Below are 144,179 nucleotides of genomic sequence, written 5' to 3' on the forward strand. Positions count from 1 at the left end.
CTGGGCCGCCGCGGCGGGTAATGTTAGGTGCTGCCCCTTGGCATTTTGATCTGTACTGGCATTCATTTCCCCTCAGTATTGTACCCGGTATTTCACAGCAGGAGTCACACCTACATCCACAGTTTCGCACAAGTTTTCCACATTATCTGCTTGCATACATGCTACCCTGTGATTCTCCACGCTTCAGAACAGTGCTTAAAGCTGCTTAAGTATGCTGCTTAGGCACACGCTAAAGGTACTAGTATTCGAATACTACATAGAAGATTAGACTGTAACTGCCACATTTAGCTACCTTTGCTATGTTTCCTTTTTTTTAAACAGTATGGGGCTGTGTTACATGCTCTTCCCACGACTATTCTTGGCTGAGTGACTATGAAATTTTTTCACTAGAGTAAAAAAGTCTCACAACTTATATTGTCGAGAAACTAGCTACTATGGAGTTCATATTTATCAATAAACCTGTGAGTTGGTTTTATTTATTTGTTTCCCTGATGCTGCGACACTTTTTTTTTTTATTTTTGTGTTCACTTCTGCACAAACTCCATTTATTTTCCTGACTACGCAGCTGCTTTGTTTGGAGTAAAGACGTTGTTTCACCACAGCATGCAGTAACTTTTCTTTTCAACACCCCGAACCCCCATAAAATTTAGTAAATCTGAATACTCACGCTGCTGGTTTTCAATTCTGAAGCACCGGTAGTTGGGGTCATCGCTTGCCACTTTCTTCACATATTTGATGCGCAATAGGGTGCTGCGAACTCTGTTCTTTGCCTTGTCAAGGTTTCTGGAATCATTCTCATTCCACATTTTATTTATGACAGCCCAGTCCTGAAATCAAGCAGCACACACAAAAGAGGTAAACTGCATCGTCTCTGTAATTCACTGTTGGATACACCTGTTAACCTGATTACAAAGTGCAATGCTTGCACAAAAAATAATAAGCAGCCACTAGTTTCAAAACAACAATGATTGGCTCAGTGCATTGAAGATCAACATAAGCGAGAATTATGCCCAATGTTGAAAGGTTAAGAACAAGAAGTACATCCTCAAACTGGGCATACAATACTTGGCAAACTGGCATTTAACAGCATACATAGAAGTGACGCTAAGTTAAGACACCTAAAGATTGATGCTTTATAATTGTGGGCCACCAAAATGCATGGAGTGAGAGAACACATCAGCAGTCTATAAAATATGTTTCTTTGGATGCAAAAAGAAAAATTTTATGGATGCAAGTCGTATTATTGTGCTGGCTTCTACTGCATTTACTCTGACCTGAGCTGCAATACAGAACTTGGAAGGTACCAAAATGAACTTTCTTTGAATGCAAGCTCACCAGAAAATAAAAAAAAGGATTTTTTTGTTTACCATGCTAGCATACCTGCCAAGTCTCCCAAATTTTTCGTGATGTTTACGAATTTGGGCCCGTATTACGATTTTACGAACGTTGCTTCAAGTTCTACGAAAAATTTATTGTGTTTGTGAAAATGCAGAGCATATCGGTCTCCGTACCTTCCGTTACAAGTATACTCAGGTTGTAGTGACGGCGAAGAGCACAATAGCATATTGGGCGAACCTGTGCCCACAAAAACAAGTGACACTCAAAGCACAACGATAGCAGCGAGCGCAGTCAGGCCGAAATCTGATCTGCGGGTCAAGCACATCGGCTTTTATACATGACTCGTCGAAGGTTCCAGCATTAATGGCTGGTGCCCGCATATCTTCCAGAAAGTACTACACAATTGGTGTTGTGCATACTATCTGATTAAACAAGGTGCGGTGAGAACATACAGAACAGATAGAATCAACGATAACATTCGAGTAAGTTCTAAATAATGCTGGCACGTCCTGCCAGCATTATTAATAGTTGTTAGCGGGTGAAATGCAGTCCCTGGAAAAAGGATAAATAATCGCACGTGTCAGTATTGTGCTGGTGAAAGGATGCAAGAGGGATGCTCCTTGCTTCGTGAAGTTTATACAAACAAGTTCATGAAACAGGTGAAATTGCCCACTAAAAAAAAAAAAAAAAAAAAAAAAAAGAAAAAACTATTGACTCCAATTAGTTTTTCCAATAGGAATTAACTGGGACCAATAGGAACCAATTGAAAAACGCTTACTTCCAACCGGTTACGATTGGATCAGAGGAGAAACCTATTGGAGTTGCCAATTGAAATGAACTGGACCCAATTGGAACCGATTGGAAAATCCCTTGTTCCAACTGGTTACGATTGAGTCAAAGTGAAACCAATTAAGTCCGATTGGACTTGCCAATTGGAATCAACTGAGCCCATTGGGAAATCCTTATCTCCAATTGGTTACGATTGAGTCAGGGATGGAACCAATTGAGCCCAATTGAACTTGCCAGTTTGAACCAGCTAGGCCCATCTTACAATCACAACTGAGTCTAATTGGACTACCAATAGGAATAAACTAGCTAGAGAGTAACTAACTGGGAAATCATACTTTATGAACCCATTCAATGAGTTATAGTTATTCATGCAGTACTAAAGCTATAGCAAACCTGTTTCCGACAGCTGGAATCCTATTTAGGTTTGCTTTGTGGGGTATATATGTGTATTGGTATTGCCCACTGGTGGCAATTGGCCATTTCAACCAATTGGTTTCCAACCAATTGGCGCCCATTGGGTACCATTGGTCACTCCAACAAAAACCAATTGGTCATGCACATTCCAATTGGTTCATTTGGGCCAGTTATGTACTAATTTACGACCGGGAAATATCCAATTGGTACCAATTCGAAATTTCCCAGTGAACTGTCTTTTTGACTGGGTGGCAACAGCAAGGTTGCTGAAAAAGTCACTTTGATCTAGGAACAGTTTGTTGCTTGTCATTATTTCCTGTTCCAAGTTTGCTGCTGCTCATGCAGTGTGCTGTGTCTAAAGTTAAATTGTTACTCAAGTGCGTATGCATATATATATCTTGAAACTGCAGCGCGCAAACAAGAAACGAGGACAATAAGGGGAAGGTGACAGACAGGCCCTGAAAATATGTGCATCCAGGGCAACCTTTAAAAAAAAAATGCGTCCCATCTTCCCACTTCCTACACCCCCCCCCCCTCCCCCCCGCGTGTTCCGCGGGATTTTGTGAATTGTAAAGGTCACAGGTTGGCAGGTATGCACGCTAGTCACAGCTGTTTTTGATAATTGCAGATCAACATCATCAGCCTATGTTTACGTCCACTACAGGATGAAGGCCTCTCCCAGCGATCTCCACTTACCCCTGTCTTCGCTAGCTGATTCCAATTTCATCACCCCACCTAATTTCCTGCCGTCCTTGACTGTATTTCCATTCCATTGGCATCCATTCTGTAGCTCTAATGGTCCACCAGTTATCTGCCCTGCGCATTACATGGCCTGCCTATGCTCCATTTTTTTCTGTTAATGTCTACTAGAATATCGGCTATCCCCATTTGCTCTCTGATCCACGCTTCTCTATTCCTGTTTCTTAACTACTATTGCCTAACAAAATGCCTAACATTTTTCGTTCTATCACTCTTTGTGCGGTCCTTAACTTTTTTCGAGCTTCTTTGTTCACCTCCAAGTTTCTGCCCCATTTGTTAGCGCCGGTAGAATGCAATGATTGTACACTTTTCTTTTAAACGACACTGATAACCCAGGTGAAAATTTCCAACTGGGATCCAACTGGGATCAGCTGGGATGAACTGGTTCCAGCTGGAAACCAACTGGTCCCAGTTGGAAAGCAACTGGGTACCAACTGGTTCCAGTTGGGATCCAACTGGAACAATTTCCAGTTATACTGGGAGTGACTGGACCCAGTTGGGATCCAACTGGAACATTCACCAGTTGTACTGGAATCAACTGGTCCCAGTAGAGAGGCAATTGGAACTTTGACCAGTTGTACTGGAATCAAAGTTCCAGTTGGATTCCAACTGGAACTTTGACCAGTAGTATCAGTAGCAACTGGAACCAACTTAAACAATGGCCAGTTGTACTGGTAGCAACTGGTTCCAGTTTGAATCCAAATGAAATGGTGACCAGAAGTTTAAATGAAAGTAAGTAACATGCAGTGCTTGCTAAGACAGCAGCAGCTAGTCCTACTTATACTCAGCAATTAAGTTTGGCAGTTTTAGCAATCCTAGCAAACATTCTAATAGAAGTTTGTAATAATTAGTCTAATACGTTTGTATTAAGTTTTGTATTAGACCAATATAAATTTCTATTCGTCGTACTGATTTACCTATAAGATCAATAGGCCGTGCGTATTAGACTTATTAGTCTTATACAAGCAGTGTTGCGTGTCTACTAGTTTCTCTATTAGACTAATAGGTCCTATTGGCCTTATGCAGATTGTTGCTGGTCTTATACAACATGTACTGCTAGATTCCGCAGCTCTTGTTTGCTGGTGAAAGTTAATCGACAAAAAATTAGACTAGCGGACCGCTTGCTTGCATGGAGAGGTGTTTCTAATTAATCACTGAATAATTAAAAATTCTTCTGTACAATTGTGCAGCAGATTGCATTCGCACGTTTGCATTTGTTTCAGCGCACCATCTCTCAGCGACATACACAAAAGCGACGTGCGCCTACATGGTCTTGCCAATTTTGCTTCACTGAGCCTCGTCGCGATGAGTCGAGGAAACAGCTAGTGTTTACAGCACACGAAAAAAAAAAAATAAAAAAAAAAACGAACAACCAGCCGTCAGATCGCGGTGCCCGGTCAGCTTTCGAACGACGGTCAATAGCAGCAACCATATTTGTTTGCCGCTTAAGTTTCGTCAGTGTCGTATTTTCTGTTGAAATGCGCATAAAGTAGATGTTGAACTTTTAATCTAAATTACTAAGTTGATATCGCATATAAAAGGCCAGTAATATTTATTGACATCAAAGAGAAGTATCGCAGAGAAGGGAACACGGCGGGCGGGAAGAATATAAAACTGCGACCGTAGTCAGCCGTAGTTGCACACAGCACGTGTGCCATGGCGGCTGCTATGTCAAGGCGAGGCGTCACGCGAGCCATGCGTGCATGTTAGTGAATGAACGATGTGTTTTTAAGGAACCCGTGGTGTTAGCGCCTGCGCATCTCATTCGTGCAGTAGTATATTTGAATAGTGTTATCTATGGCTGCTGTTGTGACTTCAAAACAACGCAAGGCAACTGTTTTATCCCTGCCCTTCGCGGCTTTGTGGATTTATCAGCGTGCATTGATGTGCAGTCTTCTCCCCGGCGCCGATTCACCATTTAGAGGTAATTATACTTCTTATTCTTCTTAGTATGAAGTGTTTTCTTTTTTTTTGTTTTATCCTGACGGTGGACGTAAGTACTTCTGTACAGTGCCGTCGGGCCGATTGCTGTGTGCGTTGCAGCAATGACATGTCTGTTTCCGACAACGCTGTGCAAGATTTCTGTCTAGAGTTCTTTATATCTGCCTTCTGTTTCGATGGAACACATACCTTATGTTGATTTTGTGTGCTTTATAATTGTCCTATCGTGTCACGTGGCGTCATTTTTTATTATGATAAACATTTTGAGCTAGCATATATCACTGTCCTAAAATTTGTTTGGTAATTCTGTATTCTAATTCTTCTAAATGTGTGTATTTTTGTGCCCAGGTTTTTGTAGCGTTAGCTACACTGGCCTAGCCAAGCCCGTTTCGTGTGGCACATCAAGAGCCGTGCTGCGCATGCGCAAGAATCAGTGATGTCACACGGCTTGCGCACCGGAGCCACCGGAGCGGGCACCTCTCGCGCACTCCGCCGCCGCCGCGCGCGACTCACCGCCGCCGGTCTGCGCATTCCAGAGGAGTGACGTCGTAGCCGTGGTAGACGCACTGGCGCCGGCGCGCGCTCGCTGTGCAGTCGCCGTCTGACACTGCGCTGGAGCCACTGCGCTTCTGACTGGCGTTTGCCAGTGTGGTATATAGCCATGGAGAAGGAGAGCGCAAATGCTGCTCAACAGCGCAGAAGAACGGAGAAGCTTGACTCATCGGATCCCGAAGTAGTTGCCTGGCAATTAGCGGTTGAGCGTAGGAGACAACCAGGAAAGCTAAGAATAATCAGCTGAACCTTTGCTAACGCTACGTATATCCTGGCATAGCCGAGCTAAGCCACTGCAACTTTTTTAATCACTTCCTCAAAAGGACGTCCTTTGGTAGAAGTCAACGAAAAGCTCGCAATCAAGATTGCTGACCTGATGAAGATCTCGAAAGATGAATCTGTAAAAATACATGCTGTGCTAATAAATGCTTTTAGCAATTTTACCTGTTTTTCGTTATGTATTGGTACATTGCAACATTTTCTTTCACTAACAGACTGTAGTAGTGTCAATAACCTAATAGGCTATTAGTGTTTGTATTAGAATTTTTGCTAGGGAATTAAGCAATAATAGCTGAACTGCCTTAGTTGTATGAAATCCATCAGCAGAATACACTTTTGATAGGCTTCTGCATGGGCCAGTTGCAATGGGGACCAACTGGGATCAGTTGCAATGGGGACCAACTGGGATCAGTTGCAATGGGGACCAACTGGGATCAGTTGCAATGGGGACCAACTGGGATCAGTTGCAATGGGGACCAACTGGGACCAGTTGCAATGGGGACCAACTGGGATCAGTTGCAATGGGGACCAACTGGGATCAGTTGCAATGGGGACCAACTGGGACCAGTTGCAATGGGGTCCAACTGGGATCAGTTGCAATGGGGACCAACTGGGATCAGTTGCAATGGGGACCAACTGGGATCAGTTGCAATGGGGTCCAACTGGGACCAGTTGCAATGGGGTCCAACTGGGACCAGTTGCAATGGGGTCCAACTGGGACCAGTTGCAATGGGGTCCAACTGGGACCAGTTGCAATGGGGACCAACTGGGATCAGTTGCAATGGGGACCAACTGGGATCAGTTGCAATGGGATGATGATGATGATATGTGGTTTTTTGTGGCGCAAGGGCCAGGTATGGCCAAAGAGCGCCATGACTGATAATGTTGTGTTAAGCGCAATGGGGACCAACTGGGATCAGTTGCAATGGGGACCAACTGGGATCAGTTGCAATGGGGACCAACTGGGATCAGTTGCAATGGGGACCAACTGGGACCAGTTGCAATGGGGACCAACTGGGATCAGTTGCAATGGGGACCAACTGGGACCAGTTGCAATGGGGTCCAACTGGGACCAGTTGCAATGGGGTCCAACTGGGATCAGTTGCAATGGGGACCAACTGGGACCAGTTGCAATGGGGTCCAACTGGGACCAGTTGCAACGGGGTCCAACTGGGACCAGTTGCAATGGGGTCCAACTGGGACCAGTTGCAATGGGGTCCAACTGGGACCAGTTGCAATGGGGTCCAACTGGGACCAGTTGCAATGGGGTCCAACTGGGACCAGTTGCAATGGGGTCCAACTGGGACCAGTTGCAACGGGGTCCAACTGGGACCAGTTGCAATGGGGTCCAACTGGGACCAGTTGCAATGGGGTCCAACTGGGATCAGTTGCAATGGGGACCAACTGGGATCAGTTGCAATGGGGACCAACTGGGATCAGTTGCAATGGGGACCAACTGGGACCAGTTGCAATGGGGTCCAACTGGGACCAGTTGCAATGGGGACCAACTGGGACCAGTTGCAATGGGGTCCAACTGGGACCAGTTGCAATGGGGACCAACTGGGATCAGTTGCAATGGGGTCCAACTGGGACCAGTTGCAATGGGATCCAACTGGGACCAGTTGCAATGGGATCCAACTGGGACCAGTTGCAATGGGGTCCAACTGGGACCAGTTGCAATGGGGTCCAACTGGGACCAGTTGCAATGGGGTCCAACTGGGACCAGTTGCAACGGGGTCCAACTGGGACCAGTTGCAACGGGGTCCAACTGGGACCAGTTGCAATGGGGTCCAACTGGGACCAGTTGCAATGGGGTCCAACTGGGACCAGTTGCAATGGGGTCCAACTGGGACCAGTTGCAATGGGGTCCAACTGGGACCAGTTGCAATGGGGTCCAACTGGGATCAGTTGCAATGGGGTCCAACTGGGACCAGTTGCAATGGGGTCCAACTGGGACCAGTTGCAATGGGGTCCAACTGGGACCAGTTGCAATGGGGTCCAACTGGGACCAGTTGCAATGGGGTCCAACTGGGACCAGTTGCAACGGGGTCCAACTGGGACCAGTTGCAATGGGGACCAACTGGGAATTGTTCCATAAACCAGTTTAACTGGAACCAGTTGCATTCCCAGTTGGAAATTTTCACCTGGGAAGCTCCCAGTTATAGTGGTTTGGGGCTTTTAAGCAAATTTGGGAATGGTCACTCCCATAAATTTTTTTCGATATGCCACGCCAAATTTGGCAATTAGATGAGCCTATAGCTAGATCAATCGCATACACTCATGCATTAGTATTCATATTTTATTTTTATTTATTTGTCCAATACTGCTAATCCCATCAGGGATTGTAGAAGGAAGAGCAGCTTCGTGAGATAAGCATTTGCATACAGGCAATATACTAATTCTCAAAAATATATATAATAGATATACACAATATTTAAAACTAGAGTTAAGCCATAATTAAGTACAGTCAACATTTTGTGTTGTGAGCGAAATTGTGGGTTGTATGCAACAAAGTCTCCCAGCACTACATATGATTCAGGCCAATCAAATGCTCAAGCCCTAGCCTTGTTAAGTGTGCAACATGGAGGAGCAGATATCAAACACACAGTAACTAACTTATTACATATTATATGACACAAATGGCTACAGCTTCTAACAATCCAAGGAGCTTTACATGCTGATATATATGCAACAGATTTTTTGGTAATGATGGCTGCCCCAAGAAATGTTCAACATCTTAATCTTTAAAAAAACTAAACTAAACCGTGGGTTTAACGTTTTGTAGCTACACAGTTGGTTATGAGGGATACTTTAGTGGAGGGCTCCGAATCAGTTTTGACCTCTTGGGTTTCTTCAAAATTCAACCAAAGCATGGTTCACGAGCACTTTTACACTCTACCCCCATTGAAATATGACAGCTTTGGCTGGGAATCGAACTCGTGTCCTTGTGCTCAGCACAATATCCTATAGCCACTTAGCCATCGTGGCAACTATCTTGGTCTTTCCTAAAAACAACGAATTCCTGAAGAAAACTTGTGTTTGATGAATTGAGATGCATCTCTCGAACACAGAGTATTTCTGGCTTAAATTAAGAAGAAGCTCCTTGCATAATAACCCACTTGTATTCCACAATATTAACCCCTTAAGTGTTTTATCTTTTTGAAGATTTCCTAACTAAAAGTGCCTATTTTTTTTATTGCTGATTTCGAATCATATTGTACTAAAAAACAACTACTCAATGTTGAAAAAAATATTTGCACCACATACTAATTCAAATCAACACAATACAGTTTATACAGTATACAGCTTTTCAGCCGCGTTGCAATTGGTTTCATCGACCACTAGTGTAATCAGTTCATCGTCGAGAAACTGCTGTATGTACTCCAGACGATCATCTGGGGATATCAAATTGAAAGTCTTGCCTGGAATGGCAAAAAATGGAAACTGAGGAGGCTTTGCGCCTGCACTGTCGACATCAAGTTGCACTCACTGAAGAGCGCTCGCAATGTTTGCTTCAGAGATGTTCTAATCATCACCGGAAGGACTGCTCAATTCAGCGTCATCGCTGTCATCTTCGCTTCCGGACACAAGATAAACATCAGTATCCGAATCATCTTCATTGGAAGAAGATGACGAAGACTGAAAAGCTTGTTTTTTGGATTGGCGGGCCAGCTACGCATGTGTTGCCGCCACCAGATGCCATGTTTAAAAAAAACACAGCGCTCCTGCTGCAGGAGAAACTGAAACCGAGTTTCCGTCTGGTAGGTGGCACGCGATAAAATTGTAGACGAGCGCTTTTAGTCCTGAACACTCAAAAGGAGAACCTTTCTGGTAGGAGGAGCTCTGCTCGTCCAAAACAGTTTGGGGACGCTTTGGCTAGGATGAACTCTGCTCGTCTGGAACACTTAAGGGGTTATTGGCATGTCTATTAAAAAAAAAAACTTAATGCAAGTGAAAAGACTGTTTAATAGTGATAGAATTGAGCATGCTGACAGCGATCCAGGTAGAAAGTCTAATTTTAAATTGGCACAGAAAGTCACAAAAAACGGTACGTGGCATGAACTGGTGGTGAAACTTGGTTCTTGAGATGTATGCAATCAGATTATTGCACAGAAGTCGGCTGTTATTAAGTGCACCATACTTTTTGTTTAATTACTATCACAGTCTTTAAATTACATAGACGTTCTCACTTTATTCTATGCGTATTATGAACTAAAAGAAGTTCACACTAATGAGCGGTACTGCATGCCTTCGCGGCACAGAGTGGAACGACAGAGCTGTGGCGTCTCTCACTGCATGGCAGCGCACATGAGTGCTTTTGTATGTGTTCGAGTATACGAGTGCGTACCACGAGTTCTGTGGTCTGCCTGTGAGATGCAAAATGCCACAGACTAATTGTGCTGTAAATGGGTCCCAGCACTACATCAATAGCACTGCAATTGAGTGCCTCTACAACTATTCTATTTTCTATTTCTATTGTTGATTCTATTGGGAGTTGTACGGGGTGCAACCTTTATAATGAAGTGACCTGTATAACGAATGATTTCAGAAGCCCCGAGCACTTTTTTATATAGGTGTTCGACTGTGCTGGCACATCCTACCACTTCCCACCAATGCCAGCGTGCATTTGCTATCGTGCTCACCTATCACTGTTTCCAGCACGTTTCCGGCGTGTAACTTCATCCTCATTACACATAAAAAATTCTGATAAAAAATGTTCCCCAGTGTTTTTTGCGTTACCAATGTATGATTGGCCACTCTGACTGGTAAGCTTTTCATTGCACTAAAAAATTCACTGATGATTATGATACTCAATCCTGAAAAATTTGAGCGCAGCTCTAAAAGCGTTTTCATTTTGCAATATATTGGCTGGCGCAGACAATCTGTCTCGTGTGGCACGTTGCAAACGGAGCGAAGTGTCGTGCGACTGCCTCACTAATCTGGAGATAGCGAGAGCCAGCGCGTGGGTGACGCATGGGTGTGATTTAAAGCAGCAGCAGCCGTCGCCAGACCTCCCTGATGATGCGTGCTACTCTGCGCCATCTCATAGCCATCGTTGTCGCACCACTGTTTTCTTCTCATGCTTTCACCATACCATCCTTCACTTTCCACCTCATGGTTCCACTTTCCCCTCGCGTCTTTCATCCCCCGCTGCTGTCCGCATTCGCTTTCATGTTTCACTGTGCTCGTTCACTCAGTTAGGCCGCCGCTGGGTGGCGAGGGCTGCGCTCTAAAAAATGCGTACCACAAAAATTGATCGTGAGTCTCTTTAAGGAACGCCCTTTTGCAAGCCCTGTTATATGAGATTTGTCTTTTCTGGCATGGTCCCGGGAATTGTACTATTCCTTCAGCACGGGTGGCACCATGTCACTTTGCCACTTCCGAAGTGTTGGCGGTTCACTCCCGCGAGCAGTGTGTTCACGACAAAGGCCTCGGATCATGGGATGGCGATCTTTCTAAAGCCCACTGAGGCAGATGTCAGTTGATTCTTCATTTGGGATAGCATAGCAGCAGTCTCCTTCCTACAGTGTGTCATGTGCCATCTTGTGCAACTTAATTGCTGTGCCAAATTTAAATATAATTTATAGCTTAAAGGATAACATACTGCCTGTTTTCATAAATGGTTTGACTTTACGTATACATCTGATAACTTTCAAAACATGGCTAGAATACTCAGGCTGATTACATATTAACTCCTTCTGTGCCATGAATCTCTGAGTCAGTTCGTCAACGCATTTTTGATTAAAACGGCCAAGGACGAGCTGGTTTTGTCTCAGTGGTTTGTCGAGGTTCTGGCAGATAGCAGCACACAATCTGTGGAACAGCGCCAGCAAGAGAGAGCTTATTCTGCTGGAGGAAGTAAAAGACATTGCCAACCAGGGTTTTTAAAAATAATGTGGCCATTTTTGGTCAGAACTCGAGATCATATATAGCGTGGCATGAAAGGGGCTAATCGATTTTACTGAGGCATATTTGGCAGTGTTGCTCACTGCCACCTAATAGCTACGTTTTCATGCCTACACCTTGATTCAATAACCATAGGTCAGCGCACTCACTCATGAGTGCACTCACTCACACTCATTTCAAAGGCGTGAGTGCGAGTGCCAGTGAGTGTGAGTGCAGGTGAGTGCGAGTGCGAGTGAGTGCCAGTGAGTGTGAGTGCAGGTGAGTGCGAGTGAGTGCCACTGAGTGTGAGTGCAGGTGAGTGTGAGTGCGAGTGAGTGCCTGTGAGTGTGAGTGGAGGTGAGTGCGAGTGAGTGCCATTGAGTGTGAGTGCAGGTGAGTGCGAGTGCGTGCCAGTGAGTGAGTGCAGGTGAGTGCGAGTGCGTGTCAGTGAGTGTGAGCGGAGGTGAGTGCGAGTGAGTGCAACTGGAAGTGAGTGCGAGTGCGAGTGAGTGCCAGTGACTGTGAGTGGAAGTGAGTGCGAGTGCGCGTGAGTGCCAGTGAGTGAGTGTGAGTGAGAGTGAGTGCCAGTGAGTGTGAGTGCCAGTGAGTGCGAGTGAGAGTGAGTGCCAGTTAGTGTGAGTGCGAGTGAGTGCCGGTGAGTGTGAGTGGAGGTGAGTGTGAGTGAGTGGAGGTGAGTGCCAGTGAGTGTGAGTGGAGGTGAGAGCCAATGAGTGTGAGTGGGAGTGTGAACGTGGTGAGTGCTTGTGAGTGTGAGTGGAGATGAGTGTGAACGTGACTGAGTGCTGTGAGTGTGAACGGGGCGAGTGCTTCTGGGTGTGCAGAGGTCAGTGTGAACGTGAGTGTGAGTGCAGGTGAGCGTGAACATGAATGAGTGGTTGTGAGTGGAAGTGAGTGGGAACGTGGTGAGTGCTTGAACGATAAGCAGAGGTGATATCGGTTCACCTTGCTTGCGAAAAAATGGAGGCACGTTGTGTGTGCTCACTAGCGGTGATGACTTATCGCACTAGCAGATTGTGCACGACAAGATAGAAACCACTCACTAGGGTTGTAATAATCCAAGGATCAGGCATGAGTGAGACAATGTATAATGAGACGAGCGGATATATTGCGATAGCAATTATATGGACACTCCAAGAGAACTTCTGCCGTGGTCGTGGACGTCGTTGTGAGGTTCCGTATAAAGTCCAAACACGATAAAATCGTCGCAGCGTGGGCTGCGTGTGCGAGAGCAAGCTTGCGAGGGTCAGCCGACACTTGCTGCTCAATCTCGCGCGCGCGAGGGAAAAGGCGGGGCGGTCTGTCGCATCAGGCATTTGGGGGGGGGGTCGTCTTGCTCCGGCGGCGGCCGCGTGGGTGTCATATCTCGAAAGCGATCTGCGACGTGGAAAAAGGGCGCGCGTGCGCGCCTCCTAGCTCTTCACAGCGATTTGCGACGTGAACAATGTTCAACTAGAGCCGGTTACTTCATATGCGCCGTGTTTTTGACGTTTAGTTCGCTTTGAAGCGAGAGGCGGCACGAAGGTAAATTCGCTCGTGGCTACAGCTGCGCCTGCTTACTCCAGCGTTCTGACAGCGAGTTTCCGCGGTCATCGAGCGAGATGCGTTCATGTTTACCTGTTCGCGCGTGACACCGTGCTTGTCTATTTAGTTAGTAGGCGAACGTGTACAAGTTTATACGGCCCATTAAACTACTATCCTTGCTTCGTATAGCTCTCTACTAATTTGCTATCGCAATCAAAGCTTCGCCTTTCGGGCGAAACTGCGACATTTTCTTTAATACACCAGAAAATATGTATGGGCTGGAGAGCTGATGGCAGACATATCCAAATCATGACCAGGCAAATTTTGCCATGACTTCCACTGAGTGAAGATGTTTATTACCGTGTGATTTGCTACAGCTTCGCTGGTCATCCACCTTCAGAGGGTGGAATGACTCCTCATTTTCTTCCTGCTTCCCTCTTAAACGTACACATACAGGCTCCTTATATAAACAGACAGAGCGGAAGAGGGACTAGCCAAGTTAGCGCAGAGTAACAGACACGCACGCTCGCATACATGGAGAAAAAGCGAAGATGCAATGATAGATACCGCTTTGTTCTTCCTTTTGTGTTTGTTTCGGCATTAAGTGGTTGACTAAGTATACGGACCCCCCCCCCCCCCCCCCCCGTCAATCTCTCCCTCTATTTCCCGCTCTCTTGGCTCAATCCGACCGAAGGGGAGCTTAGCAAGCATGGGTGGCAAGCATGCACACGTCTAATGTCAATGACAGAGAGATGGACAGAGAGAGTTTGGGGCTGACGTCAAGGTTTATGTCACCATGAATAAATTGAAATGAAAACTTTAGTCGTGCTAGTTTTGCTCTACTTTGCAGTGTTAATAAACCAGGTCTCTTTAATAATTTAGTCAATGAATCCATTAATTTGTATTTATTAAAACATTATATTATTGCCTTCCTCTGCAGCCCTTCCATTCTTGCAATGAGTTATATTGTGTACGGAAACCAAACAATATTGGCGTGCTCCAGCACTGTTCGAACAAGCATTTTGTAGGCCAGCAAATTTTATCTGGGGCCGCAAGACGAAGGTGTCTTCTCAGAAAGAAGAGTCGGTTTAGTGCTCAGCATGTACATTGATTTCCACTTGAGGTTATTTTGTTAACATGGCTTTCCCATCGGAGAGCGTATGTTAAAGTGACACTTAAATATTTACGCTGAAATGCACAAGTGAGAGGTGTGTCATTAATAATGTAAGTAAACTCAGATATCTGTTTCTTTCTTACTGTTAGCATTATAGATTTTTCGGCATTTAGAGTCATCTGCCACTCCTGACACCAAGAAAAGGCAGAATTTTGTATATGGTGATTATCACTGTGATTAATTTCGCGATACGAAATACAATAGTCAGCGAATAGATGGGTGTTACCATGTCATCTGGAAGGCAAATCTTTTATGTATATAAAAAATAAAGCTGGGTCCAAAACACTGCCTTGGCGCACTCCCGATGCAACAGGTGCTAAATTGGAAGCTTCGTTATTAATATACACGAATTGTGAGCGGTATAGATTGGCACAGTGACTCATGAGTGCACTCACTCACACTCGCACTCATTTCAAAGGGGTGAGTGCGAGTGAGTGCCAGTGAGTGTGAGTGGAGGTGAGTGCGAGTGAGTGCCAATGAATGTGAGTGTAAGTGAGTGTGAGTGCAGGCGAGTGCGAGTGAGTGTGAGTGCAGGTGAGTCCAAGTGAGTGCCAGTGAGTGTGAGTGCAGGTGAGTGCGAGTGAGTGCTAGTGATTGTGAGTGCAGGTGAGTGCAAGTGCGAGTGAGTGCCAGTGAGTGTGAGTGCAGGTGAGTGCGAGTGCGAGTGAGTGCCAGTGAGTGTGAGTGCAGGTGAGTGCGAGTGAGTGCCAGTGAGCGTGAGTGCAGGTGAGTGCGAGTGCGAGTGAGTGCCAGTGAATGTGAGTACCAGTGAGTGCGAGTGCAGGTGAGTGCGAGTGAGTGCCTGTGAGTGTGAGTGGAGATGAGTGCAAGTGAGTGTGAGTGGAGGTGAGTGCGAGTGAGCGCCAGTGAGTGTGAGTGGAAGTGAGTGCGAGTGGGAGTGAGTGCTGTGAGTGTGAGTGGAGGTGAGTGTGAACGTGAGTGAGTGCGGGGCCTGGAAAAAATTATGGTGAGCGAGTGTGAGTGAGTGTTCTCCCACACTGCCGACCTATGTCAATAACACACTATCAATGGCCTAGTTAAGAAATGTTTAATGCGTTAACATTCTTTGGGTACTTCATGTACTTCCCGGGGGCTTATCTATCTATAATTGTACGTTTTTATCTAACCATTTTCAGCCTACCTGGGCCACGTCTCGGAAACTCCGCTGGTTTTCTGTCCGCGTGAATTGCAGTGCCATCCATGAAATGGATGAGAAACAAAAATCGCTTTCCCTCTTTTTCTTGTCAACCCTCTCTCAACTTTGTCGTTTCTCTCTCGCCTTCAACTATCGGCGGCACGGCTGGCGCAGCCTGCGCTTGCCGTCGGCCGTGCTGAGAACGGCCAAAACGGCAATTTTTTTTTCTGGCATTATCCGGTCAGTTTTGCGGTTTTCGCCTTCCTTGCTAGCAGTGTGGTCTATGTGGTACCCTACCGTTGCACATTTGTTGGCTTTTTTCCGCAATGTCTCGCAGCTGTCGCTGTTCGTGTGTGGTTCGATGGTGTACGAACACATCAAGACGAATTGAGTCATGCGAAGTGAAATTCTACTGCATCCTTAAAGACAACAGGTGAGCAATTTGCAATTTACTTCGCAGTTTTTATTTGTGATAGCAATTGTGCACAGTCGTACGTGGCTGTCCGGCGGTGAGGCAGGAGCTAGCTGATTTGAAAACACCACAACGATGCAGTAAATCATTATGCCACAAGCAGCGAACATAAAGCTCCTGAAATGTAGTACCACCTGTGCGTATCGCAAGGAACACGTGTGTAGGTGTGCGCTTTCTACTTATCTCTAGCTGATTGGTCGCCATCAGTTAAAAATGCATTTATGAGAATTCAGGTTGATATATCACAACTAGTACTCTATCACGACGCGAAATGAGCTCAGTTTTGTATGTTCCAACTGTGATGTTATAATTTATGATCTTCACTGTTCTTCAGGATGAAAGCATTTTTAAACTACGCTGGAAGGACGGGCCTAATGGGTTTGGCCCGAGATAAGGTCAACAACCGCAGGATATGCTCGGCACACTTCACAGATGTGGATTTCATAAACGGAGCGCCAAGCAGGCCGGGAGAAGCTATTCTGCGCATTGGCCAATTACAATAAATGTTTTTTGCATGTGTGTGCATGAAACACCATCCGCGTTTTGTTTCATTCTATGTATAGTGTGTTGCAGTGTGTTGCACTGTCTGCTCCAATTATGGTTTTCGCAATTAAGCGAACACAATAAAGTGAGTCCAAAGAACTATTGTGTTGTAAGTGGAATTATATTTTTTAATATAATTTGGGCACATGCTTGCTTGATCGTAATAATGACCGGGATTACGTGCATGAAAATGCAAAAAAAACCTGACTGCGCACAAGCACAAATGCACGGTGTAAGGCCTGGCACGGCCGGACAGGAGAGGAGTGCACGCTTCGGTCCGGCGGTGCGTTTGATAACGTCCACGACAAAGAAAAAAAAGAAAAAAAAAAAAAACAGAAGAAGAAGAAGCACTGCGCAAAGCATGAGGGGAGGGGAGACATGCGAGGAGGGATAAGAAAGTCATGAGGGAAAGGAGAAGCGAGCGGAGCAATGTTATCATAAAAAAAGTAAGAAAAGCTGCTATAGCGAAAGAAGGAGAGTAAAAAAAATCGCGGTGCTTTTCTTTTTAGCCACCGTAGTACTGACATCCGTCTGCTAAGGCCTAACTGAAGTGCGCCTCGGCGCTAGCATCGACTGAGCGTTTGCTATACGAGAACCAATGGGAGGTATAGGAAGACTCACCCCCCTGTCTGGGTCACTGCCATGGGAAGTCCGTGGTTCAATGGGTAGCGCATTGGGCTGCTGTATGTGCTGAGGGAGCAGGGTTTGAAACTAACCATTGGACAAACTTGTGTCACTGAGTATGTGGCATACATGTGTGCTGCTCTTCAACAAACCTCTTTCACAACAATATTATTCAATGTAGATGCGAGACTGGGCAGCACCACTGTTCGAAGAAACTCTCTGATGCTGAATTAGAGCCCTAGGTATATGCCCCTCGATCTGTGCTGGTCTTCAATGAACCTCATTGATGCCAACTTGGGTCATTGGGCAGGTGCCAGTAAGTGCCTGCCACACTTCAATGAACGTCTTTGACGCCAACTTGTGCAACTAGGTTTGTGCAAATGGGAATGTGCCGCCTCTATTTCTCTGATGCTGAGTGGAATTGAACCCATTACAAGGGCTCCTCAAGGACAGCAACCTGACGCATTAGCAGGCTGCGCCATGAATGCACTGCATATGTGCTGCTCTTCAATGACCCTCTGGCCAACTTGGGTTACTGTATATGCCACTGAGTGTGTGGAAAGCAAGGAAACAATTCTAAGCGTTCGAAGGCACGGTGCACCACGCTTCTCAGCAATGGCACTAGGATTGCGCGGCGTATCCAGTAGGAGGTATGAGAGAGGAGCCCAGTAGCCACATGAAGGGTACCTCAGCGTTCTAGTTTAGCAGGGCTATTTGAAGAATTATAAGGTATTGCCTGGGATATTACTGGCCTTATAGTGAGGTTAGAACTGGTGAGGCTTACACAGTACTGACTAATGACCACGTCCTCTGCGACAGAGTTCTTCCAGATAAGAGAGAATTGGGGGTAGGATTTCTAGTCCATAAGGACATAGCGGACAACATTGATGAATTCTACAGCATTAATGAGAGGGTAGCAGTCGTCGTAATAAGGCTTAATAGGAGGTATAGAATGAAGGTAGTACAAGCCTACGCCCCAAACTCCAGTCACAATGATGAAGAAATAGAACAGTTTTATGAAGATGTTGAATTACCAATGAGGAAGGTGCAAAATCAGTATACTGTAGTAATGGGTGACTTCAATGCAAAAGTGGGGAAAAAGAAGGCTGGTGAGCAAGCAGTTGGCAACTATGGCATTGATTCTAGGAACACTAGAAGAGAGGTGTTGGTAGAATTCGCATAAAGAAATAGGCTCCGAATAATGAATACCTTCTTCAGGAAGCGCAGCAACAGGAAGTAGACCTGGAAAAGCCCTAATGGAGAGACAAGGAATGACGCAGATTTCATACTCTCTGCCGATCCCAGCATAGTGCAGGATGTAGAAGTGTTATGTAGGATAAAGTGCAGTGACCATAGGTTAGTGAGGTCTAGGATTTCTCTCAATTTGAAGAGATAAAGAATAAAATTAGTCAAGAAGAAACAGGCCAACCTAGACGCAGTAAGGGTAAAAGCAGACCAATTCAGGCTGGTGCTCGCAAACAAATATGCAGCTTTAGAACAGGAAGATGAAGACAACATAGAGGTAATGAATAAAACCGTAACTAGGCTGATCTCAGAAGCAGCAATTGAAGTGGGAGGTAAGGTACCAAGGCAACCAGTAGGTAAGCTCTCCCAAGTAACAAAGAACCTAATAAAGAAACGAGAAAGCATGAAAGTGTCAAACTCAAGAGATCAGATAGAATTCGCTGAACTGTCAGAACTGATCAACAAGAAGAAAGTAAGGGATATTCGAAATTATAACGCGGGAAAGATTGAGGAAGCCGTAAAATATGAACGCAGCATGAAATCAGTAAGAAGAAAACTTGGCATAGGACAAGGCAAGATGTATGCACTGAAAGATAAGCAGGGTAATATCATCAGCAATTTCAATGACATAGTAAAAGCAGCGGAAGAATTCTATACTGACCTGTACAGTTCCCAGAGCATCCAAGCTACTTTCATTCGAAGTAGTCATGAACAGAATACAGAAGCTCCTTCTATAACTAGCGAAGAAGTGAGAAGGGCCTTGCAAGACATGACCAGGGGCAAAAGTGCTGGAGAAGATGGAATAATATTTGATTTAATCAAATATGAAGGAGATATCATGCTTGAAAGACTTGCGGCCCTTTATACGCAATGACTCATGACTTCAAGTGTACCACAAAGCTGGAAGAACGCCAACATTATACTCATCCATAAGAAGGGAGACTTTAAAGAATTGAAGAATTATAGACCCATTAGCTTGCTTTCAGTATTGTATAAAATATTCACTAAGATAATTTCGAATAGAATCAGGGCAACACTTCAGCCAACCAAGAGAACAGGCTGGTTTCAGGAAGGGATATTCTACGATGGATCATAACCATGTCATCAATCAGGTAATAGAGAAATCTGCAGAGAACATTCAGCCTCTCTATATGGCTTTCATAGATTATAAAAAAGCATTTGATTCAGTAGAGATACCAGTAGTCATAGAGGCACTGCGAAATCAAGGAGTACTGGAGGCATACATGAATATCTTGGCAAATATCTACAAGGATTGCACAGCAACCTTGGTTCTCCACAAGAAAAGTAGAAAGATACCTATCAAGAAAGGGGTCAGGCAAGGAGACACAATCTCTCCAATGCTATTATCTGCATGCTTAGAAGAAGTATTCAAGCTCTTAGACTGGGAAGGCTTAGGAGTGAGGATCAACGGCGAATATCACAACAACCTTCGGTTTGCAGATGACATTGTCCTATTCAGCAACAATGGGGATGAATTACAGCAAATGATTGAGGACATTAACCAAGAAAGTGTGAGAGTGGGCTTGAAGATTAACATGCAGAAGATAAAGATAACGTTAAATAGCCTGGCAAGAGAACAAGAATTCAGGATTCTTGTTCTGCAAGAACAAGAATCCTGAGCAGGAGCAGGAGTTCTGCAAAATGCAGGAGTTCTGCAAAATATACATTCGAAATGCGAAGATAGAATGAAATATACAAATGCGAAGATACAACTTGATAAAGGGCAAAAAGGTGTCGCTGGAAGCAAAGTTCACTGCTTGTATAAACAAAACCTCGCAACAAGATATTTAAATATACCTGTAAGTCTCGAATAAATCTACGTATTTAAGCAAACGTCACTGTATATAATGCATCAAACAAGACAAATAAACATGTTGCGCCGTCACAGATAGTAAACTTAACGCATAGAAAGAGAGACCATTCAGGCAAGAACATAACTATAATCGCAGAAATTGTGATATGTACTTGGGCCATGTGGCAGTCGGGTAATTTAACTGCCTGCAGAGCGGCAACAAATATTCTGCACCTAATATTAAAGAAGGGTATTGCTTCGGTTCAAAAACAAAGTAAAAGCAGGTAGCTAAAAAGGAAAGAAAAGGCCAAATGACAGCCACAGATGATGCGGCAAGTTTAACTACCCAATATCCGATTGTGTTTGTTGGGAAGGTCGGTCAAAATTGGTTGTTGATGTCCTCGTAATTTTTGTATTTGCATGATAATTTTGATCATGATGTTAACTGTTAGAATAAACGGCAAAAATTTCTGCGGTTTTAAAAGCTAATGAACAGTCATGCATTTTCATAATTACGAGTTTTATGGACCGAGACAGAACAGAGCTTTTTACATACATTGATTTTTGCTGCTTCGCTATCTAAAGGACAAACTTCACTTGGCGGGGAAGTTGCCGACGTCTCTGTGGGCGTATAAAGCGCCAGCCTATCCATGTGTTTCTCAGACAGTGTAGAGCGCAAGTAGTTTTTTAGTAATCTCATTATAAAAAAATTCTCTCTGCACTGACAGTGGTCACTGGAAGGGTGACTAGAACGTGCAGCAGTTTGTACACATTTACATAGAACGTGCAGTCATAATGAGAGAGGGCATCTATTACGGTGCTAAAACCTAAAAACACTCCTTTGATGTCGTTAGCATCCTTGTTTAGGTACCTTGCACAAACAGTAAGCTGTTCGATTCCAGCAATATTCAAACAGTAAGCTGTTCGATTCCAGCAATATTCGTCGTTTCGTCAGCAAGTATGAAGAAGCAGCCTGCAGCATTTACTTTTGCATCTAGGTTTTCTTTGATAATACGTATCACCGGAAATTTCTATCATTTGGTTTTGTACATCTGGGCTTAAATACGAGGCATTACTGAGGCAACTTTCCAAATGGTTCTTCAGATATGAATCTCCACAATCAGCTCGCATACGAAGAAGCGCTTTGAAAATACCAGTATTTTCAGCGGAGGCTGTGTTTTCAGCAGAGGCATGATCACCGTCCCTATGGCCACGGAGAGCCAGACCTTGTCGGTCACAAAAAAGGAACTGCCTCAATAATAGGCCGTTAACATTATTCTGTTTTCTCTTATTTTACTTTGTCTGCCCTGGTCCAGCTAATCGATCACATTGGGCGCGCTTCCTGAATATGTTTGGAAAAAATTATTAGCTGCCAGCTGACAGTCACGGTTATATTTAGTATTTTCGTGTGTGGTGGAAGATTGGGAGTGTGCGCTTCCATTTCTGGAACGGCTTGGACCCGAGGGCTCCAGTGCGCACATGTTGGCCCCAAGTTTATAAGAACACTAAACCCAAAAAGTTCGAGAATTGAAAATCTAAAGCACGCCTTTGGAAATGTCAGTGCACCTTTCAAGTCAAAAGTTTTATGAGAACTTTATACACATAAAGTTTCGAATTGAAATCCATGCGCTCCGTAGATTCCGCGGCCGCTGCGAGATGCCGCAACGCGCCCGCTCGCTATCGAGAAGCCCTTGAAAGTTTGTGCTCGGATGGGGCTCCTTACGTTATGTGACTCCAGGTGCAGGTGCATTGCCACAAAATCCAGCCAGAGTTGGCTATGTTCGTGCTGGAATGTCTTTTCGAGCATGAAAAAGACATTGTAGACAAAATACAGAATGATTCCCGGCGTCGGTGGTTGTTTTGGTCGGCGGTGCATGCCAGTACGAAAAAAATTTCAGGGGGGGGGGGGCTGAACGCCCCCCCCCCCCCCCCTGGCTACGCCCCTGAGTCGCCTGGTGTATTTCATTTAACACACAGTGGTGCCCGACCGATCGTGCGCTCACCTTAAACAATGTTACAGGAGGGTCCCGGGAAATCCATGGGTGCCGACTCCAGCGGATGCGGAAAGTGCCCTCCTCCTCATCAATCCACTCGAGGTCCTGGCCGTAACGGCGGTCGTAGAGGCAGGGCAGCAAGAATGCAATCAACTTTCTCCCTCGCCGGTGGGGAGGCGGTGGGGCTGGCTTTCTCTCGACAATATTCCTGCAAAGCAAGCCGCCGTGCCGACAAATTAAAATCAAGGGCTGCGCGCAACCATCGGCACCAGCGACTGGAGCGGCGCACGCTCGCCACAACTCGTCGAGACCACTAGCTTAATTTTATTGCGATAGCAACTATATGGACACCCCAGGCGCATTTAGTCCAACGGCGACACAATCGTCTCTGCGCGCCGTACGTCATGTGTGCGAGTGAAAGCGTACGAGCGTGAGCCGGCAATCGCGGCTCAGCTGAAGGCAGGCCGGAAGCGCGCGTTCTTCTTTCGCGCAGCACCGAGACACGGGGGCGAGGCGTCGCAGAGGGTGGGTGGGGAGAGGGGGTGGGGGGGGGGGGGGCGTTCTGCTCCGTCGGCTGCTGCTGCTTACAGAACGGCCGCGCGGCCGCCGTATCTTGAAAGCGATCTGCGATGGGGACAAAGTGCATGGGCCAAGTGCCGGTAGCTTCGTATGCGCTGTGCTTTCGACGTTTAGTTCGCGTTGAAGCGAGACGAGAGATAACGCGAAGGTCAATTTGCCCGCGGCTGCTGGCGCGCATTCCCACTCCAGCGTTTTCAAGAGTTTCCGGGTCATCGCGCGAAATGTGTTCATGTTTACCTGTGCGCGCGTGACACCGTGCTTGTCTATTTAGTTAATAAGCGAATGTTTACAACTTTGAACTGCCCATTTAACTACTATCCGTGCTTCGTATAGCTCTCTACTAATTTGCTATCGCAATCGATGCTTCGCCTTTGGGGCGAAACTGCGACTTTTTTTAAATTCTTGGCGGTTGACCACAGAAAAATTATGCGGATCCCACGCACTGTGTGAATCGATGTAAGCGAAGCTTTCTGTGCTGTTTGCGTTGAATGACGATAATTGGTGAGGCTTATGGCGAATGTTCATCAGCATTTAGCGCAATACTAGAGTGATGAGCTGATGTTAAACGTTATTGCGTGCACCATTTGCGTTTGTCTACGTAGTACACAGAACACACAGTGAGAGGTGGTTGCTTGAGGTGTTGTGTGCCATTGTTCATAGCCTGCGAGGTTAGTGCTTCACACGACGCAACGCATCGTGGCACAGGTGTTACAAATTAATTTATGGGGCTTAACATGCCAAGCCCACAATCTGATTATGAGGCACGTGGCAGTGGGGGACTCCATTTTATTTTTCATCACCTAGGATATTCGTTAACGTGCACCTAAATATGAGTATTTGATGCTCTTTTTTGCATTTCGCCCCCGTCGCATGCGGCTGCCGCGGTCGGGATCGAGCCCGCGACCTCGAGCAACGCGATTGCAACTACCCCGGCGGGTACACAAGTGTTGATTGTTTATTGCGATAGCAATTATATGGACACTTCAAGCGGATTTCTGCCGTCGGCGTCACCGTCTACGTGAGGTTCCGTATAAAGTCCAAGGGCGATCGCCGCGCGCCGTATGTGCGAGTGAAAGCGCGCCTGCACGGAGAGCGAAGCGCGGGATGGAGGGGGGGGGGGGGCGGGTTCTATTCTGCCAACAAATGTGTTCTTGTACTTTGCGCCGGTGCGGGCTGTCGGTGTTGTCGCGCGCACCGTGTCTTGAAAGCGATCTCCACACGGCTCTGACCTTTGTATGCGCTGTGCTTTCGCCGCTGAGTTTCCGTTGAAGCGATAGACCGCACGAACCTTCGCTCGATGCAGCGGCCGCGCTTCCCCACGCCCGCGTTTTGACAGTGGTTGTCTGCGGTCATCGAGTGTGACATATCCATGTTTGCTTGTGCGCGCTGACACCACGCTTGTTAATTAAGTTAGTCAGCGAATGTGTCAAGTTTATGCATCCGATAAAACTACTATCCCTACTCCTTATAGCTCTACTAATTTGCTATCGCAATTGATGCTTCGCCTTTCAGGCGAAACTGCGACATTTTTTTTATGGGAGGCCGCTTCCGTAGTGCCATCCAGACACTGCGGCACTTTAATGCGGCTTTGCGTCCGCACGCCCTACGTCAGTTGCCAGCTTACCAATTTAGCACAGAGATTATTTTTCAGAAATAGGAACGCACCGTAGCGTACGTTGAATTTAAATTTATCGAGTTTGTCCGCAACTGCTGCCGTGTCTAGTAGTAGTGTTTCCTTACCTTCTTCGTCGCCTTTTCCCTCTACCGCCCTCCCCCCATGTATGCGAGCGAAGAGTGACACGGCTGTTCACTCGTTTCGTGACGGCGTCTCAGTTCTACCCATTCTCTGCCCCTCTCTCTACCTCCTCTCTACCATTCCATCTGCCTTCAAACATTCCCACCTTCCCTCAGGACTGTTGCACATTAGTCGAAAGGTAAGCGCGGCAGTTTCTGCGATGCTTTGGCAGGAGGTCACGGATCATTACAGCGTACCAGATGGTATTGTGGCGACTCCCAGGAAGCTCCAGAGGGCATTGTCGCGACGCGATTGAAAAGTCAAAACGAGTTTCCCTATCTGCAAGACAGCGACAGCAGCAGCAGAGGAAAACCGAAGGAAGAGAAAAAGAAAGCTTCGCTTTAAAAGGCATCACAGCACGGGTGCCATATCGCCTCGGAGCATCACAGCGCCTGGTCGACGGAAGACCTAACGGCGACCGGGCGTGATTTTTTGGCCAGGGCACAACCTGCGCCCGCCGTTACAATAATGCTGCAGTGACAATGAAACGCTAGAAAAAGAAAATTCATCACCACTTCACAGCTAAACAAAAAAATGTCACAGTTTCGCCCTAAGGGCGAAGCAATGAATGCGATAGCAACACAGCAATGTCATACGAAGTAAGGTGAGCGGCTTTGGTAGCAATATGAATTGTAGTAAACATGAGCTGATTAAGTAAGCAGGTGTGCTACGACGTAAGTAGACCGACATGAAGAGAGACTCGATGACCACGAGAAGGCGCGTGTGAAACGGTGGTGTTGATGAGAAGCGCTTCCCGTGGGCAGCGCGTGCGAAGGGACACACCTGTAGCGCTGCACTGCCGACCCGGGCAGCATTGCATGCATAGCGTGCGGTGGAAAATGTGGCCCGACTATAGGCTGTTTCACATGGCGCGATTGGGGCGAAAAAAATCGTTCTGCCGCGCACGTCGCAGAGCGATTTTCGCTGAGAGCTTTCACATATGCGTCTGTGACAGCGCGATTTCCGTCGCAGCGACGCCGAAGGTCGCCCCCTGCTCACGAAGCATCCAAGCCTGCATCGCTAAATAAAAACAACGTGGAAACTAGTCACATAATAAAATGCTCTTATAGAATATAGAAAATAGAATGAGTACACTATTTTTTAATGTTTAAATGCGTTGAGCCTTTACGATCGCTTAGTCTGCAACCGCGGCGAGTGAAACGCTGCACAACACAGCAAGTATGAGCGTGCGGCTAGTGCGGCGTCGGTGGGGTGGTTTCGTTTATTACCCGGTTGTTGTGGTAATATATCGAAGCCACAACTCTTCGCCTGGAGGAGTATATGCTTCTGCAGAAGAAGCGACCATTGAGTGTGTAATCACCTGGCACAATTTGTAGCGATAAAGAGGTTCATGACGGTGACGATCAAGTGGGTACTTGCCGTATGTTGAAGGCGGCGTCTGCTCCTGACCTGGATAGCGTGAAGCTTCTCAATTTAAACGAATTGTGTGAGCTAGAGAAAACAAAAATTGTTCATGAAGCTCCTGAGCCACAGGCGCTGGTGGATACGCTCTGTTAAAACATCATTGAAACTGGTGCGCGACATTGCTCCGCTGAGCTTCCAACACGCGGTAAAACAGGAAAGCGCCTATTTCGACGGCGCTTGCTGTTACGTCACGTTGCTCCGCCCACATCGCGCCGATCGCTGCGACTCAGCGACGGAAATTCCAACATGTTGGAATCCCGCCGCGGAGAGCCCGCGACATCGCGGCGGTCGCTGAGCGACGGAATTCGCTGTGTCGCTGTGTGAAAATCGCGCCATGTGAAACGGCCTTATTACTAACTCAATGAACAAGCGTGGTGTGAGCGCGCACAAACAAACATGAATAGATCACACTGAATGACTGCAGACAACGACCGTCAAAATTCTGGCAGCAAGCGGTTACGCCGCCGCGGCGAAGGTACGTGCGGTCTGTCGCTTCAACGGAAACTGAGCGGCGAATGCACGCGGCGCATAAAGGTCAGAGCCGTGTGGAGATAAGAGACGGTGCGAGCGAGCGAGCGACGAGCGCGGTTGTTGGCAGAGTGGAAGTGCGCCCCCCCCCCCCCCCCCCCCCCCGCTCCCTCCGGCGCTGGCTTCCCGCTTCCTTGCTTGCGCGTGGGAGATGAGTGCGTTCGCTTTCCGTGATTGCGCGCGTCCCCGCACGCTTCCGCTCGGGCATACGGCACGCGGCGAAGATTTTATCTATAGGGAACCTCACGGCGACGGCGACGGCAGAAATCCGGTTGAAGTGTCCATATAATTGCTATCGCAATAAAAAAAAAAAAAAAACAGGAGCAAAGGCTCGGTAACAAATTTCTGGCAAGGTATTTTATTTAACGCGTTCGTGTACACATGTTGAAAACAGGAAAAAAATTCTACAGATTTGTAAAAATGGTTCTTGATTAATAAATAGTTCTTGTGTAGCAAAAAAAACCAATTATATTAGGTGAACAGAAAGCAAAAGCAGCTGAAATTCTAGACGCGCATATTCCAACTTGGGCGCCAAAACAATGAGTGAGTGTGGAGAATGTGCTGTCACAACGACGCTGCCGAGCCCACGACGAAGCACGATTTTCATGTATAGACTTAAAGCCCGCGAAGAACATTGTGAATGCGGTTAAGGTGAAAGCCATCGATGTGTACTGCAGGTACAAAATAAAGCAATCGTCAATGTCGTGCAATAAATAAAAAGCGGTAAGATGGCGCAATTAGAATAAAATCATCGTATCGAGAGCAACAACAGACAAATCGTATGAAGAGCAGTTAGTATCTTTTTTTTTTTACTTTTGCAATAACAAAGTTAAGAAATCAGGAGATTTACGTGCCAGAACCACCATTTTGTTTTAACTGTTCTTGATCTTGTTTCCTTAAGTAATTAGGAACCACGTTTTCCAACTAATCACTTAGCTTCGCACAGAATGCCTTGGATCTATTATGCAGAACGCACGCATGCTATCGAAGGCTCAATGTAGAGCCACCAGCTCAGGCTGCCCCCCCCCCCCCCCCCCAAAAAAAAAAAAAAAAAAGCGTTACCTGTGAACTCAACCTATATCATCTAGCAAAAACTGAGTTGCAAGAAATAAACGCAAATTCAAATGATTTTTGCAGGCACCTATAATCCTGTTCCTATAATCCTGTTCCCGTCAGTATGTTTAGTGAAAGAAGAGCGGCTGATAGATACGAAAATGAAAATTAAACGAAGCGCGCCTTTTTCTACCGAGCACAATTATTTTTATTTAGGGGTGTGCGAATAGTGACTTTTGAGTCCGAATCCAAATAACAATCGAATAATGCCAGAAGCGAATCGAATAACGAACAGTTTTCGAATAATGAACAGCCTATATCACAATTATTATAAAACGATGTTCACCTCCTAGTATACTTAAAGTTAGCAAGTTTCTGTCACTAGATATTACATTTTGAAGCGTCGTTTACTAAAAGCAGAAATGAAGCATTAGGAGCAAACGAGCAAAAGTTTCCTCGCATGCCGACGACTCTTCAGAGAATGCGGATGAACGCTGCATAGCCCGTAAAGTGTACGTACCTACTCCACGTAGCCTGCTCCACTACGCAAGTCTTCATGTTTTATGTATGTACATGGCCCGCGGGGGTGAACATTTACCGTACTTCTGCTCCAACTTTATGTTTAATTGGGAGCAGTTGACGTCCTGAAATATTCGAAAAGTATTTGAAAAACATTCGTACTTACGGATAGTGACTATTCGATTCGAAGACCGAATCGAGTAGGACACTATTCGCTATGTTATTCTAAAGTTTCGAATATTCGACCGTACGCCCCTATATTTATTATATGGACACTATACAGGCGAATTTCCGCCGTCGGCGTCACCGTGACTTTCCGTATACAGCCCAAATGCAATAACATCGAGGCCACACGCCGTATGCTGTAGGTGCGAACGAAAGCTTGCGAAGGTGAGCCGAGAAGTACGGTGGCGTGATGCAGCGGTGTTTTCTCGCGCGCGCAAGGGAGGAAGGCGGAGAGATGGGCGCATCTCCTTTTTTCTACTCTAGCTCCGCGCGCCTAGTTCGCGTTGAAGCAATATGCAGCACGAAGGGGAATTCGCTCGCCGCTGCTGCCGCTCTTTATCACGCCAGCGTATAGCGTTGTGACAGCGACTCTCCGCGGTCATTGAGTGAGATGTCCTCGTGCTTGCCTGTACGCGCGTGACAACGTGCTTGTTAATTTAGTGTGTAAGCAAATGTTTAGAGCAGTTTATGCAGCTGATAAAACGATTAAACTTACTTCCTATAGCTATCTAATGATTTGCTATCGCAATGAATGCTTCGCCTGTTGGGCGAAAGTCCGACTTCTTCAGGAGATAATATATATATATATATATATATATATATATATATATATATATATATATATATATATATATATATATATATATATATATATATACATACACACATACACAGTAGTGTAGGAACCACGCTGGCCCCGGAGGTACAATTTTATAGAAAAGGGAACGGCATACGTCGTTTTTCCACAATACATTGCTGACGTTTCCGCTGGTGGACCGCTCGTCCACCAGCCCAAACGTCAGTAATTTACATATAGTGCAAAAAGAACGTATGTCCTACTCTCCTGTTGGCAGATAGCACAATTCTAATCTTCAGCACGATTTACGAGAAAGCGAAATGAGTAGTCGACTGATTAACAAGATTTCACTAATTAAGTTTTGAACAATTATTTTACGGCGCACATTGCAAGTTACGAATTGTAGCCAGTGAGTTCGCAAGGAGTATCCCCTTGGAACGAATTCTGAGGATAACACCACCAGTTTCGAGATATTCATTCCCAAAGTGTCGGACAAAATGCCTTGGCATTCCAGTTATTTTTGTGTTTCAAAGCATGAAACGGCGTTTTGTTGAAAAAAGTGGAACAACGGTGCATTTTTACTAAAATTTGACGGCGTATCTCTTGAACTGCTGTCATGAGATTTCGTTCCAAGCGGATATTCCTTGCAATCACATCGGCTATAATGCGTGAATTGCAATATGCGCCATGAAGTACTTCGTTAAGAACAAATGAGTGATATTTTGTTCATTAATCAATTACGCATTTCATTTCTCGAGCTAATCCTGTCCGTTTCTTCGAGTAATCCAGCTCAAGGACTAAAACTGCGCTAAGAGCCACAAACGACATGTTTTTTTTTGTTTTTTTTGTTTTTTTTTTGGGGGGGGGGGGGGGGGGCAAAGATCACACAGGACCTCACCTCCCACCCCTCTTCTAGGCCTATACCTTCATATCTTCACTTTACGACGAATCAATGTAGAACATGCAACGCTTTGAATAAAAGCACCACACGGGCAAATACGTAACGTAAGAAAATGTAATGATTGCTAAGTGACGCTTGAACCGAAAGAATAAAAGTAGAAGAAAGCTTTTTTTTTTTTCGTGGCCAATCTGACAGTCATCAGAAATTGGGTACAATTATCTAATTAACTAATATTCCTCAATAAACACTTAAAGCGACTACTTTAGGGACCATGCTGCAATTGCTGAATTGCAGCCGGTCAGCGCTCGAGGCCCGGGAGACAGTAAGAGCCGCAGAAGCCTTAAACTGAGGGGATCTCCCGCAAGCAGGAGATCCTCCTCAGTCTAGCCAGATAACCGAGCCCAGCCAATCAGAATTTCAGCAGCAGACGAAATGGACATGTCCACTAGGTGAACACTTACTGCTCGCTAGAGCTGACATCACTGCTAAGTGAGGCAGAACTACGCTCAAGCCTTATTCGCATCCTACCTGAGGGAAACATTGCACTGCTCACCTGCAATACCCCTGCTGTAAATGCAAAGCTTTTGGCAGCGGATCATCTGACCATCCCCAACTTCCAACTAGCTGCTGGCGTCTATCAAGCCACTCCGCCCAACACCTCCCAAATTCGACGCTGGGAAAACTATCGGCGCGTGATACATATGGTGCGCTGTGCCCCATACGAGCCTCGAGCACAATTCTGCTCCGTCTGTTCCAGCCTCGGTTACGGTGCGGATATATGCCCCAATACCGAAGTTATAAAATGCCTTACATGTGGACTTACATTAGACTCGCCGAACCAATCTCACGCCTGCCGCACGGGCTGCCTTCACTGCGGCAGGGACGAACAAGCTGGAGATCCTCGCTGCGAAGTCCAAGCTACTGCAGAATGCGCCCTCCGTCAAGCGGATTACGAATGCCGTCTGCGTATCTATCGCGGTCTGCACGGAGCCGGAGACGCAGACTTCGTCTCCAGTAACAGACGGCGCAGACGGAGACTCAGACGGCGTGCGTAATATACGGAACAGGCAATATACGATACAGCCATTAGCTCGCCAGCAATTCATGTCCTTGGCTACCTCGCCTACACGGGCGGTATACATCGCCAAAACACCGGCTTCGACTGCGACACGCTCGCACCAACCACACCAGGAGCAGCTCCAAGACCCCACACCGCTCACCCAGTGGACCCGCGAGCCAGGCCGCCCCAACCTCACGGGCTGCAGCGGAACTCTTCTCAGGCATGTCAACCAGGCAGCCCATTCTTCAGCCATCTGCCATGGCTCCGGCTATTAATACAGAGATACATTTTTCCAACACATCACCCACCACCGTTACTCAAGAAGTAGCTCCAGTGCTCTTAATCGACAGACCTCCTCTCCGTCTGAGATTAACTCGCTGCACTCCAACCAATTGGGCTACGCCTCTCTGGAGGCAAGTTATTGAGCAACGCCTTGCGGCATGCCCTCTCATCGCCAGTCCTGCTGCTTTCACAGAAGCCTTAGACCTACACAACTCTTTAGAACAGCGCTTTTGACCAAGCGGGATTTGAGCCCGGGTACTCACGGTCCGAAGGCGAGCGTCATACCCACTACGCTACACACCCACGTTTTCTCGTCATTATTTTACGCTATACACCCACGCTTGCAGAGCTCCGCTGTTTCATCAGATTTCACAAGCGTGGAACTGGCTTAACTTTTGGCTCTCACCCTACTCGCACCTCAGCTATGTAGGCAAGGTTCTCATGGCGATAGAGGACATCCCATCCTACCTCACCATTCGCCGGAACCTCTCTTACCCCTTGCGGTTTTCTCACTAACGTCTATTGCCCCCTCGTGCATCCTTAGATGACGCCTTTCGCATACGCTCTGCTCGCCTCTTTTCGCGTCTCATTTAACGCCCCGCACACAGCTTGGGGCTACCGAAGCAACACCCCTAAAGGCACTCACCTTCTAAAAACGTTTAGCGATCATTCCTTTATTTTACTTAACGAACCAGATAATAGCACGCGTTATAAAAAATCGGTTCAACGGGACACAACGCCGGATCTGAACTTTACACGTGATCCCTTGATGGCAACGTGGAACAACACCGACGACAGGCTCACAAGCGACCACACTCTTCTTATCACCACGCTACACACCAAAGCATTCAAGCGCCGCCGAAATCCACACGTATTACGAACTGGTCCCGCGTGAGACGGGTGCGTCGGGCTGCCCCAACTGCCTCCACACTGTAGGAATGGGTTCATGCGCTACACACTTGTGTTGACGCTCACACCACATGGACTCGAGACCAGCGCGTCGGATGCGCCACCCGATCAAACTCTCCTTTATCTTTGGGATGCTCGGCGAGGCCTTCCGAAACGTTGGCGCCGCAACGAAAGCAACCGCCGTTTACGTGCTTTCCGACACACTTACGCGAGAGCGCTGACTTCACACTTGCGATTGTCTACCCATTGTCATGCATCTCGGCTCTGCCATGGCGTCTCCTTCACTCCCTTTTTAATGCTTCTGACACAGTGGAAGCTCTCTATCAAGATCTCCCCGACACCTACATTGCCCCATACAACTAACGTACCCAGATTATACCCAGGAGCCCCCTCAATCAATCCCAATCTTTCGGATCCTTTCACTCTTCATGAACTTCGGCTCTCCAAAGCAATACTTTTACGGGTGAGGACAAAGTCTCCAATCGTCTCCTTCGCAATCTCGCCGACTCCAATTCCCTATTCACTAGGCGCGCGAGAACACAGTGCACACGAAGCCATCAGCTATCAGGTCCGCTAGCCTTCGAACCCACCGCATATTGCCTCCAAAAGAGGAGGCGCGCGGCCGCGCTCAGCCACCACACCACACAGTAGAACATAACAGGGTATGCGCACACCTGCCCCCCCCCCCCCCCCCCTTCCCTTCTTGAGCGCATATGAAGACAGCGGCACCCTACGCGCCTTCCTTCGTCGCGAGCGCGAGAAGACACGGCCGCATCAAGACACCGACCTTCTCGACTCACCCTCGCAAGCTTTCGCTCGCATACAGCATACGGCGCGCGGACGCGATGTTATCGCACTTGGACATTTACGGAACATAGGGCCGACGGCGACGCCGGAAATTCGCCTGGAGTGTCCTTATAATTGCTCACGCAATAATAATAATAATAATAATAATAATAATAATAATAATAATAATAATAATAATAAAAACTCCAATGCCTTTCGTATAGCACATTACGGTAAGAAGTATGTCGAAAGTGTCGCTAGGACCAACTGGCTTTAATTGTGTGGTTTCATTTTGTGCACTGAATTTGTTTCACCTGCAATAGTGAAGCCTGAGAAGTAGTGAAGTCATGTCTGCTCAGCACAAATCTTCAAATTAGCACCGCTTCGAAATATCCACACCTAAAATTTGCTAAAAAAATATGAACTGTAGGTCCGGTTAAGATCGTTCCTAACTGCTAGAGCCTAGAGGGCGGACGCTTTTAGGAAACTGACAACTCGAACGCCATTGCACGTAGTAGCACTCTGATGCCGGATATTTAGAAAGTAACGTGTCGAAAGTAACATCTATTAAAAGATAAGTGGTAATATTAGGTCACAGGAACCTAAATAGACTGAGTGTCGCTCATTCACTTGATGATAACTGTTTTAGAAATCATGTTTAAATTTTACGAACCGTGCGATATAGTTCAGTACAAGGTGTATGCGATGTATACAATTTCCAGCTGCTCACAATCGACGCAGAGAAATAACTACGTAGCCAAAGTATAGTCATCGGTGTTGCGCACCTCTGTCAAGTACTCATCGCATGCATGTACTGAAGAAGAAACTCTTCCTACGACATCCGCAAACTCATGGACAACACATCCTCTCCAGGGTAACTGCACATGTTACAGTTGACGGCAGAGACAGCCGCACCACACGAAGCGGAGTATAACAAGCAGCACACCATGCTTTAGTGGCGACGCTATATTTTAACTAAACTATGGGCTCAGGCCATGGAGGGAGGAAACAAATTCCTTTCTTCATGGTTCAGACCCACGCTTCTTTTTTTTTTTTTTTTCCTTTTTTTTTCTTGCGCGCGCGTCATCGCATCTCCAAACTAATGCTAGCTTCAGACATATTGGCAGGCCGCGAGGGAAAATAGAATTTGCGCAAGTACAAAGTGTAAACAACGTGCCGTTATTTAGTATACTTATGGGGCGCCTAGAACACCAAAGGGACAACGGAGACACCAAAGTTGGAACTTTGTCCGTGGGTTGAGGATTCGCCAGGCCTCCGCGTCGCGTACAAGATCGGCTTTCCGCTATAGCGGACAGCCATCTTGGCTTTCCGTTATCGCGGACAGCCATCTTGTATGCGAAAACATCTCCCCGTACGCTTCGGCCTCCGCGGCCCCCAAACCACGAACCGCCCTGGTTCCAGCTTTGATCCTTCGCTGCCCCTTAAGTGCCTTGGAGATCCTGCACCGCCTGTTTTAATATAATCTCCGGTGCTCCGTTTGCCGGTGTTATAAACCCCGGAGTCTGGCAAAACAATTCTGCAACACCTAGACGATGCCTCCGCGACAGGCAGAAACGACAACAGCGAAGAATGTGATGAGACGACACAACCACCCCAAGATCATCAAGGTACACGCTCATGGTCCACAAGCAGACGCAAATAACAACAGCCGGAGCCACGCGAAACACAGCAGCGCGCGACGAAAGCGTAACTTTGAGCAGCAGCCACACAATGACGGCTACGAAAAAAAAAAAAAAAAAAAAAAACCGATGCTATTAGGAAGAGCACAGATTCAGTAGTCATGTTTTGAGGCAACAACAACAACAACAATTATACTCACACATCGGCTACCTCGGTCTGCATGTTGACAGGGGCGAAAACAGTGGCACAAATTCAAACGCGAGACGCCGTTACCGTGTCTACCGAGAAAACCCACGTGTACGACTCCAACGGCGCTTGCTCCCGCCACCAAGCCAGCCAACCCGATGCAGTGGGATACCGCTTCTTGCGAGGTCAGCCTGCAGCATGGTTAGCGCCGTGCATGGGAGCCCACGGCGCTGATTGGTCGAAGCGCTCGTCGCTACCTCCTCCTCCTTCTTTTCTCCTTGTGCCGACTGCTGCTCTCCTTAACGTCTGCGTTTCGTTTTTGCTTTTCATTTGGAATGAAAGACTTTTTGGCCGCGTAAAAGTATTCACCGACGGCTCGGTTCTCAAGAACGGCTCCGCAGCAGCAGCCTGCACCATCCCAGCGCTGTCAACCCGCGAACAGTGTCGCCTTCGCGGCAGTTGCTCCTCAACTCTGGCTGAACTTGCAGCACTTGACCTGGCTGCCGATCCTTGTTCTCGAACATCTCCCACCTGCTGTCGCCATACTCACCGACTCTCGCGCCGCCCTACAAACCCCTTATTAAAGGGGAAAGAGGCCCGCTCATTGGCCAACGTCTTTCCATGAAGTTCGCATACGCTCAACAAAATGGTTGCGACCTTCTCCTTCAATGGGTCCCATCACACGCCGGCATCGAAGGAAATGAACTGGCGGACGACCTTGCCAAACATGCACACGACCAGGACATACCGTTTACTGACTTCGTTTGCCCGTTCGACTCTGCCCGCCACACAATCTCCAATGCCATCAGAGCCAAACACCCCGACGCGCGAGTCGCCTCCGGTGCTCCGCCTCGTCCCCTTCCGAAGTTGGGGCTCTCTCGAGCCGATAGGACATTTCTTCTCCGACTTCGCGTTGGTTGTGCCAAAACGGCCCAGCGAGTTGCTCAACTATCCGGCACCGGCAGTTCTGTCTGCCTCAGCTGCAACGATGGCTCAGATGAAACCCTGAGCCACATTCTTCTTGAGTGCGCCGGCTATATCCACGCCCGCGACTCATTAACAGCCGCATATCGCCGCCTTGGACTCCCATCTGACAACGCGGACGTTTTCCTTTTCCCCCGTGGTCACCCTTCTATAATCAAGCGAGCTTTCTCAGCTCTGCTTGATTTCTTTGAAACCACGACACTTTACACGCGGCTATAGGCCCCGTTTTCGCTACTTCTTCCCCTCTCCAGGGTCTTACCGCTCCCCTCATTTCACTCCTCACCCTTTAACTCCCATTATCCCTCCCCCGTGCAGTGCTGTCGAGGTGACCTCATATCGAGAGACAGTTACAGTGCTGCACTTTTTTCTTCACCCTCATTTAAAAGCCACTTACTAAGGGTAAACAGAAACAAAATTTTGAGGGGGCCTTGGAGGACGCCGCTGCTATTGTCTCATAAAGAAAACATCAATGCAATCGAAGGAGCATTTTGTAGTATACAGAACGATGAACGTACTCATGATCTCTATGCTCTCCACATAGCACGATTCGGCGCCGAGGATATGTGATAAATTATTGGACAAAAATCGGTACCTTTAGTGAAAGCCATAACGAGTGGACGCGTACGCTTTCTGCTCTTTACGGTGTCGGTGTCTGTTAAGCTGTTTAGTGTCAGTCTAACAACACTACGTCAAGTAAGCTGGGTTTGCCGAGAAACGCGCCAGCGTGTCTCCCCGCCATTGGCGCACCGACGGGGGGGGGGGGGGGGGGGGTCGGGGGTTGTAACCCCCCCCTCCCTGAGGCCGACTTAACCCCCCCCCCCCCCCTTTTTTTTTATTTAACCCCTTTTCTTTCCTTGCGCATTTGAGTACTGCAACTAAGATGTAAGACGCGCAATCGTCTGCACACTTGCAAAAAGCGCATTTTTTTGACAATTTCCCGTGAAGAAATGGAAATTAGTGCTGTTTAGATGGTATTGGCAAACTGCCCCCCCCCCCCCCCCCCCCCCCCCCCTGGCAGAGATCCTGGGTGCGCTACTGCTCCCCGCTGTGTGCATCACGCCAGGGTAGGCCCGCCGCGCGCTAGTGATGAGAAAGAGAGAGAGAGAGAGAGAAAACGTTTATTACTAATGAGGTGGGGTGACTTCCTCGCAGGGTGGAGCCCTTAGTCCAGGGCCACATTGGCTCGCGCCACTCCGCGTGCCCGCTGGATCAGCCGTCGCTGCTCTTGCGGGTTTAAGCTGGTCAGCGCAGCCTCCCAGGAGGAAGGTGACGGTGAATGAATAGGGGAGTAACCCGGAGTGTGTGGGCATTGCCAGGTGCAGGGATATACTGTGGTATAGTGATTTAAATATATATAGACATACTTTGCCCCACACTAGAGACAGCATGAGGGATATTATGTGGGGTGGAAGAGGTGAAGATAAAGGAGACAAGGGATGAATTCGTTTGAAGCTGACGCCATGCGACGGCATCTTCTCGGTTAAGGGAATAATATGTGTGTGTGAGGGGGGGGGGGAGAGAGACGTTACAAATGGCTGTTATGGTGACCATCCACTAGCTCTCGGATGGTGTTGTGCACCACCGAGTCGTAGTAGGAGTTGCGTGGACGCATGTTGGGGGTATGTCCCAGCGCTGCCTTTAGTGCCGTGTCCATCTGGTTCGTCTCGGTATGAGACAGGTTATGATAGGGGAGGTGGTAGGTTAATCTGCTAATTATGAGGGCTTGGCACGATTCGGAGTACATCGTTTTCTTGGAGTCCTTGTCGGCGGTTCGTAATGCGCTTTATCATGTGCGCTACTCGGGTGATTTGTTGGCGGAGTACATGTAGGGTATGTGTCGACTTCCCGTTGTATTGTATGTGAAGGCCTAGTACACGGAGTCTGTCTACCCTTGGAATAAGGTTGCCATTGATATGCAATGTGACGGTTGGTGGTATATCGGCCTTGTTGCGTTTTTATTGCGATAGAAATTGTATGAACACTCTTGGCGAATTTCTGCCGTCGTCATCGCCGTCGCCGTGAGGTTCCGTATAAAGTTCACGGGCAATAAAATTGTCGCCGCGCGCCGTACGCTGTATGTGCGAGTTTTAGTGCGAGTGAAAACATGCGACAGTGAGCCGGCAATCGCGGCTCGCGCACACAAGAGCGGGAAGCGGGAAGGAAGCGCGCATTCTAGTCAAGCACAACACTCGGGAGGGAGGGTAGGGAGGTGGAGGGGCCGCGCGCTCCCGCCGGGCCGGAAGTCCCCGGGGGGGGGGGGGGGGGCAGGTGGAGGGGCCACGCTTTACTGCGGCTGCGCGGTACCGCCGATATGGAAGGTTCGAGGGGGCGTTCTGCGCCGCGAACGCGCGGCTGCATCTTGAAAGCCATCTGCGGCGGGAGCATGGTCCACCCTCCTTGCGTTTTCGCGGCTAAGATCGCGTTGATGAGAGCGTCGGCACGAATCTCTTCGCTCGCTGCAGCTGCTGCTCACTCCAGCGTTTCGACAGCTAGTTTCCGCGGTCATCGAGTGAGATACGTTCAGTTTGCTTGTGCGCGCGTGACACCATGCTTGTTATTTAGTTAGTGTGCCTATGTTTGCAAGCTTATGGGGCTTCTGCTTTGCCCAGTGGGCGCTGCGAAAATGGTGCTAAAAAGCTCCCTCTGTCCTGAACTGGGTAGTACCAAGCTCGGTAGTCTGCTTCGGAAAGTACGTTTACAATATGGACCCGCCAGTTTCGGTTGTGTTGCACCACGGCCTGCAGCGAATATCGGGCACCGAAGATTTTTTCAGCGGTGGCACGCTGCGTAAAGGCAAGAAATTATGGAACGCCGAATACGTGTACTCCGTTCAAGAAATAAGCGGCGAAGTTTTAGCGCGGTGTCAATCGCAAGTGAAGCGTGTCGCGCACGAAGTTCAAATTCTGGTAAGGTTTGCACGCTGCTATATTCAGGCGCACAAACCCGAGGAAATGCTTGCTATAGATGAATTCGCAGCAGCGATAAGCAGACACCATGCGTACGGAACTGCTCGAGCGCACGACGGTCCGCGCCGCGACGGCAGCGGTCTTTCGAAATCAGTGCCGCGAAACGGCGGGCCCCTCCTGCAATGTTTGTTGACTGTATGCCGCTAAACATGTAGTATGCTGTGCTTTAGTAGCGGCCATCTGTCCCTTCAGCAACTGATAAATAACTGATGCAATGCGTATGAGGTCGCAGTAACGTATACGTGCGAATGGCGCACTGCAGCGCGGCGAGCTCGTGCGCTGCTTGCTTGATGTAGCTCTTTATGACAGCGCTCGAACATCGATGAGCTGTAATCAATACTGCCTTGCTGCGCTACGTTAACGTGTTGGCTTGAAGTCAAGGATGAGCACATTTAACTCGAACCTATAGCTGTGCTGCTCGTAGTGGGGTAGTGAAGTTATCCAGCGCGCCCGACGCTCCGCCGCGTGAGGCCTTGAAGGAAAACGGTAGAATCTGATGTTGGGATTCAGGCCTTCTTGCTCGTTGCAGCCCACGACGCAGCAGTAACGACGGTGACTCTTTTTCGAGGCTGGGTCTCTCCGAGCTAGGTATCCGCCTTTTTCGAGCTAGGTCTCTCCGGATCGGCGTCGCCGATTCCTTCTGCTTCCGGCATTACGTCCCACGGCACACGGAGAGTCTGTTTTCGTAAAACTAGGCTGCGGCCAGCACGCAGCGTGGTCCGTGAGAAGTGACGAGCCTTTTCGCACTCGCAACAAGACAGAAAATAAAAGTGCGAATCGACACAAAACTCGGGCTAGAAACGCGCTTCACCACAGCCAGGGCTCAATGCTACCCAAGCTCGTACTACCCAGATAACGTTTCTCGCCGCCACCAGGCGCCGCTACTATACCTCTAACTTCAGCGCAAGACGCCCATACGGACGATAAAACTATATCCTTATTTCACGCTCGGAAGTTTGTCGAGGAGCGGTGGTAGCTTTGCCATCGCTACGTTAAATAGGGTGGGTGAGAGAACCGAACACTGTGGAGTTCCTCTACCGGAAAGTTTTATATCTGACCGAATTTCACCAAGGCCGATAGTGGCCGTGTGGTCAGATAAAGAGGCTCGGGTATAATCATAAATGCGCTTTCCGCATCGGGAGAATGCAAGATTGTTTAGAATAAGGTCATATGAGACGTTGTCGAAGGCCCCCTTGAGGTCCAGCGCAAAAATTGCTCTGGTTTGAGCTGTACTCGGACCATCCACAACATCCTCCTTAAGCTGCAGGAATATGTCCTGCGCCGACAGACCTGGTCGATTGTCAAATAAGGTATTGGGGAAGAATTGGTTCGCCTCCTGGTAAGGCTGGAGGCGCATAACAACTACGTGTTCGAAGAGTTTGCCTATACACGAAGTGAAGGAAATGGGTCTGAGATTTTGGAGGGACAAGGGTTTTCCGGGATTCGGAATTAATGTAATATCGGCGTGTCGCCATTCTTGTGGAAGCGTTCCGTTTTTCCAAATGTGGTTTTAGTATGCAGTGATTTGCGCGATGGCATGATCGTCGAGGTTGCGTAGTAGCACTTGTTCAATGCTGCCAGCTCCGGGTACCGTGTTATGTCTTATGCCGTGCAGGGCTGCCCTCACTTCTGTCTCTGTACTACTGGGGTCCAATTGGGTTTCTTCCTCGTGTGGATAGTCTTTGTACTCCGGTCGGGGACCTGTAGCTATGTATCTCTGTTACAGTGTTTTGAGGAGAGCGTCATCATTCATTTGTTCCTAGTGGATCATAGTGCGGACGGTGTTGATTGTGTGCGTTGAGTTGAGTAGTGCTCTAGTAGTGCACATCCGGTGTCTCCGTTATTGCAATGTGTGTGTGTGTGCGTTTGACTGTATGTACTGCTAAATGTTTCTCACTCTATATATCATAATCAATCAATTAGATTTGATATTAGATTATGAATTTTAATATTCTATTTTAATTCTAATTCTAATTGCCATTAAGAGAAAGAAACGGAGCTGGGCAGACCATGTAATGCGTAGGATGGATAAACGGTGGATCATTAGAGTTACAGAATGGATACCAAGAGAAGGGAAGCGCAGTCGAGGACGGCAGAAAACTAGCTAGGGTGATGAAAGTAGGAAATTTGCAGGCGCAAGTTGGAATGAGCTAGCGCAAGACAGTGGTAATTGGAGATCGCAGGGAGAGGCCTTCGTCCTGCAGTGGACATAAATATAGGCTGATGATGATGATGATTATGATATCATAATCATCACCCAGCACCTGGAGTAGCAAATCAGGCGAATAGCCAGGCTAACATCTGCAGCATCACATTAAAGCATGTTTGTCTCTCTCTCTCTCTTTAAAATCTGCTTGCAGCTGTTGTGTCCACTTGTGTACGGAGGGCGTGTCGTATTGTTGAGACTTTATTATGTTGCGCCGAAAAGCGTCCCAGTTCGTTATTTTGATTGCACGTTCTGGGGTGCGTATGGCCACCAGTTGGACTTCTGGGGCTAGAATGCTGTGGTCACTGCCTAGGTTATCCATTAGGTTGTTCCAGGAGCATTAAGTCAACCCCTTGACCATTGTTAGGTCGCGGCAGGTATCTCTGTTTACGCTTTTACCCGTTCTGGGCCAGTATTTTGTAGCGATGCGTCATGCCTTATTCTATACTAGTCTTATCATCCACCGCTCACGGCCGGCTGATCCCGTTGATAACGTGAGCGGACCGTCGCTCTGACCACTGACCAAGCGCGAATAGCGCGAAAAGACATTGGCATCGAAAAGGCATCGCTACAAAATACTGGCCCTCGTTGGTGTGTCAGGTTCTAACCTATCAGCAGACTGAATCGATGACGGGTTATGGCGTGAGCTAGACGGCGGTCTTGTGGAGTTTCTGTTTGGTACCCCCAGGCTGGGTTGGACGCATTGAACTCTCCCAGAATAATCAATTTTTTGGCTTATTTGATGGCGGCCGAAAAAAGATGTCCGAAGTCGTCCCGTCGTGATTTAGGTGCACTGTAGATGTCAAGTAAAAACAAGCTGGTTTGATATCGATTCCTGGGTACAATTTCTAAGAGTACATGAGGAATATGGGAGCTTTCGAGCGTGTGTTCGATCACTGTGCTTTGTTTGCACACAAGTGTGGCAGCTAGTGGTGGTTTGGAGGTGTCGCGCTTGTCTGTGTACGCATTGTATCCAGTGAGTGTGGAAGTGCTGTGTACTTCTTGAAGTGCTATAATGTCTAATGGGTGAGTCTGTGTGGCTGGGAATTGTGTGAGGGTGCCCCTCTTCCCTTTACAATTCCATTGTCACACTCGGAAGCGTGTAGTAGCGCTTCTCTTATGTTTGCTGGCCATGGTTAATTGATGCCGTCTCGATAGAGAGGGCAGGTGTTGTTGTACGAGCCGGACGGGTATAAGGGTGTGACCTTCGTGGATCTCGAGTGGCGTTAGTGTCATGCGGGAGAGAGTCGTTTTGCTGGCTGAAGGTTGCGCTAATAAATTGCTTCATGTCAGTCTTGCCTTTTTATATGATCTGTTGTAGCATGTGCTTGACATCGGCTATAATCTCTTCCTTCATTTTTTTGCGTCTCCTCTCTCAAAACAGACGCCACTTCCTCATTTCGAACACTTATTGTTTGGTGCAGGAACTGTGAGTGAGTTTCTCGGGTGAGAAACTCATTCCACTTCCTGGGTGAGTAGAATGGTTTGTACAGGAGGTGGTTTGTTATGTCTGTTTGTTTTGCGGACGGGAGTGAAGGAAGGGAGGAGGAAAGAGGGCGAAACTGCGTTAACCAACTCATCGTTGTGGTTTTCTTCGTTCTCACCTTTCTGGAGTGCTGGTCAGGCGTCTTCGTCGATGCGGCCTGAGGTTCTTTCGGGAGCTGTTTCTGCTGCGCGTCTGGCTGCGGCTCCCATATCGGCTTCGACTCCGTGGCTGCTTCTGGTCCATGGACGACCTGTGGCCCCTGGGATCGGTCGGGTACGACTTTGGGACTGGCTGTGGCCCGGGATCGGTTGCGGGGACGACCACGTGTTGCACCAGTCGTCGTAGGAGCCGCAATGTTGAATGTCGTCACCTTGCTGGACTTCCTGTCGTACTGGATTCGTTGATCCGCCATTTTCTGCTGCTCTCGGAACACGTGGCTTTTGTTAAAGGGTTCTCGTTGCCTTGTGGGACATCGGGAGTCAGTAGCGGGGTGCCACAATGGAAACATTTCAGCATGCAATCATGATCTTCGGAGCGGTTGATGGTTTCGCACGCAGTACACCGGGGTTTATCTGGCGATGGGTAAACATCCGCTCGATGACCCGCGGAGGGGCACACGCAGCACAGTTGCTGTCCGGGTTTATGAATGTTGCACCGGTATACTGCTCCGTAATAGTAGATGTACCGAGGAACCCGAATGCCAGAGAACGTGACGATGGCCGTGCTTGAATTTCCCATCATTCTTGCATGCAGGACCTGAGCCATCGGGGATCGGAAGTTCGCCATCAGCGTTGTCGGCGTGGTGTTCTTTTCTATATATGCCGGAGATGACTCATCTGCTGGAGGCATAAGGAGCAGCCACGTAGGCCTGAACCTTGCACTGCCTGTTTGCCAAGCATATATAGCCTTGATCAGCTGCAGTCTGGCGGCTAGTTCTTCGTCCGGTGTGCCGACCACTGCGACGTTCTGCTCTCGGCGTATGCGGATGGTTAGCTGTTGGAGGCTGCTCTCGTTTGTTTCAGCCGCCGTGCCTATGGCTCAGGCCATAGAGTGCTGCGGCCAATCACCCAGATTCAGTCCATCTCTCGGTCGGAAGACCACCTTTAAGTCGTCGAACGATAGCGGGGGCAGCTGCGAGCCCTTATTGCGCAATGTCAGATGTGGGTGGCCTTGCTGTGCAGGTTCACCGTTGGGTGGCAAGCTTGACGTAGCCTGGACCTCTTTCTTGCGCTTTCGGGCCACGAGAAACAAAGTCCCATCTTGGTTTTCTTGACTCGGTTCGTAATACAATGCGGCGGCTGGTGTGGTTTCGTCCACTGCTGCGGCAATTATGGGGTCTCGGGCAGCCATCTTCACGGCAGTAGTGCGGTGGGCATGAGCGGCAAGCGATGCTATCGCGCGGCGCCTAAGTTAGGTCTAGTGCGGCGGCCTGCTTGCCTCGAAATGTCCAAGGGCAATAAAATGTCGACGTCTCACCGGATCTGGGAGATCTTGGTGTCGAAGGATCCTCCCCCCCCTTAATATGCGTCGATAGGGGTAGCGGTTAGCACGTTGCAGAAACAAAAGATCAGCAGTAAGGTGTTCCAAGGGCACCGGAGCCCATTCGGTGATGGTGATGATGACCTTATTGTTGTTGTTGTTGTTGTTGCCTCAAAACATGGCTCGTACCCACGAGGGGGATTGGCCACACTGGATAAAATAAAACACGCACCTAACAACGAACAAAATGGTAAAGGTGAATAATCAAAATTAAGATTTTGGTAACTCCTTAACACAGATTTTAAGATGTCCTATACTTAAATTAACTTAATAAAAATTAAGAGAAAACTAACTACAAAAATAACAAAGTAAAATGTCCCACGGTCGGTGCCCTAGCAGCGTAACCTTCCGGATGCTTCAATAAATTTGTGAACAGCAGTGATCATAGAGCCCTGACTTGTGCCTAATTGACAGGCCCCAAAAGACAAAATGTTTGGCGTTGTAAGTGCCAAACCCAGATTACTGCTTGGAAATAACAGAAACATTCTACGGAGGGAGGAGAAGCAGTGGCAAGAAAGAAAGAAATGGTCAATAGTCTCCGGTTGATTACAAAACGAGCAGAGATCAGTGATTGATAAACCGGATCTATGAAGATAAAAATTTAGGCGGGGAACTCTGCAGCGAAAAGTTGACAGCGTCACCTCACATTGGCGTGAAAGGCACTTGCTCGTGTTCCACCGAAATTTTAAATGTTGAAAATCGTCTGAAGAAAGTATGGACGAGTCATGGCAACTCAGCAATAAAAGGCGTTTAAATCTAGCTCCTGTTATAAAAGCGAAATCAGGAAGAATATTTATGACCGGACCATTTAGTGATGTCGAAGCGAGCGAGTCAGCTGATTCATTTAAAAAGATTCCACTATGTCCGGGGACCCAGACAAAGCGGACTTCGGATAAATTTTCTGGGGCAAGAGTCGAAAATATACTCAGTAGGTGTGACTGATTATTGGAAGTTAAATGTGTACAGACCGAAAGCGCATCTGTAACAACTATTACCTTAGAATTATGTGGACCCAATTTTCGGATGGCAAGAATAACTGCCAGAAATTCTGCAAGAAATATTGGAGTGTAATCAGCGAGACGGAGAGCAAAAGACCAGTTGAGTTGATTCGAAAAGATGCCAACACCAGCCTTCTCTAAATTTTGTGATGCGTCCGTATTGTCTTTGGCGCATGCCCACTCACGGGGATCGGCTAAGAGTCGGGCAGATTTTATATATGTGCTAAGTGAATAAATTTAGCAAACGTATAATTTTGGTGAATATATTAAATTCTGAGACGATTCAGTGAACAATAAATACATAAAAAGTATACATACTAGTAAAAAGAGGCAATAAGGTAAATTTAAATGGAATGATATGCTTAACAATGAAATCGGTTTGAGTCAGCAATGAATTTCTCTATGGCGATGCATACATTCCTGTGCGAGTGTCCAAGCACAGAAGCTCCGAAAGACAGCAGTTCCAGAGTGTTCAATGGCAGGGCGAGCTGTCGCATTGCAATTTGCAATGTCCTTTTTCTTAGGGAGGAGAAACGCCGGCAGTCCAGTAAGTAATGGTCGATCGTTTCTAATCCATTACAGAAATGGCACAAAGAGGAAATCGCCAGACAAGATCGGTGCATGTAGAAATTTAGGCGTGGGACTCGACATCGCAGTCTTGTTAATGCCACTCCTGTCTGTCTGGATTTGCAAAAGTTCCTGCTCCAAGGGAATTGTAAGTGGTGCAGTTCGGTGGATGATGCTAGATTTGATTTTGATGCCATAAGGGTGTAGTTCTAAACCTGACAGGTGTTATGAAACCCGTCGTTGGAAGAAGGGAACACACAGGGCCTGTAATAGAAACCTTATCCAGACTATCTGCCGCTTCATTCATAAATATGCCTTTGTGACCAGGTACCCATACCAATCGAAAACTCCGCACATGAGTTGGAACCAATGAGTGCAATTTTTTTTTTTTTTTTACTATATGCGACTTGCCGGGAGCAGTAAGTGAGGTGCACAAGGATAAAGAGTCTGTTAATATTACCGCGGTTGTTGTGGAAGACTGTAGCTTACCCAAAGCTAGGACAACAGCTAGGAATTCGCTAGGAATATTGGAGTGTAGTCGGGGAGCCGAACAGAAAAATACCAATCTTCTGCCGATGAAAAAATTCCAACCCCGGCCTTTTCCTCACTCTGCGAAACACCTATTGCTATAATTACATTTGTGTGGAGCTGGTCCAAGTGATCCTGGAGTAAGCCGTTAAGATTATTAAGGGAAGGTTGCTTCGCATGGTTGGGGTATATATGTTTTCATAAGTAATAACCAATGAATTTGGGATACTGCTTACCGCGATTATATCATTTAGACGTACATTTAACGGACTTAATAACGATTTTGTTTTATTCACCTGTGGTGTGTGAAACCGAGGCCACGAGACTCCAAAAAATAAAGCTGGTTGACTGATAAAGATCGACTGGGACTTTCTTATTGTAGACTCATAGAACCTTATGAATGTTTGAATGGTGAGTATTTTAAATCTCATTTCTAGGGAAGTATGGGCGTCTTGCGCTGGAGTTTGAGGTATAGTAGCGGCGCCTGGTGGCGGCGAAAAACGTCATCTGGGTAGTACTAGTACCAGCTTGGATAGTATTGAGCCCTGGCTGTGGCGACGCACGTTTCTAGCCCGCGTTTTGCGTCGATTCGCACTTTTTTCTGCCCTGTTTCGAGTGCGAAAAGGCTCGTCACTTCTCACAGACCATGGCGACCAGGCTGCGAGCTGGCCGCAGCCTATAGTTATACGAAAACGGACTCTCCGTGTGCCGTGGGACGTAATGCTGGAAGCAGAAGACATCGGCGACGCCGATCCGGAGAGACCTAGCTCAGCCTCGAAAAAGCGTCACCGTCGTTACTGCTGCGTCGTGGGCTGCCATGAACAAGAAGGCCTGAATCCCAACATCAGATTCTACCGTTTTCCTTCAAGGCCTCACGAAGTGGTGCGTCGGGCGCGCTGAATAACTGCAGTTCGTCGCGCTGGGTAAGCGAAATGGAAGACCGACATAGCAGCAGGCATGGCTGGTGATTCACGATTCGAGACCCGGCCACAGCGACAGTTAACAATTCGACCGGTGCGAAGTGGTGAAGTGACCAGGTGTGTGCAAATGACCACAAATGGTCGCGCTGATTCGGTGACAATTTACTACCCCACTACGAGCAGCACATGTCTAGTTGAATGTGCTCATACTTGACCTCAAGCCAGCACGTTGAGGCAGCACAGCAAGGTAGTATTGATTACAGCACATCGATGTTCGAGAATCGAGCGCTGTCATTAAAAGCTACATCAAGCGACCAGCGCACGAGCTCGCACTGCAGCGTGATTCGCACGTACGTACGTTACTGCGAGCTTATATGCATTGCATCAGTTATTTGTCAATTGCTAAAGGGACAGATGGCCGCTACTACAGCGCAGGCATAATTACTTATCTTAGCGGCATGCAGTCAACAAAGATTGCAGGAGACCCGCCGTTTCGCGGCATGTCGAAAGACCGCTGCCGTCGCGCCGCTTACGATCGTGCGCTCGAGCAGTTCGTACTCCGCGGCATGCTGAAAGACCGCTGCCGTCGCGGCGCGTACCGTCTTGAGCTCGAGCAGTTCCGTACACATGTCTGCTTATCGCTGCTGTGAATTCATTTATAGAAAGCATTTCCTCGCGTTTGTGCGCCTGAATCTAGCAGCGTGCAAACCTTACCTGAAGTTCAACTTCGCACGTGCGTGACTCGCTTCACTTGCGATTGACACCGCGCTAAAACTTCGCCGCTTATTTCTTGAACGGCGTACACGTATTCGGCGTTGCATAATTTCTTGCCTTTACGCAGCATGCCACCCATGAGAAAATCTTCGGCGCCCGATATTCGCTGCAAGCCATGGTACAACACAACCGAAAGTGGCGGGTCCATATTGTAAACGTGCTTCCCGAAGCAGACGACCGAGCTTGGTACTACCCAGTTTCGGATTGAGGGCGCTTTTTAGCACCATTTTTGCAGCGCCGCCTGGGCAACGCAAGAGCCCCATAGCACGGCGTTTGCTACAAACTTTGGCAGCCCCAAACATAAGCGAAGCGCTTCCCTTTCCAGCAAAAGTAGTGGACGTAGTTCATAAGCAGGGTAGCCGGAGAATAACACACAGCCGAACTCTAGTATTGGTACTGTATACATGCGGTAAATCATTATAAGTGTGTGTCTGCGCATGCCCCATCGATTATTGCTTATCCTTTACAGTATCCCCATTGCACGGGAAGCTTTTGAAGTTGTTCAATATGTTGACGCCAGTTAAGATTTCCATTATAAATCATTCCAAGGTACCTGACTTTTTCCACTTGTGGAGTAGTTTGGAGTGCGTCCTTCACGCCCGGTCTTCTTCTTCTTCCACCTAGTGATGAAATATGGCAGCAGATCGACGCCTGTCGCAAGAGCAGGGAACAGGTGCACATCGCTCCCCCGAAACGAGATCTTGAAGTCGACTGCTCAGTCAAAGCCGTTGATACGAAGCTCAACGGGTGGGTTTGCACGTGAGCGTCCAAGAAACGACGATTGTTATCAAGACGTCGACGATGAGGTACGTAGGTCTACCTCAACAAAATACAGATGCGTAAACAAGGGATCTCTTTGATTGTATAGTCCTGGACTGTCCAGAATTAACCGAGACGCTGCGTACGCCAACGCCCTTTGTCTGAAAACAGTACCTCGGGCAGTGCTGAGCAGTCGGGAAAACACGTTAAACCGAAGAGGCTCATGGAAGTTACAGCCGACAAATGCAATTCGCTAGAATGAGTCACCGTAAGCAACGCATGGCGGGGGCCCCTGTCCTTATAAGAACCATCAGACGATCAGCAACTGCGGAAGATAAACCGCATCATACTCTGAGCGACGGGATAATTGAAGCAGCAGGAGCCAGCCCAACGTGCCATCGATTTACAGCACGTGGGGGCTTTGTCGTAGACTTTGCATCGCAAGGCGCAGTGATGACTAAGTGACAAAGTATGACATATGGTGTCACTGTTAAGGCAGTCATCCCGGATGCCTACCAAACGATCACTGACATTACCAGTGCTGTTTCAAAGTGGCAGGCAGATCAAGAGCTCCTGGAATACCTGGCTTCTCAAGGAGCCGTGCACAACTCCATAAGGCATCTCAAGGACAGCAAAGAAGAACTTCAGATAAGAATGACCAGCAAGTTGTTTGGTCAGTGCAGGATTCCAGGGCACAAGGTGCGCGAATTAATTGTCTCCACCGAGGTGCTTCGAATGCCAGATAATGGTACTTCTTTCTCCGGGGTTTTACGTGCCAAAACCAGTTCTGATTATCAGGCCAGATAATGGTAGAGAAAATGTCACGAAGAATTGCCGCGGCGGCAATCGATGTGGGAAATTCGGCGGGTACTTTTAAAGCAGCCCGCCAAAAACGCCCCCGAAATCTCCGAATTGCCGGAGAAGCCCAGACTGCCTCATTCAAAGGTTGCAGGGTCTTTCGAAGCCACCTCTAAGCGCATGAAAACGTTTGTTGAAGACTCGAAGAATCGGCAGGATTTACTGCTGACAGCCACAAAGAAGAACGAAAGGGCCTACATGCATGTGCAAAGCACACTAGCGAGTACTCCCGCATTAAGGATTTGGAGAGTGCTGGACAGTTTCAGGAAGGAAGAAACCTTCCACACATTATTGACTCTTGCAGAGAACGTGAGCGCTGGAATGATTTCTGAGCAATTTACTGTCGTGTATGAGAAAAGAGCTTCAGTTCCCCGATGTCACGTTCCAAACACAGCTGTATAAAAGCTTGACTGCCCTTCCCCGACAAAATCAGTAACCAAATCTTACGAAATTTACCGAGCCACCACTTCGTCAGATTGCTACCAACGGAGTGTGATATGTACTGGAAGAATATATCTGTATCGTGGCTCATCTCTTACACTGTGCATACTTTCTTCTTGCACTATGTACGAAACAGAAACGACGGAAAGACGGGGAGAGAAAATTCGGACAAACGAATAGTGCGCAAACTTACAATTGCGGCGCGTTTGCCCGTATTTTCTGTACCCGTCTTTTTGGTTTCGTACATAGCGCAAGAAGAAAGTATGAACAGCCACACGCTAGCCCCTTTCCTCGCCTTTTTGAACTCTTACATTGTGTCCATTCTAAGATCAGTAAAACCTTAAAAGGTCATATATTCTCGCTGCCCCGTGTCGCTGTCTCCTCCATGATCTATGTAATGGAGCGGATGCTGAATGCGAGGCTATCAAAGGGTTGCCACCAGTGTTGCCAGGTCGGACGAGGCGGTTGCCACAAAAGAGCGCGTAATCCAAGCACGCGCCGAGTGTCGCGCAAGCCAGCGAAAGAACACGCCGGCCCCGCGGCAACTTCAACAGAGGGGGAGAGCGCATACGCCTCAAGCAACAACGCTAACAACGGCGCCGAAACGTCTGGAAGAGGCTCGACGAAGCGACGTTAACCGGAGAGGGAGAGAGAGAGCACACGCGCGCGCCGAGACACCTTCTTACCCGGCGAGTCGAGAGACTACTACAGCGTGAGCGCGCGCGCCAACAACATGAGTCATCACCACCCCCTCGACAACACTCAGACAGCGGCGGTCGAAGGTACGAGAAAAGACTCGAAGCTTCCCCAGGCTTTGGCCATGCTAAGAGATCACGACACCGATAAGAATGTTCGAGAACGCCTGTGGAAGCTATATAACCGCCGTGCGAGAATCAGAGGGTGGGATATCCAGGAATTCAGGAGTTAAGTCCGCACCGGTGAAGTGATGTAACGTGAAGACAGAGCGTCTGCGGAAGAAGGGGATTCCCCGGCAAGCTAGTCGACGGGTTCTTCGAGCGTCTGCATTTCCGGAAGAAGTAAGTTCCTCCTTCGAGATTTGCCCCCAAGTTACGCCGAGATCGTCTGACTCCAAGACCAACCAGCACGGTGAATACGATTGGACACTTAGCGTTCCTATTTATTTTGTACTTTACGTGTTGGACTCTTAGTGCTTGTCGTGAATTATTTTCTTGTGTTTGTTAATACCCATCTGATTTGTATTGTGTTGTGTCTAGCCTAAGTGTGCAAGTGTGTGTGTGTAACTGCCTTGTGTGAAGAATATATTTTGTTGTGTTTTGACAACTCTGGGCTCTGACTCGGTCTTTGGACAGCAACCGGCGTTCGCTGGCGCACCAGAGGGCCCACTCTTAATTGTCCTTGCTTTCGTGGGATTATTTTCGGAAGCTGATAAGTCGGCTTTGGAATTTAGTCCGGCGTCTGCGCCTCGTTCACCGGGGTCTGTGACAGCGGTGTAGCCAAATTCTAGAGAAGTTGTAGCCCAAATGTAGCCAAACAGAAAAAAAGGGCAAAACATTTCGTAGCCAAATGTAGCCATTTTTATTTGCAATTTTATTTGTGTATACATTTTCACATTCGACTACGGCAATCTTTTTTTGCGCAACCCGTCGTAACAAAATGTCCGTGCCGCCGTGACGGTCGGCCCTTTACATCAACAACAGCGACATCAAGCTTGCACAGAACACTTTTTGGTTGGCCCCGGAAGCTCTTAAGTTCCAGTTAATCGCTGCAGAGGGCGAAATCAGTGCTTTTATTTTATGACAGATAGTACTAAGTTATTATTTTTAGTTATTTACAGTAATATTAACTACGAACTGTGCCTTTTAGCTGTCGTGAACAAAAAAGAATGTTTAGCGTCATCGATGTCTCAGGTTATCTCTGCCTACGGCGAAGAAGTTCAGCTGTCCAGCGATCTGCACCGGCGACGTGCTCACGGCTTCTTTTTTGATGAGCTAAAACAAGTCTTTCGCGCTATGATATCTCGCGTTATTTGTCTTATCGTCCTATCTTGTTATCTCGTTTTTTTAATTAGCTTGGCCCGGATTAGCTGGGACACACACTACCTATAGAGTGTAATTTACATCTGCCTGGCCGCCATCTTAGGTCTCTAGCACGCCAAGAACATGCGTTAAGAAAAGGGACAGGCAACAGATACCACTCACTGTCTGAATCGGTGTAAGTGGAGTTTTAAAGGATTACTGCGCAAACCGGCACACTAGTGTAAGAAGCGCGCAGTCGTTTTCGGCGACGAGCACGTCCGGAACTAACGCGCTCGAAATGGTAAAAGCCGCGATGGCGCACAAAGAGCAATGGTAAACAACAAATTGATAACAGTGGCAATGCTGTGAAAAGAGGTTACTGTCAAAAAGCAAACCATGTTGATGGCTAATAAAGTTTTAGAATAGGGGCCCCTAAAGTTTGGGGCTCCAGAGAGCTTTGCGGGTGTTCGCATTGGGGCATGCAGGAATGAAGAGTTTCGGAATAGGCGTTTTGCGTTTGCCGATAGCGTGTTGCGTTTGCAGCGTCACTACGGCGTAAAAGAAAAGCTGTTATAAATATTAAAATAAAATATAGAATTATATGAAAAGAAAGGTAATTTAGACTTTCGTGTTTTCGCCTTTAATTACATTTTAGAACTTATTCTATTAGCAGCATGCAACTTGTTGCCCTTAGTTTTGAGTAACCAACTTGACGCACGTTCACCCAGCCAAGTCAATCCGTGATAGGCCTACGAGTCATGAAATCGACAATTGAATTCGGAATCAGATAATCTTCATTACACATGTTAGTTGAGAGAAAGCGATAATCGCAATCACTTCTTCTAGCGTAGGAACTTCACGCATTACCATGGATCAAGCCCAGTTTTCCGCTAGGTTAGAGCCGTCGCTTTGATGGGCGCCGCCATGTTTGTTGAGGAAAGCTTTTGGGGCAGCTTTTTGGGCTCCCACTAAATCGATGAAATAGCTTGCCCGACGCTAAACCCAAACACAGTTTCCGTCTTGCACATGCGCAGTGGCTTCGACGCTATTTCTTTGGGGCCCCAATACGTTTGAGGCTCCTATTCTAAAACTAATAATTGCTGGAGTTTTACGTGCCAAAACCACGATATGATTGGGAGGCATGACGCAGGGGGGACTCCGGATTAATTTTGGCCACCTCGGTTTCTTTAACGTACACCTAAGGACACGGGTGTTCCTGCATTTCGCCTTGATCGAAATGCGGCCGCCGTGGCCGGGAATCAAACCCGCGTCCTCGAGCCAGCAGCACGACACCTCACAAGCTAAGCTAACACGGTGGGTGAAGTTCATGTGACGTGGTGCGCTGATGTCTTCGCGGCAAACCATCTAGAAGTAAAAGCACCAGAACACACCTTTGGCTCGGGGTCTTGCTTCCATTCTTTTTTTATACGTTCTCGCATACTTGGCCCACTTCCCCATGTTTGGATTCTCCTCTCTGAGAAGGATCCGATCTTACGTCCAACCTATCGAAACGAATCTCGAATCTAAGCACGAAGAAAAATTCATCTAGCAGGAAAAGGAAAATATCAGTAAATCTTCGCGCCAGAAACGTGGAGTAGGTCGAAAGCTGTGCCTGGTGTGATACTTCATCCGGAAGACATGGCCATGAACACACTGGAGCGTGTCGTCCGCCAGTGTAGAACAACCTACCGCCTTCTTTCAAGTCGGCGCCACGATCGCCAGACAGCCCCGACCCTATGTTATTGCTCTCCTTTCCTGAGCATAGCCATGTTAGTACAGTGCACTGTGAAAAACCCACTACTCCCAGGTTCATCCCGATGCCCGGGGATCGGGTCCTGAGCAGTCAAGCGGGGTGTAAGTTTAAGTGCATCAAAGATGAAAGTCACCGGCTGTCACCGACCCCGTGAACGAGGCGCAGACGCCGGACTAAATTCCAAAGCCGACTTATCAGCTTCCGAAAATAATCCCACGAAAGCAAGGACAATTAAGAGTGGGCCCTCTGGTGCGCCAGCGAACGCCGGTTGCTGTCCAAAGACCGAGTCAGAGCCCAGAGTTGTCAAAAACACAACAAAATATATTCTTCACACAAGGCAGTTACACACACACTTGCACACTTAGGCTAGACACAACACAATACAAATCAGATGGGTATTAACAAACACAAGAAAATAATTCACGACAAGCACTAAGAGTCCAACACGTAAAGTACAAAATAAATAGGAACACTAAGTGTCCAATCGTATTCACCGTGCTGGTTGGTCAGACGATCTCGGCGTAACTTGGGGGCAAATCTCGAAGAAGGAACTTCTTCCGGAAATACAGACGCTCGATGAACTCGTCGACCAGCTTGCCGGGGAATCCCCTTCTTCCGCAGACGCTCGGTCTTCACGTTACATCACTTCACCGGTGCGGACTGAACTCCTGAATTCCACTAAACGATTCTCGCACGGCGGTTATATAGCTTCCACAGGCGTTCTCGAACATTCTTATCGGTGTCGTGATCTCGTAGCATGGCCAAAGCTTGGGAAGCTTCTACTCTTTTCTCGTACCTTCGACCGCTGTCTGAGTGTTGTCGAGGGGGGGGGGGGGGGGGGTTGATGATGACTCATGGTGTTGGCGCGCGCGTACACGCTGTAGTTATGTCTGTCGACTCGCCGGGTGAGAAGGTGTCTCGGCGCGCGCGTGTGCTCTCTCTCTCTCTCTCTCCGGTTAACATCGCTCCGTCGAGTCTCTTCCAGGCGTTTCGGCGCCGTTGTTAGCGTTGCTGTTTGACAGTTTGAGGCGTATGCGCTGTCCGCCTCTGTTGAAGTTGTCGCGGGGCCGGCGTGTTCTTTCGCTGGCTTGCGCGACACTCGGCGAGCGCTGGATTACGCGCTCTTTTGTGACACCGGCTCAGACAACGGCGCAGAGAGGGAAGGAAAGGCAGGGAGGGGGGGGGGGGAAGGGGGTCATTTCGCGCACTCACACACGCACAGCCACGTGGCCGGCTCAGCCAGCTAAAACACAGCCTTCGAGATTTGCTTCTACCCGATCAGAGCCGCCTATGGAGCGTGCATTAGGGCGCCACATATAGCCCAAACACAGCCAAGTCGCAGATTTTCAGTAGCCCAAATATAGCCACATAGCCAACTCGTCCAAGTTGACACCAAAAATTTTTTCCCGTAGACCAATTTGGCTATATATAGCCAAACCTGGCAACACTGGTTGCCACCTGACCAGTATTTCCACCGAAACAACCGGTTTCTTTCTCGCGATGCCGGCTTCCGATTCGATCCCCACAACGGCACCTAATTCGCCGATTTTGCGGTTTTACCCAAATTGGCACATTATAAGGCACAACGAAAACGCGCTGTCGGGCGCTGTCGGACAACTGAATTGTCTCCAAGCGCGTTCATTATTAATTCATTTCTTTAACTTTTCACTGTCTCTTACGAGGCCAAACCCACTGAACTATCCGTCATCTTGCTTTTATGCGATAGCAGTTATACGGACACGATAGCAATTATACAGACAGCGTATCCGTAGTAACTGCCGTGCTTTTCCGAATAAAGTCCAAGTGCGAGGAGAATGAGCCGTATGTTGCTGGTGACGTGATATGCTGCGGGTGCGAGTGCAAGCATGTGAGGGCGAGCCGCGACGTATATGGTGGCTTTGCTGTGCGCGTGCGCGTGCGTGAAATGACCCCCCTTCCCTTCCCTGTGTGCGCCGTTGTCTGAGCCGGTGGCTTTGATCTGTGATGCACTTAAACTTACACCCCGCTTGACCGTTATGCACCCGACCACGGGCATCGGTATGAACCTGGGGAGTAGTGGGTTTTTCACAGTACACTGTACTAACATGGCTATACTGAGGAAGGGGGGGCCATATCATAGGGTCGGCGCCATCGGACGATCGTGGCGCCGACATGAAAGAAGCGCAGCACGGGTGGATGACACGCTCCAGTGTGTTCATGGCCATGTCGTCTGGGTGAAGTATCGCGCCGGGCACAGCTTTCGACCTACTCCACGTTTTTCGCGCGAAGCTTTACTGCCGTTTTCCTTCTCCTGCGAGATGAATTTTTGTTCGTGCTTATATTCGAGATTCATTTCGATAGGTTGGACGTAAGATCGGATCCTCCTCAGAGAGGTGAATCCAAACATGGGGAAGTGGGACAAGTATGCGAGAACGTATAAAAAAATAATGGGAGCAAGACACCGGGCCAAAGGTGGGTTCTAGTGCGTTTACTTCTAGATGGTTTGCCCGTAACGTCACGGATGCAGATACTCATTCTGCTAATATCGAAACATGTTTGCCACGATGACATCAGTGTACCAAGTCACATGAACTTCACCTACCGTGTTAGCTTAGCTTGTGAGGTGTCGCGCTGCTGGCTCGAGGACGTGGGTTTGATTCCCGGCCACGGCGGCCGCATTTCGATCAAGGCGAAATGCAGGAACACCCATGTACTTAGATTTAGGTGTACGTTAAACAACCCGAGGTGGCCAAAATTAATCCGGAGTCCTCCACTGCGCCATGCTTCCCAATCATATCGTGGTTTTGGCACGTAAAACCTCAGCAATTATTAGAGAGTTTTAGAATAGGGGCCCCAAATGTTTTGGGGCCGCAAAGAAATAGCGTCGAAGACACTGCGCAGGCGCAAGACTCAAACTGCGTTTGGGTTTTGCGTCGGGCACGCTATTTCATCGATTTAGCGGGAGCCCCAAAAGCTGCCCCAAAACCTTTTGTCAACAAACATGGCGGCGCCCATCGAAGCGACGGCTTTAACCTAGCACCAAACTGAGCTCGATTCGAGGTAACGCGTGAAGTTCGTAAGCTAGGAGAAGTGATTGTGGTAATCGCTTTCTGTCCACTAACATGTGTAATGAATATTGATTCATTAGACGCCGCTGATTCCGAATTCAATTGTCGATTACATGACTCGTAAGCCTAACACGGATTGACTTGGTTGGGTGAAGGTACCTAAAGTTGGTTACTCGAAACTAAGCGCAACAAGTTGCTTGGTGCTAATAGATTAAGTTCTACATTGTAATTAAACGCGAAAATATAAATTACTCTTCTTATCATAAAATGGTATATTTTATTTTAATATTTATAACAGCATTTCAATGACGCCGTAGTGACGCTGCAAGCGCAACACGCTATATCCGCAAACGCAAAACGCCTATTCTAAAACTCTTCACTCCTGCATGCCCCAAAACTAACACTCGCAAAGCTCTTTGGGGCTCGCTATTCTAAAACTTTATTAGCACATCAACATGGTTTGTCTTTTGACAGTAACCGGTTTTCACAGCATAAGCACTATTATCAATTTGTTGTTGACCTTTGCCCTTTGTCCACCGACGTGGCTTTTAGCATTTCGAGCGAATAACGTTCGGGACGCGCTCGTCGCCGAAAACGACTGCGCACTTCTTACACTGGTGTGCCGTTTTGCACAGCAATCTTTTAAAGGCTCGCTTACACCGATTCAGACAGTGAGTGGCATCTGTTGTCTGTCACTTTATTTTAACGCATATGTTCTCGCCGTGCTAGAGACCTAAGAAGGCGGCCAGGTTGACGTAAATGGACAGTATATAGAGCATGTACCAGCTAAGCCTGGTCAAGCTAACTGAAAAAAAAAACCCCGAGAAAACAAGATAAGATGATGAGACAAATAACACGAGATATCATAGCACGGAAGACTTGTTTTAGCGGATAAAAAAAGAAGCCGTGAGCATGCCGCCGTCGCAGTTCGCTGGACAGCTGAACTTTACGCCGTAGGCAGAGATGACGTGAGAGATCGATGATGCTAAACATTATTTTGCGTTCACAACAGCTAAAAAGCAGAGCTCGTAGTTAATATTGCTGTAAATAACTAAAAATAATAACTTAGTACTATCTGTCATCAAATAAAAGCACTGATTTCGCCCTCTGCAGCGATTCGCTAGAAGTTAAGACCTTCCGGGGCCAACCAAAAAGCGTTCTTTGCAAGCATGATGTCGCTGTTGTTGATGTCAAGGGCCGACCGGCCATCACGGCGGCACGGACATTTTGTTACGGTGGGTTGTGCAAAAGAAAGGATTGCCGTAGTCGAATGTGAAAATGTATACACAAATAAAACTGCAAATAAAAATGGCTATATTTGGCTACGAGATTTCTCGCACTTTTTTGTGTTTGGCTACATTTGGGCTACAACTTCTGTAGCTTTTGGTTACGCCGCCTCGTCGGACCTGGCAACACTGGTCCGCGCACAATGTTTCGCATTCGCTACGAGCGCGTTTTCGCACCGTGCCGTGAGCTTTAGGCCGCAGCATATGAACATTTGACAGTACACAAGCAACCATTGTTGCGTGGACGCTATCAGGGGTGTTCAAAAATAATTTCGTTATAGCTAGGAACTTCGACGCTATTCGGCGACTCGTGATGTGCCATCGCGGCGATTCAATCATTTTTTAAATATTTTTTTTTCTAAATTCTTGGCCGTTTCAACATCGGTATTTCTCAAGTTGCGTCGCACTGCATGTTTATCGGTCTTGTCAGCGAGGAATTTCCCGCTGCTTCTTTCTGTTAATACAATACATTCATTGTTTGGTACTAACACAAAAATGGCCATATGCTATGCTTTTTTTGAATGTGCTTCTTACCGTTCCCTTTCCATTGTGGCGAACCTGCCAGTATCTAGCATCAACAAGTTCACAGACCGAATCTTCATGACATTAACCGGGCAACGCACGTGGGCGAGCTTTTCAGTGCGCGCTTTCTGCTACTCACCGAACATCGCAGCCCCAACGCACTAGCAGAAATCTTTCTCGCGGAAGTGCTTGCTGCACACCCGAGTTGTAGCCGATGGCTGATTGCCGATTCTAAGTTTCGCAATCCAAGCTACACGCAGCTTCTTGGACTTCGGGTACGTGTGAAGGCCGACAGCGGGCTCCGTTGCGTGCGCGTCCGGCACTGCGGTACCGAGCAATAGCCTACCATGTCGCACGCCTTCAAAGGCAGCCACTACCTGTTATAGTGTTTTCAAGTGTTGTCATGCAGACACCCGAAGCGGGAAAACATCCCCACTTAATCAAAACCGTAGCGAAGGTGGGACTAAACTTTCGCTTTCAGCTCGCTTCGGCGCTTCCGAAGCAGACCACGCGTCCGCTGTGCCCACGTGATCCTTCATACCACGTCACGCCGACAGTGGCGCCTGCTTTGCCAGCGGTGGAGCTCGCCCCCAATAGTGTGCTATAATTAGGGCTCCGTGTTGTTGGAGCTTACTTTTATTGAAATTCGGAGGGTGTTTTTCGGAGTTTATTTCTCGTAAATCCCCAATTCTCCGAAATTCGGAGATAAATTTTGCATCATTCTCAATACTCCAAAATCTTAGATGCAATGATATCTGAAAACGAAAACATCAGAACACACGAAGCGTATTTTAGTTGTCTGGAAGGTTTGAACGCACAAACACATATACAAAACACCTACGTTTGGACGTATTACAACCTTCAAGCTTGTTGTAATAGACGCAATCATGCTTTACGATGTTGCTGTCACTGGTGGAAGCACGCTCCTTTCGGTGACGATTCTCAGGTTTGAAAATGCCCTTCAACGTTTGCGCTAGAAGATTCAGCGCACAGCGAGAAGCACTGGCCACTGGACAGTGTGAAGTCTCCAAAGCGACAGGGGTTCAACAATGTTACTGATTAATTAGCTCTGATAGTTCGCAACATCACTCATGAGTTGCTCATGCCGTCAGAAACACTATTTTAAAAATCGGCGCATCGGCTTCGAACGCGCGAGACTCATGCTTCACATTTAGATTCACAATTTGAACACTATACCAAAACGATTCACTGGTGCACTGGAGTGCATCGAAAAGGTTCCTCTCAACTGTCTGGCTCCACTTTTCAGCGACAGCAGCGTAGTATCCATGAAGGTCTGCCACAGTCGTTGAGCGGTCATACGTCTTTCGCTGCGTGCGCGACAAGCCCTATGTTAAATGTGCGATGGGTGTGGTCTACGAGATACTGTTGACGTGAGGTAAAATTTATATCGGCCAAACCGGCCGATGTATCAATGACTGCAATGATCAATGATTTCGATATAGAACGGAACAGGGTCATATTGGACGTTAAAATCGGAGTATATCAGATAAATCCGAATTGTCAAAAATTTTACCGGCGAGTGTTTATCGGATTTTTTTCGGATTTATCCGAACACACGGAGCCCTATAGCTATAATATAATCTATGGCGCGCCCAATGTTGGAGGTCACGCGATCGAACCGGCGCGTGAGCTCTCGCGCCACCGAGTTGAGGGAAGGGGCAGGAAAGAAGAGGAGGGGAGGCTGTCGCACGCTCGTTCGTTCGTCGCGGGAAGTCGCCGAGGGAAATGCGCGCGTGTAACCGAGTGGCGGGAATGTGCGGGAAGGACTGTCGCTCGTTACTTCGTCCGTTCGTTCGGGCTATTCGCTTACCTTGAAAATCATCGTCGATGGTTTCTGTATATTTTTTGCCCTCGCATTATCGGTTCAACACGTGACCTCTGAGACACAGCGTACTGGCCGAGAACGCTTGGTTCCCGGTAATTTTTAATCGTTGCGCACTTGTTCGGCTTGATTCGGCTACGCTGCCGTATCTGTGCATGCAAAGCGGCTGCACTAAAACCTGCCGCGCTCTCTGGCGTGACCATCACGTGTTGGGACGATACGTGTTGACTTCAATCGTGTTGGCGGCGATGCTCTCTCCTAACTTTTCCTTACTCCATGGCTCTGTTGATACTTTTCCTTGTGCACCTTACACCATGCTTGTTTAGTTATTTAGGAATCTTTACTGCAATTTATACTGTGTAAAGGCGACTTTTCCATAAGCAATAAACAAACCAATAAAAAAAAAGCATAATGAGACAATAAAGTGGCGATACGCCGATGGCAAACTTAGCATGGTTGAAATTTATCGAAAACTTTATATCAAATTTCGTAAACTCTTTGACCACGTAATCCCGGGCCATGTGGGGGGCAGGAGAGCGAACGGTGTGCGTCCGTTTCGCTTATCTGGTCCATACTCGTAGGAATTTTTTATGTCGATTCTTCTTCTTACTTCGTTCCTCGTTAGAACGTGAAGTAGACCAGATGGACAACGAATAGCTAAATGTTTACATGTAAATACATGACAGGTAATGTAAATGAATTACAACTTGAACTCTAGAGCAACCAGTGTCTCACTCTTCGACTGCCTCAACATTGAGACACTCATTTGAGTCCAGTCGGTGTCCCGCTGATCATTAAGCAGACCTGAGTACAGCCCAGACTCCTTTTAACGTAGATTGTATGGAGCCTCACTGATCTATCAGCAATCCTGATTTCGGCCAAGACTGTGAGACAGGATATGCATTTAATCACACTTTCGCCGCGCCTCGTATGCACGCTGCTCTTCAGGAGTCCTTACTATTCGTGGCCGTCACATAGCACTGTCACAACACAAATTTGTTGCTAGGCGGGTTCTTCTTTTACATACAAAAGTGTAGTTACGTCCCTCCCTGCTTCGTATGCTATAGTTGCTGCTTCTCGACAACTGCAGCTTATGCAACCGTAATCTTTAAGGCTAATTCACACTAGGCCGGCACGACACCGATTTTGGTCTGCCGACTGTTGGCGACAGCGGTTTACCGGACGAAAAACGCTGTGGTCAACGGTTTCAAGGAAGGCAAATGCTGTCGCCAACTGTCGGCAGACCAAAATCGGTGTCGTATCGGCCTAGTGTGAATGAGCCTTTACCGGGAAACACTTGCAGCGAACGCTATGCGCGAAGGTGAGCTTTCTGGTTCTTTTCTTTCTTTCCTCCGCACGACTTGAGCATGGTCGGAATGCTTAGCCGCCGGTCTGTCCACAAACTCAGGAATCGGCCACGCTACTGCGCTGTCTGCGTAGCGCCCAAGGCAAAGGTGGCGCTTTGGCGCACTTGGCGCAAGTTGCACTTCGGTGGGCGCAGCAAGGCGCAGACGAGTAGAATTGTAGCAAAATGGCGCAAATGGCCCAGTTGGACCACCACTGAAATTTACAGAAGAATAAAATTGGGTTGGAGTGCATGCGGCAGGCATTGCCAAATCCACTGTCGTTGAAAAGAAAAGTGTACAACCATTGCATTCTACCGGTGCTAACATATGGGGCAGAAACTTGGAGGTTAACAAAGAAGCTCGAGAACAAGTTAAGGACCGCACAAAGAGCGATGGAACGAAAAATGTTAGGCCTAACGTTAAGAGATATGTGTATCAGAGAGCAAACGGGGATAGCCGATATTCTAGTTGACATTAAGAGGAAAAAATGGAGCTGGGCAAGCCATGTAATGCGTAGGATCGATAACCGGTGGGTCATTAGAGTTGCAGAATGGATACCAAGTGAAGGGAAGCGCAGTCAAGGACGGCAGAAAACTAGCTAGGGTGATGAAGTTAGGAAATTTGCAGGCGCAAGTTGGAATCAGGTAGCGCAAGACAGGGGTAATTGGAGATCTCCTTCGTCCTGCAGTGGACATAAATATAGGCTGCTGATGACGACGATGAAAGAACAAACAGCTAAACGTGTACTTAAGGTAAGAGACCTGCATGTACGCCCACAAACCACATGGCAGATTAGAAAATAAAAAAAGTTAAATATTGAATATTGTGTGAAACAGGAATAGTGTGACTAGATCCGTAGTGTCCTGCCAATCGGGCAACGACCACGCTATACCACCCTGCATATAATATAGCGGCAACTAATGACACAGACAGCTTGCTTATCAAACGCACCACGGTTTGATAAGCATGGTCGCGAGATAAAACCAGGTCGCAGGTTCAACTACCTGTCGCGGCGGCCACATATCGTTGGGGCGGAATGCAAAAAAACGCTCGTGTACCTGTAGGTTTAGGTGCTCGTTAATGAACCCCAGGAGGTTGAAATTGATCTGAAGCAACCTCGCTTCCACTACGGCGTGCCCCTATAGACCGTGTGTTTCTTTGCTACGTTAAACCTCACAATTAGATGAACTTATATGTATACCTACGGAACCGCCATATACAGATGCCGTGAACAGGCGCGGCTTCTTGTCCTATGCGAAAACACCACATTTATTGAGTGATTGATTGGTTCATTGGGACTTAACGTCCCGCAGTAGCACTGGGGATATGAGGGACACCGTAGCGGAGAACTCCGAATTAATTTTGACCACGCGCACCTAAATCTAAGTACATGCGGGAGCGTTTTCGCAGTTCGCCCCCATCGAAACGCGGGCGCCGCGACCGTTGTTCAAACCCACGGGCCACGACATTGTGCTCAGCAGGCGAACGCCATAGCCGCTGGGCTGCCGCAGCGGGATTTTCGCGTAAACTGTTCGATTGTTTTCGCTGCTGATTTCAAGCAACCTACCAACGAAGGAGGAAAGAGTTAATCGTGTTGCCCAGCGTGTTTATGCCTGCACTCAGCGAGTGAGGGCGATTTCGCGGACCTTCCCATTAAGAGCACCTTCTCTTTCTTTTTCACCTTTTCTTTTTTGCAAAGTGGCATAGATAGTGCGATAGCTTGCCTGCTTATAGATTTGACGGTATCACGGCTCCTACGCGTCGCTGTCGCTTTAACCGCCAATGTCGGCATTGTTTTTCTCTTCCTTTAGGCGACACAGCGCGTGCGCGTGCGCCCTGACGAACCGACTCCACGGGGCGATCATGAACGAGCGCGAGAAACCAGTCGCTGCAGGCTTCGAGCACGGTCGACTGTGGAATGAGGTAGGAAACTGCGACGTCTCGGCGCCCACATATTCTTACAATCCTGGTGGCGTGGAACGACGTCCATTTCATTCGACAAAAGGAGTTATCGAATTCGAAGTACACCCCTATGGGGAAAAACGCCAGTGACCTCCAGTACACCCATGGCAGTGGTGTTGGAGGCAGTGCGCATATGGGACTTTGTTGCTGGGTTGTTTGGTACACAGTAATTAAAATGAAAACAGCGCACCACAATGACACGAGAAAGGGAGACACTTACGAGCCAACGCTGTATCAGTCTTCCTTTCTTGTCCTGCATGTTCGCGTGCGCCGTTTTCGTTCAGTTGAGCTGCAGGGTGCTGGCGTCCGCCCTTCTTCCCTTTCGCCTTCGCGGTGATTGTGCGCGACTGCGCGAATGCATTTTGTCCAGACACTGTAATGGCGGGCAGGCGAACATTACTGCCCACCTTCCGCCCACCAACATAGAAACACTTCTGATGCTCCCTTCTTCACCATTTTTCGCATCGCAGACTAGGTTGATGTCCCAATTAGTAGGGCTGTTATTAACTCTTCGGATGTATGTTGGAAACGATACGGCGCAACAGGCAACAGAAATATAAGCTTCAGAAGAGTTTGATGTTAGGGCGCTAGTTAGCGCTGGAGCACGCCCATAAAAACACCGCGTAAAGATGGACCTGTGTTTTTCTGTCCTCGATTCCTGCTGTTTGCGCTGTTTTTCTAAACGTCAGTATTGTATAGATACGTCATGGGGTCGTGCAAACAAAGAAGTGAAATGAGAGGTCGGGGCTTTTCTAGTAGAACTGGATAACATAAATACTTACCTATTAACATGTAGCCTTTGTCAAACGTGCGCGGACCACTGCCACTCGGGATCCTCGCTGTAGCCGGCTCCTTATCCTGGCAACTCTGCAAGAGGTATGGACCGGCGGCAGAGCCGCGGCTGACTCACCATGCAGCCGCTATACGTATACTTCTGGCAAAGAGTTAAACAAAAATCGAGTGTTTACTCAATCAAACTTGTACCGTATTTTTGCGTTTCTCGGGGCTTATCCAACTATCTGCACACAGTAGGCATTCTGTCCACTCTCCGTAGGTTCCTGTTACAGTTGTCAAAATACTCTCAACTCACTACAGCTGAAAATTTGTCGAGAGCACACTGTTGCGTATCAGCGTGGACCACATGCATAGAACGCTGGACACTGTCATGAATTCGCTATGCTTGGAGAAAACAATAAACCTTGGGACATTGTCCATGTTTTCGGCCGCGTTTAAGACGGAAAGAAGAAGTACGGCACTTATAACGGAAGACTTGGCACTAGTTTATTATAATGAAGGGCATATATCTCTAGGCGATCAATACATGATATCACGCTGTTAGAGTATTCAACAGCACTTCGGAACTGCCTACCCAATGCTATCCAGATATACATTCATGCTTATCAGTACGCACATTACGAAAATGTGGGCAAGTTATTGTGTTTTCTTCTCTGCTTTATCTCTCTACCCATGAAGCTTGAACAAAGGACGAACGAAACAATAAACGATATAAAATTTCCGGCTCCGCTCAAGTAGCGCCATTATAGAGGTTCGTATTTTCACAATTTACGACCACATAACCACTATCCCAGAGTGTTTTAATAGTGCGCTAATTCCTGTTTAGAACTTTCTTCAACGTTGAAGTGAGTTGGCTGGATGGCATTACATTTATCGGCTTCGCAGCCATTATCACCATCAGCATCGTTGTCGTTGTTGTTGCTGTTGTTGGTGGTGTTGTGTTGCGACCAAGAAATTGGCGCCTAGCACCGAATAAGACAGAAAATGTCAGAATATAACCGCTGCTACTCAGACAAGGATACGCTATTGTATGATTTAGCATATGCTTGTGCTAGGTCACCTTTTCTGTGTATGCAGACAGACGCTACGTTCTAGCAGTTGAGCTTCTGTAGACAAACTACTGTCGATGACTGTGAAATAAGAACAAGCAAGAACAAAGAACTCATATTACTGTAGTAGCTGCTGCGCACTTTTTGCGCCGTGCATCCCAGCTTCGAAACCACTTTAATCCTAGAGTCCTATAACGGTAAACCACACAACGCAAGCTGAACAGGAAAATTTAGTGTAAACGCAAAGCCGATGGAAGGCAATGGAAGACTGGGCATATATATGATCGCGATACGGCGTTCAGTTTTAAAAAGCGAAGCTTTTCTTTGCAAACCTCGCCGGGTTTCGTGACCGTGGGTGCTTTGGCCCTGGCTGTTCTCTTGCCGATTAGGCCAACCAATCACAGCGGAGTACGCACGCCGCGCACGCCGCTGGGTTCCTTGCACCACCACCACATGACGCTCGCCGCCACGCATCCGCGGCAGCGGCGGTGGCGGCATTGCATTAGCCTCTCTACAATGCCTGAATAAAGCCCACCGTGCCACTTTTTGCGGACGTTCAATAAACCCAAACTCGTGACTCGACTCTTTATGCACTCGCACAAAGCTTCGCTGTATATTGATTCCAACTCGTTGGATCTGCTGCATATTTTTCAACATAATTCTAGTGGCGTCTGCGATCGATATTGAGAAAGACGCGAAAACGATTCAATTACCTTCTAGATGAAAAAAAAAAAGAATGAGTCTTAGCTACTGCGATAGCACAGAGAGACGAAAACAACCCAGGCAGAGCTAGGGTTCCACTTGCTAAAGGTGTCCTCCTTTGAAACAGAATTGTGTATGTTGTCTTTCAAAATTCGCAAATAAAACGGAGTCTTCCGTCAGCACGGTTGCAGTTGCGGGCACCAGTAGTATAATTCGTTTCTTGCGTGCGCCACAGCGGACACAACAAGCAAGAGTGCCGTCACCGGGGGCTGCCAGCTCTTGCATGTCCATCGAGCAAAAACACACTCCATGTGGAATCATCGCGCGCAGTCACTGGATACTTGCAAGCGAGTGCATATAACCTGCCGCGCCAAGCTGTCCGAGAGGCACTGCTCGGGATTGCCGCAGGTTGGCCCACGATGGCGTGCCAATGGTGAAGACAAAAGGGTCTCTATCAAACAATATCGAAGCGGACCGAGGTGTGCTGCGTCGACGCACAGTGTGCGTCGGCGGCGGACCTTATCGAGGCGCCGACGGCCGTCTCCATGACCCGTTGTCTGCTGGGAGGGAGTCCTGCTGCAACCGGGCGCTTATCGAGCGGGCCGTCCAGTTTAGCTTCAGACCTCGACAGTGCCTGTGAGACGGGCAGCCAGCGCCGCGAAGAACCATTACCGGACAGTGTCGGCGCCCGTGGATGCGATGTACCACAGCGCCGAGCACGTGTCCACCATCAGCGGCCGCTACGGAAAGTCCGAGGGCGAGGCAAGCGGAGAGCTTATTACCCCTATACGCCTTTCCTATTCGCTTATTCGTACGATAGAGACGTTTCACGTAGCACGCTTGACAGCAGCGGCACGCCCGTTACCCCTGCTGGCTAGCGGAGCCCCAATTTTGTGTGTGCCTTGGGGTATAACCAGTTTCTGCTACCAGTCATTGTAGTCTGTGAGATCTGATACTTGTTTGGCTAAATATGTTTTTATCCCTGCCCTATAGCGCTATATAATGCAGGCCACCGACACCGTACCTGTGTGACAGCACACTTTGTGAGCGTGATGATTTTTGTGCGGTCAAATGGTCTGTTCTCGTCTTCGTGTTCACTTGGCACGAAAAAAATATTTTACCCTGTTTCCTGCGATACACTGTCATTTGCTCTCAGTTAAACGTCATTCTACCGTTATGACCTATAGGGGCGTTTAAAGAGCGCTCTGTGCAGACTATTTGAGACGCGTATTCGAGACGGACATCTATATGCCACACAGCAAATAGCTACAGAATTATAGCGAATGTCCTTTTCCAGTATCTTGGAAGCTTGCGTAAATCAAGTGAAACATTTAGCGTGTGTGATGCGCGGCGAGTCAATGACCTGATGTTTAGATCTGCTAACTTCCTGCGACCTAGCTTTGATTCTTCTGAAACAATTGCTTCGAGCCTGAACTGGCGCCTCGTAAGTTATTTTAATGGATTCATTGGCGAGTACCCCAGCAAAATCTGTCCGTCCCGTGACGCCTTATATCTGCAAAATGAATGCATAATTGCTCAAGTTAAGATATTTAATCGTCATAATAGTGTAATAGTAGATGATTGTTAGCGTCAGAAAAAAAAGCAAGTACTTGTTACGTCGCCGTGGCCGCGTCAAGGTTGCAAAAAAAAAAAAGGAAAATCAAGAAGTTTACCCATATAATATTTACAATAGTGTAATAGTAGATGATTAGTAGCGTAGGAAAAAAAAATGGTGACGTCGCCATCACCGCATCAAGGTCGTAACAAGAAAGGAACTTAAAAAAAGGAAAAAAAAAAGCTTTGGTGCCGCAAGGGAAAACAAGAACGGTTGTGACGGCGTTTAGGCTCAGTTGATGGGGTATATCTGCAAAATAAATGCATAATTGGTCAAGTTAACACATGTAATCGTTGTAATAGCGCAATAGTATATGACTGGTAGCGATGGTCAGACATGCATAAGCTAGCTAAATAAGTAAGCAAAAACGATGTAGCAGCCGAGCCAAAGAATGCTGACGCATTAAGAGACAATTCTCAGAATTTCTGTAGCATTTTTTAGTGTGAACAGGTGTACGTTTTGGTAATGTAAAACAGTAAAGCAGACTTGGAGTTTTGACAACTAAAGAGCATACCAGCGGCACGGACATCAGAGAGTAAAATTGTGCCATAAGTACGCTTCAAACCAGGGTAGTGTCTATAATTGAAGTCATAGAGCGTGTAACTGCTTCCATTGGTAGCTCGCGCATTCAATGTGGTAATATACGACAATCAGTCCCACGTAATATGAGCCAAAATATAGTATGTCTGGTGGGCTGTACGGCAGACAAATGAACGCTACGTAATTATGGCTAAACCAGATTATTGAAAATATTTTTTTTGAAGCTATGGCTTCTTGGTAAAAGAGTACACCATATTTAAAAAAATAAACCCATTTACACAAAGTCAACTTCTGTATGCTGCATTAATAAGTAAATAACATCAAATTCGATCATTTACGCTATGTCGCTATTCGGATATGTTTTCAATGCTTTCAATTAAAAGAGAGCCCGTTAGCCAGACTTCACTCCAGCTTTCTTTACAACGGCGAAAAACGCGAAATGTACGTACATTACAAACAATCGAGGATGACGCTTTCTAACAAGGAACTGTGTCAAATCTATTTGTCTGTCACTTCTGAGAGGGTCATTACAACCAACCTGAGGCGATTCGGACAAAGAGCTTGAGAAGTTCGCTCTTGCCTCCAAAGTGTGAAGCATGGACAACGACGGCCTCAGCACTTTAGAAGATCGGTTGCTTTAATGCTTCTTTTCGTTAGTAACATTTTATGCCTGAACGACGTTTAGAACAACGTTTTCGTAAAGACTGCGCTGTGTAATACCCGAAGGTTAGAAACATACCATCCGGTGACGCAGGTTGCGCAACGCAGTCTGCTAGTTCGCGCTTCCGGGCTTGCTGTCATGCGTCGACGGTTGGCGCTTTCCATATGCTTCGTAAATCATACGCGTTGACTGGAGGACACGTGTAGCACACAACCCTTAAAGGAACATTAAAGAGAAAAATTATTCGAGTAGCATTTGAGCAGCCTAAACAATGTTCCACATTCGCCGCCATGGCCTTCGGCGGTGCTGGCTAACACTCCCAGGGTTATATCTTGTACACATGAATACCCAAGAATACCTGGGAACAGCCGCTACCGTAGCATAATTGGTAGTGCAACGTACGCGTAATGCGGATGTTGGGGTTCGGCTCCCTCCGATGGCAAGTTTTTTTTTCTTTTTATTTTCGTCCACATTCATTTTCCCTTAGCTTATCATTTCTACACTTCAGTTAAGAACTTCCCCTATGCTTTCCTTGGCTTCATTATCTGTTGGCTTCATGTGGTTGTGGTTAATAATAATCGGGTCCCTCGGTTCCCTTTCTCGTTCAATGCGCAGCATTAGTACATTACCCGTCTACATTATCCCCCCCCCCCCCCCCCAAAAAAAAAAAAAAAAAAGAAAGAAAAGAAAGAAACGTGAGAAAGAGGAATGGTACGTAAGCCAGAAAAGAAGCCAACAGGACAGACGGGTGGTGAGGCCACGTTGACATTTTCTCTGTAAGGTCATCTCGCTGTAAGGTCATGGATTCTGACGGCGTCGGCTCAGAACTAGTTATGTATACATATTTTTTGTCGGTAAAGATTCCAGTAGAGCGAAAGGCTGAACTCAGCAAGTTTGCAAATCTTTTGCACAGCTACAACGACCCAAATACGAGAAACATGCATTGAAATCAGTGACGTCACACTCTCTTACCGACACTGGGGTTCCGGCGCGAAATTAAAAAAAGAAAAGGAAAATGAAACTTTCACTTTCATTTTCGTATAGCGGTGTATGTATGCCCGACTGTATACCCGGCTTTTTCTTAACAAGCATGTCTATTCGTAAGTTGGCCTCCCTGAATGCAGAGTGTCGCCGGAGGGGAACGAAGGCACTTCGAAATATTGTCTGCCTGGAAGCCTGGGGACAAAAGAAGAAGAAGAAGAAAAAAAAAAATCTTCTGGCATACCGTTGCTGTCGGCAGATTCGCCGCTCATGAATTTCGCCCTGGTCCGTTGATCGAGGTCGTGCGGCGCGAACATTACCCCTTAACTACGACTGAAAACGCCTAACACTCTGAAAATTTCGGTGAAAAGCCCTGAAGAAATTTTTGAACGCATTGAGCCCCATTTATGACAAAGGCCTCCTTGGCTTCTCGATCTCCATAAATTTTTAAATGCCTTTACCATTCTTTAACAAATGATGATTTGCTAAATTTGCGAATGTAGCATCAAATATTGCGTTTGATAGATTCGGGTGGATACATTTTAAATATGCGCTGGATTTTCAGAAACTTTACTGCTTATTTGAAATCGATGAGCATGCGGTGGGATGGGCAGCCCTACATTTAAAATGAATTAGTGTGTATAGATTCTTGTATCAGTCCTATTTAGCCTTTGTTTTTAAGCAGAACTTGGCAGCAACCTTTCTGAGCGCATCGGAGACAGTAATGTTGTCAACGTCTTTAGAGATAGATGATGAAGAGAGGAATCAAGGGAAGCCAACCGGACGCTATTCTGGTTGGCTACCCTACACCGAAAAGAGTGGATGAGGGAATAGAAAGATGTGAGAGAAAGAGAAGCTTGTCATATACGAAGCGTTGTCAGCTTGTGCTTTCAAAATGCTCTGAGAAAATGCTGTTGTCACTGTATGACCGAAGATTTCCTTCGTCAACCTGCTCACCTGTCGGTAGCTGGGTACCCTCTCCACGTTCAGATCGCTGTTGCAGAAATGTTGTTAAATAACTTATATTTGCATGATCATGCTAATGATCCAACCTCTCCTGATGACCGGAAAATGAATAATTGGAGCGCTATGTTTTTATGAGATTTCGCACTACTTAAAAAAAAAGTAAAAGAACGCGCTTTTGTTAAGGTGCTGTTTTCCACACCTTTAAAGTTTTCCGAGATGTGTAAAACCAGTAACCCAGCCGATAAAGAAAGGCAAGATGTCCGGAAACGACACAAGGCTTGTGTTGTACACCGCCTAGAAGGTTCGGTCTGTCAGATTCATCTTGCAATATGATAAGCAGGTATAGTGGGTAGGTCGAAACGGCATGTTCAGGAGACAATAAAAAGAAAGACGTAATGGTTGGCTGGCTTTGTATCGTGATCCGCGTGTGTACGAGCCCCTATTTTAGAGATGCTTTGTTGTGTCCCGAAAAAAAAATCACATGATTGATCAGTGAAGCAGCAAAACGAGCAAGCTTTGCTCCGCATTGTGTGACCACCCTGTCCCTATCCTTATCAGAAAAATAATAATTATTCCTAAATATGGTGTAGCCCGCACACGGCATCCTTGCTTTGACGGATGACACATGGCGCTGTTCTTTAGCGTGGACAAGTGGGACAGCCATCTTTTCTCGCACTGCAGTCAAAACTGAACCGATGTAGCTACATGCACAGCAGGGACTGGAGAAACAGGAACCCAGCATAAATCACTGATACGACAGTGTAGCAAAAATAATGTTTTTTTTATTGTGTCCGACCTATATGCCCCTGTGGTTTTGCGCTATAAACTCACGAAAATAACACTCGAGTTCCAGCTGAATCGTTGGTCTGAGAGTACCTATGCAACGCCATTCTAACGACCATCTTACACGCCTATGAGGACGGTGCTTGCTATAGCCTCATTTGCTTCTTTGGTGGCGTTTGTTTTGGTTGCGTAGATTAGAAGATATCAAATACTGAGCCGAAATGCGTGACAATTAAGCTGCTTTAAGGAAGTAGCCCTCATCACCGACTTAACACAACGGCGGCAGCAATTTCAAATAGGGTTGCTGCGCAACCAGCTTTTCGAGAAATACTTGTGTTTAGTTGCAGAGAATAGCTGCTTCTCTGATATTTTCTTAGGGAGACAGCCAGACATCTACTGGGGGGAGAGCAGCATACCTTTCATCGTAAAACATTAAAAACGAGGCCGAGTAGAGGCACTAACGAGAATATAGTGATTCAGCTTTCGTGACATTGTTCATGGGAACCTCATGTGCTGTCGAACTCGAGCGGGTTGTTTCTACGAAAGTAAGCGAAAGTATCGCAATTGAAGCTGCCTTGCGGAAACTTCAAGGCCAACTGCATCGAAATTTTGGACTCCGTAAAAAAGCCTAATTTCAGATAGCGTATACATAGACGAGCTTCGTTACGAGTAGATGCGTCACGAGAAGGTTGAGAAAATGGCTGTATTGGATACCGAAACTGAAAAGGAAAAAAAAAAATAAAAAAAAAGAGAAAAGCAAACGTCATCATTACCACTCGCCGGAAGTGACGCATGATCTACAACGCGCGGCTCATCGGCATGACCTCTAAGGTTATACGGTGCCCGCGGCTGTCCGCGGTGCGCTGAAAAATACCGAAGGCGACGTGCTGGGACTTACACTTACGTCATACGCGCTCACCACCAGGTGAACGCTTCGTCTTCTTAGGTGGTATTTAAACGCTTCTAATACGAAAATTAGACAATTATAAAACACTGCAGCTTCGCCAAGATTGCGTCGATAGCATATATTATTCATTTATAATCAATTTAACCAGAGTGAAATTTTGTTGCAGTTAGCGTTTAAATCTTGCCCAGTATACCGGTAGTAAGATTGTCGAACTCCAAGTCAGCACTCCAGGTACTGCAGCGGGGATTCCCGCAGGACATCTGTCTACAGCGTTCTGTATGCAGCATCAATCAGTTACGCAATTTAGGATTTCGCCTTCAGTGGCTTCGATCGCACATCGGCGTGTCTGGAAATGAAGTTGTTGATGGTCTTGCGCGCCGAAGCACTAACGTATACAGGCTGACGGTGAGAGTATACCTCCAAACCTACAGCGATTATCAAATACGACCATCGTGGACTACTTTCACTCCTTGGGATCTCCACCATACAGGACCTGAGTGACCCAGGGACTCAGCCAATCAGAAGCCTCCTTACTACATGGAATGGCATTTGGAAGCGCAAAAAAACACACGTACACGATAAGAAACGAAGACGAAGACAGGCGCATATCAACAACAAAATTTATTTGCGGGACCGGTCGTACTTATACACAAAAATCACGTGCACAGCGATATCAACACTGAAGATAAGTACAAGACGACATAAAAGCAATCTAAAGCTGTTACATGCAGAAAACACTAAGAACCTGAATCATGAATTGCAAATGCTCCAGGGGAGCGTGATTGGTCCCCTGCTCGTTCTAATATTTATTAATGATTTACCTAACTGTGTATCTTCCCAAATTAGACTGTTCGCTGACGACTGTGTTGTGTACCGAGCCATTCAAAGTGAAACTGACCACCAATATTTACAAACTGATCTCGATTCAATTAACACTTGGTGTTCATCGTGGCTAATGATCCTAAACCACTCTAAGACAAAGCTCGTCTCCTTTAGAAGAAACTCTTGCCGCATCCCAACCACATACACTATTATTGACGTAACAGTTGAGACAGCTTCTACTTACAAATATTTAGGTGTTCACCTACAGTCTGACTTAACCTGGAACTATCACATTGATCTGATTCTAGCAGCTGCTAACCGTTCTCTTGGCTTATTAAAACGTAACCTTCGACATGCTCCTGCGCCTGTGCGTAAACTTGCTTATATCACCTTAATCCGACCTAAAGTCGAATACGCTTCAGCCATATGGGACGCGGATAAAGCATACATCACAGATAACATCGAATCCCTGCAAAACCGTGCTGCTCGTTTCATTTTTTTAGATTACTCGCGTTTCACTAGCGTCACGGCGTTAAAAGCTCAGTGCTGGTCTTGTTAACCTCTCCCATCGTCGCAAACTTGCTCGCTTAACTCTTTTCCCAAAATTTACCATCATCCTTGCTTCATGACGATTTCTTTCCATCACCATCGGCCTTCTTTCCCCGCCGTGACCATCCTTTCAAGATCAAAAGCATCATTTGCCGCACTTCATCTTTTGCGAAATCATTCATACCCAAAACCATTATTGAGTGGAACCAGCTGCCTGCTACAATCGCAACTGAAATGAACACGTTTAAATTTCATGAACTTCTAAAAAAAATGAATGCGATGAGTAGCTTTTATTCTAGTTCTGTTCCGTTTACCGCAATGTGTTCGATTTTTTTTGTGTGTGTTCTGTTTATTATGTTGCGTTTTTTCATTATGGTTCATTGAGTGTTGCTGTGCTGCCACATTTTATTCTTGTTGCCTATTCCTTCTCTAGATTGTCATAGAATTTTTGTCACACCCCTATGTAATACCCTCGTTGTGAGGGCCTTTAGGGGTTCCTTGAAACTAAAATAAAATAAAAAAATGCGGTCAGCTTTCATGGCATATGCAAATAATCTAACTCTCTCGCCGACAATGATACTGACTGTTTGCTAATACATTGTTCAGGGGCCGAGAGGATTTGCTCAGTTTCTATTATCAATCTCGCGTTTATCCCTGTATAATATGGCGGTATCATCTAGAAAAGGGCGACATGGACACGTTTTGCAATGCAAAGCAAGAAAACCGTCACCTGACACACTTTTTACTTTTATTTTTTATACTTTTAGATTATTTGCATATGCCATGAAAGCTGACCGCATTTGTAATTCATGATTCAGGTTCTTAGTGCTTTCTGGATGCAACAGCTTTAGATTGCTTTTATGCCGTCATGTACTTATTTTCAGTGTTGTTATCGCTGTGCACGTCGTTCTTGTGTATAAGTACGACCAGTCCCGCAAATAAATTTCGTTGTTGATAGTTAGCGCTTGTCTTCGTCTTCTCTTCTTCTCGTGTCCGTGTGTTTTTTTTTTGCGCTTCCAAATACCATTCCATGATGACAGACCAACAAGCCCACACCGCCACCCTCGTCGACTCCTTACTACACCGTGTTCGTACGCGGTCAGCGAGAACGCCGGCGCTATGAGACAAGATCGGACTGTCGCCCTCATCAACGGGTTCGTTCTGCCACGCACACGGTGACATGAAGCATCACTTGCTAGGACACCCAAAATTCACGGAAAAGCGCAAGACTCTCCTTGACGGACTGAAGCATAAAGTGGCTCTGAGCGCTACCGTGATGGAATTGGTCTTCCCGCAGGGCCACTATATATTTCCCAAAGAGGTATTTCGCCTCGCCCGGAAGTTTTTTAAAGACACAGACCTATTCAACGAGTGATGTAGTTTATCATGTAATGCTAAACGTCACCAATAATTTAATTCAGTAGATAGTCTCATTGTATACGAGGTGAACATAGTCGAGTGGTAGGATTCTATTTCTGCTGCGATGAACCTGCCATAGGAAACGAGAGACGCTTTGTTTAGAAAGATAAGAAAACTCTATTACTGGGACTGATTACACACTGGGGATACATTTATAGTTCTTTCTTCGGCCTGATCGCTTGAATGTAACCCGCGCCGACAAAGGCGAACTTTGATTCGCAGACCATGCCGCCGACCGAGCGCGCGGAATCCGCGGGTCGTCTTTCGGTGGCGCCTCTTGGAGGCGCGTAACATAACCATAGCGAAGGGTGTGGGCATACAGCTGTCTAGTAATATTTTACAGGGTGCGCCTGTGCTCTATAGAGACAAACCATGTATCCTCATGCATATTTATCCTTGCACGGAGCAATTGTTAGCATGCCTCTGGAAGGCGAGATCCGCCCGTATAGCTAGAAGCATCCTAATCCTGTACAGGTTACTTGGTAAATCCAGCGCGGACCTTCACGGGACACATGAAGAAAGAACACTTGCGCGAGATGGTCTTGGCGCTATTTACGATCAAGACCCGAATGGATTCACATGCCTAAAAAATGTCAACGTTGTGTTCATTCGGGTGATTTGGAGTATATGAATTAATTTATTTATTTCATAATACTGCACGCCATTCTGGCCCAAGAAGGAGTGGGATTACAATGAGGCGGATCAAACTAACAGTAATTTGCGTCGTTTCTGCGCTGATTACCTGCAATAGAGGTTTTTGCCTCACATTTGGCACTTCCATACAGTTCGTATCAGTCATGAGCATCAGAAAAATAAAAACGTAGGTAACCGCTTCAGATTGGCAGCGAGCCCACGCACCTATGGTAACGTGCAGGTAAGACAGACGCGCTAACCACGCACTGACCTATCGTGCACCTTCATCGCTTGATGTGATCGCGTGAAGTGAACGTGTGCATGTTCTCGGTGTTTGTCTGCTTCCTTCCAACCCTTCTACTTTCTCCTCCCCTCTCCCCTAGTGTAGGGTGGAAAACCGGATTCTCCGTTCCGGTTGACCCTTCCTGCCTTTCTTCTTTATTTTATCTCTCTCTCTCTCTATCACTGTTCACCGCTAGACAGTTTGCGCAGGGTATGTAGCGTGCGCGCCGCAGACTACGAGAGTCGTGTGTCTGCTGTGCATGTATTTCGGAGATAGCAGCAGGCAAAACGATCACGGTGCGGGATCCAGCAGTCGTTCGCAGCGTGCACGGCTTTCGGCGCAGTAGTGATTCTCAGCGTTCATCTCGCAAAGCATTTACGCAAGTAAGCAAGTCTTTGCTATCTAGGTGTCAGTTGCTGACACCTAGATGCTGGGTGCTGGGACCTTTTTAAAACTAAAATATTGTCCTTGACACAAACCTATGTCCCTTCACGCGTCATTACTTCCCAGCGCCGAGGCGATAAACCGTGGATTACTAAAGAAATTCGTACGATGATAAACAGAAAAAATAGGATATTTAGTAAATATTGCCAGTCGCCGAATCCTCCATTGTACGCAAAGATGAAGGAAATGAGCAAAAGAATAGCAAAGATGATGCGTAGTTCACATAACACGTTTCTCTGCAATCTTGGACACAAAATGAAAACTAACCCTAAGGAAATGTGGAAATATGTCAAAAGCAAAAAGAAAAATTCCGGTGACGCTTTTCCTGACGTCATGGATGACAAAGCCTATGACACAGATACCTTGGGAAAAGCAGAAGCTTTCAATGCTTATTTTCATTCTGTGTTTTCACGCTCAAATGTCGAGGTTACTCGATTGCATGACGTCAGTGTGTTCACACAGATGAGGGAAATTGAGCTGTCTGAAGCTGGCATCGTATCATTACTACGAAAGATAAACGTTCACTCGGCTCCCGGTCCTGACTATATTTCAAATTTTGTGCTAAAGAACTGTGCATTGTCTGTAGCCCCTTTCTTAACTCTGCTGTTTAAGATATCCCTCCAAGTAGGTGCTTTGCCCTCGGACTGGAAGAAGGCAAATGTTATCCCAATTCATAAAACCGGTACAAAAACGAGAACGTGTAACTATAGGCCAATTTCACTCACAAGCGTTACCTGTAAGACATTGGAACATGTCATTTACACCAACTTAATGGCACACCTTCAAGAAAATAGCTTTATTAGTCCAACACAACATGGCTTCAGGGCTGGATTTTCTTGCGACACTCAGTTGATCGAATTTTGTCATGATATCGCAGCATTTATTAACTCCGGTATGCAGGTTGACTGCATATTTTTAGATTTTCGAAAAGCATTTGATACAGTATCTCATAACCTGTTACTACAAAAGCTGTCTTATCTTAACATACCAAATACCCTCCTGAAGTGGCTGGAAGCTTATCTTTTAGAAAGAAGCCAACGCGTGATTCTTGGTGGTACCAGCTCATCTGACGTTTCTGTATTATCAGGTGTGCCACAGGGGTCCGTCTTGGGGCCCCTACTTTTCATTATATTCATTAATGACCTAACTGAATGTTTGTCTTGCCGTGTTAGGTTATATGCAGATGATTGCTGTATTTACCGTGAAATTTCATCTGAAGCAGACAGCGAACAGCTACAAAGCGACCTAAACAATGTTATGGCTTGGTGTTCCACCTGGAACATGACCCTCAATCTATCCAAATGCAACCTGTTAAGATTCACAAACAAAAAAACAACCCCTGACGGCAAGCTATTTCATGAACGCCACACAGCTGTCCCTTGTGAAGGAATATAAGTACCTAGGAGTTATTTTTTCCAGCACTCTAACATGGAATGCGCACGTTGATTACATTGTATCGAAGGCTAGCAACACATTAAACTTCTTGAGACGCAACTTTAAACAAGCACCGGCCTGTCTGAAGGAAACCCTGTATATGTCGAATGTACGCCCACTTTTGGAATACGCGTGTAGCACTTGGGACCCTTTTACCAAAGTTAACATCGATGCTCTGGAGCGTGTGCAATCGCGAGCAGTCCGTTTCGTCACAGGTGATTATGACTATTCTAAAAGGTCTTTTGAAATCAGAAATACTTTGGGATGGCCTCTTCTTCAAGACAGGCGCAAATATTTACGCTTGTCTTTGTTCTATAAAATATTTCATGGTTTAACGGGCATTGAAAAAGAAAACTATATACTGGAGCCTACATATACATCTGCCCGTACTGATCACACATTAAAAGTGCGCGAGTTTGCTACCAGAATAAATCTTTTCAAGTATTCATTTTTCCCACGCACAATTCAACAATGGAACAAACTCCCGCAAGAAATTGTCTCCGCTCCCCTTTCAACATTTCCACTTGTCCTTCAAAGTTTCATTTCATCTCAGCCTGGACTCACATGAAAGTTATTGTTAACAGTTTCTTCTCCTTCAAGAGATTTGTGCTTATATTTGTGCCTGCTTCTATTTGTGCTTCTATTTGGGCTTGATTTGTGCTTGCAGGTCAATCTGTGCGATTTGTCCTAGCAATTTATTATTTTTTTGCCTTTGTTAATTATAAATGAAATTTCATAGTTGTTCTGTGGATAATTCCGAATGAGATGTCACCAATCTGCATTTTGCTATGTATTTGTATTTGAATGTTAATATTTCCCCCTACACTAATGCCCCACAAGGGCGCTGTAGGTACTGTAAATAAATAAATAAATAAATAAATAAATAAATAAATAAATAAATAAATAAATAAATAAATAAATAAATAAATAAATAAATAAATAAATAATAAATAAATAAATAATAAATAACGAAAAGCGTCATCGTTTCATCGTTGTGGCGTTGCCATTCTCGTCGTGCTGTCATCGTTTCCTACAGTTGGGGCACTTCGCACAGGATAACAGCAGTTTGCAACAAAGTTAGGGGCGTTATGAGGGAGTCTATGGATAAACTACAATGTCATAAGATATAGTTCAGACTCGGAGGAATCGCTAAAGTCTGCCGATTGACTTTGTTTTCTTTTATCTCTCTGTCTCTCTCTTTTTATTAGTTTTACAAAGCTATGTTTACTTCGAGGCTAACACGGCATTTTCTCGGTAACAACGTCTTATTCAAGAAGGCGGCGGGATATGACGACGGACTAGCTGAGAGAGACAGGGCGAAACGACAGCTAATGGGCGGCTCTAAATCTTAGGTGTTTGCGCCGTAAGCTTAAGTTCAAAATTACGTACCAACTAGGCCCAAATGAAGTTTTTCTAAATACCGTATATAGGTCAATAAACCTACAGCGCTTTTGAAAGCGTTTCATAGGCATTGTGTTCGCGCTGCGGTGGGCCGCATATCGCCCACCTGTAAGTATAATAGCGTCCATCATACTGGCTTACGACTGTTTGTACACCTCTTGTTCCCGAGCAATTAACGCCATTTTGTGCGACTGCGAGTACTTCTGTCCTAACGGCTACGAGATCGCCCAGCCCGCCGTAGCTCACAATCAATCCGATCATTCTTCGTATACTCCGCGTGCACATAATGACGGCGCTAGATAACGGAGAGCGGAGATACGGTTTGTGTACTCACATGCGTACGAGTCGAGTGTGCTGCTGGTGCTACCTGTGCGTGCTGATAACTGCCGAATAAAACGAGTATTGCGAGTTCCGAGTACTGATTTCCCAGTCTGACGTTTGGTAAATAGAGTGATATGGAGATCTCTAGGTTAGGCATACAAGTTTGTACCAGCCAGATTGGAACGTGAAACGAACGTTGATTATTTTTCGCTCAGTATAGTCGAGTGGCCTTCACTTTGGAGCCTTGTGGGTGTGTGGAAAAGTAAGCATCAGCAGGTGGGCTTTGCTTACCCGACACTTGTAAGGGCGAACATGTTATCCAGTTTTTGTTCGGTGCGCCTCCGATTGGCGCTTTCGTATCGACTAAAATGTGCAGCGCGTGTACCTGACAGTGTGCGTATCGTCAAAAGCGCGCATTGTGCCGTGGTAGATGCGATGCACACATGGTGCCGAGAGCACATGGTGCGCACTAACGGTGTAAGCAGAAACACAACACCCAGAATGTGTTCACACGATGACGATTGACCAAACAAAACGCAACGTAGTCATCGCAGAATCTCTTCCGAGTCATAAACTCTGCGCTATTTTCAAACAACTTCAATCAGTACACCAATGCATGCTGCCAACAAAGCGTTAAAACTGGCCGTTCTGTGCTGTAACGAAGCGAAGCGATCGATTATCGAAAACAAAACTCAGAGTCTTATCAGAATCTGCGGACAAAGAGTACTAAAGATTGAAATTCCTGCAAACGCCAAATTATATTGCGATTTATGCTGCATCGGGATAAATGAATATGAGGGAAAATAAATGATGTTAATTATGAGATCTTTTCATTGAGTGACACCTTGTAACGTTTTACTAAATGTTCTGCGGAAAGCTCCTTTGTCATCCACGCTGACAATTTTATCAGCCACGTAACTTGCCGCCGAATGTGAGATACTTCATGTTTGTTTATTTTGTGAACAGCAGCTGTTCTGCAAAGAGGACGCGGTGCTCAATTGGGCGGCAAATGTACAGGGCCGTCTACTCTTGGCGGATACGCCTTAGTAGTTTAAATTTGGATTCAACGCCTACAGATTAAACTTTCATCAACCTATATCTGTGTTACGTTACATATAGGCATCTCAATTTCCACAAAGTAGAGGAAATGTCGATGTAACGTCGGATAGGATACTATATGAGCTATTTTTCCAAAGCTTGGAGGACCCTACACCCCCCGGCACGTATTTCACAATATCACGCAAGCACTGACTGGGAAGTAAGTCAAAACGTTATTGTAGTACAATGCGGTGATACCACTAAGAGTTACGCAAGCGCCAGTGCTAGCGCCCTGCTCTTAGCTGCTCCGTGTTATATGGACCCGGCGCCTCCTGGATTTATTCGCTCATCACTTGCCGTTGTCTACTGGAAATTAGATACAGGCAGCGCCTGAACCTTCTTTTTTTCCTGTTTATTGCAAGAAAGAACAAAAGCGACATGTCACTGTCAAATTATGCTGACGAAAGAAAAAGGTTCGTTTATTCCTGTCCGACCTGATGCGATCGAGTCAGTGGTTTGGTTGAGACAACACGACCCGACAGAACGTACATGAGCTCGTTTCTGGCAAACCGGTATCTCAGCGGCAGCCTGCGTCAAGGTGGGGCACGAAGATCTATAGAACATGGCGTCCAATGTTTCGTTGCTGGTTATGAAGTGCCAACTTTACCCACTCGCGTATACCTTTGCCAAACGGGTCCACGTATAGCCGACTCAGACGAGTTGATCGCCCAGTCCGACGCTCACTGATCCCGCGTGTCCAGTGCCCGAAGGGGAAATTTCAGCGTCGTACTTCCTCCTGGTGCCTCCAAAACGGGTAGCTTGGTTCGAGTAAACGCTCCGATTGGTAGATATTCCGTGGTCAAATTACATAACTAATGTAGGAGAGCTTGAATGGTCAAAAAGCGGTCGAGCCTACTGACTTAATTGTTGGTGCTGTTTTAGAAAGGCAGCGAATATGTTTGGGACGCAACCTGTTTCGCGAGTGAGCCACTAGCAGGGCACACACGCTTTGGTCAGCGCTTTGTGTTCACATTCACTATGTCTCTGCTTTTGCGCATCTCTCAGTGGTAAGGCGCTGGAGTGCCTGCAGGTCGACGGTGGCGCGATGCAGTTAATATCGCAAGGGTGCACAATAATATCCAAAGCAACTCACTTAATGCGCTACATACTGCCCACCTACGTATACATGAAACACGCACAGCTCTGTCCCGCTAGGGCAACACGACATTGAAGCCAACAGGACGCCGACGATATATAGTCTGACCCGTCGGCACAATCTGTTGGGAGACAGGCTAGTCACATCGGCGCGCCGACGACGCCAACTACACCGGCAAAGCGCCAGCACGACTTGCTGGTTTGTTGTGAAACTTATTAAGAAAAACCAGGCTTTTCGTGATCGACGGTGACAAGGGAACGGGCCAAATACGCAACTACTGGCACTTTACCGAGGCGTGCATTGATGGATGGGATAGCTGAAGCGGAAACACGATATTTAGTAGGGTCGGCGGCTGGCCTTACTCTAGATCAACGCAGTTCACTGCAGTCGCCAGTTTAATCAATGCCGTGAAACCCTACAAACTGTTGCGAAACTTTCGCCGCGAGTCAGCTGTTGTCTCAGCCTGCCCAGTTCAATTGCACAATGCGTGGCAGCTTTTCAATCAGCGGATAAAGTCAACGTCGTCAGGTTTACCACTGCGATGGTGTGCACAGAGCCAGTCAGAATGGCTTGCATTTGTTATTAAGCTCACATTTTGCTATATTGTTTGCTGGTATGGCTCACACACAGAAAACAAAAAGAAATGACCTGTCCGATGGTGGGATTTAACCTGGATCATGACTGGCGCGGGCGTCACGTCGCGTAGCGTGTGTGCGCGGGCGCCAGTTTTCGTTAGGCCGCAGACGCCCGGGAATGAAACGGGCTAAAAACAGTCAACTTTACCACTGTCTTTCGCGCCGTATGCTTCTCCCACCGTACACCTCTCCTTACGAGTTTTTTGCGCGTTTGTTATATTGCTATTGTTGTCCGTTTGTTGCTTCTACCGGCGGCCCTACACTTGCTTCCGCAGTTCATTCTTTTCTTTCTCTATCTTCCCTCCCCACAGTGGCGCACCGACGGGGGGGGGGGGGGGGGATTCGGGGGTTGTAACCCCCCCTTCTGAGGCCGACTTAACCCCCCCTTTTGTTTACCCCTTTTCTTTCCTTACGTATTTGAGTACTGCAACTAAGATGTAAGACGCGCAATCGTCTGCACACTCGCAAAAAGCGCATTTTTTTTTTACAATTTCCCGTGAATAAATCGAAATTAGTGCTGTTTAGATGGTATTGGAAAACTGTCAACCCCCCCTGGCAGAGATCCTGGGTGCGCTACTGCCTCCCCAACCTTCATTATCTCCTTCGACGTCTCAGTTATGTAGTAGCGTTGTTGTAGTCTTCCGATGTAGCATGATAAAACTCAAGTTTCAACAAGGAGTAGCCGGCATCACATATTCAAAGCAGACAACATACATTTCATGAGGTTACGCGTTGGATAGGATGAAAATGAAGACGTATCGCATTTAGTTGCATAGCATTAAATTAAAAAAACTTCGAGGACGCTTAAACTTCGCCTTTAAGAGTGGAACGCGATAGTCTTGCGCTAGCTGATTCCAACTTGAGCTTCCAAATTACCTCTTGTCATCCCCCCACCAAACTTTCGGCCGTCCTCGACTGTGCTTCCCTTCCCTTGGCATCCATTCTGTAATTCTAATGGTCCACCGGAGTTAGAGCAACCTTCGAAGTTGGACCAGAAATGTACTACTGTGTCGGCGTTTGCACAAACTTCAATCAATCAATCAATCAATCAATCAATCAATCAATCAATCAATCAATCAATCAATCAATCAATCAATCAATGGAAACCAAGGAATTACTTTCCGTACCAAGCTTTGAGCTGTTTCTCTGTACGCCCACCTTCCTCAGAGTACTGCTGTTCTTTTGCGCTTCCTTGGTGACGCTCATTTCTCTCAGTAGTATATTCAAAGCAGACAACATAAGTTGCCAGCAAACGCGCCAACGACATACTAAAAGCGAAGCGCCTGCTGCGCTGGTGGCATTTTGTGTACAGGGCGCGCTTGTCTGTGTGCAAAACGAGAGAAAGTGCGCCCTCTGTTCTCAGCAAGAATGCCTACGGAGGAATTTTTCAGCGTAATCAGCTTCTGTTAAGAGTGGCAGAAGAATCTGGGGCTTTGTTCAAAGCGTGGTTTTTATTATGCAACATCAAGTGACCTCAAAAACGTTACTATATATCTTTTTCCTGGAAATCATTATATTTGCCTGACAGTGCAACTGACTCGTGGCCTTTGCTAGTACAATCTCTGCAGATATTTGTGTATGTGAACACTTGTAAATTCATTTTTTTTTTGTGGAGATACTGCTACAACTGTACGTAGCTCTTTGTCCAAGAAAAAAAAATAACGCTTGCTAACTTATCTGAAGTATTTTTCTCGCTTTTCTTTCGCTAAGTGTGCCAGAATTGCATGATCAGCGGTAAACTGCTTGGAGTTCTGTGCAAGCAATTTCTTCGTTGAAATAATAAACGCGTCAGCTCTAACGGGAGACAAACAAGGCAGCCTTGGCGACAGTTGCATCATGAGTGGTCGCGGTTTCGTCAGGGGCACGGGCGCCACAGGATACGTCGTCCAAAGTGCAGTGGTTACATTGTGGTAACACTCCAACGCAGACAAAGCTGTTATTTTTTCAGTCGCCAGCCAAGCCAACCGCACACAAGCTTTCACCTTATCGTGAACGCTACAGATAGGCTATGCGAGCAATACCCAGCGATTTTCGCCGTCTTCGCTTCAATGTGGAGACACGTATACTTTGCCACGACGACTTTGTTCTTCGAGAGGCCCTGGAACTGTTTCACGCGTTTAAAGCAAAATATTTCACTTCTGTGCAGAGCCCGGACTCTGAGGTCTCGATAAGACAGGCGCCACGGTTTATCGGAGGTGCTTATTATCAGTGCGCGTCACGTCCCTCGTAACCAGTGAACGCCAACTTCTCGCATGAAATTCAAATACTATATATATATATATATATATATATATATATTTAAATACCGGGGTCAAATCACGATATGATTATGAGGCATGCCGTAGTGGTGAACTTCGGAATAATTTTGACCACCTGGGGTTCTTTAGCGTGTATCCAATGCACGGTATACACGGGCGTTCTTATATTTCGCCTCCATCGAAATGAGGCCGCCGTGGCCGGGATTTTATCCCGCGACCTGGGTCATAGCAGCGCAACACCAAACCACTGTGCCACCACTGCGGGTTTCACGAGATGGAATACGTTTAATGTTTTCACGTACTCAAAATGAATCAGTTTTATTTAGTAGGGCACAGCATAGTCTTCCAGTGGATTCCTGCTCACTGTGGCATCATCGGCAACGACATTGCTGACAGGGCTGCCCGATCTGCCCAAGAAGACACCCAGACGCGTACAATACCTTTGGCGAGGACGGACACTGCCAGGGAACTTCGTCTGCTTGCACGCAAAACGTCACAAGCTTTATGGAGTTCAAGTGCCTTCAATTGCCGATTATATAAGTTGGACCCCTTGCTACGGCTACAACTGCCATCTAGCCTTTCCCGCGGCGAAGCAACCTTGCTGTGCCGCTTGTGGCTGGGAGTGGCGTTCACGAATGCTTACTCACATCGTATGGGAATGGCCGAGAGCCCGATGTGCGACTCCTGTATGTGCGAGGAAACCATCGAGCACCTACTGTGTACCTGTCCTCGCTACGACGTACAACGCCTCTCTCTCAGGACAACTTTAAACCGGCTGGACTCGAGACCGTTCTCTGAGTCAATGATACTGGGACCGTGGCTACACCCGTCACTGGCACAAAAAGCGTTGTGTGCATTAGTACAGTATTTGAAGTGCACCGGTTTAAGAGACCGCCTATAGTGTCCCCGTACATCGTGCCACGTGTACTCAGTGCTCATTCTCTCCCTATTTTTCTCGTTCTATTCCCCTTTCCCTTACCCCTAGTGTAGGGTAGCAAACCGGACGCTCTTCTGGTGGACCTCCCCGCCTTTCCTCTCCTTGCTCTCTCTCTCTCTCTCTTTATTTAGTAAAAGCCTGCGCACCGTGCTTGATGCATTTACCGAATACACTGAAGAAACATACAAACATTCCGTGACGAAGTGATTGCCATGTATATACCACCAGCTTCAGCTTGCAGTTTTCATGCATGCATAGCTAGACGTTTCAAGCAACCATAGCAGGGACAGTAATATGCCCCGGCCAACGCAAGCGAAGACAGTTCTTGGCACGATTTCCACTAATTTCGGCCTTCTTCTTTCGTTTAACGCAGCCCCCGTTCCAAGCTGTCCTTCTACACCCTAGAAAGGCGGAAAAGGTACGAGGCGCTTTGCTAACACCGTTACACCTTCGGACAACTTTTATTTTCTCCATTTTACTGTCTGCTCATCAGCTGCCTCTAATGAGACAGGGGTCTACCCGTATTCGCATCAACATTATTATCTGTTGTTGCCATTTCAAGTTCTCTGTGAGCTGCTTGATCTAGACACTTGCCTCTGCCATGTGGCGAACTTTAGGACATTTGTGAGCAATAACTTCTACTTCTGAGATGTGCAACCTTTAAAGCTGTCTTCAATTGCTCCTAGAATGGGCTCAGAAGGATGTCCCATGAGCACGATGTAACTCTACAGAAGCGGTCATGCCAATTTGTTATCACCAGACATGATCGAGTACAAAGGAACCCGCCATTAGTACGTATAATTCATGCAGTGACCGAATGAAACCAATGAATATCATCTGTAATCCACAAAAGAGACATGTATAGATATCCTTGGGATGTGCTAGATATGACTTGCGGACGCCCAACGCAGGATCGCTCATGTGCATTTTCAGATACCACCTCAGGCATGTTCATGAGGGACATACAGCGAACATTATCGGTACATGAGCTATATGAGGAACACAAATGATACACCATGTCTGCAGACCCCACAGAAAATCCTCGGTATGTGCATGAGGGACATACAGGGTACATCAAGCTGACTTCTTTTACGGTTTTTATTGGATGCAAACTGATTGTATAGGGAACTTGCATAAAGCCGACCCCCCAGTGCTGCTGTCAGGCGATGCTGGTTTCCGACCGCCATTTTGAGGGATAGACACGAGCAGGCTCTGATAGCCGGTCACCTGTCCCATCGTGTTCTTGAATGTATTGCGCTGTTTCTCCATCATTGGTTCACTCGAATTCGGCACGCGACATGCAGACATGCTGCATGCCGCTATGCAAGCAGAACGTCTACGTATACAATTCCTGTCTCAAGGTATATGATAAGTACACGACATTCAATATGGAGTTCAATGCACCGACTTAAACTGTGAATTCGGCCGCTGCAAGGCCATGTCGATAGTTTGCCCATATTTCACATTAGCTGTAACAATTAGGTGTAGCAACTTCGATTCACCAATCACTCAGCGCACACATGGCTAGATATATCCTATTTTTGCACTCGCGAAGCCCTAAAGCCTTGTAGGCGACAGCAGACACCTTTAATGAGCCGCAGATGAAACTCCGGGCAACGGTGGCTACTGCAAGCTGACGCCATCGTATGACCGAATGCTCTAGTGTTTGCGAGGTCACACTTCGGCCGCGCCAGATGACCACGCTGGTCGCTATACACCGGTACAATGGATATTGCAACATGCCGCGCTTCTTGGTTTGCTACTCTCTTTTTCGTGTAGCTTGCTCGGATGGAATCCGAAATGAAGTAACACTCGACAAATGGGCTGCAACTCCTGCGGTCAAAGCCTCTCACAATCGATGCTTTCGCTTTGTAAACGCCACACTCGTGTTGCAGGTGCGAGAACATGCCAAGATACGCCACCCGTCCCGTTGGGGGGGGGGGACGTGCGTTTGCAGGGCCATAGTATTCGGCGAACGTGCTATATATGTACGTACGAATGTAAGAACACCACAGCAAACTCGATGAGACTTGTAGCGTAACGCGCGTGGCCCACGATCTGTTTCTACGCGAGTTCTATGCTCGCATGTACGTCTATCCTTAACGATGGAGGTGCGAACCAATGTTGACTATTGCGCACACAGGGTTGTTGGCATTACGCAAAAGTCCATTGAAACATCCGCACTGTATTATTCATTGTCCACCTGGTATGTGCTAAAATTCCAACGACGTCATCGAACAGCGTAACTGTTATATCACAGTCTATCAACGGGACTCATTACGTCTGTGGTACACAGCATGGAATGATGCACTCACTGCAGTGCCAGGCGCGGGGACCCCCGTCTAGGGCAACACGTACAGTGCTCAGCGACTCAAACGCGATACTCGGAGTTCATGGCTGCCAGCGCTTTTTGCGCCACCGCTGAGCGCTGGGCCCGGGACACCAAGCTAATTAATTGTGGTATATACGATGAAGGCAAGATCATTTGTGACGCACTGTGATTGCGTTTGGTCCCCCAGCGATCACACAGCGCTCTCCGGTGGCGCAAAAAGGGCCGGCCATCATGTGGTCCGAGTATCGCGTTTCAATCGCTGAGCACTGTACACCGACATGTTTATGGCACCAGTTAGTTAAATGGGGTTTAGTGGCGCAATAACGACTAAGGCTATGCTGCGCCGAACACATATGGCATCAGTTCATGGCATCAGTTCAGAACAGAGGGAAACTGACCTACTTAAGTACAACGACAACTTTCGTATTGGGTGCCGGCTTGTTTTGGCTGAAGAATCCCTCGTACGTCGGTACGCGCGCTGAACTGGAACATATTACGTGATGACTAGAGAGAGCTGGGGCAGCGACTCGCGTGGTGTTGTTGCCCGGTGGTCATTTATGCCAAAAAAACATGTAGAATTTTTTTAAAAACATTATTTTGAGAGAGTGCACGTTCTTCTAAATGGCCTTGGCTACTTCTTTTACGAAATACGAAATACGCGCCCTCAATATACGAGATAAGCGGACTAAATACGCAAGAATACTGATTACCTATTAGAGTTCAACTAATTATCTCTTATGCGAACTAAGTTCATTACGCGCAGACACAACGCGGCACAAAGAGAGAAAAAAAAAGAAAAAATAAGCTAATAAGAAACGCACCGAGACGCTAGGTCACATGACACGTAAAGCGAAGCTTATCCCTTCCCGTGCACGTGTTTATGGGTGACTCACAGATCAGTGAAGCTTTTTGCAAATTGTCCTTACAAAGAGAGCGAGATGAACATTGGAGATATACATTTCGTCATCCCACGAATTCAGTAGTAAGTGCCATCTGCCAATACCATGCACAAACCTGACAAAATCCTCACGCTTGTTCAGGCTGCGGTGGTGAAGCGTTTTGACCTTCTTGCAAAATGAACAAGAGCGGCTGGCTTAGACGGGGGGATAGGCGAACAGGCATCCTGTTTAAAACGGGCGCTGCGCACTCAAATTTTGCGAAGTGCTGCAGTTGCGACGAGGATCACCCGTGCGTATGCGTAACGGGGGGTCCCCGGAGCATTGTCTGCTCGGAATGAGGTCACTTGATTAAATTATACAGTGATAAAGCATTACATGGCGCGATGGCTGCGGATTGCCTGAAAAAGTGCGTAGGGGTACGCATCCAATGGTTTCTTCTGTCCCTTCCGGTCTTCATTGAGTTGGGTCCCTTGCGTTGTGCAGAACAGCCGGGAGAGAGGCCCATGCCGAATCAGGCGCGCCGTTTACTGTCCCGTGGTGGCTACGGCGACCCCGTCTCAACACTTCTTGCCTACATACGCTGCCGGCCCTATCTGGCTTCACATATGTGAACATGTGCCAAAGCAAACGCTAGTAAACGTTCGTTCATATTATCGCGCAATATTTACGAAATTATTACAGCAAAGGCCGGAAAGTTTAATTATTAACATAAGCTGTGATTGGAGTCCTTTGAACGACGAAAAAAAAAGTTGCATATTTCAGTTCAACTGTTAATGAAGTGAAGGCAGAATAGAGCATTGGATGTCATGGCACACCATAAGTTTTACTCATAACCTGTTCTTAGCATAAAATGAGTTCGCCCAAATACTATTGAAGTGCGTGTTGACTTCCCGGGACTGCCCGGGAAGTCAACACGCACTTCAATTTATACTTACAGCAGTACCAAAAAAGAGCACACACACTAGAGGAATGGGCGGCTGATCCAACACCACCTAATGTTACAACGGCGCTTGGGCTTACCGTACCACCAAGGAGCGGGCCAAGCCCAATCAAGAGTCGACGCCACCGACGTCGCACCTTCACCTCCGTTTCTCACAGCATCTCACAACCATCATAACGCCCAGTAGCCCCGGACGACAAATGAAATAAATGTCTCTCTCTCCTTGCAAGTAACTTAGCGTGCGTAACGGTGTGGCTTTCCTTGCAGAACTCAGTAGCAATGTAAAAAAGCCGAACGCGCAAAAGCATTAGTAATGTGGGAATTATTCGGTGTGAAATAGGCCGCGTGGGCCTGGATAATAATAATAATAAAAGCGGGCGGAGGAGTACAGGCATTAGGAAGGAAAGAAGGCAAGCAAAGGTGATATGTGCAGTATACATGAATCACGCACACGGACTTGTACAGCTTTTATACATAGCTTTTATACAAAGACCTGTAAACATGTACACATCGTTACGGTGTTCCACGAGACGCATTGACAGTAAACAATGTACTTAAAATAAATTACAAATAACACTGAAAACTTTAATCATAAATTCCGAGAGGGCGACCACGCGTAACTGGCTTCACCGTGATTTTTCTGAAATAGTGGTTCACTGATGTGGAAGGATATAGACAGCTATTTACTTTGCGTAAGCTTATGGCAAGTTGTCAACGGACGTTGAGGATGAGAAATTCGAAGTGGGTTGGCCCTGGGAATGTCCGCTTTACCAATCACACCAGCTATGAGTATCGCGAATTTTTTATTTGATATGCCCTGTGAGTGCGTTTAGAAAAAAAAAATTAGTGTTTGCGCTGCAATCGCCGCTTTATTGTTCAGTTCGACAGTATTTTTAACGCAGCAAGAATGACCCAATTAGACAGAAATTTTCGCTGCGAAGGTAATTTAATGTTTCATAGTAGCGCCATGAACATGAAACACAATAAGCACATATCAGAACACTAACAGCGCGTGATTTGTAATTAGTGTGATGTGCAGTCGCTCTGCCGCAGGTTTCTAAGCATAAAGTATAGTACCAAAACCCCATTTCTGACCCTGCATTGCGTCAGTGTCAGACGTTGGCATATACGGAAACTCAAACGAGCGTTCCGGTTGGTTTCGACTTGACATTTCAGTTAAGGCGGGCAGTACACCTCCCTGACAGCTCCATCAGAGGTAGCCCAGCATAACTGTATTTTTTTTTCGTCAACACTATCTCACTTCTGTGCGATGTCGCTGTTTCTGATGAGTTTACTTTCTCTTATCAGTCACTCACCTCTTACTCATGGTCTGGTTGCTGAGATCTGCCTGAATATTCTCCTGCCACCCACGTTTAGGCCGACCTCGGGTCATCTTGCCAAGATAGTTGATTACCGTTAAATTATTGTTGACATAGCTCCCGTCTCTTATTACGTAACCATGCCACATAAGTATTCCGGCCTGATCGTTTGGTGTAATGTCCGCGACTATGGCCATTCCGTCCGAATTCTGTCCTTCCTTGACACACTGCGATTTCCGCATCTTAATTTTCGCCACTTCCATCTTCTGCAGGTAAGACTTCTTCGTTGGAATCGCTTCGGTTCCAAAAAAACATTGCTTGTCGCACCTGTTGTAAAGGCACCCCTTTAACTTTATTCATAGGGTCTTATGGCAGGACATTGCTGAGGCATTCTTCCTTTTCTTCGGTCTCGTCACAATACTGCAAATCACCTGTCTTTGCACGTTGCCTTTTTCAGCTACTGCAGGGCTATAGAACACGGACTGCGTTGTACTCTTGATTGTTGTGTAGCCTAACTTCAAATATTGGCATACGTAATTTCCAGCGCTGTAGGTCATGAACTCTGTTTTGTTTTTGCTGAACTTGAAAACCTTTAGAAAATCATTTCTTCCAGTGCCTCAACTTCTATCTAGCACTTCCTTCCAACGTTGAACCAAGGATAACGCCATTGGCTTAGAAGTGTTTCAATGTTAATCTGCTGTAAAACGATGCGCGATGACACTCTTCAGCCTTTCGAGCATGGAAAAAGGCCAATTCCCAACCTCAATAGTGCCCCACTGTCACATGGATGTTTCACCGAGGCAGCTGCGTACAATCATCCTTAGTTCGCTGTACGTTTTCTTGATCCATAAGCCATATAGCTAGAGACGTTCATTTCTCTAAAACTTGTTTACGTTTGCTCACTTCTCATTGTATCATAAGCGTTCTCCAAGCCGATGAAAACACTTTAAAGATATCGCTGAGTTTTATTGCGATAGCAATTATATGGAAACTTCAAAGCAGATTTCTGCCGTCGGCGTCGCCGTCGCCGTCGCCGTGAGGTTCCGTATGACGTCAATGGAAATGAAATCGTCGCCGATGATAAGTGGTTCTTGAGGGAAAGGGAAAGGTTGGCGCTATCTTCTGCAGCCCTTGAGGGAGCACGGCTCAGCGCCAACGTCGCCGTGCGCCGAACGCTATATGTGCGAGTGAAAGGGCGCGAGGGACGCGCGCTTTCACGGGGAGTGAACGCACGGCGGAGAACAAACGCGCGTTCTGCGCCGTGCTCCCGTAATGGCTGCAGAAGTAGGCGTCTCTTTCCTCCTTTACAATGTAGAGCACACGCGCCTTCTTCCGACGCGTGAAAGGCCGTGGGGGAGGGGGGGAGGGAAGGGAGGCGACGTTTAGCTGCGGCACCAAGTGCCTATATATATCATAGGCTCCGGCAACAGTCACCAACGCCGCACGCATTTTGTGCGAACGCGTGCAAAACGCCGACGGCGTCGACAACAGTTCTGCGTGTTGCCGGTGCTGCTGCATGTCCAAGTTTATACAGCTGATAAAGCTACTATCATTACTCCGTATAGCTCTCTACAAATTTGCTATCGCAATTGATGCTTCGCCTTTCAGGTGAAACTGCGACAACTTTTTCTATGCATCTACGTCTCTTGCCTCAGGCCGAAGATTGCACTTATATTAGCTCTCTATGGCATTATTCCAAGTCATCGGGGTCCGATACTTAAGTCTTACAAGTCTTGTTCCGAACGCATTTGAAGATCTTGGTGATTGACAGGCTCGTTCCCTCTGTAGTTCTTCCCGCGGCAAATGTTGCACATCTCCTTATTGGCGACAGTTGCCCCATTTAGCGTTTTATCTGTCTTTGTCCGTAAATGTTTGCCATGAGGTTGAGTAGAACCCCTTCTTATCTCAACCAATTTCATGCCGCCAATGATATTCCGTCTGCTCTATGTGCTTCGCTGATCTTAATTATGTTTCAGTGCTTCTACGACCCTATATCATCGCTCAGGATTTCCTGTGTACGTTCTACGTAAGGCAATCCATCCTCATGGTTTCTTCATTCATTCACCGCATTTAGCGATTTACAATATATTCCTACTGCTTTTCCCCTCTTTCTCAGAGTTTATCAAATCATTTACACTTCTAGATCTCTTGATATTCATTAGGAGTATGATGGCCATTGTTTCCCTCCCGCGGATTTTAGTGACATTGTATACGTTTTCTTCTTTGCGTATTTTTTTTCTTCAAGTGCCAGTAGATCTCTTCGTACGCCTTTCATTTTGCTTGTGCCTACTTCCTATTTGCGTGGCTCTTATTCATTTAGTGAACACTTATGTTATAATGTGTGCGCTCCACGCGAAACTTTCTTACCTCGTATTTCTCTGGCATCGCTGTTTGGGCATCTTTTGGACATCACGCAGCTTCAAATTTTCTTCGCTTTTCCAAGTCTTGCCAGAGATTTTCTCAAGACTTCCTTACTAGATAGCTTTTATTGTTAGCTGTTACTATTCTAGCACGTTATTAGGGCTCGTACGCATGTTGTTTGCAAAACGGCCTCCTTGAATCCCTGCCTGCCTCATTTCGACACCCTGAAGCCTGAACCGTTTGATACTCTTTATATTGCTCTCTCTTTCTATCCTGTCTCTTCTTTCTTTTCTTAAAACGACTGCTTTCTTCATTTGTTGTTGTTGTTGTTAAAACGTTTATTTGAAGGTGCATAGGGAGTAGGTGTTGTAGGTAACGCCACAAGTTCTCTCGCGACGACCTTGTACTCCTCGACCTTAAGTTCCTTCTTCTCCTACAGAATAGTTAATCTGTGTACTACATCCTCTCGTAAGTGATAACGGTCAGTGAACCGTCAGTGATAAGGTGTTTGTTAGATTCAACCTGCTCGTTCAGGTGCTCTGCGATGACATGTTCTCGGTATCCAGCTCCCTCAGTGCCTTGTCCATATCGATACGGAAGACTCCTTTCTCCTCACAGTTTTTCTTTTTCAACTTGCGGGGCGTACGCGCTGATAAAGTGCACAAATTCGCCCGCATCTAGCGTCCCTGCGATTATTCCGTAGTTCTTGTGATTTGCGCCTGCAAGATAAATCGAATTACATCTAAAAAAAGCAGCACTATTGACCATCAGAAACAGATTGGCAAAGAGCTGGCTATTGTTTAATTAACAGTTTTATAATGCGCCACAAAATATTAGCACTAAGACTTTCTTGTTTCTTGTTTTCGCTACGCATACGGTCGCATCCGTCGTGCGAAGCTCTTCTCTACAACGTCCTGAACGTGGTAAGTGAAATTCACTAACAAATAGTTCTATAAATTTATTCTTCGGTTTGTCGATCACGTAATGAAAGTGAATGTGCGTGCGACAAACTTGTATAAGCAGCGGAGCTAGCATTAATAAAACTTCTCTTTCTTTCTTCACTTTCTATGTTAATGAGCGTTTTCTCATTGGCTGACGGTCGGGCACCCGCCGCTCATGAGATCGCACAGTTGATAACGACATGATTGCTGAGGCGACGGCCAATCTCGGACGTCACTTACGTGGGAAAAGTTTTGTGCATACGGGCTTTGCTTCGTGACATACAAATTTGTAGGGTAAACGCGTAGGAAATAGAACTTAGAGGTATAGGGCATGTGAACGAGTGCGTTAATATACGTTTACTATGGCGCTTCTCGCAGACGCGTAGCGCATTTCTTGAAGCATGGCCCACCATCCTGAGGCTGCATGTACCGAGAATTCCACACATTAGTGATTAGACACCAGCGAAATGGTGGTCAAACCGCACCTGAATTCCTCCACTACGGCGAACCTCAATGTCCATTGCGCAGATTCGGGGAGTTAAACCTCATAGTTTAGTTTCGATCAGCTTCGATAGCGAAAAAAATGCCGACGTCGGATATTTCCAGGCACACGACTGTGACCACATTTCTAAAGAACGGACGTGTCATAGATATCCGCCAACTATCCCCTTCAGTCACTGTGTACCATTTGAGTATACGCGACACTACTTTTGCCATTTCTGTGCAGTTGTGGCAAGCAAGAGACCGCAAAAACTAATACTAGGGTAAATTAAACGTTCTGCTTACCTCAAGTACCTTCATTTTACTTCTGAGGGAAATATATCGCTACCGAATATCGCTTTGGAGAAGGCACTGCAGTGTTTGACGGGAGGTGCGACGCGGGACGTTTCGATAGCAATTGCGAACAATTTTTTTTTTGAGTAATGCTTGCAACCAGTAATTAACTTGTGGAAGTAATTCGTGGTAGTGATTTAATTCCTTTTTATGAAGAAACGTATCACTACTGAGTGGACAATAATTAGATACTTAATCACTCTGTAATTAGGGTGACTCATCATAAAATGTAGAAAGAGTCGTTCTACAACCTTGACTTGCTCTTAATGGAGTCTGTAGCACCTTGGCATAAAATTATGTAAATTTAAAACATTTATCGACCGTCGATAATAATTTGTGACTGAAGGGGCTATGTGATACCAGTATAGATGCTCCATGGTCAACGACTTAGACACAATGTTTATTGTTTAATTTTAGTCAGTTTACGTGTTTGCTGATAGGCAACTCGAGATGCCCACCGTGACAAACAGCGTGGGTGCAATTGTTAAAGTGTCCTAGCGCTCAGTGCTTTTCTCTTTTCCTATCAAAGAAGACAAACGTTTCGTATAACTCGCTAGCAAAAGAAAGACAGAGAGGCACTGAAGTTGAAATATCTATGGTGGATGGAGAGGTTGACCTTACATTGAGCCGACTATTACAAAGCTTCAAGCGTTGCTCGAGCGGGCAGATAGAGAACCACGGGGAGTAACAAGAATGTGCCGGCAAGATGCGGCATGTTAGGTATGGGTATACCGTGCAGTCGCCTATTTCTGCTAACTGTACAGTGCGCTATAGTTTACTGTTTACTGCTGCTACCGCGCATTGTTTGTGGCAGCAGCTCCGTTTTGTTGCAACAACAGCGACGCCTGTCTATGCTGACGCTCGGCAACAGCAGCTGTTAGGTGGTGCAAGAACTCGCCACGTCCTACAGCTATTGGCGGAGCATACAGGGGGGGGGGAGTGCAAGCTAATATTCTCTTTCCAGCGAAAGCTCCAGACAACAATAGCGACCACGCCATACTGCTGCACATACCGAAGTCTGCGCTGAGCAGATGTTTACGGTCCATTCACATGCCGAGATTAAGACGAGGCCTCTATCGTGGGCAGGCGTGTGCGAGCGCACGACGCCAGTGCGGCACTTATCTGCGCGGAAGCAGCTCAGCTTTGAGTATGTGCAGCTGTACAACATGCGCTGCCAGCCAGCGAAATTGCAACGTATTTATTGCATTGTAGTTCATTACGATCCCGAGAAAGTCTTCACGGTGTCGATCGTGTGCACAGGTAGATATAAGGGCATGCTAAAAATAAGCTCCGAACGGGAACTTGCGAATTATGCGAGCGAATATCTGCTCTTTAGGTTTACGAATTGTATAGTCCTAGATTCTGCACATTGCATCCTAGCTTTTTTAAAATGAATCCATCCCCCATGAAGCGCTTAAAAGTTAAATTGTGGGGTTTTAAATGCCAAAACCACAATTGGATTTTGAGACACGCCGTAGTGGAGGACTCCGGAATAGCTTTGACCACCTAGGGTTCTTTAAAAAACGTGCACCTTAATCTAACTAGACGAGCGTTTTTTTTTCAATCCGCCCCCATCGGAACGTGGATGCCGCCGCGGGGATCGAAGCCGTGACCTCGATCGAGCTCAGCAGCGCAACGCCATAGACACTGAGCTGACGTGGCGGGTATACTATGAAGCATTTTTGCGTGAATACTTTATATGCAAGGCATAAAACCATGTCTGTGGCCTTAATTAACCCATTTATATGATAGTCATTAAATAAACCACACATTATCGTGCTTCTCAAGCTACGGGCACGTAAGAGGATGCAACACAAAAATGCACGCCCGTCGTCACTATATATGAGAGTTGTGTGTATCGCTATGACGCCAAGAGGAATTCAGACATCAGAGCGTGAACGCTTGTGAAATCACTTGCACCACAAAAGGCTAGAATTACACCGTCACGGGGAAGGATGATACGGCCCGTGTTGTGTAAAAGCTGCTTCGTTACCCTGGCTCACAAGGGTTTGACTATTTTTTTTTGTTTTTCGCCTAATTACATTATTAGTTATATTAATTGATGAACTTCATTAAATATTCTATTCATAGCAAAAGTGTCAAAAAATTGGAGACCATACTGAAAAATTTCCGATCTGCAGCTTTCTGTGCTCAATACGTGCGACATAAACATTTTTCAAGCATGAAACGAAGCCCCCGAAACGCGGAAAGGTGCCGTGATCAACCTGCTGAAGTACGTGGTTTAACATGAAAAATGACGAGGGAGAGAGTAAAGTTCCACCTAAATAGTCGCATTATCTGTGTAAATTCACCAGCAATGACACTGGTACAATATGAACTGCACAAATGACCCTCATAAGAATATACATTGTGGAGACCTGCAGCTCGGTTGAAACCGGTACGACGCTGCTTGGGCATCTCTGCAGCGCCTGCATGCGGCAACTTCTATTTCATTCTGCATCATTACTTTTATCGACGATTGCTTTATTTTGCTCCCGTGCGTGGCGGATCACTTATGTGCCACGCGCAACGGCGCCGTCCGTGGTGTGGAAATGAACTGAGTGTGCTTGCGGGCATGACCTTAGCACTGCTCAAATCGACACTATTGCCGTGAGCTTACCGTAGCTTCTCGCTCTGCATGTCTTTACATAATATTGTAAGCGATATCCTGTATATCGCTCCATCGCCTCGATGCTGTCGGTTTGGTCGCCCTTGACTGAATGTTGCCAGGGGAAATAAAACGTTGCCGGAACTGTAAGAATATACACAGGAGTCTCGCAGTTTTTAATTCTCCGGGCTAACTTAGAAAATTGACCCGGTGAAATCAACGCCCCATAAAATATGGCTGCAAGATGCCGCCTCCGTGGAAGTTTCTTCACAGAAGACACCAGTAGCTAAGGCAAATGAATGTCGTGAGCAGTTGTCTGATATCATTGCTGGCAGCGCAAAAGTAGCTTTATAACTTCACCGCATAGTGCCTCACGCACCCCTCTCCCTAATTTACCCATGCAAATGCAGCAGGTGTTACGAACCACACGGCTAACGTTTACAGTGAGACCACCGTAAAGTATGACGTGTAGGGAAATGACGGTTCGCGCCATTGCGTATTAAACAGATTGTTTGGATGAAATATCCGCGCTTTTGGGGGCTTTACAAGCCACTCGGCTTATTTGGGCTTGACCTCTATCCACTTGTTCGCTCGACTACGCCTGGTCTTCCCTGTCAGGACTGTGAGCGTGGGGTGATATTGATGGCGAACGGCGTGGGCAACGTGGTCAGAAAATTTAGAGAGTCCAGCTAGCATGAAATGTACAAGAGAGAGAGAAACAGAAAGGCAGGGAGGTTAACCAGACGCACGTCCGAAATCTAAAAGAGTTGCAGCCAAAGCAATGAAAAAGTTAGTGTAACCTTTTTACCAGGCGAAATCACACGTTCTACTAAGTTGCTACAAACATTTACTCTACCATTATATGATTAAGTTATGGAATCATTTCTTACAAACCGCGCGTCGACTGCACTTGAATTATTTGCCCGTTTGCTTCGTTCAGGTTCACTCGTCACGCTCCTTGCCGGGCAGATCTACAGACTTTATTACGAGCCACGGTTTTTCTCCGCAGCGGCAGAGCAGCCACGAGAATGTATCCAGTACCGACAGCTCAAATGTGCACGTTCAGGTGAGCGAGCACAAAGATGTGTTCCTTCTTTCTTTTCCTTTTTCCGTTAGTCAAGGGGTGGAGCTTTCTAGCATTGAATCGTATTTTGCAACAGATCTCCGAAAAAGCGACTGCCTTTCGGACTTACATTCATCTGTCGAAATATAAACTTGCAAGAAAATATATTTTGGCTACAACACCAGCCATTTTTGCTGCCGCCGGCGCCGCTTTCAGGAGCAGATCAACGACGCCTGCACGCGCTCGCGGGATTTTTCCCCATAGGCGTAATGCATCGCAGTCACGCCTCGTTCTGCAGTGATAACCTTTCTTGCCTTCATTTTCCACGTGCAGTGCAATACAAGTGTTCTTTTCGTTTTGTCTTTCAGATATCGGACATTGCTGGCGACGAAGATATTGTAGCAATAACGTACTTTCTGAAGATATGCAAGTCAACTATATTGAAGCCATACTCCGTCATTCTACAGTTGGTAAGGCGCCACCACCATTTCACATAAGTTCGGACTGAACAAAAGAAAATGATTGGCTCAGTGTAAATATTACTGCTTAATTGCTTAATACGCTGGCTCGCTTTGCACGGTGTCTCCTAGCGAAAGGTGCGAGAGTCGCACTTCGTGAAGCTGTTGCAATGATACTTATCTTTATTACTCCTCATATTGTTTCGTTTCCGTATGGTACAAGATCTACTGATCATTACACAACAACGCAATTTTAAAAGCAAATAAAATTATATCAAAATATTAAAATAAAATGTGTTGGCGTGGCAAAAGTATAGCAGCTGTAGTGAGGAAATGAGTGGATAAAATAAGTCTATCCCACATTATGAGGTAATTATATCTTTATTGCTATGAATATTTTATGCATCTTTATATTCTTGTTATTTTATTCTTGTTATTAACTCTATCCCGAAGATGAGTCCGTTCAGAGGAGAACGTAGAACATGTTCTCATGAACTGGCATAAGTATGAGCTACAGAGAGACAGAAAAAAAAAAGAAATGTCTTTATTTAATTCTATGATGTTATAGCTTCGGGTCATCCATGTATGAAAGGGGTGCACCGATCTTGTCTGAAAGCCTCAATAACCTCTCGATTGAAAGTGATATTGTTTCCATGTGGTTCACACTTCGTATGTTTTTTCGTTAGCTTTTATTACTATTATTTTGCTGGTTTCAGTGATTTACAGCTTCAAAGCCGATATTGTACTACATCATGTCAAGCAGATGTTTGTTTGATTTTGCAAGTGGCTTCGCTAGGTATTGTTCTTTATTCGTGTCCAGCTGCACCAATATTGACTGTGTTGAGCTTGTGTTCGCAGTTATCACTGCCTCTGCCCAGTCGCGAAGTCTGCAGGACAGGCTGTTTTATTTCTTTGTTTTTTTTCTCTTTATTTTGTTCAGTTGACTATCCTCGCACGTTTGCAACGACTCCTTTATTGCTGTAATGCGTTCTTCTCATGTGTGCTATTGTTTGTTCATTAAAGAATCCATACTAATTTCTTCAGAAACCGGTGATAAGATATTTGACATTTCTATCTACATTGTATAGATAAATTACTCTATCTACCCTGTTTTCTTCTAATTTTTTCGCAGGTAGCATGGCGTAAGTTTCGCAAGGACAACCCTACGCGTCACCACTTGTCATGGAGGATCATGAATGTCCTGTACCCAGCCATTATCCTGATGCTGCTGCTTTTTTATGCGGCTCTTCAGGGTCTAGCTTGTCCTGGACGTCTAGAATTCAAAACAATGCAAGCGGTAAGTTTTGCCGAAACATTCTTCTTACAGGCCACAAAGACCGCACGGGATCAGGCAGGCACGGATTATCAATACAGGAAATCTCGGTGTTCATGAGTTCAAACTGCCGATATGATTATAGTTGAGGGCTGTTGCTTCACAGAATCTTCAAGAACAAAAAATTGTTTCATAATAGACAAGATGGCTTCAATATACAGAGCCGGTGAGTCTAACATGTCAGTGCCGTCAGAGCAGAACAATCACTTGTGAGCCTAAAAGCAGAGTATTGGAGAAACCAGAGTATAATTATTTACGTAACGTGGACTGCTCGCTACGTATTTATATACGCAGTGAGTAGGGTTCTCGGCCCGTATTTGGAAAACATGTTGGTACGCCAATGTGGTTCGTAAAAACCAGATACCGGTGAATTGCGATGACAAACATATTATTAGCGAATGCGGCCAGCAAATGTCAAACAGCTTTTACGAATACAAAGCTTTCAAAGTTGATCTCCTGCTCCTGCTATCAGTAAGTCTGATAAAATACATACATACACTGCATTTCCCATAATCTCAGAAGGATGGCGAGGATGTCTGGAGTGGAGAGAGAGAGAGAGAGAGAGAGTGAACTTTATTGATAACCAGCAGTTTAGTCGGCTGGGCCTAGGCCTCCCACGATGGGACGTCGAGGTATTGCCTCTTCGCCGCTTCGTAGGCCTGCTGGGTAGCCCAGAGCTGGTCGTCGAGATGGGAGCTGCGCAATGCGGCGTGCCATCTCGACGAGAGGGTCACGGGATTAAGGTCTGGGTATTGATGTTTGCACTCTCATAGCATGTGGGAGAGTGTTACCGGTTGAGTTTTACAGATCTTGCACGTGTGGCTTGTGTAGATGTCGGGGTATATGATGTGATAGCGTGTGAGGGAGGGGTATGTATTGGTCTGCAACAGGCGAAGCGTGATTGACTGTGAGCACAGTTAATAAGAGCACTCTGTTTAACTTGCCGTGATGGGTGGAAAAGATTCTTCCTTGCGAGGTAAAATGACTTCACAAGGTCGTTGTATCTTGTAAGGCGGTCGCGTCCTGCGGGCGCACATGCACCGTCTCCGGCACGGTAGGCTAGTTCTCGTGCTACGGAGTGTGTAACCTCGTTGAGGTTGGTGAGGTGCGGGTGGACATCGCCGGCGTGTGCTGGGATCCAGACGAGGGTGATTTGATTTTCAGATGAATGCGGGGCTTGATGTAAGATACGGAGTGATTGTCGAGAAATGCGACCCTTGATGTAGTTGGTTGATTGCCGTGCGAGAATCGCTCACTATAATGTGACAGGCTGGATGTAGTTTTTTTTTTCCTGCCCCTCTGCAGACGCTCTGCAGAAAGGACAATGCGAAAAAAAAAAAATGAGATGACCGCATGTCTTACACAGAATCGCAAACAATTTGTAACCTTCATTCATAACGTTCTTTATTCCATACCGCTGTGGTGCAAGAGAACGTATATTGGTCAACCTGGCAGATACATCAATCAGAGGCTAAAGGAGCATAACTATATCGTCACTAAAACAATCTCGGGTTATTGGGCATACATTGCCGAGATTGTGGCGGCGTCCCTGTTTTTGAAAACACCTCTATATTATATAAGGCCCAAAGTAAGATGACAAAGGCAATTGCAAAGGCCTATGAAATTGCAAAAAACGAACGCTAAGTGAGTAAGCATGGCATCGATGTCGCTATCATGCAATTTTATCGAATTATCGCCATAGCCGATGCATCGTATGTTTTCATCATGCCGTGGACATGTGTACGGTTCTTTCGATTTGTACCACTGACTGTTAATTTACTTATTTTTGTGTTTCGGTATATATATAGTGAAGAAAAGGGAAATGAAAGTGGACGTCCACTTTCATCTCCTTTCCGAATGAACTATAACACGCCTAAGGAACCGTGAGATAAAAAAAAGTTATACGACTCGACATCACCACGTGTTCTTTAAGTTTTGCAATACTAGTTGGTGCTTTCTACATGGAGTCTGACGGGAGCTAACTGCATCTGAGCCGAGACTCGGGATTTCGACGTCTCTTCAACGCGACCCAAAGTCAGCCGCGCGCCATATATACTGTTCAGCTTCGTCGCATCCTTTTGCCTCCTAGGAACAAGTGGCAGCGTTGCCATTCATAGAGCGTGTCCCAGCTAACGTTAGTCAAGCTGTTCAAGGAAAAAAAAATACGGTGCACGATACTATCTTTAGATCTACGGTGTTCGGTCATCAAACTTCTCACGACCAAACACCGTATAGGTCTTATATTTGTATCTTGCACCGTGTTAAATTTTTTTTTTCATTGAGCAGCAACAAAATTATTTCTTGAGTCATACCAAAACGCGAGAGAATTCCGGATTCGGACAATCTGTTGACGAAATTCGGCTGAATATCCCCAAACAGGCGCTACAGATGATGCCGCTATACCTCCGTGGATGTTATCTCCTCTCCACATTCGGCACTCCGTCCCCAGCATAGGCTCCAAGAAGAACATGCCTCCAGCAGCTATTACAAAGAGGACACTGGCCTACATGAGTACACTACTACGAGGCACATATTTACTGACGGCTCCTCTACACAGCATAGCTCATCCTGTGGTCTTTTCGTTCTTTCCCTAGGACAGACATTTTCATGGCGTTTATATAGAGAATAACGTCAACATCGCCCGAGCTGTATGCGATGAAACAGGTGATTAAATACATATTACGGCAACTACAATATCAAAGAACAATTTTCACAGAATCAAAAACAGCATTGAAAAGCCTTCGCACGAAAAACACTACATCAAGCAATTACATACTGGTCCATGACATAGCATAATCATACACCAGTTCGCATCTATTGCTGGATATATGATAGAATTTTAGTGGCTTCCAGGACATTGCGGTATAATAAGTAATGTAAAGGCGCATGAGGCAGCCAATAAAGGCCATGATCACATGATGCATAATATAAGTTTTCACTAAATGTGAGGCTTCAGCTTTGGCAAAGAGCTTTGCGCTCACGGAACGGAATAGAAGCTGCATGGTCTTCATCTTCAGGCAACTACAATCCATTTTATTACGATAGGAATTATATGGACACTACAAAGCGGATTTCTGCCGTCGGCGTCGCCGTGAGGTTCCGTATGACGTCTACGGCGATGAAATCGTCGCCGCGCTCCGGACGCTGTATGTGTGAGGGAAAGGGTGCGAGGGACGCGCGCTTTCACGGGGAGCGAACGCACTTCGGAGAGCAAACGCGCGTTCTGCGCCGTGCTCCCTGAAGGGCTGCAGAATTAAGCGTCTCTTTCCTCCTTTACAATCACCGTATATAGAGAGCAAACGCGACTTTTTCCGTCGCGTGAAAGGCCGTGGGGGGACGGAAGGGAGGGAGGGATGGGAGGCGACGTTTAGCTGCGGCACCAAATGCGTATTTATATAAAAACGTTGCGAGGCGAGAGGGTGGTAGAGACTTCCGTCGCTGCTCGACGAGTTTCCCATTCTGATCTCGTCGAAAACCTCTGAGCCGCCCCCAGAGGCCCTGGCAACAGTCACCAACGCCGCGCGCGTTCGGTGCGAACGCGGGCAAAACGGCGACGGCGTCGACAACAGTTCTACGCGTTGCTGGTGCTGCTGCATGTCCAAGTTTATACAGCTGATAAAACTTCTATCCTTACTCCGTATAGCTCTCTGCTAAGTTGCTATCGCAATTGATGCTTCGCCTTTCGGGTGAAACTGCGACAATTCTTGTTTTAATTTTTGTTGTGTATAACATCGATCCAGAACTCCAATCAAGGCTGCCAAAATGTCTACTACGTCATCTGACGATACTTAACCGGCTTCGACTAAACGTTGCGTACACGAACAGTCTCCTTTTACAGCGTAAGCTGTTATGGGCTCACTTTAATAGCCGTTTCGGTTGGCGATGGTGTCCGCCACCACCGCCATTGTGCGTAACAGCTATCGTCAAGAATGAGAGACAAATTCCCAATTCCCGCGCGAGTCGGCTATTCTACCACTGAGCAACGCCAGCGCTTGCTAGCTTACAAGGGAAAAATGCCCTACACACGCGTCCTAGCGCGCGAAGAGACACGCGATGTGACATGCGCGCCGCGTAGCGTCGATACGTGCACACTTTGCATTGCAGTTGCATAATATTACACCGGGTGGCACGCCATGGAGCAGTTGCACAGGTAGCGAGCGGTCTTGATGAAGAAAAAGAAGATTAAGAAATGTATTAAAATACTAGAATGAAGACTAAGGAGATGTATACAAACATGCTAGAATGAAAAACATGATGGCATAACGCAATAAATAAAGGTTGCTGGGCGACTATTTGTGTCCCCATTTCGAAGGGGATGTCAATAAATCATCATCATCATTAGCATCGTATCGTGCCACTTCTCACAACTTGACATGCGTGCCGCGTAACGTCGATACGTACAAATTTTGACTTGTACTTGCGTTGTATTCCCCTAAGTGTCCCGACATGTAGCAGTTGCATGCTGCATGTAGCTGCCCCTGCTCGACTCAAGCAGGCTAGGTGACTATTTATCACCGCCTCGTTTCAAAGGGGATACAAATAAATGATCATCATCATCATCATCATCATCACCATCATCAACATCATCTTATCGTGCCATGGGTCAAGGGGTGTGACACGTGCGCCGCGTAGCCGCTATACATGTGCTTGCTCTTCGGTACACCGCCTCCTCGCAAGGTATACGAACCCTGTAGTGCATGCTGCCAAAAATGGAGCTCCTATGGAGGCGCTCCTCAAGCTTATGCTGTGAATTCACAGGCGCATTCTTCTCCGAGTGCAGCCACTTTTTTTTTTCGGAATGGTCAGACTAAAAGTTCATGTGGTGACAAGTGCGGCGCCGTGGAGTCTCTAGAGCACATATTGCTTGAGCGTCCAGCTTACAGAGACGAGCGAGATCGATATTAAAGGAACATGGAAAAGCTCGACCAAGGTCCCATCCCATTCCTTGCAGAGTAGCATGTAGGCGAATATACGCTGGCTAGCCACTCTGCTTTTCAATAAAGAGCATTCTCTCTCTCTGTCTCCACGTGAACCACCCCAGACATGTATCGCCTATGTTGTCACCTTAGACATGTATTTAACCTATTGCTGTAAATTAGACCTTGCTATCGCTGTCACTGCTTCGCTCTTCGGGTAAGAAACTGGCAATTTTTGAAGAATTTCGTTCAATCCCCAGACATCTCAATTCCTTGTTTGACAGCGATACCGACGGGGCGCTTACACGTTCTTCTGTTGCACGTGCCATTTCCGCCGTCTCCACAATCTCTCGACTGCCCTGATCAGAATGTCTTTACAGAACTGCGTAGTTTTGCATTTTTATTGCGATAGCAATTATACGGACACTTCAACCGGATTTCTGCCGTCGCCGTGAGGTTCCCTATAGATAAAATCTTCGCCGCGTGCCGTATGCCCGAGCGGAAGCGTGCGGGGACGCGCGCTATCACGGAGAGCGAACGCACTCAATCTCCCACGCGCATGCAAGGAAGCGGGAAGCCAGCGCCGGAGGAAGCGGGGGGGGGGGGGGGGGTCGCACTTCCACTCTGCCAACAACCGCGCTCGTCGCTCGCTCGCACCGTCTCTTATCTCCACACGGCTCTGACCTTTATGCGCCGTGCATTCGCCGCTCAGTTTCCGTTGAAGCGATAGACCGCCCGTACCTTCGCCGCTGCGGCGTATGTACGCTCGCTGTCAGAGTTTTTACGGTCGTTGTCTGCAGTCATTCAGTGTGATCTATTCATGTTTGTTTGTGCGCGCTCACACCACGCTTGTTCATTCAGTTAGTAATAGTCGGGCCACATTTTCCAACGCACGCTACACATGCAATGCTGCCCGGATCGGCAGTGCAGCGCTACAGGTGTGTCCCTTCGCACGCGCTGCCCACGGGAAGCGCTTCTCATCAACACCACCGTTTCACACGCGCCTTCTCGTGGTCATCGAGTCTCTCTTCATGTCGGTCTACTTACGCCGCAGCACACCTGCTTACTTAATCAGCTCATGTTTACTACAATTCATATTGCTATCAAAGCCGCTCACCTTACTTCGTATGACATTGCTGTGTTGCTATCGCATTCATTGCTTCGCCCTTAGGGCGAAACTGTGACATTTTTCTGGTTCGCAACCACAGTTAACACGGTGATTGCTTGCGGAAAATGGGGTTCCTAGACTCTCTATAGAGCCCCTAGATTTTTATAAACCTAAATACACGGCCTTTAAAGAATGCACAAGTGAAAGGGAGGGGCTTCGCTATGCACGATGAAATTTGCCGTTACGTCGACATCTTTTTTTTTTTTCTTCTGCAGACAGCTCTGCGGAACTCGACAAAAATCGTCCCAAGAAACGTGACTCCTACCCCTGACTACTTCTGGGATGATTATGACGACTACACAACAGTGAGTACACGTAGGTTGCCTACCGCGTTTTTTTTTTTTGTATATAGCTTGTCATTTCGGTGCATGTTGAAGGGTCACTTTTGGTGCTACAGGGTGGTGATTACCAGCAATGCAGAATTAAGCCGAAGTGACGCCAATCGAGAGCAGTTCAAAGCAAATGTAACGTAAATTACTCATGTGGTCATCCTAAACTGCAAGAAATTCATATGCTGAGAAAGCATCACAATGCGCATTATTTTGCACAGACGAACAAAAAGAAAGTCATTATAGAGGAGACGTGTGCAAATTGAACATCGTGAAGAATGCTGTTTTTTATACAAGCTTGGAATCGTGCTTAGGTAAGCGTGCAATACATTCAGCTATCTTTCAGAGTGACTGGAATGGCCATAAAAGTTCTGTAGCATGAAAATAAAAATATCGCATTTTGTTGCCCTAATGAGTTAGTTCATGAAATCTTCGCTTAAAAAACACAAAGTGAGAAGTTGACTTTAAGGCCACAGAAAGGCTAACGTACAATCTGTGCTAAAGAATTCTGAACACACTTTTCATTCCCGAAAAGAGGTCGCTGAGGACATGCACCAACACGCTTTACCAACACGCTTTACGTGGAGATACCAGAGAGCTGATTGGAGGGCGCGATGCAGACGCAGAGTTACGAGGTGCAGTCTCTGGGCGAGCTGCCGCTGTGTCAGCACCGGCTCACCCTGTACATCCTGCCCAGCCTGCTGCAGGTGATCGCCTTCCTCTACGGCTCCTACATGTTCCGAATCATCGGGGTGGACGAGGAACTGTACGCCATCATGGAGAAGGTGCGTCTGCGCCGCTGCTCGCATCGCTTGCACATGGCACTTAGTATGACTCCTGGTCTGGGGCTGCTTCGGCTTTTCGTTGGTACGCAAAGCGCGAAATACCCTAGCCATGCTCTTTCTAAAGGCCGAGATCCGAAACAAGAGAGCGGTTCACAGGAAGATGGAGGCTTGAAGTGATTAACAGTGGTAGAACAATGTATGCCGCTGATGCCAATGCTTCGACAAGGGGACTTGCGCTTGTCGTCCCCTTGCGGAAACGTTGGCTTCAGTTAACGTTTCTTGTTCTACCACCACTGTTAAATCACTAAAAGCCGAACTATTACGCATGCGCGAATTAATGTGAAGACTACGCATAAATGCGCAGAAAACTGACTCAGGACTGAAAAATGTGATCCGTGTTTTTTTTTTTTTCTGGCTTGGTATTGGTTGTTCGTGCTTCCTTAATATTTGAGTACAATGCACAAATGAACCAATTAACACGCCCTCCACCAAAGTCGCCTACCGCACCTCCGTGAGAGACTGGACGCATTGATCGCTGACCATATAGCACGAAGTTCGACAGTTCGCAACTGAGGAGAAATTTTGTGCAATCTTTGCACCCAATGCAGACTCATTACGCCAGCAGTGCGCAAGTTACGTTGGGTGCATCACAAGTACACGATCCTGCCGCACTGTCGCTCACTGAACTATCGTGGGTCTATTCGCGCGTGCAGCGACAGACATTGTGTCTGTGGCCATTCTCTGCCTATCTGAGGCACACGGTGAATCGATATGGCAGAAAAGAAGGCCAGGTTTCCTGGTGATGTAAACGCCGACTTTAGATATTCAATGAAACGTTACACCGTAGAGGGACATCTTTCTATGCACAAGGTGCAGTGACAAACACTGAATCAAGACATGTGAGAGCAATTTTAGATACTGACTCACCTTGTTCCATAACCTGAGAGACAGTAGCAGCCAGGGTGCTGCAGGGAGCGAACGTCCTGGAGCAAGAGGAGCAGACGATGTTAAAAAAGAAAGAAAGAAAAGGGTGTAGGAAGGAAGACAAAGGAACACGAAAATTACACAATATTCGCACACATTATTACGCATTATTCGTGTCAGTTCATCAGTGACGTAGGAGTAATGTTGCAAGAGTAACTGTAAGAGAAACATTTAACAGCAACGTTACAAAGAAACTCATTACGAATCATGTTATACGGTAAGGACCCGTATGATATTTCAGCTGTGTAAACAACGTTGTGAGGGGGATGTGTACTTAGAATCTTGTGTACTCATAGATGTAGGCCCTGTGCTAAACAAACCGTAGTTGTCAGAGTAGTCGGTAACCATTCGGTAAGACGTCTCTAATAGCTGAAGTGTACACGCGGTGGTGGCCTAGTGGCTTTGGCGTTGCGCTGCTAAACCCGAGGTCGCGGGGGCGAATCCCGGCTGCGGCGGCCGCACTTCGATGGGAGCTAAATGTAAAAACGCCCGTGTATCGTGCATTGGGAACCCCAGGTGGTTGAAATTATGCCGGAGTCTCCCAGTACGACATACATGCCTCATAATCACGTGGTGGTGTTGGCACGTAAAATCCCAGAATATAATTTAATAGCTGAAGTGTAGCATTGCCATGATGGCAATGCAATAAATAAATAAAAAAAAACTGCTGAGAAGGGGCACTTGTCAACACCCTTTTATTCCTGCAAGCAGAGAAGTAACCGCGGAATTTTGTCGTTCCGGGACCATAATTAAAGTGTCTTGATTAAAATAACAAAAATGGTACATTCACCGAGAAACGCTTTACAAATTCAGTGAATTTTCTTGCACAGAGGTGAAGGCAACGCCGCGTGCGTCTTTTTTTCTTGTTAAATCGGGCAGTATTCTACACGCAGAGGAACATGATTCTCAGTACGGCAGACTACGCACAGTTCTCAAGAACAATATATATAATTGTACAGAGTGTATGTTCACCTGCAACATGATAATGACCACACACGCAGAAAATCCACAATGAAGGCATGCCTTGCGCACGTTTCGGCATAAATGTGACAGATTACGACGCGAATTAGCTAATCAATCGCTTGTATATTACTGAATGAAGTAAATCGGCAGCCACAAGAGGTAATCAATTATATTTACGTTGCTTTCCTGTTACTGTTTATTATTTATATTTCAAGCAATAACGAGCTTGTCTAGCTTTTTCTAGGCTCTTTTTTTTTCTCGTCGATTCAATTGTAAGGAGTTGTTGGTTGTGGTTGTTTTAATCAGAAAATTTTTTTCGTTTCCTTGCAAGGAGATCGCCGAAGCACTGAGTGCCCAATTAAACTAAGCGCTACAGCGCTGAGGTTCGCATTTCCTCACGACGTCACACCTTTATGGTGTTTATTATTCACTGAGTTTTGACGTTGTTGTCTGCGTTGTCTTCTCAAAATTTTTCTAAGAGTGTCCGCCACCTAGTCTGACATGTCCACACATTCTCAGGCTCGATTACTTCTCCGTAGCTTCATTATTGTTCTCGTGTTCTGAAACCGTTACAAACGCTCATTGGTAGCATTGTTTGCCCCTAGCATTGTTTGCTCAATGCTTGCTACGTACTACTCTCGAAACTGTATCGCTTTACAGAACGGTGTTTGCTGAGCAATATAACCGAGTAGTGTAAGCAGCAATTGACTAGTGAAAGAAAAAAAAAATCAGTCATCCTTAACGTTCCCTTTCGGGAAAAGTAATTAACCAATTACAAAGTTAACAAAAATGCCATTGATGACAAGCGATCAATTTCTCGTAAGGAGTTACGTGCAAGTGTGATGCATAGTAGAACCGAGCTGAGGCAGGTGGATACATGGACTATCGCCACGTAAGGCGTGGCGATGCCAGAAAACAATACTGCGCAAAACACACGCCGCGACTCACTGTGGAATCAGTGCCTGCACCGTACTAAGGTCAAGGAGCGGTATGGATGCTCCTTTTGCTGGCGAGAGACCAAACCTTGACGAAGGACAGTGTTTACGCTTAGTGCGGCTTTTCTATCTGTCGCGCGATAAGTTTTCTCCTGTCTGCAGTGGCTGCAGAGGTCACTGCCAGGGAGTAGTGTCTAGTACGAAACGGGATGCTCGCTTTCCGCATGCTTTCTTTCGCTTATAGTAAATTTGTGTTTCTTTGCTAAACTCCGTATTTGTTTAACGATAACGCAATGTGGGACGCCCGTAATCTGATTTTTTTTTTCTGTAACGCGAACGCGACTCGCGCTCTAGAGTACAGCCTAAGCGCTGCATTTAAAATGTACACTACCTACGGAGACAAGTGAATAGCTTCAATTCAGGTGGCGGTAACTGGATAAAATCGCACGCAGGGTGCAAAACAGTTCCAGATTTCATTAAATAAAGCGTTCGTTACCCCAGAGTGTGGCAAACAAAGCTGCAATTTCTTGCTTGCCTATTGATAAGTGTCCACTGCTTTCGGTAAAATTTTATACAAGACCTTTGTGATGTCTTTGTGATAACTGCGTATGCTGTTCAAAGAAATAATGAGCTTGAGCATGTTCTTTTTGTTTGTAAGTAACTGAAATAGCACCAGTTCAGAAGCTGGTCTCAAAGCACTCCGCCAAATAAGAGAAATGTTAAGCAGGCACTTTTTCGTTCATTAAAACACTGAAGGCACTTGAAAACGCGGCAGATACTCTGAAGTACAGACTTTGGCAAAAGTTCTGAAGCCACTCAGCGTTCCGAGGTTAAGAACAGTGTCCATCTTAATCTCTGCTGTTTTGGAGCGACGAAACTTGCACAGTTATACGCTGCTCGGAGACACGGTCGTTCTTCGAGACTTTTGACAAATTTTGTACATTTTATTGCATTCGAAAGAGTTAAATTACAAGTCTGTATTTTTTCAGGCTGTACTACCTCTCATAATTGTTATTACTTCGTGATTAGAAAGAGCTAAGCTATGAGAGATGCATTTCAGGACGCTTAGCTCGTTTTGTCTGTACGAATACTAGAGGTAATTGTGTGAAAATAGCGCTGTGAAACAAAATAACATAATGCTATGGCGTTTCAGGGATGTACCGGGGATGTAGCTGTGCACACCGAAGTGAATTCACTCGTCACTGTTTTTGTTTTCAGGTCTTTCTGCAGTCGTCAGCGTACTTTACGGAGCGGATTATCATAACAGTTACAAGGTATAATTAACTTCTTATACGTATTACTTTATTCACACTAAGGCCTCAACCACAGAAAGAATTTCTGATTGGGATGTACAATTTCAAAAATCAAAAGAAAGAAATGTGAAATTTGCGAGTTCATTTCTATGCACTGACAGCCGCGTTATGATGAGGAAGACGCGCAAAGACGTCCCACCACAGTGAGAAACCAATATACCGGGTGTTCAAAGCTAAGCTTTGCGGATTTTTTAAAAAATCGCCTGGGGCAGGTAGCATAATTGTTATCATTGAGCTGGGCTATTCGAAGATGCGGACATTAGTAGCACGAGAAATCTAAACACATATTCAACTAATTAACAAAAATTGACTAATGAACTTCTTAGTTAATTACTTTACGACACATATTGTAATTTACGAATTGTAGCCGGTGAGTTTGCAAGACGTATCCACTTGAAATGAATTTCCACGACGACACCAGTTTCGAGATATTTCCCAAAGTGTGGGACGAAATACATGGGAGTTCCAGTTACTTTTGTGCGTCAATGTTAAAACAGCCCATTTTGGTAAAAAAGTAAGTGGAACAACAGTGCATTTTTACGGCGAGTTCGATGGCACAAATCTCCAAACTGGGTAATCCTGGAAATTCATTTTAAGTGGATGCGTCTTGCAAGCTCACCGGCTACAATTCATAAATTGCAATATGTGCCGTAAAATAACTAACAAGTTCTTTACTCACTTTTTGTTAATTAGTTGAAAATGTGTTTACATTTCTCGTGCTACGAATGTCCGCCTCTTCGAATAACCCAGCTCAACGATAAGAATTATGCTAGCTGCCACAGGCGATTTTAAAAAATTCCGTAAAGCTTAATTTTGAACACACTGTATATTCAAACCTCTACGCGGACCTTTTTACTTTCTAACTTCAGTTTGAAGGGCACGTCACGACTAAGTCTTAATTTTGTGGTGTTTGTCTACAGAAAGGGAAAAAAAAAAAGACATTATCGAATGTCTTTCGGTGCTCATTTCATTATAAAAAAAAATGTACTTCGACGTGTCTCCCCTTGAAAATATTAAATGCGTTGATTAATTGGCGAAAAAAGAGTTGCGGCAGTTATTAAAAAAGCCGAGATGTGTTCACCAATCGAAGAAAACTATCTCTCTTGTGAAACGGCGGAAGCGTAACATACACGCATGCAAAGTCGTGCAAAAAGGTCATGCGAGAAGATAACATGTCACTGAGATGTGCTTGCATGCCCTCAGACGAACTTTCAAGCGCCTTCCCAGTTTTCACGTGTGCACATTTCCACAATAGGACAGAAAGCAGAACGAAGTACACTACCCCTGCCGTGCATGCAATATCAGAAGATGGAGGTGATGAAAAAAAAAAAAAAATTGGTTCTTTTGCGATATTCAAATCGTTACACCGCCCACCAATTTCATGTTCGCCACCCGCCGCGGTGGCGTAGTGGCCTTGGCGTTGCGCTGCTAAGCCCGAGGTCGTGGGATCGAATCCCGACCGGGAAGGACGCATTTAGATGGGGGCGAAATGCGAAAACGTTTGCCCATGTGCCGTGCATTGGGTTTAAGTTGAAGAACCACAGGTGGACGAAATTAATCCGGAGTCCCCCACACGGCGTGCCTCATAATCATATCATGGTTTTCTCACGTAAAACCTCAGAGCTAAATTTTTTCATGGCCGTCATTTATATACTGCAGCACGATTCTCCGGATAACTGTATACATAATAAGTCCGTTGATGTCTTTCACATTTGTTTGCGTTGGACTACATCTTTCTGAGGCTGGTTGGTAGCGTGGAAATGTTTGACATGAGCAAAACCGGTGTTCTCGACCCTTAATCGAAGTCGAGACTCTTCAGTCGGGTCGGTGTCTCCGGCTAGCGGCGAAAGGGCAGAGCTGTTTGACAGGTTTGCTCCACTCATTGTCGATGGATAGTTTCCCAATTAAAACTGGAACGCCGGAAGTCTAACCCGTTTATTCCTATATGTAGTAAATGTATTTCTTACTCAGACGACGACGGGTACGCCTAGTAATAACGTGTCGCCGCGAAGTTCCGAGGCTTTAAGTTTCTTTTTCTCCTTAAAAAAAAGCAGTGGCTTTGCTCGGCTATGCCAGGATATACGTAGCGTTAGCAAAGGTTCAGCTGATTATTCTTAGCTTATTCTTAAGCTTATTCTTAAGATAAGATTATTCTTATGAGTCAAGCTTCTCCGTTCTTCTGCGCTGTTGAGCAGCATTTGCGCTCTCCTTCTCCATGGCTATACCACACTGGCAAACGCCAGTCAGAAGCGCAGCGGCTCCAGCGCAGTGTCAGACGGCGACTGCACAGCGAGCGCGCGCCGGCGCCAGTGCGTCTACCACGGCTACGACGTCACTCCTCTGGAATGCGCAGACCGGCGGCGGCGGAGTGCGCGAGAGGTGCCGGTTCCGGTGCGCAAGCCGTGTGACATCACTGATCCTTGCGCATGCGCAGCACGGCTCTTGATGTGCCGCGCGAAACGGGCTTGGCTAGGCCAGTGTAGCTAACGCTACAATAACAAATCCTCATTGCGCCACCACTCATATATCCCTCCATTAACATCACGGCTAACCGTCATCATCACTCGGAATCCTTAACTCCCTATCAGGTAATAACTAACGTTTTCGAATTTTCATTCCCCCCCCCCCCCCGCACTATTGATGAATGGAACACTCTGCCATTGACATTGCTAAGTTGAACTGATTCTTTAGTAAAGTATATACTGATGTCACACTTTTATAGTTTGATTGTGATTTGTTTGTATTCTGAATATGTGTTTATATTCTTTCTTGTTTTGTACTTTTACCCATCCTGCTTGGGCCCAGTGGGCCTGTAGTATCACGTAAATAAATAAATAAATAAATAAATAAATAAATAAATAAAGTGGGAAGATGTGAAGGAAGGTGAGGAGGAGGGACAGGTGCTATGGCATACAGGTGATGAACGGGCGTGCGGAAACATTGTGCGCATGAGAAAAGAATATATATACACACATATACAGAACCTTAAGATGCGACGCTATCTTAATGACAATTACATGTTGCTAACACCTGCGGCGAAATAATAAGCAACTCTTTTCACTTTCCTTTCGACAGGAGGTTCCTACTGGCAGGCGTAGTATGGACGCTTATGCAGATAGCGGTGCAAATACTTTACAACTTGGCCTTGGAAACAGAAGAGCAACTTATGGAGAGAGCTTTTTCAAAGTTACCAGAGTGAGTACCAACGACCAAAGTGCACCGGGATGAAAAAAATAAAAGATATTAAATGCATAATTTTTAAGTGTGTGTAAAACATGAACCGGAAGACTGCTTATCGCGCAATAATCTTGAAACATAGAGAGCAAAGCAGCTGTCTTAAACTTTGGTATGCAAGACTACACTTGTAACGCCCTGCTTAATACGTATTGCGTGCAGGTGGAAGACGATGGTGCTAATCACACTTCGGATCCTGGGCCAGCTGGCGATGATCCTTGTGGAGATGGCTGTGGTGCTCAACTACTGCACCCAGTGCGAGATGATCATCATCTACCTGCGCGGGGTGGCGCTGAGGCTGCGGGAGAAGCGCATCACCATCCGCGAGGGAATGCACGTCAGTCGCCGCTCCCTCGCTCGTACGAGCACCCGCTTAGAAAGGGAGGTTACGCTCACAGAGCAGGCGCGACCGACCAGTGCGTTCTGTGAAAAAACTGTCTGCTACCGTACAGGCGCATATGAAACCAAACTATCAGAGTGCGCACTTAAGGCGGGTCCTTAGTGCATTTTAACGATCTGTAGAAAGGTGACCGCTTGCGTACGGTCTCAGATCTACTGTTAGCACTTATAGGTTTCGTAGCGATGTAGTACAGCTCCCCACTACACTTGTCTATAGACCTTTTCATCGGGCGAGGAGGAAAGGGCGCGCGACGAGCCTTTCCTCCTCTCTGGCTTGGGCGAGCCAGCGCGGCGCGCCTTGAATGTGTTGCCGGTCGCTCGCTGCGGAAAGATTTGGAGGTGTTTTAGCTAGTTCTGAGTGCAATTTACGGGATGTCAGTTCTTGCGAGGTCGTCGAACAACCACTGTGTAGCCTTTAAGGGCAGCAGTTGCTACAGTATCTGGAAATTTCTCTTGGGTGTGCAAAAATGCGACGTGCGTCATCAGCTGCAGGGTGTGTATGTGTTGTGAACTATGTTGGATGTATCGGTTTTCACTCGACGAGGACTTGTTGTAAAACATTTGCATCAGCCACCGGCAATGTTCTCACGCATTTTAAGTCTACTAGACTTCAAATCACTATGTTTACGTTAGCCTCCTGCAAGAGGCCGAAGGTTTTGCTCAACACAGCGAGCACTGCGATTGGCAAACCAACATGATACACACAAGCTTCGTACTTCGATCGGCATTGCCTTTTTTGCCCTCTAAGGCACAATATACAAAGGGGATCGCATAAAGAGAATCAAACAGCTATTTGCAAGGACACAATTTCCGTAAGATCGGTGAATGCGTCGTAGAGTTCATATGTCCTCCTTTTGCGGCAAAATAAAACAGAACATGGGATAACGATGCAATAAGATTTCCCATGGTCGTGCCGCATGCTTGCACCATACGCTATATAGAACCAACAGATCTATAACAGAGCATTTAGTACTGCCTTGGACGCTCGCGCTGTCTGCAGCTGGTCGTTTGACCACTCGAAAAGTGTGATTCACACTGTACGGTAAGCGGTTATTATTAACCAAACTATTTTATTTGTGGGCGGAAACCTTGCCCAACAAACAAGGCAGTCGCCCGATGTATCTACAGATAACAACTTGAACGCTTGTCAAAGTAAACAGCACAACTTATTCGCCAGCAGAACCGTACCCACGTTATTAGGATCGTCAAATGTTTCGTAACTACTCGTTGCAGCTAAACCAGAGCTTAGAATTACAGTGTTGAGAATGCTGCAGTAAGGTAACATTTGTGAATCTAATTTTCAGAAACACTTAACTGATATTCGAGGCTGATTGTAAACTCAAACAAACGCGCACACCTCGCGCTGGGTGTCTCCTTCCGCCCTAACGGCAGCAGAAACTCCAGCCGCCTAATTATTTCAGACTTAAATTCCTTCACTACGCCTTACAGGACCGTTCCCCACATAGAAGACGCCATTGCATGCTAAATAGACCGCGGGAGAGTGAATAAATCCATCAGAAACTGCCGCCGAGCGTATACCACAGCATACAACACGGGCGTTCGCCCAAGCCAGCATGCCAACTGCCCATAGAAGGCGCCACTGCCTAGGCAATGGCGGCGCCCATGAAAAAACGGTCTATACATATAGCGGGAGTATGGTGCTCTCCGGAGTGTGCCAGCGTTTTCTACTAGGTAGCGGTGGTTCGAGACTGTTCTGTTTCTGCGCATGCGCTGCCTAATGAGCCAGCCCTGCAAAGGTGACGGAAAAAGCGGTGAATGTCGCCATAAGAGTTGCGATGACAGGCGAGAAGGCGTTGCCTTCGCATGGCTGCTGAGCCGGTACAAGAGCTCGTTTCTCGTATGTGACACAGATAGCTTTCACGTTTTCACGACGCATCTTCTCACCGGGCTAGTTTCGAAACATGGCTGTCCCAGTCACGTAAGTGCATCAAATTGTCACGCGTACATTGGTTTGCTTTATGGCGGTGACCGTTTTTCACTGGGTGATCACTGTTACAGATTGATCGCACGACGCAAGACACGCCTGTCGTGCTGTTACGCTTCTTGTTTACGCAGCTAGTACTCCAAGATGGCGGCCAAGATGAATTCACTGCAAACCATCTACAGAGCTTGAATTGACATGATCGTGGCCGCCATCTTTGGGTAACGTGACAGCACGTCAGGCGCGTCTCGCGCCGAGCGGCAAATCGATAACAGCGATAATCCTGGGAAAAACAGCCACCGTCAAAAAGCAAGACAATGCACACGTGATATGGTGCACTGATGTCATCGGGGCCGCCACGGCCGCCATGTCCGGGTACTACCACGGCGAGAAGCTGCGTCCGTGACGTCACGGGGAAACTATCACAGGGAAACTAAATAATAAGCTCAAATTATGGAAAATAATAACATGGAAGACACTCGGGTAGCAGGGGTTGGCTACTTGGTAGTGCATGCTCAGGAATAACAGAAGCAGTAGGTGTGGAACCAGCGACTTCTGCGGTAGAAAATACTAATGACGAACACGGGAACGTTCTCACGCTCTAGACAAGTGTGGTGGGCTATCGCTGTACATGAACTGAAACGACAGTGGCTACTGCTTTAGGCTAACCTCGTTGAGCGCCGGTAACAAGCAGATACGTTAAATAACGAAGCCCGTAACAAGCCACTTCTGCTCTGTAGAAACATGTTTCAATAACCTTCCAATGGTGAAGCTTGGTAAAACATTTGCCTACAGATAGCTCTACCGACCACAAAACACAAAAGTTGAAAGAATTCTGCGCGTGTGCCTCTTATGTGTACATTTTTTTTTCGCTGTTCGTCGGCAAGATTTCAATAACGGCCCGCAACATATCTTGCATTTATCAGTTTACAAATTGCACTCCGAAACGAATCAGCCTGTTGTGCGTTATCTGCGGGTATCTGCACATTTGGGAGTCGTGGCTTGTTCTGCACATCTACAGCCATGTCACCCCCTCCCTTTCCCCCTCCTCCCGTCTGTCCCTCGTTTGGATGCCTTGCTCCGCCAAAACTGTGCATTGTTGTGGAAGCCTATCCATAGGTTATCAGGTGCCCGAGCTCGTACTAGTGAAGCAGTTCGAGCAAAATAGTGGTTATTTAGCAAGAAAAATTGCCAGTCAATCGTAATTTGGTGAAGTGTTAGCAAAGGCTGCAAGCCAGAGACGAACTGTTCTTACAAACGAAAAGCCTCTGCGAATTCATACAGCAGTTCTTACGCTAGGCCGATTCCAGAAACAGGCACCGGCCAATCGTGCCAGTAGCCGTAATATTAGCGAAGAAGCTGGCCAATAACAAACTGTAAAAGCATGAAAACTTCGTGAATTTGGTCCCTGTTTTGCAGAGCTAATTGAATTTAACATGTATTTTTCACTGCTCGACTCATGCGTGGCTGAAACCACTTATAGGACAGCCGGAGTGCTATGCTAATTATAGTCATGAGTGGGAGCGTTGGGGATGCTAGCAAATAAAATGTAACGGGGTACCATTGGCTACACCAAAGTGACAGGGCAGTGTCTGCAAATTCACAAGGCTTTTAATAGGTGACCCGTAAAAGAGCGAGGTATTCTGGGATGCGCCGTCTGGTCACTGTTTCCGGTTCGAGGAAGCGCAGCCGCCGCCACCGCTTCGCCGTTGAAACCTATATTGATGCGCTTGCAGTCCGGCTTTGTCACACTCGAAGATTACCCGGTTGCAGGCGCCTAGCAAAGCCATGGTCGGCTGTTCAGCCGTTGGCTGCTCAAAGTCAAGCGTTAAAGGTAAACTCATGGAACTACTGCCTTGCAGCATCCCTTGCTGAGTCAGCTGTGCACAAGCATCAGAGGCATGGCTCCCACTTCCAAAACTGAACCATCAGGGAACAAAAAGAAAATGAACGTACAGTGCCACTTACCAGGCGGCGATGAGCTGTGGAAGTGCCGACACGGAATGATTCCCCAAGTTATTTCTTTTATAACATTGACTCAAGCAACGTGTAACTATTTCAGTACTCGCATGCACATATAGAGGTATTGTGGGCATTTCTTAGTCACTTCTTCGTTGGCTGCGCATGTTCATCATCTCATCGCTTGTGGGGACTCATCTTGAGATTTATCTGTGCCTTGAGTGTGATCGGTCCGCCGCGTCTTCAGGGCTTATTAAAGGTCGTGTTAACGCTGCGTCACAGCCGAGAAGCCAAGAGACTGCAGCTCTTCTCGTATGATTGCGTGGACCATTGCGCGCAACGAGGGATCGGCGGTAGGGTTGTTGTCAGGGGTGTCCGGGCGGCAATCCGACAGATTCGAGTTCGTCGAGGCGCTGGCACGTAGCTACAGTATTATGAAACATGGTTTTACGGCGCAAGTTCAAACGGGACACAGCGACATACATACATAATACTCCTAACCAACTAGGCCACCTTAGTTCCTTGAACACAGATAGAGGTAATGCGCAGCCGTAATATGTCGGCGATACGGCCATTTCCCCATCTTGTTGACAAAAAAGCGAAAACTTCTAACTACGTACCACTTCAAATGAACCTCGAGTTTCGACCAAGAAACGCCGTTGACAGCGCGTAGTTTTCAAACATTTTCAGCAGTTCATTTTCTAATTACGCTAGCTGCGCCGTTACTGACGATATCGGTTGCAGCGACGATCACAGGGCAGTATTTACCAGGGTGCAGGCGCGTAGCCAGGGGGGGGGGGGGGGGGGGGGGCTGATGGGGCTTCAGCCCCCCCCCCGAAATTTTTTCGTGCGGGCATGCACCACCGACAAAAACCACCACCGACGCCGGCAATCATTCTGGATTTTGTCTACAACGTCTTTTTCACGCTCGAAAAGAGATTTCGGCACGAACATTGCGAACTGGGGCTTGATTTCGTGACAACGCCTTTGCACCTGGAGTCACGTAACGCAAGGAGCCCCATTCGAGCACAAATTTTCAACGGCTTTTCGATAGCGAGCGGGCGCGTTGCGGCATCTGGCAGCGGCCGCGGAATGTACGGAGCGCATGGATTTCAATTACGAAACTTCATGGGTATAAAGTTCTCATAAACATTTGACGCGAAAGGTGTGCTGCCATTTCCAAAGCCATGCTTTAAAAGATTTTCAATTATAGAACTTTATGGGGTTAATGTTCTTATAAACTTGGGCCAACATGCGCGCACTGCAACGCTCGTGTCCAAGCCGTTCCATAAATGGAAGCGCGCGCTCGCAATCTCCCACACACACGAAAATACTAAATATCACCGTGACTGTCAGCTAGCAGCTGATAATTGTCTCCAAACATTTTCAGGAAGCGTGCCTAATGTGATTGATCAGCTGGACCAGGGCAGGCAAAGTAAAATATGAGAAAACAAAAGAAAGTAAACAGCCTATTGAGTTTTTTTTTTTGCGGGCGACAAGGTCTGGCTCTCCGTGGAGAGCCACGGAGAGTCTGTGGCTCTTCGTGGCCACAGGGACAGGGGCCCTATGGATTTAAGCAATGGCCCTGCTGAAAACACAGGCATTTTCAGAGTGCTTCTTCGAGTGCGAGCTGATTGTGGAGATACATATCTGAAGAACCATTTGGAAAGTTGCCCCAGTAATGCCTCGTATTTAAGCCCAGACGCACAAAACCAAATTATAGAAATTTGTGGTGACATTATCAAATAAAGCCTAGATTCAAAAGCAGGCTGCTTCTCCATACCTCCTGACGAAACGACGGACATCGCTGGAATCGAACAGCCTACTGTTTGTGCAAGGTACCTAAACAAGGATGCCAACGACATCGAGGAAGTGTTTTAGGTTTTAGAACCGGAATGCTCTTTCTCATTGCGACTGCAGGTTCTATGTAAATGCGTAAATACTGCTGCAGCTTCTAGTCACCCCTCCAGTGACCACTGCTAGCGCAGAGAGAATATTTTTTTAACAAGAGTTTACTAAAAAACTACTTGCACTCTACAATGTCTGTGGAACGCATGGTTAGGCTGGCGCTTCTATACAGCCACAGAAACGTCGGCATCAACGTGTCCGAAGTCATTGACCGCCTCGCTCAACTTTCCCGCCGAGAGAAGTTTGTCCTTTAGATAGCGAAGCAGCAAAAATCAATGCAAGTAAAAAGCACTGTTCCTTCAGGTCCATAAGTTCATAATTATGAAAACGTATGACCGTTCATTAGCTTTTAAAACCACAGAAATTTTCGCCGTTTATTCTATCATGATCACAATTATCACGCGAATACAAAAATTACGAGAATACCAATAACCAATTTTGACCGACCTTGCTCATTGAAAGCCCGGCCCACGCGGCGTTCGCCAAAAACACACTCGGATATTGGCTAGTTCAACTTACCGCATCATCTGTGGCCTTCGTTTGTCCTTTTCTTTCATTTTCAGCTACCTGCTTTTATTTCTTTATTGAAACGAAGGAATACCCTCCTTTAATTTTGGGTGCAGAATAATTGTTGGCGTTGTGCAGGCAGTGAAATTACACATTTTCGTACTGATTTATGCATTATTCCTCTATTATTCTACCCGCATGGCACTGTCGCGACCGCTGCATGGCCCAAGTACATATCACAATTTCTGCGATCATAGTTATGTTCTTGCCTAGATCATCTGTCTTTCTGTGCGCAAAGTTTACTATCTGTGATTGAGCAACATGTTTATTTGTCTTCTTGGACGCATTATATACACTGACGTTTGCTTAAATACGTAGATTTATTGGAGACTCATATGTATTTTTAAATATCTTATTGCGAGGTTTTGTGTATACAAGCAGTGAACTTTGTTTCCTGCGACTCTTTTTTTTTTTTGCCCTCTAGTGAATTGTATCTTCGCTTTGTATATTCCATTCAACCTTCGCAATTTCTAATATATAATTTGCAGAACTCCCACTTTTTATTTGTACTCACTGCTGCGAGTATTATCTCGGTGTAATTACAATACACGACTAGTTACAGCTGCTCCTGCGCAATCGATTGCAACGAGGGATAGCGTCATTGAGGTTTCTTCCTGGGCGTTGCATATGTAGGAAAATCTAAACAAGGTTATTGAATGACAAAGATTCATCAAAATATTTGTCCTCAACTTATTCATTTCATGGCCTTTACGTTTTTCATATAAGCTGCATGTACTGCTTTGCTGGTTTCGAACTGATATTGACCCTTTTCGCGGCGATCCCGTGGGCGCTACCATATTTGATCACGTGGTGACGCGTCCATTGCTTGCCTCAAATGCCTCCGTTGCCTCCTTGTTTACAATGGAAGTGTATGACGCCGGCGCGGCTTAGAAAACCTCTGTTTTCGGAGATATCATAGACGGTGACTAGATGGACGACACGAAGCTTTGATCACAGCTTCAGAGAACATGCAAAAGCGCTTCCGGAGCTGATTAAGCTATGTCCAAATGGCATAAGCAACGTATACGGTGCTTGTTCTAAAAGCGGGGCTAAATATGTATTCCAAGCTGTCCGATTATGAATTCAGTGAAGATTAGCGTGTTTTGCTCTTTGTTCTTTATTCGGCAAATATTTTGAAGCAGTGGCTTGTCAGTTTCTGACTCAGTGAAGTTCCTCGGTGTGGCCACTACAGTGGCGCACCGACGGGGGGGGGGGGGGGGGGGGGATTCGAGGGTTGTAACCCCCCCCCCTGAGGTCGACTTAACCCCCTCTCTTGTTTAACCGCTTTTATTTCCTTACGCATTTGAGTGCTGCAACTAAGATGTAAGACGCGCAATCGTCTGCACACTCGCAAAAAGCGCATTTTTTACAATTTCCCGTGAAGAAATCGAAATTAGTGGGGTTTAGATGGTATTGGCAAACTGTCAACCACCCCCCCCCCCCTGGCAAAGATCCTGGGTGCGCTACTGGGCCACTACCTGATTATTTTCGGCCTAATCACTCGCGGGTGTGCTCAGTTCCGAATCCGATAGATTTGTTCTTGCTGCGCACAAGGCTTCAAACGTAGCTGTTTTGTAGATTGTAATACCTTGTAGCAAATATATATTACAGCTAGTAACTTGCTTACTCTTGCGGACCATCACGAAACATTCAGCTTCGACCATTGGTTCGCCATAGGTGTAGTCCGCCATTTATTGTGTGTATACAGTGCCCATATATTCAAGTGTAAGTCCATTCACTTATTCTTGATACGTCGGCGATAGAGTGGGCGTAAGTTTTCCTGCCATTTGGACAGATGCGTATAGATAACGTGCGCGAAACTTACTATGACAGGAAACGGCGCTACTCTCTTTGTCATTGTTTAACGAGTGGTACTCATTCTTGCCGACGTTCTGGGGATGAAGCCCTTTCTTTGAAGGTTAGCGATACAAGGCTGGCGGATGAGCAAATTTCTGCATGCTCGAGGAAAGCCGTACATCACGAAGTGCCGGTAACACGTTCGGACAGCTGCTGCAGCAGTCCGCGAACTTCGCCACACAGATTCATTCTATTCCTTAACATGCTAGTCACTATTTTTGCAGCCAACTACTGCACACGTCTTCAATCCACATTATTCAATCTAGCATGATTGGAGCACAGTGTTTTAGCGAAAACTCATTTGCATTTTCGACAGCTGATCGCATAGAAGCAAGGTAGAAGCAGTAATGGTTTCGTATTCGTGCGTGGTCGCTGAGGAGAGGTATGGCGCGCCGCCGTGAGCGCCATCTCGTTTCTCTAAAACAAACTGCTCCGCGAAAAGGGTCAATAGTTCTAAAGTTCATGTGATGTTTTCTTTACTTATTAATTCGACAAAAAAAAAAAACCCCGGAAGCATTGATATCAGTTATTCCTGCCACAATTTTTGGGGCATACGAATTTATTCTTTTATGACAACACACATGTTTTAATGGACAGTGCATAGCGTTCAATATTTCGTTTGCACCATCTAATATACAATGGAATTGGCAATGCAGTTATTATTCATACATTTGATCCCTCGACAAATTCTATAAGGAGGAGGCCGCTCTGCAACCTGAGCCCCCCCCCCCCCCCCCCGAACAAAATTTCTGGCTACGCCACTGGAAGACACTATCCACGGTGCTGGTAAAAGCAAAAGACGACGAGAAGCGCGTGGTCTTTCGCGTGAGATGCACGGGGGCGAGGCGACGGAGAGGGAGAGGGAGCGGGGTGCGTTCTAGAGTTCTGCACGGGCCCGGGCTTGCATTGCATGGTTCAATGCACGGCTTGCATTGCACGGTTCAATGTATTCTGTGCCAAGCTGAAGTGATACGTACAAAATTACTGTCATCATCATCATCAGCCTATATTTATGTCCACTGCAGGACGAAGGCCTCTCCCTGCAATCTCCCATTAACCCTGTCTTGCAATAGGTGATTCCAATTTGCGCCTGCGAATTTTCTAACTTCATCACCCCATCTAGTTTTCTGCCATCCTCGACTGCGCTTCCCTTCTCTTCGTATCCATTCTGTAGCTCTAATGGTCCATCGGTTACCCATCCTACGCATTACATAGCCTGCCCAGCTTCATTTTCACCGCTTAATGACCACTAGAATATCGGTTGTCCCCGTTCTCTGATCCACACCGCTCTCTTGACTGTATATCTTATCGAAGAAAATTGTAAAACAGATGATGTTCTCATTTTAACAGTGGAGCTGTTTCAGCCGGGCGTAATGTGTCTGCTGAATCCCAAAAAGTGTGCCGATCCTGGTAGCAGTGTAGAAAAGGTCCAAGCGCAATGGCACATACACCTGTGAACTAGCGAAGCTGAGCCTGGTTAAGTCTAGCTAAGAATGGTGGGGACTACTTAAACTTAGTCAGTCGTCGATAGGCAATTGATAGTCAATGAATAGCCAGTCTATAATCAATCAATAACCAATAAATTCCGGAAAATTCTGTGAATGAATTGGTAGTGCTTAGCCTAGCCCAAAATACGTGGCTAATATCTTGCGATAGACAATCGATATCCAATCAATAGCTAATCGATAATCAATCAATTATAAATAAATTACGGGAAATTACAAGACTTGGTAGTGCTTAGCCTAGCCCAAAAGCCAGGACTAGCTAGGTGCCCATCATCTCGGCTGTCTCTTTAGCATTGCGCCGGCAGTGCAAGCTACGCTATTTTTATTTTCCACAAAAACAAACATTGTTTCCGCGTAAGGAAAAATAAATATACAAAGAACCACTCCTCAAACCATTTCCATGTTACCGTTTTGGTGAATGCACTACTACCAGTGTCGATACAATGGCATTATTTTAGCGATAAGGCCAGTTACTTTTGTGCTTCAATGCATAAAACAGCGTTTTCCTCAAAAAGTTAACTGGAACGCCCATTCATTTCGTCGGACACTTTAAAAATTAATATTTCGAAACTGGTTCAGTCCTGAGAATTCGTTCCAAGTGGATATGCCTTGCGAACTCAGCGGATATAATTCGTAGATTGAAAGATGTGCCGTAAAATAAAATTAAAAAGTTAATTAGCGTAATTATGTTAAATATTCAATTGGGCGTTTTGACCCTTCATTAGGCCATCCATGTCAGAATTAATTAGCTTGGAACTACATAAAACAATTATCCTCCTTAGTGCGTCGTCGCATTAATGCAAACACAAGAAATCGTGAAATGGTCAGTTCCATCCTTCAGAACACTCTACATACATAAACACCATTCACTTTGAATAAATACAAAAATGTAGATAATTTCAGTAAGAAAGCACTCAGCTCATACGTTGATAGCTTGTAATGTATCTGATGTGATTATTATTCTGCCTTTGTGCATGGCTGTGAGTGTATAATGTACAATCTGTTTCGTTTTCTCGGCAAATGTTAATAACGATCAAGTCTTGAATAGCGGAGTTCATGCGGGAGCTACGCGAACAATTAGTTCCCCTTGGCAGGCTGCTTGAAACTGAAACTGGTCGCAAAAAGAGTGTCTGTGTCGTCGACGTCGCCACCCCCCAGCCTTTCGTCACGTCTCCGACGTCACCGCTGGTCCGGCCCAACGAGCAGCTTGCGTTATCTCTTAGCTGTTTGCGGCGTTGGCCTAACGCTTCAATGCCGCCGGGCCACCAAATTTACTTCGTCGTTCCTTCGGGCGCCACGTTGCTCTGTAGCGCGGACCCCGCTCCTTGGGCTTTTAGATACTACAGGCACGGCATGATATCAGTCTGTAGCGTCGACGGCGAACGCCGCAGATAGCAAGGAAATAACGCAAGCTGCTCGCGGGCCCGACCGGCGCCTACCTCGGAGACGTGACGAAAGGCAGGGGGGCGGCGACATCGACGACAACGACGCTCTTTTTGTGGCCAGTTTCGGTTTCAAGGAGCCTGCCCGGGGGAACTAATTGATTGCTTAGCTCTCACATGAACTCCGCTATTGAAAATTTGATCGTTGGGATAGGTAGTGTCGAGGACGGGCCCCAAAGTACTTATTTGCTGTAGTCACCTATTGCTGATAATTAGAAAGTTTATTAGCGTAACTTTGGTAATTACGCACCTAATTGCTGAAATTTCTCTGTATCTCGAGGCCGCTAATCGGTGCACTCAAATGGTAAAGACAACGTGAACAAGATATATATTTTTTTAATTTTAAAAATTTGGTGCAGCTAAAAAAAACACCCTGTATGTAAATTACTGTACTATCGGCCAAGAAAGTATACCACAACGGCCACAACGGAGCGCTGCTGTCTTGCTCCGCGCGCTTGGGTCGAGAGTGCCGTGGGTGACGTTAAGCTTCTACCTCGCTCTAAGCTGTGCACGGCTAAGCCGGGTACAGCTACATGCGGGAGGGTCCAACCCTCATGTGCTCAGGTCCGTGGTGTCGCAACACACCAAACGCCTGCTGGCGCAGACGCCCCTGCGGGGAACATTTGCGTACTAAATGACATCATAAATGCATGCGCACCAGCGGAAAAATAGCAGCACAGGCAATGGGCCGGATTACTGATGTTCTCGTGAGAGAAACAGAGATTTCGGCCTTTTATTACTTATATACTGCTGCTGATTAAACCTCGAGAACGTCAAGCTGAAAGATACGGTACAATCTGTAAGTAAAAAAAGATTTTTTTCTCTTACAGGCCGGGCCTGGTCATGCACACGTGGGCCCTAGGTAAGCTTAGTTATGAAAGCCCGGGCCCGGGCTCAGTAGCACAGACCCGGGTCGGGCCCGGGTTTAGAACCATGGGCCCAGGCTGGGCTCCGGCTTTGTATTACGGGACCAGGCTGGGCTCGGGCCTTGTAAAGCGGGCCCGGGCCGGGCTCGGGCTGAAAAATCCGGCCCGTGCAGTGCTCTAGTGCATTCTGCTTCGCGAGCGCGCGATGCAGAATGCACAATAAACGATGCAGAAAGCGCGACCACGCGGACGCCGTATCTTGAAAGTGATCTGTGATGCGGACAGTGCGCGCCCGCGGGGCCCTCATCTTCAGACATCTGCGATGGGGACAAAGTGCATGCGCCGAGTGCCGGTAGCTTCGTATGCGCGGTGCTTTTGATGTTTAGTTCGCGATGAAGTGATACGAGAGACAGCGCGAAGGTCAATTTGTCCGCTGCTGCTAGCGCGCTTTCTCCCTCCGGCGTTCTCACAGCGAGTTTCCGCGGTAATCGAGCGAGATGTATTGATGTTCACCTGTGCGTGCGTGACACCGTGCTTGTCTATTTAGTAGGTAAGCGAAAGTTTACAACTTTATACGACCCAATAAACTACCATCCTTGCTTCATATAGCCCTATACTAATTTGCTATGGCAATCGATGCTTCGCCTTTCGGGCGAAATTTTTAAATGTTTGAATGGATGGATGCGTATGCCAGACGAGTAGCAGGTAACAAAAAGCACTTTATTCAGAAACGCAGCTGAGTATATAAGGAGCATTGCGATAAGCAGTAGGCGTGTTGCACATGCGCACTGGTTGACTTCCAGGCAGGACATTGCGCTCCAGTACATCTTCCCTTCTTCAGGGAAAAAAGAAAAAAAATATTGATGAACATTTTCATTTGCAAACAAGGATTGCTCTGCTATTTACGTTCTGGTAGTGGATAACGTTGCGGCTCTTGGCGTACCCGTTCACTTTTTCGAAGTGGGGCTTGAACTGCGTCTGCTGAGGTACTTGGCGCTGCCTGTTTTGGTGTTTCTGCTTGTGACTGAGCAGGCTGAGCAGCATCTGTGGCTCTGAGATGCTCTCTCGTACGGCGTAACTGCTGTCCACTGTCTGTAGCCACTACGTAGGATCGCAGTGGCCCCGCAGGACCAACCACCATGGCCGGAGCCCACGTTCTGCTGTGTGTGTCGTATACGGACACCTTGTTTCCGCTATGAAGGTCTGGCAGAGCCCGTGTCGTTCTGTTGTAGTAGGAACGCTGTTTATGTCGTATTTCTTGTAGTCGCTGACGAACTGCTTCCGTGGGTATCGTCTTGGGCTCCAGGTGGCAGTTGAGAACCGGGAGTTGGCTCCTGGTGTGACGTCCCATGAGCCTTTGAGCTGGCGACTGCAACTGTTCGTCCATTGGAGTGTTCCTCCATTCCAACAACGCGCTGTAAAATTCAAGGGTGGAAAACGGGCATTTGTTTAGCAGATGTTTAGCTTCCTGAACGGCACGTTCTGCCAAGCCGTTGGCACGCGGGTAGTACGGGCTAGAAGTGGTGTGGCTGATATTAAATTGACTTGTGAATTCTTGGAAAGTTGCACTGTTGAAAGGAGGGCCGTTGTCACTGCACAGTTTGGCGGGAATGCCATGTGTCGCGAAGATTTCGGCACTTGCGTTGATTACAGCAGTAGCGGTAGTCCGATTAAGCTTGCGAACCTCGAAGAAAAATGAGTAAGAATCTACCACTATGAGGTAATCATTGGCTTCGTGGTGGAAACGATCGACCCCGACAAACTGCCATGGCAAACTCGGTAGTTCGTGACTCAGCATGGGCAGTTTTGCATTTCTTTTTTGTACTTGTCGCAAACAGCGCATGACTTCGCCACATCAGAAATGTTGGCATTCATGTTTGGCCAGTACATTACCTGTCTTGCTCTCGCCTTCATTTTATCTTCGCCACAATGTGCAGCGTGGAGGAGGCCGAGAACTTCCTTGCGTTTTGCTGGCGGAATTATAAGCTTGTTGCTTCTGAGAAGCAGCCCATCCTCGACGTGGAGCACATCACGGTAGCTCCAGTATGGTTTTAAAGCATCCGGCAGCTGCTGCTTGCTTTGGGGCCACTCTGTACTTGCGTAACGGCAGAGTTCGGTCATGAGGGTGTCCTTATCAGTCTCCGCTTTCATGCTGAGCAGCTGTCGATCTGAAACAGGTAACGAAGAAACAACATTGACTTGAAATTGCTCTGTTTCATCCACCAGCTCTGTTTGGCAAGGAAAGCGCGAAAGTGCGTCGGCCAAAGAAAATTCCTTTCCTGGTTTGTATATCACGCTGATAGGGAATCTTTGAAGAGTGAGGCGCATGCGTTGAAGGCGAAGAGGGCAATCGCAAAGCGGTTTCTTGAAAATCGATTCCAGTGGTCGGTGGTCGGATTCTACCGTGACTAGAGGTTGTCCTAGTATGTAGTCCTTGAATTTCATGCAGCCATGAACTATGGCTAGGGTTTCCTTTTCAATTTGCGCATACCGCTGTTGTGTGGCACTTAAGGAGCGGGACGAATAGGCAATGGGGTGGTCATCTTGCAAAATGACTGCTTCGACACCGTACTGGCTCGCGTCCACGGACAGTTTCACTGGCTTGGACTGGTGAAAGTATGCTAGGACTGGTGCTGTAGCAAGACTAGCTCGTAACCTTTGGAAACTGTTTGCCTGCACTTCTGTCCACGTCCAAGCGACGTCCTTCTTAAGCAGCTCCCGAATGGGTGCGGATGAGACCGACAAGTTTGGGATGAACCGAGATACATAGTTTATCATTCCAAGGAACACTTGAAGCTCATTACGGTTCTTCGGCGGGGGCACTTGCATGATGTCTTGAACTCTGTCCGGGTCCAGTGACAGCCCTTCGGCAGTGAGGAGGTGGCCCATGTAACGTACGCTGCCCTGCAAAAATTGGCATTTCTTTTTATTTAGCTTTAGATTGCGTTCCCTACAGCGTTGAAGCAAGGCGGCGAGGTTCGCGTCACTCTTGCCTTGTCTTTCCCCAGACCAATATATCGTCCATCACGACAGCTACGCCAGCCATGCTTCCAACCACCTCGTGCATGGCGCGTTGAAAAACCTCTGGCGCTGATGTGATGCCGAATGGCATGCGCAGAAATCTGTACCTTCCGAACGGCGTGCTCATGGTGCAAACACGCGAACTTTCTTCGTCGAGGGTTATCTGCCAGAACCCTGACGCGGCATCGAGGGTGGAAAAATATTTGGCTCCTTGCAGGCGTGGCAGTACGTCTTCCAATGTAGGCATATGGTAATGCTCCCGCAAAATCGCCTTGTTTAAGTCGGAAGTATCCAAACATTTGCGTACCTTATCCTTTTTGAGTACTACAACCATATAGCTCGACCACGAGCAAGGCTCTGTCATCTTTGCAATGACACCATCGCGTTCCATCTCGTCGAGCTTCGCTTTCACGGGCTCTTGGAGGGCGACGGGAATTCTCCTCGCTGGTTTTACGGTTGGTCGTACATCGGGCTTCAGCTGCAGGCGATAGGTGATGCCCTCAAGTTGTCCTAGACCCTGGAAGATGTCTTCAAAGCCAGATATCAGGATCTCGGACACTTCGTTGACGGCATCTATGCGTTTTATCAGGCTCAGTGTCTCAGCGACGTGTCCGCCTAATGTAACTGGCACATCTTGGCAACAACGAAAAACGTAACCTCGGTGCTCCGATTCTTATTAGAGACAAGCAGGTTTATCTTTCCGATTGCTTTTTCTGTGTGACCGAAAAACGTACGCAAGGCTGCGCAACAGTTCTGCGCTGGTGCCGCTGATAACTTTCGAAAGACCGTTTCTGGCATAACACAACAGTTCGCCCCTGTGTCTATCTTACATTTGGTCATGTTACCAGCCACATTTAACACTGACACCCAGTGCTCGTCGCTCGTGACCGCTTGAACCTCCAACGCTTGAAGGAAGTATGCCTCGTCGCCAGTCATTTCCACCTGTCGTACGTGCCGTCCTTCTGGCCGCGTTTTCGAGCTTGGTGTGCGGCACACACTAGCAAAATGGTTTCGGCCATTACAATTCTTGCAATACCTCCCTATTGCTGGACATCTTGTCGGTTTTTGATGTTGTAAGCCGCATTTCGGGCAGGTGGCAGTTTTTGCTTTTACAGCGTCAATGTTCCTTTCTGATTCAAAAGGAGTGCTGCCGCCCTGGCTGCCTCGGATTTCAGCGACCTGTTCTTTGCTCTGTTCCTTAGCACGGCAAATCTCAACCGTTTTTCCGTATGAGGGATTTTCAGAGATAAGTCTCTGCTGCAGTTCTTTGTCCCGTATTCCAAGGATTATTCTACTGCGTAGAAGTCTATCTTCAATCTCGCCAAATTCACACTGCGCAGCTAGAGTCTTCAGTTCTGTGAGCCATTCGTTAAATGACTCGCCCTCGCGCTGGTTCCTGGAACCAAACCGAAACTCGTTGTAGGTGAGATTTGTAACTGGTCTGTAATACTCTTCGAACTTCTGCATTAAAACTTTCCGATCATTCTTCTGTTCCTCGTTTTCAAACTTGAAGGTGCGGTAAACACGCCTTGCATCTTCACCGATCGTCATTAAAAACGTAGCGGTCTGAACATCCTCGGGCTGTAGATTCAGCCTTGTCGCTGTTGCAAAAAGTTCGAACTCACTTTTCCAGATGTTCCAGCCGTGGAAAATGTCACCAGTAGCGTCGAGCGGCTTGGGCCGTGGTAGCAGTGTCGAAGTCATCGTTGTGGCTCGTGGTTGTCGTTCCCGATGAACTCTTGCCTCCTACATAGGAATTACTACTGCTGTTAAGGCTGTGGTCCCATGGAAAAAAAACTAGCCGCACGGGCAGGAACTGCCGTGACCACTTCTGACACCATGTATGCCAGACGAGTAGCAGGTAACAAAAAGCACTTTATTCAGAAACGCAGCTGAGTGTATAAGGAGCATTGCGATAAGCAGTAGGCGTGTTGCACATGCGCACTGGTTGACTTCCAGGCATGACATTGCGCTCCAGTACAGGATGGATGGGTGGAAAAACTTTATTTTGGTCCATTGGGTCGCGCTAGATTCCTAGCCCGAAGCGGGCCGCTCCCACGTTGGGACCCAAAGGCCTAGCCTATCAGCCGCTTCGCGGGCCGGTTGGGCTGCCCATAGCTGTTCATCTAATGTGAGACTGCGTAGAGCTGCGTCCCATCGCTCTTCAGTGTTGTCCTTGCTGCTTAGTAACGCGGAGCAACGCCAGAGCATATGACTTAGATCAATGGTGTCGTTACATTTATCGCATGTTGTATTAGTAGATATCTCCGGATAGATCTTGTTGATTAATAAAGGGTTCGGATAAATTCTTGTTTGTAAGAGCCTTAGCGTAATGGCTTGGGCTCTATTTAGTTTACTATGAGGAGGGGGGAAGACCCTGCGTTGTATGTAGAAGTGCTTGGTTAGCTCGTTGTACGTGAGGTGGTGGTCCTTGTAATCAGGAACCTCAGCATCTTCTTGCCTTGTGGCTGCACGGTTGGCAAGTCCTCGTGCAGCATTGTGGGCTGATTCGGTGAGGTTCACGGGAGCACCATTGATTTCTCCCATATGAGCAGGAAACCAGATGATCGTTTGGGGTTTGACGACCTTTCCGTCGAGAATTGCCAGGGCCTGTCTGAGATGACTCCTTTGGCAAATGCTCGGACGGCTGCCCTAGAATGGCTGTGGATCCTGGATATATTTTGGTCTAAAAGTGCCAATGCAATGGCTACTTGTTCTGCAATGTCTGGTTGCGTGGTGTACGTGGAAGCCGAGTTGACGACTTCACCTTTGCCGTTCAGAATGACTGCTGTGAAGGCTCGTCTATTGGGCATGAAAGCCGCATCAACGAACGAGCATTCTTCAGCCTGATTTTGAGCTTTCTCTAGCAGGGCTTTGGCTCTGGCTTGCCTTCTGCCCACGTTATGAACCGGGTGAACATTCCTTGGAACAGGCATGACTAATATTCCTCCGCAGATCGTTAGGAATTTCTCTATGATTATTATCTATTGCAGTAATTGGTATACCAATTCGTTTGAGGATCTGTCTTCTTGATCGGGTGGTAGAGAGTCTAAAGAACTGGGCTCTTTCCTGTGCCTCGGCTATTTCCTCCAGTGTATTGTGCATTCCTAGTTGCATGAGTTTTTCGGTTTCCATGTACATAGGTAGCCCAAGAGCTACCTTGATTACCTTCCTTAACAATGCATTGAGTTTGTCTCTTTCGGATCTCTGCCACTCGTGCATGGATGCTACGTAAGCGAAGTGGCATAGCACAAAGGCGTGAAGCAGTCTAACGACGTTTTCTTCTTGAAGCCCATGTCGGCAGTTAGTTATTCTTTTGATAAGCCTAATTGCGTTGTCCACTTTCTTAGCGATATGTAGAATCGTTTGATTATTGGACACGTTTGCTTCTATCACCAAGCCCAGGACCCGGATGGAGTCCACCCTTGGGATGACGCTTCCGCTCCTGGTATAGAGCGTTATATCGTTCTCCCCAGGAGGAATCCATCCTCTGGGTTTGCGGCCTCTTCTCTTAGGTCTGTATAGTAGTAGTTCTGATTTGTTTGGGGAGCATCGGAGTCCCGTTGGGATGAGCTACTCTTCAGTGACGTTTACGGCTTCTTGTAATCTTTGTTCTATTTCTCCGTCGCTGCCTCCAGTACACCATATGGTGACGTCATCCGCGTAAATGGTGTATTCAATGCCTTCGATGCCTTCGAGTCTTCTAGCGAGACATATCATTGATATATTAAAGAGAGTGGACGAGATGACTGCTCCTTGGGGTGTGCCTCGGTTGCCTAGCTTCATTGTATCTGATGTTAGGTCCCCAGCCTTGAGCGTAGCCATCCTTCCACTGAGAAAGGCTTCAACGTATTGATGAAAGTGACTCCAGACCGAGGTTTGAAATGTATGGAGGATATTATCAAAGGCTTTCTCCATGTCTAGTCCCAGTATCGCTCTCGTGTCCCTAGTCTTGTGGATTATTATTTGGTTCTTGAGTAGGAGCATGACATCTTGCGTAGATAAACCAGGTCTCAAGCCGATCATAGTGTGAGGGTAAACCTCGTGCTCTTCCAGGTACCGAGATAATCGATTCAGTATTGCATGTTCAGCAACCTTTCCCACGCACGATGTGAGCGAGATCGGTCGTAGATTCTCGAGGCCAGGAGGCTTGCCCGGCTTTGGGATTAAAATGGTGTTAGCGGTCTTCCATTCGCCAGGAACGTCACCGCTCTTCCACATCTCATTAATCAGTTGTGTCAAATACTCTATGGAGTCATCATCCAAATTGCGGAGCATCTTATTTGTTATCCTATCGGGACCGGGGGCAGATCTCCCATTAAGATCGTGCAAAACCGCCCTGACCTCTCCTACTGTGAACTCAGCATCTAAAGTTGGGTTGTGTGTTCCCGTATATTCCAATCGAGAAGGTAGCTTCTGCGTGTCCTCGACCGATAGGTACCTATTCACTAGCTGTACAATAATTTCCGACTTGGATTAGTCATTCTGCGCCACGTGCAACATTTTGTTTAACGTGTTCCGTTGATTCGATTTCGTGTTAGTTTCGTCTAGTAGGTGCTTCAGTAGATTCCAGGTTCCTTCTTTTCTCATTCGGCCGTCTATAGAGTTGCAAAACTCATCCCACAGTTGCTTAGAGAGGGTTTTGCAGTGCACCTCTATCGCTCGATTGGTTTCGGCAATTTTCTTTCTCAGCCTACAGTTGAGTCTCTGACCCTTCCATCGGTTGAGCAGAGATTGTTTAGCTTCGATGAGGTGCGCCAATCGGCTGTCCATCTTGTCGATCGGGAGATCCGTTAGCACCTCTTTAGTTGCGGCGCCAACGTCCTCCCTTAGTTGTGCGGTCCATTGTTCCAAGCTTAGGTTGACTTCTCCAATCACCCTTTTCTTTCTGATTTTACGGAATTCGTCCCAGTCCACGACCGAAAATTTGCGTAGTCTCTTCTGCGTAATCCGTAAGTTAATCATTAATATATTATGATCACTACCCAAGTCTTGGTTCAAGTTAGCCCAGGTGGGTTCCGTTGTGTTGCGAACAAAAGTGAGGTCAGGAGTCGTGTCTCTACATGTCGATGTGCCGCATCTAGTTGGGAATGCTGGGTCCGTGAAGAGCGTAAATTCTTGGTCCGTCGCCATGCGCCATAGACTTTCCCCTTTGTTCATATTATAGGGGTAACCCCAAGCGTGGTAGGGGGCGTTAAAGTCTCCGGCAACGATTAACGGTGAGTCTCGAGCTAGTTTGACTGATTTGGTAAGTAGGGACTTGAATCTTTGCTTCAGATCTTTAGGGGCTGCTGTAGACATTGAGAATAAAGATGCTGTTCTGATTGCCAAGTGAAGAGTTTGGAATGATTTCCGTCATGATGTATTCAATCTTGTTACCAGTAATCTTTAGATCGTGCCTGATGTGCGTAGCCCTGTTACTAACTAGGGTGGCGAGACCTCTCCCCCCCCCCCTCGTTAATGTTCATCTCCGAGCGATACCCGGGCAAAGTGACGTTGGGGGTGAGCGTTTCCTGGAGTAGGATAACGTGCGGTTTCTCGGGGTGGGATCGAATAAATTGCTGCAGGGGCGCCTTTTTATGATGGTAGCCACTGCAGTTCCATTGCCACATTTTGAACTGACTAGTTTGCGCAGCCATCTTGCTTGGGCTGGGGTGTATTATTTAGTGTAGTGACACTGTTGGACTTCGTGCGTTGTACGGGAGGATTAGGGGCCCTTGGATCCAGAGCTGGGACCACCGTATCATTAAGATATGCTTCGATCTTGAGGAATCTCTGGTTGGTGCGCTCTTCCATAGCTGCAATACCTGACTGGAATTGCGTCAGCCTTTCGTTTATCTGCTTGACGCTCTCGCTGAGCGTTGTGAGCATGTCTCTTATTTCAGATTTTGCCCTGGTAGGCGCTTGTTCACATGTTGTTATGGCCCGTTTCTTGGGCGCGGGTTTCTCATTTTCCCCCTCCTCATTGGTTACGTCCATGGGTCGAGGGATTTCCGATTGCTTGCTCCCGCTGCTAGCAGAGGGTGGCTGATTTCTCGCAGCTATCTGAGAGCTTCTTCTAATTTCGGCCATCTCCGTAATGAGCTTTTCTACCATGGATCTTAGCTTATCATTTTCTCTCTCTAGTTGCGCTATCCTATCACTTTCTGCACTGTTATGCTTATGCTCTGGCGTTCGCTCGGGCGTTACCTGTGGTCCCTGCGCTCCTCCTCGGACTCGATCGGCCCAGGTTGACTGCCTCGGTTTTGACGGTCCTCCAGGCGATTCGAAGCACACCTGCGCCCCGTTGGAGAAGGGGCGCGCCCTAGCTTTGGATCTGCTCGTGGATCTGCTCCTGGATCTCGAGCGGCCTCTGGTTGTGGAACAACTCCTGGAACGGGAGCGTCCTCTGGATCTAGGGCGCCTTTCCGCCGCTGGTTGCGGGTTGGTGGGCGTGCTGCAAATTTGTTGCAGTCTTGCTTCTTCGTTGGCTCGTTCTCTTCTTAGTCTTCTGACCACGTATGGTATCTGAAAACGTTGCTTGCAGGCTTTATCGGCCGTCAGGTGTGGTCCTCCGCATAGGCCACATTTCGGTTAGCATTGGTGCGACTCCTCTGGGTTGGGTGTGCCACATCCTCTGCACTTTGATTCTTCGGGGGTCGGACACACATCCGCTCGATGACCTAGCTTGCCACATGCGTAGCAAACGTCCATTTGCTTGCGGAAGAGAAAACATTTCACCAGGGTCGGGCCGTACCTAACGAAGTTTGGTACTTTAAGGCCGTCGAAAGCGATTTGAATGGATTTCAATTTAATAAAACTGACCGAAGCGGACATTGATTCAATGGAATCAAGATGACCACCGAGTCACAAATAATTTTACAGCGGAGCTGTTATACTGTCATGTTCTGGCGGTTTGTGCGCGTGGGCAAAAAAGATAGTGACCACCCCAGAGCTCACGACCGGCTGAGCCCCGTGACAAAAACGGTCATCAAAGTGTGTCACCGCGTATGCTCGAGCTGCGTTTAATCGCGAGAATGTCAAGACGTACTGTGATGAAAAAAAAGTTGTCATAAAAAATAAAGCCGGAATAAACAGTTTAGTGTGGACTGCGGTTTGACGTCACTGGCTTTAAAGGCAAACCACGGGACCTTATCTGAGTTCCCTTCCCCCCGTGCCATGGGTAGGCCGCGTACGGTGAAAACAGTGGAAGAACAGCGCTCCTACGAAGAACACCGTCGTGGACAGAAGCGGGAATGAGCGCGGCGATGGCTGCCGGTACGTAATGCGGATGAAAATCTTGCCGCAAACGCCAAGCGTGTGAACATTTGGTGGGTCACCCCTACTGACTCCACTCCCATCGTAATTGTGGGGGATTTCAACATAGATGTGTCTAGGCCAGGCGGAATGTGGTTCGTGGCATTCCTCTTGTTACATAGAAACAATGTTACACAAAAATCATTATGCCCACGACGTGTCATCGGTCGTGTATAGACCACACAAACAGCTCCGCTGGTCATCCACCTTCACAGAGCTGAATGGCTCTGAATTTTTGGTTTATTATCAGCGACAACACGGGCATTATATTTAGAACAAACATTGAACTGATGCATTGACACAGTTCCGTGAATCCATTGTCTAGGTTATTTTGTTAGTAAGTCTCGGCAATAACAATTTTACAGCAAGAACTAGGACATCCAGTTTTTCCATTACTAGAGTTAGAGATCGATGTATTTATTGCATATTCGTATAAGCACTGATTAAATTATTATGTAGTGAAGAGAACACAATAAAGAAACTGAAAAAAAAGTTTAAGTCTAGTGACCGACTGTTTTGATGATTATCATTCAATTTCATATTCTTCTATCAGCAGTTCAGAATTTCAATATGTAGAACTCACTTCTTTAGCAATACAACCGAGTATTTCGAATGCCACATGCATAATGATAATGATGTGACCTGATATTACCAAAGAGCGTCATGCCAGTGGTGATTACTTGCAATGAAAGTTTACAAATGGTAAGTGTAACATGATTGTAAAAAGGTCTGAAATAAATAGTTTTAAGCTGCATAAAAATGGCTTGGTGAGAGAGAGAGAAAGATTTATTTTGATGGGCCAAGGAGAGGGGTGGATCCCCGTGGTGGGCGGAACCTTCGGTCCGGGGCCCCAGTGGCGGTGGCAGCATTTTCGGCTCTTGCGATCAGCTTTACCTGATCCTCAAATGCCGAGCTGTTCAGCACCATCTCCCACTGATTATGCGTTGCGTTTTGGTTGGGGCAGATAATAGAGGTTTTTCGGCAGGCCCGTTTGTTAAGGTATAGGGTAGATCGCTCTGTACAGAAAGGACAAAGGGGTTCATAATGTGTGAGGTACATCGCGTGGTGGAGCGTGAGGTGTGAGTTGCCTCCAAGCCGTGGCTTCAGCTCTAGTGAGGGATGGTTGTGGTGGTAGCAGCGTTCTTCTTGAAAAGCGGTAGCGCTTAAGTATTTCATTGTAAGTATGTAGGGCTCGGGTATTCTGGCGTTTCTTGCACTGCCCGGTTGCAGTGACCTCGGGCGTCAAACGAAACCATCGTGTGTGCACGATTGTTTCCGCTGACGACTTGGTACCCTGGTGTCCCAATTGTCGTGGTGCGGGGTATGGCAGTTCGCGTAGGCTCGACATGCTGACTGACGATCTGTAAAAATATATTTTTCCTCATCCTGTCTCGATGCCGAGATGGCGAGGGCAATGTCGGCCTCTTCTGCTGCGGCGGCGTTCAGCATACGTACATGGCCGCATCTGCCCAGCGAGCAGTGGAGAGAGCGCCGTATCCTTTTTCTATTGCTTCGGCTCATGCTTTTCTCCTCTTCAGGTGATATTTCGTGTGCATGTTACAGAGAACAGGAGCCACCGTTATTTGCTTATGTATTGACTTAAGGGGTGCTTGTTGGCTGTTGGTTGTCGTCACGGGGTATTGCAATCTTCGTAGAGTTGTTCTGCCTTTTGTAGTCAGGCTGAGGCATGTGATTTGCGCATGTGGGTGGACTTTAATTAGTTCGTCTAAGATGTCGCGGATGCCCAGCGATAGAAGTTTCGTTGTTCCCGTGCCTGGAGGAAGGCAGAGCGCTTGTTTGTACGCTTTCCTTGGTAATAATTTTATGATGCGCTTTGTGTTAACGTTAGGTAGGTGTCGCGTACGTGACTCCACCGAGGACAAGGACCTGAGTCAGCCGTAGTATGTCTTCTTCCTTCATGCCGTGTCGGTGACTGGCGACTCTATTGATCATGTGAGCTACGCAACAGGTAGTTTGTCTTGTGGCTTTTGCGAACATTAACTTGCTTGTGAACACCTAATACGTGGAGAGTTTGGACTCTCAGGTGGTCAAAATTAATCCGGAGCCTTCCACTACGGGATGCCTCATAATCATAACTGGTTATGGCATGTAAAACCCCAGAAAGAAGAAGAAGACTCTGGGTATAGGTTTTTGTTTGAGGTGTATTTAAATGACCTCTCCACCTGTGATTTTTATTCTGGATTTCTTTTTTTAGACGAGGACCTCGAATTTTTTCTGGGGACCATTCCAAGCTGCACTCTTCGATGTATTCGGTGACCACGTCTGCCGCCGCTTGTAGGCCGTCCTGCTGTTCTCCATCCGAGCATCGAGTAGTCCAAATGATAGTGTCGTCCGCACATATTTCGTGACGAACGTGCGGAATCTTCTGTAGACGTTCTGGGAGGTTTTTCATGGCGACGTTGAAGGAAAAATGTCATCAGGCTAATCCCTGAGGAGGGCCTCCATTTGAGACTTTTTTCACCTTTTTTTCTCACTGTATACGAGACTACCGTTGCCGTCCGCTCCTTTAAGAACGCATGCGTGTAATTGTAGATTCGCCAGCCCGAATCACGAAGCGAGAAGTTTTTTCTTTTCTTTTAGGATGGCCTTATGAGTTACGTAGTCAAGTGATCCTTTAAAGTCCAGTGCGAGCATGTATTTTCCATGTGTGGTACCATGATCCAGTACTTCTTCCTTCAATTGGAGCAGTACCTCTTCAGTCGACAAATGCGACCTGAAGCCGCACATTGTGTCAGATAAGAAACAAGTGTCATCCCCGTGAGGCTTCAGGTGATTGGGCGCAGCGTTTTCGAAAAGTTTCCCCACACACAACGTCAGGGATTGGTATAAGTGCTATGTGGGCGTGCTTCCATTCCTTTGCTAGTGTTCCCGCTTCCCAATGGGTATTAAAGAAAGTCGTTAGGGCTTCTATCGAGTCGTCGTCCACGTGTCTGAAGATTTTATTGGTGAGCCTGCCTTGTCCGCGTGCTGTGTTTCGAGTTAGAGAGTAAAGTACTGTCCAGACATCCGGCGTTCCGAATGTGCGATCTAGGTCTTCATTTTGGTTTCCACTATTGTTTGGTATGGATGTTTGTTTCAGTGTGTGGTCGCAGTTGTATTTTGTCTCTACCTCTCGCAGAATATGTTCGTCCGACGACCCCGGTTGGTTGCGAAGCATGCGTCTGATTGTGTGCGTGGTTTGTTGCTTGCTTTTTGTTGCGTCCAGTAGCTGCTTGAGTATTGCCACCGTTTCGGATGAGCTGAGCTTTCCGCTCAGGCTGGCGCACATTTTCAGCCAATTTTGGCACACCAGGACCGTCGCGTATTCGTCCGCTTGTTGTGTACGGGCCCGTAAGTGCAATTTTGGTTTTTGTTTGCACCATTTTTTCAGACGGCCTCTACGAGCGTCCTTGCACGAGGTCTGGGTCCACCACCGGAATTTGCTTGGAAACTCGCATCCGCTTGGAGTGTGTCTGATGCACTGATTGAGCTCGCTTGTTCATTGTTGTGGCGATCTGATAACCTCCTTTCATTTTCTCTTTTATTGCACTTTTGCTATCCGAAATACTGTCGCGTATACCCTGCTGCAGTATACACGCTGAGTGAGAATCCAGGCGTTTGCAATTTACCCAATGCAAGCGTCGACACGCGCTTCCGCGACGAACCTCGTTCTCTTCTTCTTCAGTCCCCTTGCTATGCCACACCATGTGGCATTAACCCTGCTTCATAAAAAGAGAAGGAAAACATACATTGGCTTGACGCGAGAGTGCTGAGATTGCCTTGGACGGACACATAGGCTATAGTCACAACCGCTGTGGTATGTGATATAGTCACAAGGCACTGAGGGACGAGAAAGAACAAAAACTAACCTAAACTGCTGAAAACGTCGGATATTGGGGGCTATAGTACGGTTTCAACCGCACAAAGTGCACAATCTCAGATTGGGGTCTCACAATCTGACAATCTCAACTACAGAGCAGCTGAGTTCTGGTCGGAGTGTTGATCGAAGTCTGAGCAGCACGATTGGAAGGTTAGATATCCAGTCCTCAGCGTGAGGCTGAGCTGCGTGTACTGCTTTCAAGTGACGATATAGTCTTTCCACGACGCCCTTGGATGCAGGATGGTAAGCAGTTGTGCGAATGCGTGCACAACCCAGAATTGATGTTACAGGTGTGAAAAGTGCCATGATCCGCTGAAAGATGGAAGGTGCGGAACAGAGACCGAAGGGGAGAACTTTGAACTCCTAAAGCCCGTCAGGTGTAACAAACGCTGCTTTTTCACGATCTTGTTCATCAACTTCGATTTGCCATTACCCGTATAAGATCCAATGAAGCAAAAAATTTGCATGTTGTAGACGATCCAATGCGCCGTCGATGCGTGGCGATGGATAGACATCGCGCTTGCTGACACGTTATAATTTTCTGTAATCTACACAGAAGCCTAGTGTGTTGTCTTTGTTTCTCACTAGCACTACAGGGAAGGCCCACGCGCTTACGAACGGATGGATCACATCATCTTGGAGCATCTCTTTCACCTGCTGCGTGATCGCTTCCCTTGCTACTGGAGACACTCTGTAGGAATGCTGGCGAACAGGACGTACTGACTCGTCCGTAATAATGCAGTGCTTTCTGATGGGCGTGCGTCGTACTTTGGACGACGTTGAAAAGCAGTCCCGAAATCCATTCACAAGACTCAGTAGACGGTCTTTCTAATGGTGCGACAGAACAGCGTTAACGTGAATTTGTTCTTTTAGGCTCGGCCACTTCGATTGCTGAAGCGATATTACTGACATTGGCACATTGTAAATCGCGTCAATGATTTCGTAAAGAAAGACGATTGTAGTTTCACGCGGTACATGCCGATACTCGTTGCTAAATTTTGTTAGCAAAACGACTGAACTTTTGTTTCGCACCTGAAGAATTCCTCTGGCTAATAAAATGTTGCGTTCAAGAAGCAGGGGAATGTTTGCCCCAGCAATTCAGAATCAGAAACAGTTTTTATTTTCCCCAAGGAAAAATGGACCGCAGACAAAAAGCTGCTCATTGAGCAGCTTGACGAGACCTGGGGGCCCTACAGGCAGCGGCAACAGTGGCAAATCAGCAGTGTTTGTCGTACACCCGTACGAGTAAAAGCGTGTGACTGCCGCCACAGAACAGCTGGCTGCTGTACGCGACATCAGTGCTACATTCGACATACTTGTTTTTGTGCCTGAGCTCACAGCAGCCGCTGCTAACCACGGTATTGTTAACCTTCATACAAAGACATCTAAGTTGAAACGGTGCTGCAAAAAGAACGTCTACTTCATGTCATTAAACAATGAACAATGAATAGTGAACAGCGGTCGCTGGGAGTCAGGCCACTCGTGATGTTATTTGTTACGGCGTAGATTCACCTGTACATTATTAGTTGACCTCGAGTTATCCGAATTTCTTGACCTAGAGCTTTCCGACTTTGAAGATTGCCACATGCATCCTTTGCTTTCCTAAACTTGACGGCTAATTGTAGACTTATCGCGGTGTAGTGGGTTCCTCTATTCACTTTACCAGTAGCCCTCTCACCATCGGTATGGGTATAGAAAATATGTTATTTGTATTATGTCGCGTATTGAGATCTTTGTCACGAGGT

General features: G+C 46.8%; 1 protein-coding gene across 4 annotated transcripts; it reads left to right on the forward strand.

Moving 5' to 3' along the window:
- The first annotated feature begins 63,603 nt into the window (after window positions 1-63,603).
- Window positions 63,604-116,594, forward strand: LOC119445794 (uncharacterized). 4 transcript variants are annotated; one of them, XM_049669500.1, is made up of 10 exons: window positions 63,635-63,709; window positions 86,451-86,495; window positions 99,252-99,377; window positions 99,743-99,844; window positions 100,965-101,129; window positions 107,465-107,554; window positions 108,199-108,363; window positions 112,464-112,519; window positions 115,634-115,753; window positions 115,955-116,594. In XM_049669500.1, the coding sequence occupies exons 1-10, from the start codon at window positions 63,650-63,652 to the stop codon at window positions 116,292-116,294; spliced, it is 1,269 nt and encodes a 422-aa protein (XP_049525457.1). In that variant the 5' UTR covers window positions 63,635-63,649; the 3' UTR covers window positions 116,295-116,594. The 4 variants fall into 4 exon arrangements, with proteins under 4 accessions (XP_049525463.1, XP_049525457.1, XP_049525454.1 ...); XM_049669497.1 differs by lacking the exon at window positions 63,635-63,709 and adding an exon at window positions 66,815-67,056; XM_049669506.1 differs by lacking the exon at window positions 86,451-86,495 and having other exon boundaries at window positions 63,604-63,709.
- The last annotated feature ends 27,585 nt before the right edge of the window (window positions 116,595-144,179 follow it).

Source organism: Dermacentor silvarum, chromosome 1 (genome assembly GCF_013339745.2).
Source record: "Dermacentor silvarum isolate Dsil-2018 chromosome 1, BIME_Dsil_1.4, whole genome shotgun sequence".
Taxonomy (NCBI): Eukaryota; Metazoa; Arthropoda; class Arachnida; order Ixodida; family Ixodidae; genus Dermacentor; species Dermacentor silvarum.

Coding starts and splice junctions, on each gene's coding strand:
- LOC119445794 (XM_049669497.1), top strand. CDS start 66,994: ATGTACCACAGCGCCGAGCACGTGTCCACCATCAGCGGCCGCTACGGA. Junction 67,057..86,450: donor ACGGAAAGTCCGAGGGCGAG/GCAAGCGGAGAG, acceptor CGTTTAACGCAG/CCCCCGTTCCAAGCTGTCCT. Junction 112,520..115,633: donor ATTATCATAACAGTTACAAG/GTATAATTAACT, acceptor TCCTTTCGACAG/GAGGTTCCTACTGGCAGGCG.